This window comes from Diabrotica undecimpunctata, chromosome 7 (genome assembly GCF_040954645.1).
Source record: "Diabrotica undecimpunctata isolate CICGRU chromosome 7, icDiaUnde3, whole genome shotgun sequence".
NCBI lineage: Eukaryota > Metazoa > Arthropoda > Insecta > Coleoptera > Chrysomelidae > Diabrotica > Diabrotica undecimpunctata.
Genome location: NC_092809.1, coordinates 62,552,798 through 62,663,145, shown reverse-complemented (window position 1 = coordinate 62,663,145; position 110,348 = coordinate 62,552,798). Strand labels below are relative to the sequence as shown.

Here is a 110,348-nt window from a genome sequence, read left to right as displayed (position 1 = left end):
TTTTAATTTCAAATATCTCATTCAAAAGAAACTTTTTGTTTATTCTAAGGGACTTTCGGCCCTCGGTAATATTGTAATCTTTCATTCTACGTTTAAATTTTTCAATAATATTTATCAATTTTCTCAGGATTCGAAAAAAATAAAGAAAAGAAATTTTGCGCCTACGCTCTTAAAAAAATTAAGAAAATCATGGCAACAAAAAATATCTCATTTCAGGAAGCTAAAAAAGTTTATAATAATCTAAATTATTATTCAAACGTATTGACTAATAATAAATTCTCGTTGTTGGCTAAAGATTCTAGCAGTTTTCCCTCCACTACCTTCTAGAAACATCAATTTACCTTCAGTATGCAGTATCTCTAAACCGAGAGTTGTGAGAAGAAATTCCACATCAAGTAACAGCTCTGAATCATAAAAAAAAGAAAACTGGATGAGAGTCATAATATTAATAATGAAAGAGTTGAGAAAAATACGGCCAAAATACGAATTTAATAATTCTAAATAATGGTTCAACAACCAGAATTACTTCTCAAAATCAGCTGTAGACGTAACGTTAGTAACTCCTAGATTATTAACTACAGTAGCTCACTGGCAAACATTTGATAGAACTCTTGGATCTGATTATTAAAATTTTCCGTTAAATTATAATAATTTATTAATACATATTATATATAATATTTCCGTTAAATTAAATATTGATGTACCTTCTAACATTGTCTATCCAACAAGGAAATGAAGATTAGAGAAGGCCAACTGGGAATTATTTTAGAGCATTCTTGAAATCGACCCAAAGAATGTTGTATACTCGGATAACTGTCATGTGCTATTAAGATATCCAAAAACACAGCCAGGTCCAGATCAGATTTCGTATATTATGTTACAAAAAATGTATATGCGGGCCAAAAGATTATTATTGCATATTTATAACTTTCTTGCAAACTTGAATACTTCCTTACAAATTTAATGATTTCTTTGTTATATTAATTTTAAAACCGGGAAAAAATAAAAATCATCCGGATTCATATCGACTAATTACATTGCTGTCATGCATTTTTAAAACATTCGAAAGAATTCTAAAATTGAGAATGGAAACTTGAAGGCGGCAATGTATATATACTACCAGCAACACAATTTGGCTACAAACAAGGCTGTGGTACGACGGATGCAGTCGTTCGTCTGACTACAGATGTTCAAGTTGGCTTTTCTAATTCCATGACAACAAGTGCATTGTTTATCGACATAAAAAGTGCTTATGACAATATTGATTTAAATATACTGTGCGATAAACTTGTATTTCTTGGAGTTTCAAAACCCATGGCATATTTACTATCAAATTTATATAGACAGAAACGTATCGATATCATAGGACCAATGATTACATCAAAAGGTATTCCACACTGGAAGTAAGGAAGCTGACTTTGAAAAACGTGAAAAATCTGCCATAACATTCATAGACCTAACAGCTGCTTATGAGACTATATGGAAAGAGGGCCTGAAAATCATACCGCGCCTCAAAACTTACCAGCTAATAAACAATTTACGAACTAACACACTGTTTCAGGTGTATATGAATGATACAATGATACACGGAGTAACGTTAGAAAACTGAACAACGGCTTACCTCAAGGCTGAGTGCTAGCTCCATTATTATTTAACCTTTATACGGCAGACATACCTGAAACAAAATCAAGAAAATTCGCTTCTGCTGACGACCTGGCCATTGGCTTCCAAGATAAAAGTAAAGAAGCAGGAGAACGAGCTCTAAACAAAGATTTAACTACACTATAGTCGGACAATTTTCAATTAAAGGTGACTAATCTACAAATTGAACTAAACGCTAACGCGAACCTTGTTAAATGTCAGCAGTTAATTCTTACCGGGGTAATTTTTATTGTGTATGCTTCGCCCATGTAAATAAGTGAAAAAGTAAGTCCCATAAAATTTGCCCCCGTAACAGTATAAATTGGTGCGATTCACGAGCGTATAGTTAGACAAGTTCATTGAATAGTTTAAAACATCGGTAAACTTATCAATATTTCGCTGGTCTATATATATTTACGTTCTTAAAAAGAATGGGAATGAGAGAAATATGATATTTTAGTTTATTATATATAATGTACATTTATTATATATAATGTACAAAGAGAAATTTGACAATTAATTTATTAGATTGGATTAAAAACACATAAATTACGACCAATTTACAACCAAAAAGATTTTTTTTCTTATTTTCAAGGAAAACAGTACAATTTGTAATAAAGGAACATATTGTATCTTAAATGTAAATTAAATTTTAAGGTGAAAATTTTCGAAACATTCGGGGTGTAGATGCATTCTACACCTTTTACATAAATAAATAGTATTACTTTTGCACATCCTACATTCTTGCACTATCGTCTCTTTTTGTAATGTGGCCAATATTGTCGAATCTGGTAAGGCAAATTTAGATTGACGTCCATGTACTAAGTTTGACACTGATCAATGATGAAATCAATTTGAAAAAACAAATATAACGTTTACAGCACACAGCAATTCTATAAATAGGGAATGATGTGTAATGACGAGATCGTATGTTAAAATTTCAGATTGTATAGTCTAATGAAAAAATAAGTATTTTCCAAAGTTTTCCCGTTTTTGAAGTTCTGTATTAGGTACTCTCTACTAAGAATAAAATTTTACTTTATTTGTTAGACAACTATAAGATACCTGTCAAAACACACATGATAATTTAATAATTATATCGGTCTTAGATTTACTTTTTACGTAATTACTTATGTGTTTAAATAAACAATTAAATCAATTCAAATTAAGTTAAAAAAACAAATATAACGTTTATAGCAGACAGCAATTCTATCAATAGAGAACGAAGTGCAACGACGAGATCGTATGTTACAATTTTAGATTGTTTAGTCGAATGAAAAAATAAGTATTTTGCAAAGTTTTGTTTTTTTAAGTACTGTATTAGGTACTCTACAATAACAATAAAATTTTACTTTATTTTGTTAAACAATTTTTACGTAATTACTTATGTGTTTAAATAGGTAAATAATAAAATTTTTTTTGGTACGCCTCTGCAAAATTGATAAGTGGAATATGATTTCGTTGAAAAGTTATCCGTTAAGGGCTTCGTTAATTGCGATGTTGTCAATTAATCACCTTCAATTAAAAATTGTTTTAGTATAAGTACCTTTTTTAGGAGCTAGCGCTTACGCAATAACACAAGCAAAATTAAAACCTGTCTTTTTCACCTGTCAAGTCGACTTCTGGGAGGTACTCTCAATGTAACTCTAAATAACTAAGGCACTAACAAATATCTAGGCGTCACACTTGATAGAACACTAACTTTCAAAAGTCATACAAACGCAGTCGGTAAACTAAGAACGAGAAATAATACAATAACAAAACTTTCTAGAATAAACTTTCAGTGGTAGAATATTGTGCACCAGTATGGCTAAATAGTGCATATACCAACAAAATCGATATTCAACTTAATCAAACAATGAGAATAATCACTGGAACAATAAAATCATCCCAGTGAGATGGCTCCCCATTTTGAGTAATATTGCTCCACAAGAGAGTACCAGAAAATTGTAGTCAACGTAAAATCACCAATCCATCAAGATATATCACAATCACAAAAGAGCACCAGCGCCTAATATCTAGAAATCTTCCGATCAGAACTGCCCAAAAATTAAAGATACTTATAATATACATTTACAAGTACAACTCAAGGCTTCATCGGACCTAATCTGCCCCGGATCTAATCTGAGCGAGGCTTAATCGCATACGTACGGGACATGGTAAATGTGCTGCCTCGCTGTTCAAATGGGGCCGTGCGGAGGAGGGTCCACAGTGCGATTGAGGATCATCTAGACAAACCATAGGCCACTGTGCCTCTGTGTTTCAGACTGCCCAAATCGTGCCTACCGTGGCAAACTCCAATACTTTGTGGAATGTTCTCCAGAAGCAATTGAATGGCTGTATAAATTAGACGTTATTATTTTGGTATTTGTATATGTGTATTTATCCTATTGTTGAAATCTATACGCTAAATAAAAAATAAAAGGAGCTGATGAATCTGGATATATATCACAATTTGAGATATATACCGGTAAAGTTGGTAACGTCGTAGAGAAAATCTGGGACAGCGTGTTGTCATTGATATGTCTAGATGTCTTACTTCTTCTTTAAGTTCCATCTTCTATCGAAGGTTGGAAATCATCATGGCTATGCGGACTCTGTTGATTGCCGCTCTAAAAAGTTCTGCCGCTCTAAAAAGATGTCTTACTGGTAGGTAGTTACTCAAAAATTTATTTTGATAATTATTTTACCTCCTTACCACTTATGCATAAATTGAACACAAATTGAAGAAAGCCAACATGTATGCCTGTGGTACGGTGAGTAAGTATAGAAAAAGATTACCTAATGACTTCTCCTCTGATGACTAAATGGTGAGAGGAAAATTTGATTGGAGAAGTCACAAATAAAATATTGTTTCGTTGAAGTGGAAAGACAGAAAAGGTATATACAGTAGACTCGCGATAATCCGAGTCCCGACTAACCGAGCCTCTGGATTAACCGAGGTAGTAATTGAAAAGAACAAAGTATGTAATAAATTAGCTAGGAGAGCGAGATCAAGTGAAAGCGTGTGCGCTGGGTGTTGGTACGCTGAAGAGATGAGTCACTATGCTTCTGTGTTATTGTTCTAGCCACTATGCTTCTCCTGGCCGCCAAACCACCCATTCCCCTCCCCTTAAATTTGAGCAATTCAAGCTAGCTGTTCAGTTCGTCCCACTGTAAGCTCTTACAAGTTCATTCATGTCTTCTCTTTGGGTAGTTTCTACGTAACTTGAAGTGCAATATGAGCTTAAAACGTAAACCAGTTGTGGTTTCTTTAGAAACAAAATTAAGTGCTATAAAACGCTTGGATAAGGATGAGTCAGTAAAGAAGGTTGCTGCTGACCTAGGTGTTGGAGAAGTGACTGTGGGAGATTAGAGACGTAAACGAAAAGATATTAAACAATGGGTTAATAAAAGTGTGAGTGGGGGAAGTGATTTGTTGATGAAAACTACGAAGAAAGGAGAATACAAACAAACTTCTGAAGCCTTATTTTTATGGTTTTCTAGGATTGGCAAGTCCAATTAGTGGCCCCATGAATCAAGCTAAGGCTGTCGAGTTTCACAAATGGTTTAAGGATGGCGAGAAAAATTTTACTGCAAGTGATGGTTGGTTCGACAGAAGGAAGAAGAGGTATGGCATCCAAATACTGAACATTTCGGGTGAAAAACTTTCAGGTGAAAAAACTGCGCCTGGATATAAAAAAGCAAAGAACGAGTAATTCTTTTGATGTGTATGAACTCTTCCGTGTCCCTAAAATTAAGACCGCTACTTATTGGAACATCGAAGAATTCAAGGGATTTTAAAAATATTTAAGTAAACTGTCTATCCACCATGTACAGGAATCAACGTAGTGAGTGGATAGATTGCCAAATTTTTAAAGATTGTTTTTTCGACGAGTTCGTTTGCGTTGTTGAGGCCTACTTAAAAAAGAAAAACCTACCAAGAAAAGCTATTCTTCTTTTGGAAAACGCGCAATCTCATCCAGGTGCAAGTTCGTTGGCTAGCGGTGACATTAAAGCTGTTTTCTTGACAGCAGTCCTTAATAAGATCACCGTTAAGGATATATCTTACTGGATAGCTTCAGCGTGGAATAATGTTAGAGTAACAACTTTCAAAAGACATGGCGAAAGCTTTTTTAAATTGAGGCGAAAAGTGATGAAAAAGATAACAAAAACTCTGCTAAAATAGTGGACCTTGCTAATCAGTTACCAACGGAACTGTCATAAATGATGAAGACGTCAGCGAGTGGATTATGCAAGATCAGCAAATGGAACTGACTGATGATGCAATCGCAGACATGGTTACTAACCCACACAATGTCACTGCGGATTACATAGATGAGATAATCGAGAAAATATCTTGCTTCGAAGGATTGAAGGCGATTGGAGCTGCCCTCGCCTACATTGAGCAACAGGAAGAGTCAACCCCTACCGATATTCTTTATCTTTAGCGTTGGCGCAACATCGCAGCGTCAAAATGAGGCCAGAAGTTGACGCAGAAATCTATCACACTTTTTTAAAACATGAAGATAATCCAGTACGTAATTGTTATTCTATCTATATATTTTAACTATGTACTCTGTATACAGGTTTATATACTTCAATTGTACATATAAAATATGACATAAAACATATTTTTCTAACAAGTATTTTTTAGTAGGTAATATCCACGGGTCCCCTCCGCTAAAACCTGTCTGCTTCCATAGCATTCGAGAAGGTTCAGGAAAGGTCACCGACCGGTTCTAGGGAACTCCAGATAACGGTTATTAAATATATATATATATATATATATATATATATATATATATACACTCGCGATCATAAAATCCGGGTCATCTTGAAAATTTCAAGTTTCTTATATATTTTTGCCTCTGGTGCAGTAATAACCTTTTTTTTGGCTAATGTATTTTTTATTTGTCATCAATGTTTGTTTTGAAAGAAAAAAAAATGGTTTTTTATTGCTTTTATTGAAAGAAACAGAAAACAAATCAAATTGTTGATTAAACAGACATACGAAAAAAAAAATGGAAAATACAGAATGTGGTAAAAAATCAGTGAAATTTCAATGACCAATATTGTGTATTGCCTCCCCTTGCTCTAATAACCTCTTGCAGACGACGGGGCATACTCTCAATTTTTCTCCGGATTACATGTTGTGGTATGTTATTCCACTTTCTCACTAACAGATCCTTAAGCTCCTGTGCGTTGTTAGGAGGATGTGTATGGGTTTGAATACGTTTTTTTCAAATCGTCCTAGAGATGTTCGATGGGATTCAGGACCGGAGACCTAGCTGGCCAGGGTACCCTCGTAATTCCAACTTCGTCCAAGTATTACATACTGATCCTGGCAACGTGCGGTCTCACGTTGTCCTGCATAAAAACGGCGTTTCCTCCAAGCCCTGCCTTTTTGGGCATAACATGTTCTTCCGGAATCTCCGTAATGTACCTTCGTGCAGTTAGGGACCCATTTTCGATGAACGGTAATTCTGTGTGGAAGTCGGAAGATATACCTCCCCAAGCCATGACCGAGCCTCCACCAAATGGCATTCTTGGAGCAATGCAAGCTTGTGAAAATCGTTCACCGGTTTTCCTCCAAACTCTTACACGTCCATCGGATCCAGTTAGGCAGAAACGAGATTCATCTGAGAATAACACTTTGCTACAATCGTTCATTCCCCAATGCGCGTATTGTCGAGAAAAAGCTAGTCGTGCAACTCGAGGCACCCGGCGAAGTGGCGGTCCTCCAGCCATTACCCAAGAAGATAGTCAAGAAGAACGAAGTCTTCTTCTGACTGTTGTAACACTAAAATTGCGATTTCGTACTTCCACTAGACGATTTTGATGCATAACCGCAGTTGAGGTCCGGTTTCGTAAAGCCTGAAACACAAGGAAACGGTCATCTAGTGCCTTGGTCGTTCTTTTTCGTCCAGAGCCAGGTCGCCTGGTTAGCAAACTTGCCTCCTGAAAGCGTTGAAGCACTCGTTGAACCGTAGAAAGGCTTACGCCAACAGTTCTTGCGACTTGCCGTTGAGTGTGAATGTCTTCCACAAGTGCAACAATTTGTGCCGTTTCAACAACAGTCAAAGTCATTTTTTTCAAAAAATAAACACTAATAATGGCACTAATAAACACTAATGGTGGCAATAATAAACGTTTGTCCGTTGTATTTGAACAGAAAGTCGAAGTACAAACGAGACATTTAAAACAAGCGGAGTTACAGGTAGCGTTCATTTTGGGAAGTGTGCACTTTACCGCGAAATCGGCACTATTGGAATTCTTTGTTACAAAGGAAACCCCAACAATTCTCAGAACGTTAGTTTGTATGTATGCCTGTTTGTATGCGTTAGTTTGTATTTGTGTTATTATTATTTACGATAAAAATGAAATATCGGTGATTTTCAAGGTGACCCGGATTTTATGATCGCGAGTGTATATATATAGAGAACTTTTTATTGTCAACAGTTAGTCCAAAAAGAATAATTGTATCGAGTCGAGTTTGAATTGTAACGCGGGAAATAAATGTAGTAAATAAATTATATAAATTAGAATAGAGTCAGTGAAAAATAAATTAGTGTAAGATTATATATAAATTAAAGAAATAAAGACTCTAATAAACTACGTGTCAGAATATTTTATAATAAATAAAGTTAATAAATTAGATTTATAAAAATAGTTCAGTGGTGTCAGAGTGGAATATATTTTAAATAAATTGTGAAAATGACTACGATTTATGACCTCACAGTTACGAATTTAAGAAGACATCTCGAGGACAGAGAATTAGCTTCTACCGAAAAAAGGCTGATTTAGTCCAACGACTAAAGAACGCTTTGGAGAAAGAGGGTTTGGACCCGGAAACTTATATATTTGAAGTCAAACATGCTTCTGTCATCTCGTCGATTTCAAAATTAGAGAACAAAGTTTCCGGCGACATCGCTTCTTTAGAAAACAAAGTTTCTAGCGAGATTTCTTCTCTGGAAAGCAAAGTTTCTGCTAACATCTCTTTGGAAATCTCTAAAGTCACTTCTGAGATGTCTGCCCTCGACGATAGAATAAAGAGTTCGAATCAGCTGCAAGAGCGAGCGAATGGATGGTCTGAAAAAGAAAAGGCTGAAAACATTTGGAGCACGTATATCAGTCGCAGCTTAAAAATCGAAGACAAAAGAGAGATGAGGCTCTTCAAGAATATGAGGTAGATATTGCCTGATTAGTACGATATGCTTATCCAACAGCTCCCGAAGACATGATGGAAAAGTTGGCCGTTCAAACATTTATTGATGGTCTTCGTGATCATGAAATGCAGAGAACACTGCGATTAGCTCGTCGCAAGACGCTGGTTGATGTCGTATCCGCCGCCCTCGAATATGAGTCAGCTACGCAGTCCTCTGGCGGGAACATTAAAGTTAGGACTGTAAAAGAGGAAGTAGATAAAGATAAACTTGACCAGCTCTTTAATATGATGAAAAGTATTACATACAAGAAAACGAAGACCATAAGATGCTGGAATTGTGGCGAAATAGGACACGTACGAAGTTCATGTAAGCACCCTAGGTACGACGTAAATCAAGAAACTCACTAGACTAGACTAGACTAGAACGGGTCGGCCTTAGGGGGGCAGCTTCGCCCTCTCATACTAATAGCTTGTTTGAAATGTCGTGAAGATAGTGTATATGTAGATGGAGAAATAAATGGTACAAGGCATACGTTGTTGGTGGATACCGAAGCGACCAGAACCATTATTTATAAACAGCCGTAAGAAACGGTTACCAACGAGGTTGCGACTTCGGACCGCTACAGGTGAAAATGCCAACATCCATGGAGAAATCCAGGTACAATTAAGAATTGGAGCAGAAAAGTTCGTCCATACTGTTATAGTTGCTGACATCGAAGAGGATGTTATATTAGGAATGGACGTAATGAATATGCAGGGATTCCAATTGGATTTTAAGAATAAGGTAATCAAAGTTGGTAACGAGGATGTATTTCTTCATCCACATGATGACAACACTGTGTAAGGAGCCGTTAAAGAAGATACAGTCGTACCTGCGAGAAGCGAAACGATCATAGTAGCGCGGCTACAGGGAATTGTGGACGAAGGAACACCTGTTATGATGGAGCCTTGGAACCATGACGACGAGGTTGGCCGAGGAATCATATTTGGAAAGGAATTGGTGACTTCGGCTAAAGAAATACCTGTGAGACTTATCAATGTCAATGAATACCCACTGACCATCAAGAAAGAGACAAAAGTAGGAACTTGTATACCTGTGACATCCATAATCCGTCAGACGACAACATCCGATAATTCCAACGACAAATTCGACCAAATGGTTGCAGTTGTTGGACAGTCTCTAAATCAGATGAAGAAAATGAAATTAAGGGAATTCCTTCGGCGGTATCGTGATATTTTCGTACCGAAAGGAGGAAAGACGTGAAGAACTACCGTTGTTAAGCATAAAATTGATACTGGTAATGCTAAGCCAATTCGTCAAACAGCTCGACGATTACCACAGGCGAAAAGAAAGGAAGCTGAAACTATTGTTCAGGAAATGAAGAAAGACGGGGTGATAGAACCTTCTACGAGTCCATGGGTCTCTCCGGTGGTCCTGGTTAAGAAGAAAGACGGAACAACGAGATTCTGTGTGGATTACCGTTTGCTGAACAACGTTACCGAGAAAGATAGTTATCCTCTGCCTCGGATCGACGACACAATGGAAATGGACCCTGTAGATGAAGAGAAGACAGCCTTCACCACAGGATCTGGATTGTGGCAATTCAACGTTATGCCATTTGGACTCTGTAATGCTTCTGCGACATTTGAGAGGTTTATGGAAGATGTGTTGAGGGGGTTATCTTGGAAAACATGCCTGGTTTATCTAGATGACATAGTCGTCTTGGGGGAGACATTTGAAGATCATCTGAAGAATTAAGAAAACGTTTTTAATCGACAAAGCTGCCCAATTGATGTTAAACCCCAAGAAGTGCCAGCTATTTCAAGGTAAAGTCAATTATCTGGGTCATATCGTCAGTAAAGGAGTGGCCGTGGATAAGGGAAAAATCGATTCCATTAAGGAATGGCCAGAACCAACTGACAAATATCAGGTGAGAAGTTTTCTTGGATCATGTACTTACTACCGGAGGTTTATTAAGAAGTTTGCAGATATCGCTAAACCATTAACGCGACTTACAGAGGAAGCAAGAGATTACAGCTGGGATACAGACTGCCAAAATGCCTTTGAGACCTTGAAAAAGCATTTAATCACTGCACCAATTTTAGGCTATCCACTGCCAGAAGGAGAGTTCATCTTAGATACAGATGCAAGTAATGTGGGAATTGGAAGAGTGCTATCCTAGATTTAAGGAGGACAGAAAGATAGAGTCCTTGGATATTGTAGTAAAGTTCTTTCAAAACCTGAGCGGAATTATTGCGTCACGATAAGAGAACTTCTAGCAGTAGTGAAATCAGTAGAGCACTTCTAGCCCAGGGAAATAAACATTTTTTCATGACACTCATCCAGCCAGGCAAACGACAGTTGTTTTGAGTAGTATGGACCTCTGTAACAAAAACCTATGTTTCCTGCAGTAGATTTTTTGGACTTAATTAGTTATTAACAAATTAAGGTCAAAAAACGGAAAATTTTTGCTTTTTTCATCTATCGACAAAAAGTAAAGCATTTTAAACAAATTTTAGAAGAGAAGAAACTTATAAGTCATATAAAAACCTTCAAAATGGCGTTTTCTAAATGTTTCTATCCTTATTTGTTGCTTGGAAAGTTGCAAAATAAGTCAAAAATTTCTGTTTTTTATAAATGTTAATAACTTTTTTGATAATAAACTTATAACATTTATATTTCATGGAATGCTGTGCCTTCTAGTGCTTAAAATATGGTCAAAATTTCAAAGTGATCAGCCAAATAGTTTAAAAGTTATTTTATTTGTTTATCCCAAAATTTTTTTTGCAACAATATAAGTCAGAAAATTATATAGTTTTAGTAATTATAATGATAGTTTCTGGAAGAAGAAGACTTGTTCTATTATTGACATTAAAAAAATTCAGAAAATTAATTTTAAATATTGCAAAATAATTTTACAAGAACATGTCGCTTTTTTGCTTATAAACAATTAGAATAACTTTTTAACCATTGCCTGCAAGAATATTATTTTTTTATATTTAAGAAGCTGAATTTTTTCACAAATTTAAAAGAAAAAATTTGTCTTAAAATAATTTTCGACAAAGTTAGCCTCTTTTTTTATTTTATTCATAGCAGCTTTGTTTATAACAATTAATAGATCTAATTAGCGTTATTTAAAAGTCCATACTTTATATTTTTAACGTACCATATTCTAAAGAGATTGCCCTTCAATAAAATCGTCCACAAAGCTTCAAAATATGGTCCTTAAAATCGGCTGGCTTCGAAACTCACGGGAGCCGAAGGGAGGGGGAAAGGAGCTGTTATCTGTGTCTCTGGTTCTTATTTATGGATTTCGACGTTCCTTTTTTAATTTGTATGTACTGTTTGCGTACATTACCAATCTGCATTAATTCAATAAATAAATTGTCTAATTTGCTTCAAATTTTTTTTATGTTTATTGTAATATTTGAGATAATTTTAATTTAAAAACATAAATATTTATAATTAATTTATACCTCTTTAATAAAATTGTAAATAAGTTATTTATAATAGATTTTATGAAAACAACAAATTGTCGTATTCAATTGTTTCTAAAAATAGTATTGCTTTGGAAATATTAATTAAAATAATTTTTCTAATGGCTATTCTTTATTATTTTATTATTATTCTTTTTAAGTTAGAGTTAATTTCATGTTATTGAATGAACTATCCTACAATAAAGTCGTCCCAAGAATGCAACTCAGTAATATTGGGAATATTTTAAAGTCATCTACTTTAAAATATATTTGAATATATATATATATATATATATATATATATATATATATATATATATATATACAGGGTGATTGATTAGTGTAAGGAAGCTCAGTAGATCTGTTATAGTAAAAATTACAAAAAAAAGGTATTAACAAAAATTTAAGGCAGCTTTAAACTTCAAATTTTAAAATTAGTTACAATCTTACAGGGTGTTCCATAAGATGGTGGCAGACCAAACTTTTGTTAAAGTTTTATCATGTTATACCGGGGATTTAAAAAGTTATAACCAATATTACCTGAAAATCGTATTAAGTTTAACTCCCTGTATAATTAAAATGGAGTATAGTAACATTGATCTATTGCAACCGTTCATTTTAATAATTGTTAAAAATTTTAAAACATTCGTTTTTATAATATTCGTTAAATCAAATACAGGGTGTCAAAATGCAAGTACATTATTTTCTTGGTAATTTTAAATAGAACACCCTGTATTTTATATCACTATCGAAAAGTACTAATATCGTACTTCAAATTTTATAAAGTACTCCCTATACCTAAAGTTATTGGTTTTCTAGATATTTTTATTTTTCTATCAAAGTATTAATTTGGTAGATAATTTAACGTTTACCAATAATTATTTTGTGTCGGCCATGATTGATTTGTCAGAAACTGACAGTTTGACATTATTGTTTATTAATTCAGTATTGGGGCACACCGTAAATTAGGAACAATTATTATTTAGTAATTCAGTAATTAATTCAATTTAAATTAGCAATAATGAATTTTACTACTGATGAAATGGTAGATATGATCTGGATATTGGGGGAACGCAATAAAAATTCATTACTATCAGCTAGAACTTATCAAGAACGCTTTCCCGATAGGCGGCAACCTAGACAAGATACATTTGAAAAATTAAAAAATCGATTTAACCGCACTGGTAAGGTGGCCCCAAGGTCACCAGAATTCAATAAAATGGACTCATTTTTTTGGGGTTACGTTAAGAACGAAGTATATAAAATACCTCCAACAAAAAGGGATGATATGAAAAATAGAATCCGAATTGCATTTCAAAATATTTCTTTACAAATGCTTAGTAGGTAATATAAGCAACTCTTTCAATTACCCCTTTCAAGTATGCATAGATGTTTTGGGAGGTCATTTTGAACACCTTACTTAAGTAAGATAAGTTAAAATTACTGTTGTTTTTTATTTTTATATATGTTTTTATAATTTTTTCTGTTATGCGTCGTTATTTCGTTACTGAATTAATAAACAATAATGTCAAACTGTCAGTTTCTGACAAATCAATTATGGCCAACTCACAATAATTATTGGTAAACGTTAAAATATCTACCAAATTTGATGGAAAAATAAAAATATCTAGAAAACTGATAACTTTAGGTACTTTATAAAATTTGAAGTACGATATTAGTACTTTTCGATAATGATATAAAATACAGGATGTTCTATTTAAACCTACCAAGAAAATAATGTACTTGCATTTTGACTTACCCTGTATTTGATTTAACGAATATTATAAAAACGAATATGTTTTATAATTTTTAACAATTATTAAAAAACTATTGTTGTAACAGATCAATGTTCCTATATTCCTTTTTAATTATACAGGGAGTTAAACTTGATACGATTTTCAGATAATATTGGTTATAACTTTTTAAATACCTGGTACAACATAATAAAACTTTACATTGTTGTGATGTGGGAGTAAAGCAGATTTCAAATTTAAAATAAAATACAGGGTGTTCCATTTAAAAAAACATAAGTTTGGTCTGCCACCATCTTATGGAACACCCTGTACGATTGTAACTAATTTTAAAATATGGAGTTTAAAGCTGCCTACAATTTTTGTCAATAACTTTTTTTTGTAATTTTTACAATAACAGATCTACTAAGATATCTTAATTGTTATAAACAAAGCTGCTATGAATTAAATAAAAAAAGAGAAACATTGTCCCAAATTATTTTAGGACAATTTTTTTTTCTTTTAAATTTGTAAAAAAATTTAGAGTTTTTAAATATAAAAAAAAAACAATATTCTTACAGGCAATGGTTAAAAAGTTATTCTAATTGTTTATTAGCAAAAAATCGACATCTGTTTGCAAAATTATTTTGCAATATTTAAAATTAATTTTCTTAATTTTTTTTTAATGTTAATAATAGAATAAGTCTTCTTCGTCCAGAAACTGTCATTATAATTACTAAAACTATATAATTTTCTGACTTATATTGTTGCAAAAAAAAATTCATTTGGGATAAACAAATAAAATAACTTTTAAACTATTTGACCGATCACTTTGAAATTTTAACAATATTTTAAGCACTCCAAGACACAGCATTTCATGAAATATGAATGTTATAAATTTATTTTCAAAAAAGTTATTAACATTTATTAAAACCGAAATTTTTGACCTATTTTGCAATTTCCTAAGCAACAAATAAGGATAGAAACATTTAGAAAACGCCATTTTGAAGGTTTTTATATGACTCAAAAGTTTCTTCTCTTGTAAAATTTGTTTAAAATGCTTCACTTTTTGTCGATAGACGAAAAAAGCAAAAATTTTCCGTTTTTTTGACCTTAATTTGTTAATAACTAATTAAGGAAGAAACCAAGGAAGAAACTGCGAAAGCGATCTATTCCAAGGAATATGTGATAAACTAGGCATGAAGAAAACAAGAACTACAGCATATCATCCACAATCGGATGGTATGGTAGAACGGATGAATAGTTGGCAAGTATTTGACAAAGATGGTGTCCGATCATCAGCGAGACTGGGACCAATATCTTCCGTTCTTCACAATGGCCTACAGATCTGCTGTTAACGAATCAACAGGCCAGACACCAGCCAGAGTCCTATTCGGACGCGAAATGCGACTACCTTGTGATCTAGAGTTTGGGTGTCGACCTGGAGAAGACGTAGCAGGTGAAGATTATGTGATCGAATTACGAAGAAGAATGGACGATATACACGAGTTGGTCCGTTCCCATCTTCAGATCGCTAGCGACCGAATAAAGAGACGATACGATACGCAAGCCAAAAAGGGGTGCTTTAAGAAGAACGACAAAGTCTAGCTCTATAATCCCAAGAACCGAAAAGGTTGTTCTCCCAAGTTGCAGCAGTTTTGGGAAGGTCCATACCTCATTATGGACAAAATCAACGATGTCATCTACCGAATAAGCAAGATTCCGAGGGGAAAGCCGATAATAGTACACCATAACCGGCTGGCGTCTATCGAAGGTTACCACGACGTAGATGAAGAAGTGGAAGTAAACCAAGTCCAAAATGTGTCTGACCTCACGTTTGAGGAATTCATGGGGGCCTATGGAGGTATCGGTAAAGCAAGGCATGGTGTTACCCTGAAGAAAAGCAAGATCTACTCGCGGTTCTCGATGACTACTCACTGGCCCTTACCATCCCGGCCAGTATCAAAGACGCACCAGGGTTGGCATCCGCCTTTCGAAGGAGGTTCGGTCGAGTTGCAGAACTTCAATGCCAAGTGCCAGCTCCCGGGAAAGCCTTGAAACTCCAAGATGCATCACGTTACCTTTTCTACCTGGTAACAAAAGACACTGCCCGTGACCAACCTACCTACCGAGATGTATGGGAAGCCTTACTTCGATTGAGAGAACACGTACTAGAGTTCGACGTGCAAAAGTTAGCCATGCCAAAGTTGGAGTGCCGCCAATTAGATTGGAGGGTTATCCGAAGTATGCTGGAGGAGATCTTTAAAGACACCGAAGTCCAGGTGTTAGTCTGTTGCAATCCGCATAGTTACTGGTGCGGAGAGAAAACCGTCACTTGTCATTTTTATACAACTGGAAGTTGTAAAAGAGTGTCCAGTTGCTGATACCAGCATACTGTTCCAGTTCCAGTCCCGACAAGGTTTCAGGAGAAACCATCTATTAAGAGGGGGACAATGTTACGATAAATATGACGCATACCTTAAGCTGTAAACATATTTTTCTAACAAGTATTTTTTAATAGGTAATATCCACGGGTCCCCTCCGCTAAAACCTGTCTGGCTTCCATGGCATTCGAGAAGCTTCAGGAAAGGTCACCGGCCGGTTCTAGGGAACTCCAGATAACGGTTATTAAATATATATAGAGAACTTTTTATTGTAAACAGTTAGTCCAAAAATTAGTAAATTATATAAATTAGAATAGTGTCAGTGGAAAATAAATTAGTGTAAGATTATATACATAAATTAAAGAAATAAAGACTCTAATAAACTAAGTGTTAGAACATTTTATAAAAAATAAAGTTAAATAAATTAGATTTATACAAATAGTTCAGTACATTATAATATTCTTAGAGGAAACGCACCGAATTTGAGACAGGTGCCTAATTTGAGACCCCGTCATATATTTGTGTACGATAGGGTGACACCTTGTAAAGTCACAAAGACTAAACTGGCTTGGTCACCCAGAAAGAATGCCAGATAATCGAGCTGTAAAAGTAGTCCAGAGATGGAAGCCCCAAGGAAACAGAACAAGAGGAAGGCCCCGTAAAAGATGGATAGACGACGTAGAGAGGGATCTTAAAACCATGAACATCAGGCAGTGGCGAAGGAAAGTATCCGACAGGGCAGAATGGAAGAACATTGTTAAGCAGGCCAAGACTCACAAAGGCTTGTAGCGTCATTAGAAGAAGAAGAAGAAGAAGAAGGGTGACACCTAGTGAAAATATTGAAAACTGATCATTTAGTGCGGTGGTAGTGCAGATCTGCTTTCAGTTGACGCTTAGAAGTGGCCGTTGTTGTTTTGGTCGATAATTTGATTTACGCATTTACAAAGTTATTTCGGTGTTTATAAGTTAATACATTTTATGCTAATTAAACCGTAATTGTGTTTCATACATAACCAACAAAAATGCGTTTCATTTTTAACGGAAAAATCTTAATTTGAGATACCTGTAGCTTCAAAATTTGAGTGTCAATTAGGACCACGTGTAAAATTTTAATTTTTATATATTTTTGTTTTGTTTTTAGATGCCGCCAAAAAAATAAAAAATGAAACGCAAATGATATGATACGGGCTGTAAATACAGTAAGAAATAAAGAGATGTGCTATTTGAAGGCCTCCAAAGTTTTTGGAGTACCAAAAGGTACCTTAGAACGATATGTGAAATCAGACAAGACTCCAGAAGAACTCGTCGGGATATCAATTGGCCGCCGATCTATTCTTCCTTTGATTTAGAAAATGAGTTGGTTTAGTATGCCCTAACTATGGAGCCCCAACGTTATTTCGGGCTAAGAGCGCGTGATATAAAACGACTGGCCTTTCAACTTACAATACCAAACTCAATACCACATCCATTTAGCGGAATCAAAAAATCGGCCGGAAAGAAATGGTTGCGACTCTGAAAAGGCATCCGACGCTGTCAATGCGTACTCCTCAGGGAATGTCATCTGCTCAAGTAAAATCGTTTACTGCTGAAAATGTATCCAAGTTCTTTGACATGAATGAACCAGAATATCTTAAGCTTACTAACCCTGCATAACGTATATTGAATGTGGACGAAACAGGCCTTACAATTGTTCAGCACAAACATAGCAAAGTAATTTCTATGAGAGGGAAGAAGCAGGTTTCATCACTTACTTCAGCAGAAAGGGGCATGATGATTACTGTTATTACGTGTATGAATGTTGCAGGAGTTTTCGTACCACCATTATTAATCTTCCCTAGAAAAAATATGAAAACAGAGTTGATGCTAGGATCTCCCACTGGAGCAGTAGCAGAATGCCACGTGTCAAGTTGGTTTTTGACACATATTTTCACTAGATGGCTTCAACACTTCATAAAATTCACTGCACACACAGCTGCAGACCCTGTTCTTCTCGTCATTGATGGTCACTATTCTCATACGAGAAATGTTGCTCTAATAGATTTGGCCAAGCAGAATCATCTGACGATTATTTGCCTCCCACCACATTCTATACATAAGATGCAACCGTTGGATATTGCTTTTATGGCACCTCTGAAAACTTACTACGCACAAGAAATAGAAAACTGGCTTAGAGAAAATCAGTTGAGTATTGTGTCGCCTTATGCCGTTGCCAGTATTTTTTGTAAAGCGTATAACACAGCTGAGACGATGGAAATATCTTGCAATGGTTTCCGAAAAACTCGACTGGTCCATATTTGTCGACGTATTTTTAGGAACTTTGAATTTAAAATTCAAGAGCACTTGGAAACACAAATCGAAATGGACGAACAAATAATGCAACCAAACCATGAACAACAAAATCATCCAGTGCGAGAACATAGAACTCCTAGTCCACCAATACCTCATAAACAACTTGTTTTTCCGAAAGACATCTGTCCAATCCCTACATACAAGAGAGATACCACTAAAAAACCACATGCCAGATCAGGAAACGCTTCAGTTAATAATCTAACACCCTACAAAGAAAAATTAGAGAAAAGTTTGCAGAACAAAAAAGCCAAAAAAACTAGTACCCCAAAAAAACTTGGATTGTGTATTAGCTTCAGAAAAAAATAATTAAACAAAAAGTGTTTGATCAAAAAAAAAACAGCAACGCCCGAAGAAGAAATATCAGTACATGAAGACGTAGGTGAACCTTCTACATCAAAAGACAAAACATCAAGAAGGAAACGGAAAGTTTCTTTAAGTTCAAGCTCAGACAGCAGTGAAGACCTTCCATTAGCTGATTCATCGTCCGACGAAAGTAGAGAAAACGACGCGGAATGTCTATTTTACACCGGCAAATTTTCTGACGATAGATATACCGAACAATGGGCAAAGTGTTACCAGTGTGGCAGGACGGCACATGAAGACTGTGGAGAAATAAAGTCCAGCATATTTATTTGCCTTTTCTGTGAAGGAAAGGACTTTTTTGAATAGTCTCTCAAATTGGGGTACTGTATCAAATTTGGATACCCATCATCATCATTCTGGCTTTACAACCGTGCGTGGATCCTAGCCTCCTCCAGAATTTCTCTGCAGTCGTCCCTATCCATGGCCTTTCTTCGCCAAGCACGTATTCCCATATTTCTTATGTTTTCATTGATGTTATAAAGGAACCTTGTTCTGGGTCTTCCTCTTCTTCTCTGACCAATGAGTATATCAAGGAGCGTTTGTCTAGCTGGGTCGGTTTGCTCCATCCGCATTAAATGGCCTATCCACCTCAGACGTCCTATCTTAATATGTTTTACGATATCAGGTTCCTGGTATATTCTATAAAGTTCGAAGATGTATCGTCTTCTCTACACTCGCATTGTCATTCACTGCTCCATAGATTCGCCTTAGTACTTTTCTTTCGAAACATCTCAACATATTTTCATTATTTTTTGTTGAGTCCAGGTCTCTGAACCATATGTTAGGACTGGGCGTATTATTGTTTAGTAGAGTTTCATTTTTGTATTTCTCGATATAATATTGTGGATTTAAGGAGATTGAGCCCAAAATAGCATCTGTTGGCCGTGCAAATTCTGCGGTAGTATTTCAATGTTAAGGGGTGCTCCCAGATATACAAATTCGTTTACTGCTTCGATGACGTCGTTTTCTATAACGAGTGGTCGTAGGATTTGTGGTTCCGTGCTTATTTTCATATAGTTCGTTTTGATACCCGTCTATCACAAATTAGTCGCAAAAAAATTTAATTTATTTTTTTTTTTGCAAAAATATATGTTTTATTGGCTTTATATTTTCTTGTATTCTAGAAACATTAAATTTAAGTTTTAGAAATAAATGTTTTAAAAACTTTTGAATGTTCTGTTTTATATTTTGTCTCAAATTTGGAGCCTTCACCCTGCTACTTGATAACATTATAAACCAGTTTTTCATTGTTATAAACACAAGAAGGAGGAATAAAGAATTGTATTTATAAAATACCTTATGAATGCGATCATTTTTATTTAGGTGAAACATCAAGACCATTAAATGTTAGAATAAGTGAACATTAATCTTATAATAAAAATAGAGAATTTGATAGATATCAAATATGTAAACAAACATGGGAAAATGAACATAGGGTTCAATGGAACGATTCAAGTATAGTCCTAAAAGAAATAGATGACAAAAAGAGAAAAATCAAAGAAGCGGCTCTAATTATGCTAAATAAGACCAATTTCGTCGCAAATTCCTCGGCAGAACGTAGTAGGATCTGGTTACCCATAAAAGAGGAAATCAATAAAAAGAAAATACCACTACTAGTAAGTCAATATTATTTCGAGGATACATCATTTATGTTTTTAAATAACATACATATAAAATCAGAGTTTGGTGTTTATTGAGAGTAAACTAAATGTAAGACCAAATACTTACCATGTCGAGATAGTATTATGAGAGTTTTTTCCTCATAATTTACTATGGAATCACTAACAGGAGAATTTTAGTGTCGTCATTGCATGTGGTTGTCTTTTTAAAGACGAATCACATGCTACGATTTTTCTGACGGGTATTCTCAAGTTAAAGTTGATTTCATGTAATCGAATGAACTATCTTACAAGTAAAGTCGTCCCAGGAACGCAACTCAACAATATTGGCAATATCATTTTAAAGTCGTCTACTTTAAAATGTATATTGTATGTCTGAATTATCAATATAAATGAGTCAGATAAAATTAAATTATTAGAAGAATTTTTCACCAGGTAACAAGATTTCCGAAGTGGAAATCGAAACGTCAAAAATAAACTTATTTTAAACTCTAATTGTCGCTTATTCCCAATAAAAATAGTAATTGCATTAAGATGCCACAAGAAAATAGCTTCAGAATAATTTTATAAACAAATTTGCAACGTCATTTCCGTCAAAAAATTAATGAGTGTCTCCTTGATTTTCTATACAATCAGTTACTTTATGAAGCATTGATCGAATTAAGAGATCTACATCATATTGCGGAATACTCATCCAGAAGGCGTGCCACAGATCTAAGTTTGCTGGAAGACGTAGCAATCGATTTAGGTTTCGACCTACCATATCTCATACATATTCGATGAGTGACAAATCAGCTGATTTTGATGCTCACTTTAAAGTCTCTATACCGGATTTTTGTATGAACTCCATGATTTCACGGGCAGTATGAGGTATTGCGTTATACTGTTGAAAGATCGCATTTGGAACGGTTTATAGAAAGGGATGTAAAACCAGTTACAGTACTTCACCAATATATCGTCGAGCTGTCAGAGTGCCGTTAATAAGAACTAGAGGTGATCTGCCTCCTAAACATATAGCACCCCATACCATAATGCTTTGTTGTCTTGTTGTAAGACGTTTAACAGCCAAGTCTATATTTTGTCTCCCACATCGAAAACGTTACTCTTATGCGCCCAAACAAAATCTAGATTTATCACCGAAGCAGACAAAATTCCATTGAACATTCCAGTTTTGCCGAGCTCTACACCATTCTAAGCGTCGAGCCTTATACTGTGGTGTCAAAGGTAACACCAAAAGCGGACGGTAAGCTCTCAGTGTCATTCCAAGTCTTTGATTAACTGTTCGTCTTGAGACTACCCTTCCTGTAAGCTGTAGCTGCAACTAAATCACCTCTTACTTGAAATACACTGTCTCGTCTATTTCTTAGAGCAAGAAGTCTAAGATAGTGCAAATCACGGCCTTGCAATATTCTAGAACGTTCAGACCCTCCACGACACCGATAAGTCTCACCGTTGCACCACCTACTCCAAACTCTTAACACCGTTGATGGATTAGCTCCAACTCTTAGTAAAATTTCTCGTAAACCAAAATTGCTATCTTTCGTGCCTATAATGGGAAAAGCGGTGAATTAATTGGTGATTTTAGTCTAGGGAAGAGAAATGAAAGGGGAGAAAGATTAAAACTATTTGTAGAACAAGAAGAATTTGCAATACTAAATAAGTTCTTCAAACTATCACCAAGACGTTTGTATACTTGGGTCTTTCCGCAAGATCAACCAGGAAACATAATAAGGAATCAAATTGACTACATAATGGTGAAAAAAAAAGATTCCGTATTGGATGCCTATCAGTTAAAAGTTATGCCGGTGCTGACGTATCGTCAGATCATATTATTATTATTGGTTTAGATTTAGGTTTAGATTTAAAGAAGTTACAAAAAAGAATAGTAACAAAAAATGTGATATGAGAAGACTAAAAGATAAGGAAACAAAGGAGACAGTCGCATGAATTCTTTCAGAAAATCTAAGCAACATGGAGCAAACATAATGATCCAGAAGAATCACTCCAGAATATATGTGAAACCTGAAACAAGATCAGAGAAGAACATCTAATAGAAAATAAAGATAAGAGGAAAAGTTGGATGAATGACAATATACAGCAACTCATGGAAGAAAGAAGAAAATCAAACAATATACAAAAATAATCAGAGACAATTAAGAACCGACATACGAAAGGCCAAAGAAAATTATTTAAAAACACAGTCTGAAGAGATAGAGTTGTTGGAACAAAAACACGATACATTTAATATGCATAAAAATGTAAAACAAACAGCTGGTCTTCAACACAGCTAGCAAACTGCAAGATCAACAGGGGAACACAGATAAAAATCAAGAAATATGCATATGGGTCAAATATATACAAGAAATCTGATTCTAATAGGTCTGAACAACCTCCGTCCTACTTATGTAATGACACTTACCAATCACATCAGATGAAGTGGAAAAAGCAATATCACAACTAAAAGATGGCAAAGCTCCTGGACCTGACAATGCTTATGCTGAACTCATAAAGCTATTTAACACCGACGGTACTCAACGACTAACAAAAATATTCAATGACGTATATTCAAACGGAGTAATACCAAGTTCATGGCTGAAGTCAACGTTTATTGCTCTACCAAAGAAAACAAAATCCGTATCCTGCAATGATTTCCGGACCATCAGCTTAATGAGTCACATTTTAAAGTTAATTCTAAAATTCATACATCAAAGGATATATAGACTATGCGAAGAAAAAATCAGCCGTACAGTTTGGTTTTCGGAACGCAGTGGGTACGAGAGAGGCTCTCTTCAGTATACAAGTGCTATTTTAAAGATGTAAATTGCGATATTTATGCATGCTATCATAAAGCATTTGATACAGTAAAATACGACAAGCTATCAACGGAGAATGTATCAATAACATCAGATACGCGAATGACACGGTGGTATTCGCTGAGTCATGAAGCCCTCCAGGAGTTAATGAATAGAATCACATAAGTGAGTTAGAGATAAGGACTATCACTGAACATCTCCGTTCGGCTCGCGGAGATAAGAATACGGCCGAGGTCAGAAGGCCCTACCTGTCGTAAGAGGCGACTAATGGGTAGGAATCGAGAGGTGGAGAGCCGTCGCTTGAGGTGTCAGGTCTGTAGAAACGCACTCGAGGCGCTTAGGCGTCACGGTCACCGGTCTACACTCCTAGTATCCGAGACGAGACTCTCGTGGGACCACTCTACTCTCATTCCAAGAGAACCAGGCGCTGTTGAACGAGCTGGGCAAGTACACACCTCTTTTGGCCTTACACCACCAATAGGGGCGTCGGTGTCTCGGCACGTACCCGCCTGGAGATTTAAGAGTGGTAGAGGAGAGATCCTCAGCGGCGACCTGTCTACGTGCGATGTGGAAATTCCTCTGCCTGCGTCACCTGTCCGCCCGTGGGAGGGGATAACGGATGGGCGAGGTAATCGCAACACAGGTACTACGGGGAAGGTGGAGCCCCGCAATGCGTATGCAACACGCCGCCTTAATTTTGGTGTCGGACTCGTAGGGGCAGTGGAGGCGCTAACGGTCGTATGCCGAAAGGCAATTTTATAATTGGAGGGCACAAAGCTACGCTATCACTGAACATTAAGAAAACAAAATGTATGATGATCTCTAAGAAGGAACAGCAAGTTGTAAGAATCAGTGTGAATGGTCAACCAATAGAAAGAATAAAAACATACACCTACCTTGGTACGAACGTCAATGAAAATTGGGACCATTCCCCAAAAATAAAATCTAGGATGCAGAAAGCAAAATCTGCATTTCAAAAAATGGCTAAGCTATTCAAATGCCACGATTTATCAGTATCCATAAAAATCAGGTTATATTGAGTCGTGGACTCTCACAGACGCTACCTGTAAGAAAATTGACGCTTTCGAAATGTGGCTTTATCGTAGAATCCTGAAGATATCCTATACCGGCCACGTTACTAACCAGGAAGTTTGATTAAGAATGCAAGAAGGAAAAGAGTTGTTAACCACAATAAAAACAGCCAAAATTGAATACCTCGGTTACATCATGAGAAACAGCGAAAGGTATGGGTTGCTGCAATTAATTCTTCAAGGAAAAGTAGAAGGTAAACTGGAACCAGGAAGGCGAATAATTTCCTGGCTGAAAAATCTACGTACGTGGTTCAACACAACTACAAATCTTTTCAGAGCTGCAGTTTGCAAAATACAGATTGCCATGATGGTCGTCAACATCAGAAACGGATAGGCACTACAAGAAGAAGAAGATGCCTAGAATGCGTCGTTTGAAGTCGCTTAAATGATGAAATTGCCGACGACGGCGAACCCTTGGCATTTCAAAATTTTTTGGGTAAATCAAAACAATCCAAAATGACTAAAAATTACAAACTAAAGTTAAATCCACAGAAATCAACTTTCTTACCTATTGTTTTTGCAACAAAAAAAAAACAAAAAAAACTTCAGTTAAATGAAAGATAGTGAGGTAAAAACTTTATCACATTTTATATTTTTAGATAAGACTTGCATAGAAATACTTCTGATCCAAATAAATAACTGTGTATAAAGTGTTGCATTTTTTTTGCCATATATATATATATATATATATATATATATATATATATATATAAAAGCTCGTACTAGTAAATATTAAAAAAAAGTTTTATTTTGGGACCTAAGGGGTCAAAAACCAGTATTTTCTTTCATTCTGACATCTTTGACTGCATGGTACAACTTTTTTAAAACCCATTCCAACATTTCATAAACTCTGTTCCAAGAGATTATGTTTACAATATTTACAACGTGTATTTCATCAAAGAAAATTAATAATTTTAAGAAGAAACTAATAATTTTGCTCAGCTTGAGAAAAACTCAAAAGCAAATTTTGAAATATTTAAATAAAATAATATAAAGAAACTACAGAAATCAAACATCTAGAAACAAATATTAAATGTTAAATATATATGTAATAAAAAGGTACTTACTGTTAATGAGAACTAGAACCACAGGTCTAGTCTAATCACTACACAAACATTCGTAACTTTGAAATAAAAACGTGGATGTGTCACTTCGGTAGTGACCGAAGAAGGGAAGCATAGCTTTATTATCGTATACGAACAGAGCGATGGATATATATATATATATATATATATATATATATATATATATATATATATATATATATATATATATATATAAATATATATATATATATATATATATATATATATATATATATATATATATATATATATATATATATATATTGTTCTGAAGCTATTTTCTTGTGGCATTTTAAATTAATTACTATTTATCTGGGAATAAGCCACAATTAAAGGTTAAAATACGTTTATTGACGTTTCAATTTCCACTTCGGAAATCGTTCTCAAAATACAAACATTAGTTTGTATTTATGTCATCACTAATGTTTGTATTTTGAGAACGATTTCCGAAGTGGAAATTGAAACGTCAATAAACGTATTTTAACCTTTAATTGTGGCTTATTCCCAGATAAATAGTAATTAATATATATATATATATATATATATATATATATATATATATATATAAAGTAGTTAGGTATTATTGACTGACACGTTATGTAAAATAAAGTTTTATTTTGAGGTTGCAGTATTAATGACTGCAACCTCAAAATAAAACTTTATTTTATATATATATATATATATATATATATATATATATATATATATATATATATATATATATATATATATATATATATATATATATATATATATAGTTTCAGTTGTTTTCCGGGTTTGACTCCGCGTTAAATAGTTTTGGTTTTTAGAAAAACCATTGTTTTGGCGACGTTTCGGCAAGATCACACTTGCCATTGTCAAGTCCGATTAGTTCTGCAGCACTGTTTCAGTTCTCCTGAAACATCATGAAACCACATATAGCTCCCGCTGAAATTTCAAATCTAATATATATGTATATATACACTAGCTGACCCGGTCACGTTATGCGACTAATATTATGTTCAATTTATTTAAGAGATTAAAGTAAATATGAAATCCGCGATGGCATCCACGGTATATCCAGAGAATTTCAAAATTCTTTTGAATAATTTACGGCTTCGTCTTCATTAATAATACTGTCCATTGGTTTAAAATATATCAGATCACGAATATGGAAGTTAATTTCTGTAACATCAACATTTTTCGCTGCCAAAATTGCGCGCTCACTGAGTCAATTATGATTCAAGTAATTATTCAGTATACCCGGAAAGTGATTTACAATTAATTCATGTTTGGTCTCAACAAAATTGCAGAACTTATCTAGAAGTTTGATGAATTGTGTATTTGGATGCAGTTTTATCTTACCGTTTTCAATGTTTAGCAAATTTCGACATTTCGCCATAAAAACCATTGTGTAACATGCATTAATCTCATCCGCATATCGTTGCCTGGCATGAATAACGGCATAACTAAAAAATTACTAAAATCGAGTTATATAGGTAAAATGTTCCAAAATCCAATATATTTTATCGTGAATAAAGCAGCAAGGCGTAGTTCTACTTTTAGCCACGTAGCGCGCATATGTCGTTATACCATCACTTGAATTTACCTCGAAGTTTATCACGTAGAGCGACGCACATTTAGTTGAGCCAGGGCAGTTGAACAAGTTGTTAGAATTTTTCGTGAATACTGCAGTATCGCAAAATATTTTGTGCTAAACGGAGAATATATAGGTGATTGTTATCCTCAATAGTGGTGTATTTGGAAGTGTCACTGTATTAAAGGTAAAATAACTTAATTTCTAGTATTGCCTTAACTAAAATAGTGGATCACTTTGTTTTATGTCTGTATTCATGATAAAATTCTTAAATACTTTTTAAGTTTTTGTGTAAAATAATGAGATATTTCGCACTACGTCAATATTCATGATAAATTTACAATGAAATATAGGAATTTTGTAAATTACTGCCACATATTTTATTATTGTTGTAAATATTAGATTAAAATCAGAAACTTTTTGATTTGCAAATTAGTGATCAGCTATATTTTATTTTTATCTCATGATTGATATTTTATCATTTATGTTCCTTTTATTTTACTTTTCAGACTTAAATATGGCATATAGAGGTAAACTAATGGTAAAAATGTTAGAAGAACTAAGTCAGTTAGAAGATGGTAGGGAAAATGATGATACTAATACTATACTTACTCCAGTCACGAGTCCAAGTAGGTTAAGGCCTAAAAGAACTGTCTTGCAATCACTCAATACCATTGAGAACAATAATAATGAAGACATTCTTTCAGATAATGAGGTGTCGCAGTGCTCCGACGATAGTATCAAAGATCCAAATTATGTTTCTAGTGATCAAGAAAAAAATAAACCCAAATTCGTGAACTTACTACACAATAGCCCGCAACAAATCAGATCTCGAAGTTCTTCATCTTCTTCATCGGGGTCATCATCTTCATCTTCTTCATCGGGGTCATCTTCTTCATCGGGTTCATCAACTTCATCTAATAGTTCTAGTTCAAGAATACCTATTACGAAAGGTTGCAAAAGAAAATCAAATCCAATTAAGTGGAAACGTGCAGAAGCAAAACGATTAAGAAATTTGGGAAAATCGTATAAGCCTAATTCGAAGACTAAACAGGAAATGCCAGACAAAAAGTTAAAGAAACCGTGCAAAGAAACTTGCAAATTTAACTGCATAAAAAATGTTTCGGAGGAAGACCGTCAATTAATTTTTAATAATTACTGGGATATGGGGGACCTTCACAGGCAGCGTGAATTTATAATGAGGCAAATAACAAAGATTTTACCCCGATATTATTACAAAATCCACAAGAGTAATCGCGGTAATAATTTTGCATTTTCGTTGACTGTTGGCCACACCAAAATCAGGGTTTGCAAATTGTTCTTCCGGTCAACGTTGGATATATCTGATAGAGCCATCCGTACTGTCATTGATAAATGCTCACAAAATGAAACCGGTGTATTATCTACTGACAAACGGGGCAAACACGGCAAACATAAATGTGTAGATGCATCCATAAAAGAAAGTATACGCAAACATATACAATCGATACCAAAACTTGAGAGCGATTATTGCAGGGCCAGTACGAGTAGAGAATATATTGACGGAAGCAAATCTATTACAAGTTTACACCAAGACTATGTCGCTGATTGTAAAGCGCAGGGGCAACCATTTGGAAATTATAATATGTACAATCGTATCTTTAACCATGAATTTAATGTAGCTTTCCATAATCCAAAGAAAGACCAGTGTGAAGACTGCGAACCATTTAAAAATTCGACAGGGGACGTGAGAGAACAACTAAGACAGAGTTTTGAATTACATTTAAAAGAAAAGGATCTATCCAGAGCCGAAAAAGAAAACGATAAAAAGAATACCGAACCTCATATCATTGTCGCTGTGTACCATTTACAGGCTACACTTCCATGCCCACGGGGAGATATATCTACATTTTACTATGTATCTAAAATAAATGCCTACAATTGTACGATTTACAATTTAAAATCTGGTGAGGCAGATTGTTTTGTATGGCACGAAATTGAAGGAAAACGTGGAGCAATAGAGATTGGTACATGTATATATAAATATTTAGAAAATCTAAAACCCAAAGCTAATGATATAGGGCGAAAGTTATATATAATCTTCTACTCGGACAATTGCTGTGATCAAAATAAAAATCATTATATCATTGCTTTATATATATATATATATATATATATATATATATATATATATATATATATATACGCTGTTCAGTATTTCGATCACATCAATTCTATTCAACATAAATTTCTGATTAAAGGACACACCCAAAATGAAGGGGACAGTACTCATTTGGTTATCGAAAAATGTGTCCAAAAATCTCTTAAATCCGGACCAATTTATACTCCGGATCAGTATGTCAATATAATTCGAAACGCTAAAAAAACTGGAAAACCGTATCAAGTTCATGAATTGACCCACGACGATGTTTTAGACATAAAGACTTTAGCCGATACAATGGGAAAGAACTACACAAAAAATACTGAAGCAGAGCAAGTAAAGCTGACAGAAATAAGAGTAATTAAGTGTGCTGCCGATGAAGAAAATTGTTTTTAGTATAAAACTTCATTTGAAGCGCAATCTTTTAAACAAGTTAAAATATATATTACAAGAACAAGGCAAGTAAGAAATATTGCGGCCAAACCGACATTACAGAAAGTTTACAAACAAAAATTTACAATATGCGAAAAGAAAAAGAAGGGATTATTGGAATTAGTTAGAAAAAATACCATTCCTAGATTCTACAGTTCATTTTATACAAATTTATAAGACTTATTTTTAAAAAGCTATTTCTTTAGAGTTAAATGAAATTGGATAAGTTTTGATTTTAGTTACATACCTATCTTGTAATTTTTTAAAACATATTCTTGTTTTTTATTTGAATTATTTTCTTGAATGTACTGTTACGTTTTGTTACTTCATAAATTAAAACTACATGACACTTTGTTATGTATTTATTTCTGAAAAATTTGGATATGCAATTTAGTGAACAATTTTTGGTGAACATTGGCGTAAGTCAAAATTTTTAAAATTTTTGAAACATACCTGCTTAAAGCAACCCATTTTAACATATGTCAAATTAAAGTTCATAATATAAGCTATCAAGTATTTTAGCCATACCACCATATTAATGTTTTAGTAATATGCTAATAATCATTACAGTTTGAGTAACTTTCCTGTTGCAATTATGCAAAACGATGTTTTTTTAGTTATGTCACTATTCTTGCCAAGCGACGATATGTAACGAGAGGAATAACCGGTAATGTCTGTCTTACTGTAAATTAACAACTATTCACTACTAAAACATGCAGAATAAAACTGCACGAAACAATAATTCAAAGGTTTAATGTTTATAATTTTAAAATTGTATAATAATGTGAAATATAAAATCACAAAACAGTATTGCTCGTAGATTAGATCAATTAGATTTTAACATTTATAAGATTCTCAGTAGATTTTACGATTTAAGTTTATTAATTGTTTCATTAAATTTATAATTATAATTAAATAGAATTAATGCATAAACTTAAACTTTTAACTTTATTGCAGAGAAAATGTTGAAAAATAGTTTTTCATTGTAAATAAACAATGTTGAACAATTTAAGATTATTTTTAATTCTAAACATATTTCGTTTATATTAATTTTCAATGTCAAAAATAAAAATATTTTACTCTCGTGTAAAAATCACATTTTTTAAAATACTTCATATACAACTAATAAAAGTTGATATCTGATGGTATATGGTATACGTATAAATAGCTGTTTGTATGGGAAAATAAAACTGCTTTTACTATGTTCCTTACAATTTCACCATATTTTCTCACCTATTAGACCTTTCTATGACTTTAAATAAATATTTCAAAACCAAAATTAGCCAAATCAATTCAGTCGTTCTCGATCTATTATAAAAAAAGTTATAAAAATATAAAATGACGTTTGTTAAATATTATAACTACATGGATCAAATAAACTAAAACTGTAGAGGCGAAGTCGTATAAAACATTTTGAATTTACAATTAAAAAAATAAGGGTCATTTATCGAGATAAAAAATATCATATATCCTAAGTTGCACCAACAAATACACTTTCACAAAATTTTATTGCAATCGGTTCAGGGGTTTTTTAATATTAGCTTGGACAAACATATATATTACGAAACACGCATAGGACTGCATTTACTCCTCTGCGTAATGTGTGTGGTAGCGCGATCTGTCGTTTTTATTTTTTCTTACCTCTGCGTGATCCACCGCTCCGTTCGTAGATCGCGATAAGGAAGCTATGCTTCAAAAGAGTTAAATATTATGAAAGATATCTCCCATTTGCCGTTATATGTTGGGGAAGATCTTTTTTGTCTAGGATTGTAGGATTTCATGATCGTTTCGTAAAGAACATAATGTTCTTGGTTCGTGGGCTTAAAGCTAAAACTGACCAAGTCCAAAATTGAGATTTTGTGTTTTTGGGAGCAATCAACTTAAAAATCAAATATCTTTGTAAGCAAAAGCTGACCAAGTCCCCAACGCCACGAAAATATTGTGCCTTTTATTATGTTTTTAATGACCAAGTTTCCACAAAGAGAAATTAACTTCAGCCCAAATTGACCATCTCTACTTAGTCACTTTCTGTTATATATATCATATCGGATTTAAATCTGACCAAGTAGACATGGTCACTTTTGGCAGACGAGGATTTAGTTTTGACAGATGACATTGCCATACTTAGTAATGTACTGTTTGCAGTTCTTGTTTATTTTTATTTGAAATAAGCTTATTATAATGAGTGCTAGATCTCGACACATTGCCAATTTGGCATTAAAAGAATCAACGAGTGTAGTTCATATTGATGCCGAAGGTAAGTTTTAAATCGGTATAAGTTACTTATAAAGTATGTTAAGTTTGTATATTTTACAGGTTAGGTTAGTAAATAAATTTTAAACAAAATTATTTTATTCTAGGGCCCGTATATAATGATGGCTTAATAAGCAAAATCGAAGGATCAAATAATGTTGTACTAGATCCCGAAACAGTTAACTCCAACATAACAGAGAATGCACCTATAAATATTAATATTTCGGCTCCTCCCTTAACAGAATCGAAAGGTAAATAAAATACTTTAGTGCGTTAAAATCGTGTATTGCGTACACGTAACTTAAGTTCTAAATGGTTTGCATGCATTAGGTACTTTTACTTTTTTTCTAACAGTTATAAAATGTGACCTCATGGTAAAAGGAACAAATGGGCTTTGCAGCATTCCAGTTACTAATAATCTACCATCGACATCGGGCATACAACGTATTCTTCGCACTAAAAATCCCAATGGAAACTATCTTGAGGATACGCACTCACCAACAAGCGTAACAGATTTTGAAGGAGCCAGTTCAGATGCACTTACCACTACAACTATTGCAACTAAACAAAAAGCCAGATGGAGAAAATCATGCCCTGATGAATGGAAAAAAAGTATAAATAAAAGGAAAAGGTCTTTGGGCGAACCTTATCAAATCCACAAGAAAATGAGGCCGGCGAAAACTCCCTAAAGATATCGATTGCGACTTCTGAAAGTATCAATGTACACACAAATTAAGTTTGGAAGATAGACAAAAATTGTGTGCTAACCACTGGCAATTAAAAAATTATGATAGACAAAAAGACTTCACATTGGCTAGTGTGAAATCAGTTAAACCCAAGTGTAGAAAGCCTCGCACAGAAACAAGGCCTGCAAAACTAGCTACCAGGTCACATTTTTTTAAAAAAGATGATCAAGAAGTTCGTGTCTGCAAAATTTTTTATTTGAAAACTCTAGTGTAAGTCATGGACCCGTTGACCATGCCTTTTCTGGAATAAACGAACATGGTTCATTTAACTTACCAGACCAACGGAGTCGTAAAGCACCAGGCAATAAAACACCCCAGGAGCTAGAAGAGAAAATTAAAAACCATATCAACAGTTTCCCTACTCTTGAATTCCATTATTGTAGGAAATATAACAACCGGAAATACTTAGATCCTAGCTTATCAATCACAAAAATGTATCATTTATACGCCGAAGTATGTGACAGTAAGAACGAAGCAAAGATGTCTGAAGCGACGTATCGACGCATTTTTTGTAGTAAATATAATTTGGCTTTTGTCAAGCCTAAAAAAGATCAATGTTCTACTTGTGCACAATATAAAAATAAACTCATAACCATAGAAGATTACCAAGAACACATACGTCGGCGCGATGAAGCAAATGCTGCCAAGCTGCAGGATAAGTTACGATCCTTAAATGATAAGCATTTTATTAGTATTACTTTTGATCTACAAAGCGTTTTGCAAATTCCTTTCTCCGATACATCCCCGTTTTATTATAGTATGAAATTATGTGCATATAACTTGACTGTCTACGAAGCAGCGACACCAAATAACGCATACTGCTATGCGTGTACGGAGATCAACGGTCAACGAGGGAGTTCTCAAATTGGAACCGCATTATTTGAATGGGTAAAAACAATTCCAAGGGACGTGACAAAAATAAGCTTGTATTCAGATACCTGCAGCGGTCAAAACCGCAATCAGTACATAGCTGCGTTATTTCTATACTTGGTAAAAAATACGCATTTATCAAGCATACAACATAACTTTTTGGAAAAAGGACACTCCTACATGGAGGTAGACTCAATGCACAGCGCCATTGAGTCTGCTAGAAAAAATGTTGCTATTTTTACTATGAATGATCTACTTAATGTGTTCCGGTTGGCTCGCTCTAAGCGACTTAACTATAGCCAAATAGCATTTAAAAGGATTAATGTTTTTGGAAGAGGACGACTACAAGAAATTCCGAAGAATATACCAAAATTATACACAGGACAGTTAGGCATTTCCGAGAAGAAAAAAAATAGCCTCTTGAGGCTTTGCACTAAAAACGATATTGCTCCAGAATATCACGCTTGGTACCAAGCCCTACCAGTTGACAAGAAAAAGGGGAATGCCGTCCCGGAACCCACAGTAGGTGAAAGTGACACAGAATCAAACTCGGATTAAGTGGTTCATCTTATTAATTATTTTTTTGTTTTTTGAAATTCTTCTTTATGATTAATACAGTTTTTGTAACAAAAGTATTTGTCTGATTTACAAATCCCCCGTAACTAAATAAGTAAAGCAATTTTAAGCACCTGGGCCTTGTTGGCACCAATAATTAGTAATTTTATTGCTTGACCAAGTACGATTTAAAGATTTCAAAAATCAGTAAAAAATGACCAAGTCACTTTTTTGGCAAAAGAAAAGAACAATGGCTATTTTTTTAATTTTATTTAACGGTTAAATTAAAAGATCAAATTATAAAACAAATAACAGTATAAATTAAACTTGTATTAAACAAACATATTTTTGGTAATTATAATTTATTAATTTCGGGTCAGCTTAAAAGTGCATTTACTGAAAATTGATATTTTAGTGACGGAGGCGTGACCTTTGATATTTGTCGCAGTTGTGAACAAAACATCAGGACAAAAATTATATATAATATAAATTTTGAGAACAGTAATTTTACCTACCTTTTTTCATTTGTCGTAGATAAAAGCTTAAATTTAGTTTTTTTTTTTATCTTAAAATAGTCTATAATACGCAGTGCAGAAATGGAGACCCTCAACCATGCCTGACTGTTTTCTCCCACTTTTATCGTGTACAGGTTCTTGATCTATCTGTGTCAAATTTCTTCAGTTCTGTCTCTATCCACTTTGATTTTTCCACTAATCCTTCGAAGACATTTCTCAGATTAAAGATCTAAGACAACTATGCGCGATTACGTTGCTCCTCTTTAATATTACCTTGGAAAAGGCAGTCAGGCAGATAAATATTAGATTGCATAGAAGTATCTTTAATATGTTGACACAAATTCTCAAATTTGCTGATTATATCGTTGTAGTGGACAGACGTATGAGAGGCTTAGTGCAGTATTTTACAAAGTTTACGAACTCGGCAAGTAAACTAGGACTTGTAAACGAGGAAAACCAAATATATGTTGGTTGCTAACAACCCATTGAGCAAGTCAAAGAATTCACATTAACTTACAATTGCAAGTTAACACAACAAACACGACAAGCGACGAAGTAAAAAGACGCATAGCAAACAGAACTCTCCATGGCCTTCAGAGAAACGTCTAAGAAATATTCTACAACATGCAGTAAATCTCAATATTTACAAGACTTTAATAAGACTAGTTTTGATATACGGAGCTGAAACATGGACTTTATCCCAAAACGACGAGAAATTACTTGTATCTTTGAGAGGAAAATATCTCGAAAGATATTTGGGATCGTAAGTAAAAATGGCTATGGTGTCCAAGATACAACTTTGAATTATACCAGCTATACACAGATTGAAATATTGTGAAATTTATTTAAGTGTAGAGACTAAGGAAGACCGCGTAGAAGATAGATTGATGATGTAGAAGACCTTAAGATTATAAGGGTCAAAACATAGAGAAAAGTTGATACGAATCGACGGGAGTGGCGACTTCTGTGCGAGCAGGCCAAGAACCACAAAGGATTATCGAGCCAATTAAGATGATGATCTTTTTGTTAAGCATTATTTCCTCTTTTTCTCAGTGATTTTCTGTTGACAGTTTTATTTCAAAGTTTTTATATTTCTTATCAAATCTCGTATAATTACAGTATTTGCTGTATACACAGTTTTTTTGTATATTTTAGTTCCCCTCTCATTGCTTTTTTTTTTCTTTTATTGGATGTTGGTTAGTTTGGTTTATCTGTTGGTAATGATGACAGATTACTGCTGGTCCAAACGACCGTTTGGATTAAAGCGAGATAGATTTTATAAAAAAAAAAGTAAACCTAAATTTATACCCATTCTTATTATTTGAGTGGCTCGGAGACAAAGGTGCCTAATTCCAAAAATTTTTTTTGCTGGATTAGGCCTAATAAGTACTTATAATTTCTGTAAAAATCGTGTACAGAATCAGATTAAACTAAATTTTTGTTGCTATGGTGTCCCCATCTATAAACTGGTTTTCGCAGTAACAAAATGTCGTAGGAAGTTTGAGGCAAAACTGCATAACCAACAAAACATGGCGGATTTAAACGTAAGCAGTGTCGAATCGGAGTCTTTTGGATCCGATTTCAGCGATTATAATCTAATCCATGTTCTTCAAATTCCGAGTCTTCAGGTAAGACAGTTACGTTTATACTTTTTGAACACAGAAATTAGAATAATAAAACATAGGTAAGATTTTTCCTTAAATGTTGTTTTAAGACATTAGCATTTCCTTAAAAAAATTGAACGTTACACTTTTTTTATTATAAAAATTGTATTTATTATTTATAGTTAACTTTTACATGATTTAAAATAAAGTCACCTTTGCCTCTGAGCTCACTCATTTACCCATACCCATTTGAACGAGTAAGGCATATTTGATGGTGTTATGCGCATTATTTTATGATATAAAAAATTAACGGGTCTACATAACCTCAAAAATGGCTAAGAACCGCTGTTTCTGCACTTTCACGTTAGGACATCTCATAAACCAGTGCGAATTCGGCAATTTGGAGCTCAAATTCGTATTCCATGCACCAAAAACCTTTGGAATACTCTCGTTTTCTGGGTCTCAGGCTTTTATAATTTATGTAACCTATAAATGTTATGTGAAAGAGGTAATAGCCAGGCACTATTAGAGCAGAAAGTTTTAGAAGGTGTTGTTATATCAAATTATAATCTTTCTGTGCTTATTGTTAGTTGTGTCTTGTGTTATTGGAGATTGTAAATGATAATGTATGCATCATCATCATCATCATCCAGCCCCGTTTTCACATCCATTGTTGGATATAGGCCTCCTCCAAACGTCTCCAGTTCTCTCTATCTCTAGCTGCTGCAATCCAGTTTGTTTCTATTCTCCTTAGGTCGTCGGTCCATCGGGTGGGTGGTCTCCCTCGACTTCGCTTGTCGGCTCTTGGTCTCCACTCCAATAATCTCTTCGTCCATCTTCCGTCTTCCATTCTAGCAACATGTCCAGCCCACCTCCACTTTTGTTTATTGATTCGCAGTATAATATCGTCAACGCCAGTTCGTCGGCGTATCTCCTCATTTCTCACGCGATCTTTCAAGGTCAGACCCAGCATTGATCTCTCCATTCGCCTTTGTGTTACCCTCAGTTTTTCGGCAGTAGCTTTCGTTAGAGTTAGGGTCTCTGCTCCGTAGGTCAAGACTGGTAGGATGCATTGGTTAAATGCCTTCCTTTTCAGGTGAATTGGAGTATTTGTTTTAAAAATGTCTCTCATCCTTCCATATGCCGCCCATCCCAACGTGATTCGTCTATTTAGCTCGCAGGTTTGGTTGTCTCTGGTTATTCTGATTTCATGACCCAAGTATGTGTATTTATCGATTAATTCTACCTTGTTGTTATTGATCTGTATCTCTTTGCTGGGAACCATATTGGTCATCATTTTGGTTTTCTCGAAATTTATCTCCAGCCCAGTTTCTTGTAGTATGTAATTCAGTTCTTGGAGCATATCTTTGATCTCTCCCAGATTATCTGACAGAAGCACGATATCGTCCGCAAAACGTAGATGGTTTAATCTTTCTCCATCGATGGATATTCCTTTCTGTTGCCATGTTAGTCTTTTAAATGCATACTCAAGAACGGCAATGAACAGCTTTGGTGACATGGTATCACCTTGCCTGACTCCCCTTTTTATCTTTATCTTATTAGTTGCTGAATGTAGACTTATGTTTGTTGTGGCATTTTCATATATATTTTTAACTATATTACAATATCTGTGGTCGACCCTGCAATCTTGTAGTGCTCTTAAGATGGACGGTAATTCCGTCCGTCATAATGTATGCAATGAGGAAGTTTTTCAAAAGCTCGATAAAGCGAGAAGGTAAAATATATATTAACTTAGAACCCGTTAGGCTACAAATCTCCGAAAGTGAAAAATCAGCTTTGCCAGCTACATCCACTTTAACGAGTTTTCAGGCTGATTCTGATGACTCACTTAAAGACCCTGACTTTTTGCAGTCTAGTTCAGATGGTAGCGTTGAATCAGAATCGGACGACAGTTCCAGAGCTACTAATAAGAGTTGTAACAATAAGAACATTACTGCAGCTGGTTCAACAGGTGCCATAGCTTCAACAAGTTCTGCCGTAACTTGCAGTGAAAATTCCGATGAAACGTATAATACTAAAAGGGAAAACTGAGAAAGAAAAATGATAAAACAAAACAAGAAAGGAAAGAAGAACATGCTCAGAAGCAACGAGACAAACACTATATTCGACCTGGGTGCGATGTGTGCCATAGGAAATGTAAAACAGTTTTTAATGAGAATCAGCGGGTAACAATAAACAAGCAGTACTGGTCGATGAATTGGCTAGAGAGACGGATTTTTGTTTCGTCAAATGTGGCAGTTCATGATGTGAAAAGAAGACGCGGTAGTGTAGAAAGTACTCGAAAAAGGACATTTCATTATTTTTTAAAAAGTATTGGTAAAAAGCATGAAATGTGCAAAAAAATTTTTCTGTGCACTCTAGGATATCATTCAAAGAACGACAAAATCATCACAAATGTTATGGCGAAAGAAGACCCTGAGAATATCGTACCTTTATTTGATAGAAGAGGAAAACATACAAAAACACCCCGTGTAGACAGGGAATTAATAAAAAAACATGTTGAATCTTTTAACCCTTCTGTGTCCCATTATCGCAGGGAACATGCTTCTCTCAAGAGATATCTTCCGAGTGATATCACCATTCGAAGTATGCATAGAGATTTTATTACAGTTCATCCAAATAGAAAGTGTTCATATGAACTATACAGAAAATGTGTGTCTAAGGATTTCAATATTTCCTTTGCATCGTTGGGCCATGAGGAGTGCGGATTATGTGGGGGTTTTAAGCTTCACAATCCTGAATATACCGAACAGTCATTATCGGAGGATTGTAGTAACTGTAACTTTTGGAAAGAACACATCAAAAAATCTAAGGAAGCACGTGAGAAGTGCAGGGCTGATGCAGAGTATGATTATCCATCAAGCACAGTTTGTGTTTCAGCTGACTTGGAGAAGGTGATCATCATGTTGCCCAGAATCGATATGTTAAAAAAAGTTGTGTTTTGCCAAAGAATTATAGTTTTCAACGAAACCTTTGTAGCCGCCGGAAAGAAACAGAAAATCAAATCCTTTGCGTGCCTCTGGCATGAATGCATATCAGGAAGGAAAAAGGAAGACTTGATAACTACATTTCATGCATTTATGTTGCACATGCGTGATGTACAACATAATCAGATCTATTCTGTAACTTTTAACAAATCGAATAGAAATGACCAAGTCGAATCGTAATTACCTTAAATCGGAATGTTGGATATCTATCGCGTCGTTTTTGTGTTTGGATTGGCATTCTGTAACTCACATCGTAATCGGTGTAAATCGAAAACGTCAACTTCTACTTGACGCGCTCAGAAGTTGGTGGCAACCCCGCACTAAAAAGAGAAATAAGTGTTCTGTGACGTTATGTTACAGGAAAGGCTAGTGCGCGCGAAAAATTTATCAAAAAAGATTATATTTCAAGCTTGTCGTCAAGTAGTTTTGATTTGTTTTGGTTAAGTTCGTTACAAGAATACAAAATGGCAAGCGGAACACCAAAGAAAAAGACATCTGCTGAGCAGTTAAATTATTTAGTAAACTTTATCTAAATAAATAACATCACAGACTAAAAAATGTCAGACTAAAAAAGTCAACAAATAAATGTCAAAACAAACGTCAAGACCAATTTCGATGTCGAAATTTGATCTCGACAGAGCTTGTCTAGTCGAAATCAATTTCTACCCAACATTCCGATAGTAGAGGTTGAGATGAGTTACAAAATACCGATTCCTACAATTCCGATCCGACTTGCTGACCTCTATTCGATTTGACTCATTTCTATTCGATTTGTAGTTACAGAATAGGGCTGAATATAATAATTTGGCTTGACAACTGTGCGGGCCAAAACAAGAATTGGTCACTGTTCTCATACTTAATATACATTATCAATTCTAATATAATTGCAGCACCGACAATTACCTTTAGATATTTTGAACCAGATCATTCCTTTATGTCAGCTGACAGTTTTCACTATCAGGTGGAGCAGTCTTTGCAGCGAATGAAAAAGGTTTATGACTTCGCTGATTTTGTGTCTTGCGTTCAGTCAGCTAATTCTGGAAAGGTTGAGACCAAAGAAATGAAGCTTGAGGATTTCTTTGTTTGGCCTGACAACTCATCAATTTACAAAATAAACCATATAACACCACGACCCTACTTGAAAGACATGGTTGAAGTTGTTGCTAAGCGAGGTATCTTTAATTTATTTTATAAAACAAGTTTTGTTTCCAACGAAACAAAAGAATTAAATTTTTAAAAATTTAAAGTAGCCAAGTCTGGCTTCAAAGAACCTGTCAGCATTTCAAAACCAAGAGGAATGACAGAAGAAAGGAAGCTAGCGATTTTGCAAAATTTGGTTACATTAATTCCTGAAAATCGAAGACAATTTTGGCAGAGCCTTCCCGTCAATGATGCAGCCGCAGATTTAAGATCGGAGTTTGATGATGTTTAATAAGTGGATTTTGTGTTTTTTTTAATAATTAATAATCTGTTTTGACTAATTATTTGTTTTTCAACAAAATGTAGAGTTAAGCTTTAATGATGTTTTAAGAACGTTCTTAACTAATAAAGTTAATAAAACGAAATGATTTTTGTTGTCACCGTGCTTTCCGTTGAAGAAATATTACACTAAAAAGCAGTAACCTCAAACTAATTGGAGTTACTGCTTTTTTATGTAATTCATTCTTAACGGTTGTAATAATATACCTTGCTTAAAAGCAGTATCCGCCATTTTCATTAAAATTTATAAAAATAGCTTATAAAAAAATAAACTTATTCAATGATATCAAAAAGAACTACAACACAGTTAAACGATTCCGGAATCCATAAATAAATATATGGTGGCTCAGCCCTGTTTATTAAAATCTGCATTATCTCGAAACTTACATTTTTGGAGATACTGTCTTTTTGCTTAGGACGGCAGAATAGGAAGCGTAACTTCTGGAGAATAAGGAGTCAATATAACTATAGTGGCAGCTTTAATGCAGTTTATAATCAGGTGTCCCCTATGCTTATATTTTCTTGAGTACACTTTTAGGAACACATGCTAAAGTGGGCTCCTTCTGGAGCAATAGGGGTTGCAAATCCTTCAGGACGGATAAACGAAAATTTATTTGTAACACTTTATAGCTCACGTTAAGCCATCCATAAATGACAAAGTGCTTCTTATATGCGACAACCATGAATTACATATCTCGGTTCCTGCAATAAATTTGACACAAGATAATGGAGTGGTATTATTAACTATACCGCCCCATATATCTCACAAGCTACAGCCACTTGACATTTTTTGGTCAAAATAAAACGTTTTTTAAGCTTCAAATTAGTAATTAACAATTAATCCAGGAAAACCTATAAGCAGCTACGACATTTCCGAAATAATTGGAACGGCATATTCGAAGGCTTTTTCGATTAACAGTATTGTGAAACGCTTTCTTGTGACATGAATTTTTTTAATGAAAACTAAGAGGAAGCGAAGTAAGGTAAGAAGTGCAATTTTAACAGATACACCTGTTAAAGAAGAAATAGAACAATATAAATCGGCAAGAACCCAAGAGCAGTTTAAAAAGTGTAAAAGTAAGATAAAGCGGAAAGTATTTAATGAAGAAGAACCAGAAGAAATCCCTAAAAGGAAAATAAAAAACAAAAAGAAAAATGAAAGTAGCGAAGATGAAAGTGAAGTAAATCTTACACTACAGGATTCGTCATCAGATGAAGAAGAGTTTTTTGAGAAAATTATAGCAGAAGCGGAAGACAAATAAAATGAAGAAAATTATCAAATTAACAGTAATAATTTTGTCTTAGTAGAATTAGCTACAAAAAAACGTGACATTTTGTAGCTGAAGTTATTAATGTCCTAGATGACGGTTATAACGTTAAATTTTACAAGAAAATTGTTGGTAAAGTAGAATCTAGAAATTTCATACCTAGTAATGAAGATCCTTCTTTTGTTAACAACTCTGATGTAATACTGCGTCTTCGTGAACCTAAATCTGTAGGTTTGACAAAACGGCAAAAGGCACAACTTATATTTGCAGTTGATTTTAGTCAATACAATGTTGTTTAGTTTATCGGTTATTTATATTGTTAAATGAAGTTTATTTTTAAGTTACATTATGCTGTTTTGTCTTACAAAATATGTACAATAAGGAGTTGTTCCAAGGTATAACCTTATGTTGTACCTCAGACCAGAGTGATTATTTTATTTATTTATTTTTCAAGTACTTACTTATTTCATTTATGTTAAAATTGTGTATTCATATTACAAAACTGATTAAATAAAGAATCTTGTTTATCCATAATTTCTTTATTTAACGTTATCTTTATCCAAATATCGATTTAAAAAAAATGGCCCAAGGTCCAACACTTTCCCCTAACCAGATCTTGCTACATTAATTGCATAAATAGAGATGCATTGTTCAACTGAATTCTATATTCGTTGTGCCAAGATTGTTTGCATATCTGAGATCTATCAAATCCTCTGTTTTTATTGTAAGATTCATGTTCGTTTATACTATCACCTAGTAGTCGCTGACTACTATTTATTTGCCACAAAGATAAAAATTCACCTTGCTACATTTCATAATCGGTTGTCCTTAAAGAGGTAGTTTTAATAGTTCGAAATATGTTCCGTTTGGTTCAGCTGCCCGACGCAACTCCTTCCGGTTCTCACTTCTCTTCTTCACCATCTTCTTTGTACATCACATGCACGGTCCACTTAAGTTTGGTAGTTGCTCAATGTTTCTTTGAGTTAATCCACATAACATTGGGTGCGTTCAGACGACCTCAGCGGCTGACTTTAAACACAGAGCGGTTTAGATCTAGCAGACAAAAACTTCTAAACGCATTTGTCTCGACATTTTATATCATCTTTGACTTTTCAACCCATCTAACCTCAACATTTCCATAAATATTTCTATAAATAAACATACTCGTTCAGTACCAAACTGTACCTTCAATATTCTATTGTAAATCCAAGTTTTTAGATCAATCGAAATTATTAATTAAAAACTCTTGAAAAATTAAAATTATTGCGTACCACCCATGTCCAAGCAACCACTGAGTTCATCCGGCGGAAATAAAGTACGCTTAGTCAGCTGTCCAGCTGCTGAGCTGAACTTAATCTTTTTTTTTAAATAGTTTTTTAATAAAATACATTCGTTTCTATACGATAGTGTGGAACTGGTCTCAAGAAAGTTCCGATCGTTGCTGCATCTGCTTCAAAAATGACTGCTGCAGTTGCAATGTTCCATTACAAAACAGTGGCGGTGAAAACCTACACCTTTTTTGTAGGTATATCAACTCGTGTCGATGTCTGTCTGTGCGATAACTTGTCTTGAAGGAAAGGCCATAGAGTCTTGAAACTTCATACATGGGGTTCTTTTGCCAACACCTTATGTGTAGGTATATCAACTCGTGTCGATGTCTATCTGTGCGATAATTTGTCTTGAAGGAAAGGCCCTAGAGTCTTGAAACTTCATACATGGGGTTCTTTTGGACCAAGGAACAACATTATTGAATTTAATGTCACTATTTTCAAGTTTCAGAGTCTTGAATTCTGCCGAGTCCTTTGATACTCCGTTGTATCGAAGCCTGCAATGATATTAGGCTTTTGGCAGAAGTTTTCTAGGCAGTTATTTTAAATGTAAAGCGATAGAACATTGTGCTATTTTATATTTATTTACTAAAAACCTTACATCTTAACACTGTAAAACGTCCAAGTAATCACAAAAGTGAAACAATATAAATTAGTATTCTACAAATTACATAAATAAAAATTTTCAATACATAATTTAATAATATGTACAGGAAATTAAAGAAGCAGCTAAATCTTCTGAGGGTTCACTGAACTGGATGAAGTGACCTTCTTACTATGTCTAACTTTTCTAACATAAGCTTCTATGAGGGCCTTGATTTTTGTAGGATTTATTTCTCCGGACCTATTGTGGCATATCTGTAATTCGGTAATAATCATAAATACAATGTATCCATTATGCATATGGATTATTAAATTTATGGTAGTTTTAGTAGTTTTATAATTTAGAAGAATTTAGGTTACAAATGCAAAGCAAATGTTGGTATTATAAATTACACAGTTCTGACTCCATAAGATGAAGAGAGAACTGAACCTATTATACTGCATTTATAAGTAAAATAAACATAATTGTCACTTAAGGTAATGTTAAAGGAAACTCCTCAATTAAAAAATTTATTTCGTTGTATCATCCAATTTTGATAGTGGGCAGTTTCTGAGATATTCGAAAAAAAAACCGCTTAGATCACTAACCTAAAAAAATATATGACATTTACATTTGCGTTCATATACGATTTACTTGACAATTCTATAATATGGGAGTTATTTTAGAAACAATCTTACAGATTAGTTTTTTAATAAAAACAGTTAAAGAGTGTGCCTAAAAGTTTTTTTATTAAGAAGTCTAAACAGTAAATCAACGCAAAAATATTTACGCATATTTTCAAAGAATAGGGAAAAAAAGTGTTTCTTTTTCGATTATCTTTGGCTCACCAACAAAATTGGAGGATACGCTTAAATTTTTTCGTTAATTGAGAGCTTTCTTTTGACATGTACCTAATATAATATAACATATCCTATAATATAACACAATAGTATAAGATAAGCTGGTTATCTAGCTATTAATTCCTTTCATTTCTAATAATTTAAAGGCCTGTAAGACATATTTAATTTCGACAATACTCTTTTTGTTTTAAAGGGTTGGCCACAAATCTACTTAAAGCGAGAGAGTGATAGAGATGAGGAGAAAGAAAAGGATTGACAGATGGAGAGAGGGGGATGAGAGAGTGAGAGCGAGAGAGGGAGGAGGCTAAGCACTCTCAAAGTACAACCATAACTATTTAAAATCAAGTAATGGTCCAATTATATTAAAACAACCAATGCATTACTATTAGTGATCAGTGTAGTAGTGTCTGGAGGCTCGGGAGACTGAAACTTCAGAAGCCCTGAAGAAGACATCAAAGAGGATGTCGAAAGACTGGTGAACTCAGAGAACCCGGAAGACTGTTGAGTTTAATATTAATTCTTGTAATAATATCAATCTTAGCCCTTGGTTTAATTATTGTACTAGCCGCGGAAATCTTTCGGAACATTATATATATATATATATATATATATATATATATATATATATATATATGTATATATATAGTATAGGTATTTGAAGTTACTATAACCAGAAGAATATAGAACATAAGAATAGTAAGGCTGGTATGGGAAGACTACGTGGACGACCTCGACCTCGAGCAGGAGACCTTAAAGACGTGGACGTGGAGAATTGGATGGAGATTGCTCAAGACAGAGAGCAATGGAGGCATGTTGTTAAGTCGGCTAATTGCCTAAAACCAACGAAGGGTTGTAACGCAATGGAGTAAGTAAGTAAGAAGAATATAGAGGTCATAGTCTTCATTTCAACATACTTGCGCACCCATTCTAGTAGATTCAGGTGGAAAACTGAGCCGTAATATCCTCAGCAATTTTTTTTAATCAACCTTCGACATTGTATGAAAACAAAAAAAACTAATTGGACTATCTCAAATATTACCAAAATGAAACAATAATTAACTATGAATCAATCAGAAATGAACAGTACTGGGTCCAAAATTTATATTACTAACCAAGGAGTTATATTTTTAATGTCCACATCACACAATAACTAATTGTTTAAAGGGTTTCAATTAAAATATTGGAAAATTGCAGAAAAAAGTATTATAAAGTATCTATTTTGACCTGGCGGCTATTGTTGTCAACTTCGAGAAAAAAAATCATTTGTTGCATAATAGTATATTATGCAACAAGCATTTAATGATAGTCATTATGATGCGAGTATGAGGGATACGACATGAGCCGCGACATGTCACATAGTACACGATCATAATAATGGCAATTAAATGCGAGTACTAACATATTTTTTTACGATCATTCACAACCAAAAAAAAAATATATTCAAATTTATTTATTTTGTAACACAAATAAATTTAGCACTTATTTGATTAAATTAATTATTTTGTTACATTGATACATTTATATTTTTAATATTAGAATTATTAAAATGAATTTGTGTTAAATTTTCAAAATTCCTATCATCCTGAGACATTTTCTTAAAAAGATTTAACCTTGAAATTTGTCAGTTTGTTTAAATAATGTGAACTGTCAAAGCGTATGCATTTGACTTGACATTGCTCATTGCGTATGTACCACCTACCGATACAGAAGATCATCTCGCGATTCTATTGGTTAAAAATCTGTATCATAATGAAAATCTTTATCATAATAAAGCCCATTATGAAGTATTGAAATTGCAATTAAAATATTAAAGTATGAGAGTAGAACAATTATCATTTGCATTTGTTTCTGATATATTTGGCATGTATTTTCATTATATGACAAGTGATAGAAGATACTCAAATAATGTATTAACAGGAATATTCACATCTCGTTTACCTGTCATTACATTATGTACATTTCACCCTTATGAGCTCATCAGATACACTTTGCTTGTTTAGACGAGATGATAAACATACCCATTCGTATATCGGTGGTTAATTCAAAACCTTTCAGTCAGTCAACGGTTGGTGTCAACAAATCCGTCAATGAATCAACAATATGGAAAAAGTATGGAATCAAGTAAATATCTTTGAGACGATATTCATGGAAGTGGACTCAGGTCATACACTACAATTTAAAAAATTGTCACTGATGAAATAACTAAAGGACGTGAAATAAAAGTACTAGGCTTGTTGTCATATCCCTGTGACTTAAATGTTACAAAGTTTAAATGGACAAAAATTAAAGACTACGTAGTTAGACGTAATAAAACATTGAAAGGAAAGATATTCCTGAATTTATGAAGTAGTTATTGACATATATAAAAATAACTGGAGATATTTTCTGACTCTAGAAGAAACATTCGGTTTAGAAAAGACATTATAGAAACAATAGTGATTTTATTATACTCTTCCAGTAGCTCATGTATAATTTCAGCGAAGAGGATAATGCTGTATGCTGAAATCTATCCCATACAAACACGAATAATATTTAAAATAGTAGTTCAAGTTTATTACTTTAGTTCTAGTGTAGTTTATGTCAAAAGGGAGGTATGTCAGAAAATAAGACATCTACCTGCACTGTACAAAATTATTTAATACAAGGATAAAAGTTTTTTTACTTATATACTTGCTGAAGGGACCTTGCATCTTCGTAGTCCGATTTTCACACACTTCACATCACGAAAAAAATAACACATCACTTTTCTTTACCGGTAAAGTTGTTTAATGAATATTATTTTAAAACTATCGGAAAATCAAAAGCTTTATTACAGAGTACATAAATTTTTCTGCCTGGCATATTCATGTATGTTCAGCAACAATAATAAATGATACTATATCTGTTTTATGGGGGGAGGAAGGGGTTATATTTTGCTAAATATTTCTGTCAAAATGTATAATTTTATCAATCGGATCTTACGCAGCCACTGCAATATGCCGTACATACAGAAGAATTTAAGTACTGCCCACCAGAAAATAAGCATAAGCCACGGAAACTATGAAAACTAAAGAACAAATGGTATCAAACACCAGATCTTATATGTTATTTTTAAATATGAAAAATATATTACCTTAGGTACACTTCTTCTCATTATATCCTTGTATTCTTCTTTATTGATCCTTTTCTTGTTGTAGTGAGGTTTCAATACAAGTTTAACTTCATCCACTACTCTTTCTTGCCGATTCAATTTCTTAAGGAACTAAACAAAAAAAAAGGAACTAGTAATTAATTAAATAAAAATGTTAAATATTTTTGTATTAACATATAAACTAATTTTTAAAATGTCATTCACTACTAAATGCCTTCATAATTGGTGCTACAGTCCTACAGTAGAGTTCGAACTTCCACAGTTATATTTCGACAGTCAGGCCATCTATATTGCCAACCGTTGCCAGTTTGGTGCACCGAAGTTTTGGCCTACCTCTCCGTCTACTTCCCACCGACTGTGACATGAGGATCCGTCTAAGAAAGTTGTTCTGTTGCGATCTCGCTGAATGTTCTGGCTACCTTAATCTTCCTTATCACGTCTTTACTACCAGATATCTGTTTTTATTTGTGATATATCTCATAGTATAGAAGGTTGATATGTTTGAAAAGGTACCATTTTAAATCTAGTGAAGCATTTTCAATTAAATCAATATCTTATTTGTTCTTTTACATTACCTATGAAGAATAACCGAGTATAAGATAATTATCGCGATCAAATAACCCTTATTTGACTTTTTAAGGCGTGATATGGATACATATCGTGTTAGTGGAGGAGAGCAAAGAAATGTGTGGGGAGCAGTTAGAGAGTTGAAGAAAGGAAAAATTGAAGAAGGAGAACTTAAGGTTAGTAAGAAGGAAAAAGACAAAATAAAAGACAATTCAAAACCATTGTACCAATACTTAAAACTAGGTAACCGAAAACGGAGAGCTAATGTAGCTATAGAAGCAGAAAAATTTCGAATAAATATATCAAGAAACAGATAGAGAAGAAGAAAAAAAAAAACAATAATGAACACGGAACAAGATGAAGAGAAACTGACCTACACAGAAGTGAAAGATAAAATATGCAAACTAAAAAACGACAAAATAGCAGGAGTTCCCCAGTATGAAAGAAAAAAATTATGCAAAGCAGTCCCTACATATCTTCCTAATGTGCGGGGTTTATTGACCACGTGACCTTCCCACTATTAAACACAAGTTTCTTTGGCGATTTGACACTTTTTGGAGGATTCTTCGTGATAGTTGATAATAATATATTTTCAAATCTAACCCCGTAGTTTTTGTACAGACCTTTCAGTCTATCTGTATTAAATGTCCATTATATAATACCTAGATTGAGCGCTGCAATATAGACCCGTTCCCCCAGTATGAAAGAGAAAAATGATGCAAAGCAGTCCCTACATATCTTCCTAATGTGCGGGGTTTATTGACCAAGTGACCTTTCCACTATTAAACACAGAGTATGTCAACGTTCAGGACAATGCATGGGCATAAGATCCGAACCATTAACCATTATGATATTAAGATAAGACTGTTTATGTTGTCACGTTCATAAGAATTATGATCTGTTATCTGAGGCTAATCGACACTTCTCTTTTTAAACTAGTCAGTCCATCCCATTCTCAAAATAATAAATATATGATCTCATTCATTCATTATTTTCACAATTTATAATGCAAATCGTTCGCAGTGAACTAGTTCTATGAAAATTAATGAACTAGTTCAATTAGTTCAGTTGAAAGAATCGTTCATTTGAACTATTTCGATGGTGAACTACACATCTCTAGTAGATATGTGTAGTTCACCATCGAAATAGTTCAAATGAACGATTCTTTCAACTGAACTAATTGAACTAGTTCATTAATTTTCATAGAACTAGTTCACTGCGAACGATTTGCATTATAAATTGTGTCTCAATTTCCAAAGAAGAAAATAATGAATGAATGAGATCATATATTTATTATTTTGTGAATGGGATGGACTGACTAGTTTAAAAAAAGAAATGCCGATTAGCCTCAGATAACAGATAATAATTCTTATGAATTTGACAATGACATAAACAGTCTTATCTTAATGTCATAATGGTTCGGATCTTATGCCCATGCATTGGCTTGGACGTTGCCATGCTGAACTGTTTCTCGTATTGTAATTTTGAAATAAAAATTTTTAGTTGGGGTTAAAATGATTGATGCATCTACATCAAATATAATTTTATGTAAAAGTGAGAATGAAAATGTGTTAATGTTCCTAGAAAATTCACTGATTTTTTTTTGTAAGGTTGTTTTAGAAATAACCTAATTATAGATACCTATGAGTTTAAATATACGTAAATATAAAAATAAATCATACGTGAACCATATTTATATTTAAAACGGTTACTAAAAAAACAAATCTTAATAATTTTTTGCAAATAAAAAAATGTTACTTGCAAAACATTTGAGAAATAAATTTAAAACATTTAAACCTAAACATACGATCGAAAGAAATGGTTCCGAACGAACTACTTGTACGGTAGTGAAAGACTGACTGAAACCCGAAGAAAACGGCCGACCGGCGCCGAGCTTGTGTGATGATAAGACGAGACATCTGGCAACCAGTTATGCTAGGGTTGGATTTCGATTTCGGTCCTACAAATAGTTCTTTCGCGAACTAGTTAATTTTTGTGAAATAGTTCGTCTAAAAGAACTAATAAGCACACCTCTACTACGCGGTATTGTTTCTGATTTTGGACCTGAATAATCTAGGTTCGAATCTTCCACTGATTTGTCTTTTTTTTATACATATAAATTAATATTACGTTTATTAGATAAATAAATAAATAAATAAATTTGAATTATAGAATTGTAGATGAAGAAAGAATAATAATGACAAATAATAAGTTGGTATTAATTAAAATAATATAATAAAATAATTATTACAATAATTATTGAAATGTTTTTTGTCTATACTCTATACTATTTGCCGAATTTATTCATTTTATGTAATAAAAGAAATAAAAGTAAAATTAAACTGTAAACATATTTGGTCCCACATAAAAATTTTTTGTAATTATTAAAGTCTAATTATAATAAACCTTTTTTAAAGATATTTACACATACTTATTACTTACAAGATTGACTCACAGATTTAATAATATCTAATACGAAGTTTGTCTTTTTAATTTTGCATATGGTCACTTGGAGAACGCCACCAACAAAACCTTCCGACACAAATGTAAGCTCAATATTTTGTTGACATTAATCGAAGTTTCATTGCGATACAATAAGTCGTACAGATACAGTGATTTTTTGAAATTAGCAAGTCGGTCGAAAAATGGATCTTAGCCGAGAACATTTTCGAGAAATAATTTTCTATAATTTTCAAAGAGGATTATCCCAACAGCAATGTCTCGCTGAAATGATGTTTGGAAATGAAGCATCACACTAGTCAACTATTTCCCGCTGGTATTGCGAATTTCAACGTCGTCACTCCAGTCTCAGCGATGAATCCAGGCCAGTGGTTGAATATTAATTTAATTAAAGAATTTAAGGACGAAGGACCACCAGCCCAGGGACTGGAATGAAAAACAGATTAAACACTAACTTATATTTAATGCTAAGATTAAATAGAAATTTCTGTTAGCCGTCCGAAAACACTGTGATATGGGATACTTCACTACACTTTTCACTGACGCTCTTTTCACTCTTATATAAAATTACAAGTAGAATTGCTTAGCGGAATGTCGTTTCTATGTTTAAAGCGAACTACTGGCAACACTGCTGGTTTGAATATATTAACTGTTTATATGAAAACTACAACTGCGGTTTTAGAAAACACTGGTTACTATAAATGATTGGCTTGATAATTTTATGAATAATGCGATGCGAGTGTAACTACTTAGTAACAAATACATATGTTATATTAATAAGCGAAGCGAGTATTTGCGAGCTATATATAGCGAGTTTAGCTTACGATATTTTGCGACCGACTTTTGTAATAGCTTGTTCGGAACTGACTGATAATATCCAAATTATGTAGGCAGGTAGCCCAGGGCTCCTACCTATAAAAGTACCGTTAAATATCTTTCTTTATTCCTTCTAAGAATTTCAATATCGTCATGGTTAAAAATGAATATCAAGTGGAATGGAATTTCACCAGCCAGGTCCACCCAAAACAGCAGTCGGACAGCAAAACATTGGTGCGCTAATTAAGGATGACTGTTATGAAACATACCGGGAGATAGAGGCATCTTTGGGCATTTCAAAGACCTCGATCCAAAAGATCCTATAAGAAGAACTTAGTGTTACGAAGTTCGTTTCCCGTTGGATCCCTCATAGAAAATCAAAAAGCGGTTCGCGTCAATTGGTGTCGAAAAACATTGGAACGGTTCAACAAAGGAGGCTAGAAAACGTTTATAGTATTGTTAGTGGCGATAAATGTCAGATTTACTACAAACCGGAAAATAAACGCCAATCCGCTGTGTGGATGTTTCACGATGAGGAAAAATCAACAAAAGTGATCGTTCTCGAAGAGTGTCAAAGAAAATGGTCGCAACTTTTGTGTCAAAATCTGGTCATGTGGCAACAACTGCTTTAGAAGATAAAAGAACGGTTACTTCTGATTGGTATATAACCGTTTATTTACCAGAAGTTATCGCTAAACTCCGACAAAGCAACTCACAACAGCGAATCATCCCACATCAGAACAATGCAAGTGCTCACACTGCCCAAAAGACAATAGAGTCTTTGGACCATCAAAACATCGTTTTGTCTAACCATCCACGGTATAGCCTCTATCTAAGTCCAAATGACTTCTTCACGTTCCCAAAGATCAAAAATTCAATGCTTGGGTAGCGATTCCAGTCGTCAGAAGAAGTAATTCATGCCTTTAAAACAGCGATTTTGCAGGTGTCAACTGAAGATTGGAATAAATGTTTTACCAATTGGTTTGAACGTATGCAAAAGTGTATCGATCTTGGAGTCTTTGTCTTTATAGCTATATGCAAAACTAAAACGACAACCTTCGTAAACGTATTATTGATTTATTATTAAATTTATATATATAAAAAAGAAAAATCAGTGGAAAATTCGAACCCCAGATTATCCAGGTCCACTTGAGTTTGGTAGTGGGAAGGTCACGTAGTCAATAAACCTCGTCCATTAAAAAAATATGCGGGACTGCTTTGCATAAATTTTCTCTATCGCACTGGGGGAACGGATCTATATTTCTATGCTCAGTCTAGGTATTATATGTCTATGATTCTTATGCTAACTTACATGACCGGGCAAATGAAAAGGCATTACTATACCAGATGTTGCTGATTAAAATGGGGTTATCATATTGCAAAGCAAAGATTCTGTAATAGTAGTCAAGATATGCAGGTCAATCACCCATTCTTAATTGTTCAATCGTCTGAATAACGTATGAAAGGGCATTCAATTGTTTCAATATTTTCTAAAAACTCCTCTTCATATTCAATTTTTCAGCAGATCTCCTATTAATACGACGTGGCGAATCCATAATTTTATTGAATGCACGACCTTGATTTTCTTTGTCATCAACTGTTTTTTTTTTGTCTTGGTGTCACACACTTTGGGTTTATAAAAAATTTGGTTAATGTTGAATACCATAACATTACTTGGTGCCCAATATTTATTGATTAGACCATTTTGTACAGGATGCAGCAGATAAACGGCCAATTATAAATATCTCCTACTACCACTATCTTGGCACAATAATTAATCACACAAACGATTACTCCAAAGAAATCAAAGTTCGAATAGAGAAAGCACGTACAAACTTCAATAAAATGAGAAAGGTACTTTGTGCAAGAGAACTAAAATTGGACGTGAGAGTTAGGCTGGCAAGGTGCTATATTTTCTCGACTCTGCTTTATGGGATAGAAGCATGGACACTTAACGCGTCGACTGCTAAAAAGTTGGAAGCATTTGAAATGTGGGTGTATAGAAGAATCCTGAAGATATCATGGACCGAGCATGTAACAAACAACGAAGTCATGAGAAGAATCAACAAAAGAATGGAAGTATTGGAAACCATCAAGACACGAAAGCTGCAATACCTGGGGCATGTTATGCGTAATGAGAGATACAACCTACTTCAATTGATTATACAAGGGAAAATCCAGGGCAAGAGAAGTGTAGGAAGAAGAATCTCATGGTTGCGTAATTTGAGGGAATGATACGGATGCACATCAATTGAACTATTCAGAGCAGCAGCATCTAAGATCAGAATAGCCATGATGATTGCCAACCTCCGTCGCGGAGATGGCACGTGAAGAAGATAAATATCTCGAGAACTAAAGGTAACTGAATTATGAAAATTTGAGGAGGTTATAAAGAGTGACCTATTTAATTAAAATATTTTTATCTATTTGCTACTTCCGGTTATACCGGAAGTTGCTTATAACTTTGTTTTTAATGGGACACCCTGTATATTTTTTAATTATAGAAACATTAACGTTATTCTGAACATTTTTTGTTAATACTTACCTATACCTATTGTAAACCGCTTTTGAGTTATAATGGTTTTTATATGAAAATTACATTTTCTACCATCTATATAAAGTTCAATATCCTCTAATGTAATTTGAATACAAATTTAAATTTCTTATGAACTTATTAACCAGATACATCATTATCGTTTACAGTGTAAAGTTGCGTTTCTCATTATACAGGGTGCTGTCAAAATTGGTATAAAACTGGCATCCTTAATTTTCACCTGTTAGTTAATTTATTTGAAAACTTCAAGAGATAGGTATAGGGAATACTAATATAGATCAATAGTGAAAAACTTATTTTTCTAAAATAATGAATCATATACAAGGTGTCCCATTTGAAAAAAGGAATTGGGCGAAAGTTAATGATGCCGGCTTGACTTTGACAGCACCTTGTATAATGAAAAAGGCAACCCTACACTGTAAACGATAATGCTCTATCTGGTAAATAAGTTCATAAGAAATTTAAATTTGTATTCAAATTACATTAGAGGATATTGAACTTTATATACATGGTAGAAAAGTGTAATGTTTATATAAAAACCATTAAAGTCAAAAACGGTTCACAATAGGTATAGGGAAGTATTAAAAAAAATGTTCAGAATAGCGTAAATATTTTTAAAATTAAAAAATAAACAGGGTGTCCCATTAAAAAAAAAACGAAGTTATAAGCAACTTCCGGTATAACCGGACGTAGCAAATAGATAAAAATATTTTTATTAAATAGGTCACTCTTCAAAACCCCTTGATTCCAATTTTGATGATTCATTTACCTTTAGTTCTCGAGATATTTCTAATTGGCCGTTTATCTGCCGCACCCTGTATATCTAAACTGTTTGAGTAAAAGTATTGTTTAACTTAAAAAAAAAAACTACTTTTTATTCAGTACCTAAGAAACTTTTTTTTCCCGGAGGCAGTCTATTACTCATCAGTCATATTACAACCAATTGGCTTATTAAATACCTTCATTTTATTCATGATATCTATTCCAGAATTCTGGAACTCTGTATCTGCTTGTATGCATCTAGTATATGTAAACCATTATGTGTGTGGAGTCACTCGTTAGTCTCCAAAAAGTACTTGCCCCTGCTATCTAGTGCCTCGCAGTCATTTGAAATACGATTCTATGCAGTCTTACTGGAGGTAGGTGTTTCTTGACTGACGTATATCCATTCATTAAATCTATTATGATTCTGAGCTGATAACCGCCTGTTTTGTGCAGTACTTCAGTCTTATTATCACATTTCCTTTCATAATGCATTTTTGCATGTGCTTGACCGACTATATTGAGCAATATTTATGAACTTGTAAATATCTTAGTATGTCTAAATAAAGTCAAACGTCAATGTTTATGTCAAATAACACTGTAACAAAGATTGTCTATCGTTTCAGTAATATAAATTAATAGCAACATTGTATTTAGACAAAACTGAATCAAAAGAGCTGTAAAAGTGACAATGAACTGATCAATAAATCAACATTAATCAATTGATTCAACCTTGTACTAACTCTCAAATAAATAATAAAGATTAAAAAGTTATTAATAGGTAGGTCAGATAGCCAAGCGGGCTGGGCGGCCGGTTCTCATTCGCTTCACTGCGAGTGGTTCAGTGGATGTGAGTTCGATCCCCAGCTCGGTGTACAGAAAACAAAAAGGCTAACGCAGCAGTTTAAAATTCTAAATGAATCTGCGGCTTAGACTAGAATATGCTGGTGTCTGATCGGCCTATGGTGGAGCAGTACGGCAAGAGATAAGGGCTTGCGGCTGTGATACTCCTCCATAGATCCCTACCGGAAGGGCGAGGCGCCTAAATACCGGTATATATATATATATATATATATATATATATATATATATATATATATATATATATATATATATATGTTATTAATTTAGAGTAAAATAGAAATCAATTTCGCTTACCTTATCCTTAACTTGCATCTCCACGGCTGAATTTGGTAAGTCGTCAAGAATCTTCAAACAATCTTCGTCCAATTTGACTCCAACAGTTTTCGTTTTTGGGTTAGTTTTCTTAGTGTACTTTTTCTTTGACTTACTGTAATTAGGCGAACCGAACAACGCGTCAAACGCGGAGGCATGTGACTTTGTCTTGCCTTTTATCATTGGTTTAGTTACGATTTCGCTTGGAGGTTCGAATAGATCTTCATAATCGCTACTTCCCGGAGAATACGGCGAATCAAAATCTAATACTATATCGTCGAGGCTGCCGTTTTGGGTTCTTTTCCTAGTTGATTTGGTCATCTTGTTTTGTATCGGCTTTATGGGATTTGTTTTCACAGTAGGCTTGGTGGGAGATATCTTCACGACGCCTGACTTAATTATGTTGGGCAAAACTATTCGTTGAGGTAATGGTGACGCTACTGGTGGAGAAATTACTGTAGTATTAAGAATATTAATTCTAGTAGGGATGGTGGCAACAAGAGGAGTAGATGAAATTATTGGAGTTGGTACAGAAGAGAATGGTATAGTTTGGGCAACGGGTTTAGACGGCTGTTGAACCGTTTGAATTTGCGGCCGTTCAGGAGATTTTCCAACATTAGAATCAGGAGTAATTATTTGGACACTACTCTGAGAATCGGCGGGTTGGATGTCTGCCAGAGGCGGAGTAAGAGACTTGGCAATCTCGGGCATCGGATTCATAGATTTTTCCAACAAATCAATAGCTGCCCTGCTATCAATACTTTCATGGGACTCTTTCGAGCCCTGTTGTATTTCAGGTGTTGGAGACCTCGATTTGGTAGGTTCAAATGGATCATAAGCATCCGGCGAACTAGGTGGTGAGTTTGGTGGTTCTGGAGGAGTATTTGGGCCTTTGTGAACGCCAGGGCTTATTCTCGAGCCCATTTCTTTTTGAACATTGGTTTCCATATCCTCAGGATCATGTAGAGGATTGTTTATTGCACGTATTTGAGGTGGCTTTGGAGCCAGAGAAAATTTAACCTGCGGTTCTGGTGGTGTTTTAGGACCAATACCTCTTTCGGGACTAGCTACTTGCTGAGATGAATCGCAAATACCACCTTGGCCGTTTCTCATCATTACATTTTCCTCGTTATCGCTATCAGTGAGAATTATTACTTGTTTTGGAGAAGGTGTTAATTCTCTAAACGGCGATTTTGCCAGGTCGATAATAGCTATGGGCTTCACTCCAGTCAAATCTTTTCTGGTTCTCTTCTTTTTGCGTTTCTTGGCTCCTTCAGTATTATTTCTTTTATCTCTTGTCGTTACATCCCTTCTTTCATTTTCATTATTAAAACTCACACTGACTAAAATGTTGTCACCTGATGCGAAGACTTCTTTCGAAGGAGGGGGCGTACGCTCTCTTTCGTGGCGTCTTTTTCTCTGTCTGCTTTCTAAAGTATCTCTGTTACGCCTATCTTTCTTCCTCTTATCTTTTTTCTTTTTGGCGGCATTGTTTACTGTAACTGTTAAATCATTTCTGAGTATCTGAGGATTATCCGTCAATCTTGGTGGTGTCCAAGAAGGAGACGCTTGTGGTTGAGACATGGGTGTCCAATCTATACGCTCCCTAGCTCTCCTTACAGGAGTTCTAGACCGTCGCCTACTTCTACTTCCAGGTCTTCTCTTTTTGGTTCTACCATCAGGTTTTCTTTTTCTAAACCTACTAGTAGAACGTTTTCTTTTCTTAGCTTTTTGTGCCGCGTCCCTTTTTTTAGGTGGAGATCTGGAGCGAGTCGCAGATCTATAACTTCTGGCTTTTCGTGTTTTTCGAGATCTCTCTTTTGACGGTGACTTACGTTTAGATAATGATCGACGTGGTCTAGAAACTGATCTGCGTGACTTTGAGGGTGATCTAATTGGTCGAGAAGAACTTCGCAAGGGCGGAGTGTAGGATCTACTTCTTGACCTGCTAGGAGTGTTTCTAATATCCCTTCCAAATTGATCTTTCGCTATCAAAGGACGAGGTTTTTCCGCTATTATAGCTCTAACATTGTATCTTTCAAGTTCCTTGCGTCTTTCCTTCCTCTTTTCTTTTTTGTTGTATTCACGATCACTGGATTTGTTCCTCGAATCAGAAGGCCGTTTTTCTTTATCTCTATAATTACGCCCCTTACTGCTTTTACTCAATCTTTTAAAAGATGCATCTTTACTGCTGTGTTCGTTTTCTTTATTTCCCCCCTTTTCAACAGCAGGTGATTTGCTTGGATCTTTCTTTTTGGTTTTCTTTAACTCTGGAGTAGCTTCTTTCGGGGATTTCTCTACCTCGCTCTCTACTTCCGGCTCTTCATTTTGAACTTCTTTATCTTTATTTTTATCTACTATTTCCCCTTCTTCATAATCTTCTGGTCGTGCTAAATCCAACTCGGATTCTTTAGCATTAATTTCCAAAGCATCACCATCGGACACGGTTTTTAATTCCTGAGCTTCATCAAAATCATTTCTATCTTCATCCGAAATTAATTCTGTCTCCAATCCTTCCAAACCTTGTTTTTGAGATTTTTCATCCAAACAGGGAGTGTAACTTCTCTCCTCTTCACTAATATCTTCAGTCATATCATTTATGTCTGTCACGCCAAACGCATTATTATCTTTCTTAACAATGTTTTCGTCATCTTCAGAATCACTATAAAGCCGGTCCATATTACCTTTTGACCCGCTTTTCCTTTTGGACTTAACACTTTTAGATTTCTTATCGCTTTGTGACAGATTTGTTAGTGTCTCATTATTGGGAGTGATTGTTGTATCTTCTTCATTTTGTGCTTCATTATCACTATCTCGCTTTGAATCTGCATTTGCATCATCATCGAAAGGAAGGGCCGGGTCATAGCGATCCCCTGTACCAATTCTACTATTGTCAGCATTTTGTGAATTAAATTGATAAATTTCTTTTTCAATATCAAGATTTGAATTACTATTTTCTTCATAAATTTTTTCGGGATCGTAACCTTGATCGGGATCAAGCGTTTTTTCGGCATCAGTGTTTAACGTTTCTTCTGAACGCATGCAGTTTTCAGGATCATAAGTATGATCTAGAACTGAAGAATCTTCAGCGTGAGTCGAATCATGAATCGGAGAAGCAGTGTCTTTTTCAGGGTCGTAAATTTGTGATAGTTCTTGAGGTAAGGGTGAGTCACTTTCTTGCGGATTCTGATTAGTTAGGTGTTCTGATGTTTCGTCCATTTTGTGAGACAACTGTTCTCCATTCTCATCAGGCTCGTTAAATATTTGTTCAGGGTCATATAGTTGATCCGGGTTTACAGGTTCGCTAGTTGCTCCCGACCCTAATTCGTTTTCTTGCTTTTGAGGTGAAGAACTTATTTCTCCAACTTGATAATCTACCGCGGTAGATATTTCTGGACCTAGAGTTATTCCACTATGAAGTGCCATTGTTTTACTCTCTTTTGAATAAATACTAAAGTTTGGACAACCATCATCAGACTCAGCATCTTCTTCTTGAGGTTTCCTGGCTTCTCTAGAATAAATATTTGCGTTTGGACATCCATCTGCAGAATCATCATTGTAATACTGATACGACTTTTCTAACGATGATGATTGTATAGCACCTGACTGTATTTCATTTGATTCAGTAGGAACTATTGGAGAAAAAGTGTCTATTGCAGGTTCCAACTCCTGATTACTTCCTACTGTCGAAGTTACAGTAGTTTCTTCTTTGCCGTATTCAGTTTGATTTTCTTGTTCTTGTAATTTTTCATCATCGATGACCATATCAGTTTCACTATCGTTATTTTCATCATCCATCATCCCAGAAATATTCGGCATAGGTGGAGGAGAAAGAGGTCGATATGAACGATCTTCGGTTTTTGATGTCGTAACAGTTTCGATATCGCTGTAGATATCCAACTCGGATTCATCGTTTTGATTTGACTCTTCTTGTTCTTCTTCTTTTTCTTCCGCATTGGGTTCAGTGGTAGCACATAACGTTCTTCTTGAATAATCTTGAGGAAAATCGTTGTCTTGGCCGTCATTTGAAAAATTGTTTGAATAATTCATGGATGAAGATGCTTCAGCATTGTAATAATTTTGATTATTACTATTATAGTAATTGTTCCCTGGTCGTTGGTAGCGATTATAAGGTCTGTAATTCTGATTTTGGTTGTAACGATTCCTGTTAGGGTTATAGTACGGCGTTTCTTTTCCTTTAACTTGTTCTTTTGTAACATCAATATAATTGTTAGATTTTGACTTAGCCTCGATTTTGAACTTTCCTGTCGAATCTATAGAATAAGAAGCATTTCTCGCGTACAGTTGTTCTTGGGATGTTAATATGCTGTCCAGCAAGTCTGAAGTACTGCTGACAACTTCGGGTACTATTACGTTCTTTTGCCTAATCGTACGACGCATTGAAGCCACGTCGGACCGATTTGGGGCTCTGCGGGTTAAAACCTGCGAACCTACACTGTAGTTTTCTTCGTCAGTAAAATAATCTAAATCGTCATTTTGCCCAAATAGATCCAATGTCGGTATTCCGGCGCTATGTCTGATACCACTAATATTCGAAGAAGCTGTGCTTGCTCTGTTTGGAATCTTAACGTCAGGTAAATTTTGAGGTACATTTCTAGGGCCGCACATACCAAGCTGCTGTGCTAACCGTGTCTTAACTGTTTTGGGTTTCGGTACCGTTTTTCTGGATTTCCTTTTCCTCTTCCTTTTCATACGCTTTTGTACTGCCACCGTTTCGCCAGTGGCTTCATCTATTACATAAACTGTTCTGAATTTAACTTTTCTCCGTCTTCGGCGAGATCTTGAGGTAGTGCTTGTTACTCGGTTGCTGTTGTTGGAATTTTCTCTAAGTGGTTGACTGGTTGATGACTGATATCGATTGGTTTCTACTCGCCGCCTGACTCGTTCTGTTTGTCTGGTACGTGGCATTATTCTGTTAATAGAAATATTTTTCAGATTAATATATCCTACTAATTAAAAAAAAGAAAAAATAAAACATAATAAAGTAATTAAAGGATTTTGATCAATAAATGATATTTTGTGTTGATATATAAGTATCTATTATTGTCCTAATGAGATCTCAAATTCTGAAGATTAAAGCTATAAGCAAAATAATATGTCCTGTTATCTATATATTATACATAAGCCGTTCAAAAGGCCCTACCATGTTGCCCGATACTCAGTCGCCATTTATGACTCTCCTAACACATTACTTCAATAAATTCCATTATTGAATTTTTTATATCTACTTTTTCCTTTTTAGTAAATGATGTATTTTCTACACTGGAACAAATTCAGGTAGTAACAGATTGGTTTTTGAGTTTATGGGCCATGGTCTGGAATTATTTATTCCTGGCGTTTCGTCTGGCTGCACGCCGCAAAAGATAGACGTCTGGTCTCACCAACGCACTATAGGTGCACGACACTAAGAAGGCGTTTCGTCTACGAGAGATGTCAAAGGCTATTCCTTTGCGATGACCTGCAAAGGTCATAACTGTCCTTAACTTAGGTACAGTTACGATCGTTTAATACTTTCTGCAGTGTCAGACCACGGTATTTAAACTCATGGACGTACCAAATGTCTAAATTATCTTTTTCTGTCAATAGAAACTGGTGCTAAAAAGGATAAATTCAAATACTTGGGGTTTATATTCACGAAAAAGGAAACAACAGAGGAAGAAATTAAGCAAAGATTAGGACAAACAAGAACAGCAATCCGACAACTTAACTCGGTATGGTGGGAGAGACACCTAAATATGAAGACAAAAACATAGATTTATAAAACATTAGTGAGAAGTATTATGACATATGGGGCTGAAAATAGGATTATAAACAAGAAAAACAGCAGTAAGACAGTAGCGACAGAGATGGAATGCCTGCGAAAATGCTGCAGAGTAAAAAGAATGGATAGGAGAAATAATGATCTCATAAAGCAAAGAACATCAATAGAAACAGACATACTAACATATATAGAACAAAAAAGACTAAAGTGGTATGGACATGTAAGAAGAACTAGCGACAGCAGATTAATAAAGAGAATAACCGAATGGAGCCCCATAGGAAGGAGGAAAAGAGGGAGACCCGGAAGATCCTGGAGGAACGAAGTAGACGACACCATGAGTAAGAGAGGCCTACACGATGGAGAATGGGACAACAGAGAGAGATGGAAACGGTTGAGAAAAGGGAAGGCAGTAAATACTGTAAAATCCCTGAATATATATATAGAAACCTGTGCACATAAGTTTTACAGACAAAAAATTTAGTCATTGATAATTACTAATAATTAATACTATTATTAATTTTAAATCGTATAAATATAAATGTAAATTAATGGTATTAAGATGTAAAGAAGGGTGTCTTTGTACATGAAAGGTTTCATGTACAAATACATCACCTTATAAATGAAATACTGCAAAGAGAAGAAATGCCGATAGAAAGGCGCAAAAGCCATATTGTACCCATCCACGACAAGGGAGATGTAACATTAATGCAATAGTTATAGAGGAATATCACTAATTCATACAGCCTGCAAAGTTATAGCGGTTATGCTACTGAGAAGAGTAATTCTGTATGCAGAAAAAATAATAGGTGCTTACCAGTGTCGCTTCAGAAGTGGATGACTTCAGAAATTCTAGCATTAATGGAAGACAGGAGAAAAGCCAAAGGGAGAAATGAGCTAAAATATCAAGAACTACAAAGTAGATTTAAAGTAGAGATAAAAAAAGGCCAAGGAAAAGTGGCTAACAGATCAATGTATAGAAACAGAAGAGTATGACAGAAAATACGACAGCTGTAATATGCATAAAAAAATAAAAGAACTAACAAATACCAAAAAGCGAGCACACTATGGGATACTCAAAGATGATAATGGTAAACTCATTGCAGACATCAAAGATAAACTAAGATTTTGACAAGAATACATATTGAAACTATTCGACGATGATAGAATGGATACAAGAAGAAACACAGGAACAAACAGGACCGAAAATAATAATGTGCGAATTAGAACAGGCAATTAGAAATGCAAAGATCGCAAAATCAATAGGCCCAGATCAGATACCCACTGAGCTAATTAAATGTATTGACGAAGAAACATTGCATATACTTTTAGATCTGTTCAACAAAGTATATACATCAGGAGTAATACCCGAAGATTGGTTGCTGTCCACGTTTGTAACACTACCAAAGTCAGTACATGCGACAGAATGCTCCCAGTACAGAATTATTTCCATAATAAGCCACACACTTAAGATATTTCTCAAAATAATACAAGACTATAGAAAAAAATAGAAGAAGATATAGATGATACCCAGTTTGGATTCAGAGGAGGAATAGGAACGAGAGAGGCTCTGTTCGCTTTTAACGTTCTCGTGCAAAGGCGAATAGATATGAACTAGGATCTCTGTGTCTGCTTTATAGATTATCAAAAGGCTTTTGATAGAGTACGACATCAGAAACTCATAAAACTGTTACAAGAAAAGAATGTGGATAGTTGAGATATACGGGTTATTGTCAATTTGTACTGGAATCAAAAAGTAAAGGTTAGAATCGAAAATGTCGATACAGAAACTATAGAAATCAAAAGAGGTGTTAGACAGGATTGCGTGCTGTCCCAATTGTTATTCAATCTGTACAGCGAAGCTATTTTTGAGGAAACAGTATAAGAGGAACAACAGGGTATATCAATAAACGGAAAAGTCTTGAAAATCATAAGATTCGCAGACGACACCGCTGTTTTTGCAGACAGTCTAGAAGCACTGCAACGCCTAGTAAATAGATTACATCAAGTCAGTATAAAATATGGACTACAAATGAACGTTAGGAAAACCAAGTGCATAATTATTTCTAAGTAACATACAGTAGGAAGGCTAGATATCGAGGGAAAACAAGTATAAAGAGGGAATAACTACAAATATCTGGGAACCTGGGTAAATGAAAACTATGACCAAGGTAGAAAAATAAGGACACGCATTGAAATTGCAAGACAAACATTTATAAAAATGAAAACAATGTTTGTTAATCGAGACCTTCCTCTGGAGCTGAGGATAAGAGTCTTAAGCCTCTACATCGTACAGACACATCGTCACAGGACCAGCAACTTTAAGTGGAGTCATACGTCGCCATGTTACCAAAGCCACTGGTAACTTTAACATCATAATTTTTAATACCATATAATGTAAACTAAATTAAAAAAAAACAATTTTTAACGGTTTTTTACCCACATATTTAGTGGCTCAATACATGTATACCATATACATTTTATGAAGGTTTTTAAAAAAATTCTTTTAATTGTTGACAATTGTACAGCCCATCCGAAAGTTAAAGGTTTATAAAACATTCAACTTCCTTTTTTACCCCTAAATTGCATATCTATTCTGCAACCGATGGATCAGAGCATCATAAGGTTCCTTAAAGTTCACTACAGAAAACTTTTAGTTAAGCGGATCCTGAATAATGTGGAAAACCGTAGTGAATCCCATGTTACTTTATTAGATGCCATAAATTTCATCCACAAAGGATGGACACTCGTAGATAAAAAACCATCAGAAAATATTTCGGTTATGCGGGGTGGACACAGACTGAGGTAGAAAACGAAGAAGATGAATATCCTGTAGCAGAGTGGTTAAGGTTACAATAGCAAGGTCAATAATTAACCCAACTGAACAATAATGACGAGTTTGCTGAATTCATTGCCATTGATGATGACGTCATTGTTTGTGATCATCCGACGGATAGTGAAATTATCGCGGAAGTAATAAATCCGCCGGCGGAGCACGTTATCGTCAGTGATGAAGATGGAGCAGATAATCGCGGTGAATCTACGCAAGAAGGTCCTAATAGACAAGATGTGGAAAGTGCTTTAAACGTTGTAAGAAACTTTATCCAAAGACAAAACGCAAATGAAGAAGCATACAACTGTTTCACATCTTTAGAAAATATGATATATAGAATACTGGACAATTTAAAGCAGTCAAAAATGACAGACTTCTTCCAATTGCAGAAGCAATAGTTTATGTTATCCTTGAAAATACGCTTTATACATTGTGTAGTTGGAAAAAAATGTAAGTACAGGTTTTTTGTTTTAACGTATATCATTGACAATAAAAGTAAACAACTCTTTTTTGTTTTAATGTATTTCATTGACAATAAAAGTAAACAACTTTTTTTCAAAAACGCCATGCAAACAATATTTAGTATCTTATATTGCTCCGAATGGCTTCACTATAGGAAGTACTAGATACCTAAATTTTCTGATATAATCACAAATTCCACCAGCGCATTAATTCAATTCGCTATAATTTCAGCATTAACTCTACATTATAGAAAAATATTCAAGATTTCATTAGGATATAGTAACAAATCTTTATTTCACTATATTTTTGTTAAGGTTCGGTTGAACAATCCTTTAATTACACCAAAAATCATTCCACTGCAAAAGGGCCTAGTTTAAACATAAACAAGCAAAACATTTAAACAAAATTCATTAAACATTGATATCATACAAGTCATATATTTATTGTTACAAAGACTATTAATTTTATATAGAATTATTGTGCCACATATCAATCACTATTAATTTCGCAGAGATTTCTACTGTTTTATTATATTTTTATACTGTTCACAACAAAAATTTGGTTAACAATCAGTAGCATCTACAATTTTTTTACTTAATATGGAGGTTCCTACAATATTAATCTATAGTCCGTCTAGAAAGTATCCGGAAAATAGAAAGCAGAATTATAATTTTACGGTATTTATTTCTTTCACTTGAAATATAAAATTTCAACAAATAATTCATCTCATTTACTCATACAACCTTCATTTAAATCTAAACACTTAACTAAACGTCCAGGTACACCCGAAACTAGGTCAAGGCCATAATTTTCGGTAATGGTGTTCCAGGCCTGTAAAACTAACCGAATCAACCTTCTTTATCTCGTGGCGCTGCTCGTTCCACTTCAATCTTCATCAGTCCCCATATCTTTTCAATGGGGCAAAGATCTGGAGATGCTGCTGGCCACGGAATTGTTGCCAATTCGTGTTCTTGCATCCAAGTTTAAGTATAAGCAGAAGTATGACATCTTGCATTATCTTGCTGAAAACTCCACCCCTCTGGATATAAAACATAAGCCGTTTCAAGAAAAAAACCATTTAGGATGTCAAAATATTTCGCACGATCAACAGTACCATTAACTAGAGAGGTGTAGCACCACGCTGAGATACTGTCCCCAAACCAATATTTTAATGGGAAATTTGGAAATTTGAACGGTAAAATTTTTTGGCTTGATAGAACTTTTAGATGATTTGCACCCAGCTGGAAACAACTTTCATCAGATATCAAGACATTAATAAAATTATCTTCTCGAAAACGTTGACAAAAATCTATTCTTCGTTGCCTTTGCAGAGGTGTCATTGTAGGGATTTTTTTTGAATTACTTGATAGGTAGCCTTGCTTTTTTAGTGACATGCGATCAGTTTCTGGGCACACTTTTATTCTTCGTTGATTTCCAAATCTTTTCGCTAATTTTCGAAACCGTAGGCGCGGATTTTGTCGTCCTAAAGCCACTAAAGCATTTAAATTGTTTCCGCGAATCTTACGCGGTCTACCCGAAACTGGTATATGTCTCATATCTACGCCATTTTTTGTCCCCTTTATTGTCTTATACACTGCACTTTTTCCGAGTTCCGACAATTTCACTAATTTTTTAACGTTTCGGACACCCTTTCTATACAAATATTCCACCACTTTCCTTTTTTATACTTGCGACATTATTTCACAAATCTTAAGTCCGTTTACAAACAACAATATTTGACAGATGGTGTTGTCATGTGATTTTGTCCATAACCTACTATCGGCACCACCTACTTGATGCATTGCTTTTGTCTTCAAATGTTACAAAAAGAAAATCTATTAAAATTAGGAAAAATATAAAATTCCGGATACTTTTTAGACGGACTATATAATTTTTAGTAGAACGACCTGTATACAATTTAAATTTTTAACTACTGGACAAATATTACTATAGATTCCGCAAAGATGTATTGCCCCCTCTTCATAATCGGCGATTATAGACATTGTCTACGATCGCCTACAGCCAGTGAATTGTCGGTTTTTCGGAGACGCATCAAAGAGAACCGCTTGATGCTTGTCGTTAGAAGTATTATTATTACGGACGATTGTGTTGTCGCTTGCAGGATGATTGTGCCGATTACAAACGATCACACGATCAGCCATCATCGTCGATAAAGTAGTATAGGCATAAGAAATTTTGCCTATACTACTAATACTTTAGCGGATTCGCTAAAATTTACAAAAAAGTTCAAGTATAATATTTTAATAGGATTAGAATAATAAATACAATGACCGTCACGTTTGGCTAATACAAACAAACTGTTTCCCAAACACTTTTGTGTGAAGAATTTCCAACATTTCTTTTTTTGTATGTTTCTTCAAAGTACAAATCATTTTCATACAAAAAATTCGATATTTGTTTTTCCATCGATCCAACACCGCGGATTTTTCTAATTTGTTCGCTGTGATACGTTGCCTGATCCATTACAATTACACTTTTTGGAGGTAAATTTGGCAACACTTTCTTTTTAAACCATTCCTTACTCAAGCTACTCGTCATATTTTCATGGTATCTAGCTATGAACCTTTTTGCTTGTTTGAATGATTTTTGCCGATAGTAAAAAACTTTCTCCTTCAAGCCAGTCATTTTTGGATCCAACGTTCAGAATAATTATTCGCTGACCTCTATTAGTTGGGTAATTGGGTGCACACTTAATAAAATCGTCTATCCAACCTTTTGAGCAGTATCGTGGCTATCGAACCACGTTCCAGATAAAATATCGGTCTTCCTTCATCTCTAAATTTAGATATAGCATTCAAGTATTCGTTTCTCCAATTAATAAGGCGAGGGGAATCCATTATTGATGATGGCTTATTCATTTTCTTGTATCGAAAACCAATGCGATTCAAAAATCTTGATAAAGTTGAAGGCGAATATGTAATAGTCTTTAACAAGTTGATCGTAGATCATACTAAGTATTGGAACTAGGTTCTTTGAATAGAAATTATAAATTGCTCTTCCAATCACCTTAGAGTCTTTTTCATTTACTGCTTTTTATGTAGAAAAGTCACTCCACTTTTTACGAGGTTGAATTCTATTTGTAACAATTTTCCATATTGTTGTATACGGCATCCTTGTCAATCGAGATGTTGCCTTGATGAGAAATCTACCGTCTTCTGGATTTGGATTATCTTCGTTTACCGTTTGATAAACATTCCTAATGATTTCTTTGTCATCATCAGATAAATGTAAACGTTTTTTACACTTAGCACTAGCTTCATCGATTCCTGATATTTTATTTGACTAATCGTGACCTAACCACTGAACTAAATGCAAAAAAATAAATGCCTGAATGTGCAAATGTCAAACTTAAATACGTTTGTTCCCCCTTTCGTAATGTTTATGTTTTCTAGATGAATAAAAGATACCTACTTACCTATTAACACGAGAATTATAATGTGTAAAGATATAGAATAATAATTACTGGTATCTTATCTTTAACTAATGCACTTGCTAATGATTTTTTAATTTTCTTTTATTGAAAGATAGAAAGCCTCATTATCGGAATTTTGTTTAAAGTGAAAAAGATATAAAACAGATAATAATCTAACACCATCAAATTCACGTAATGAGCGCATTGAACATGATAATTGTTTGTGATGGTTTATAATTGATTCCAAACAATTTCATTTCAGATGAGTAAACTAATTCGTCTACAGAAAACTTTTTTAATACGAAGCATTGTGTAGATAATTTAATTTTAATAATTTATTTGCACTGGCAGTTAACGAGTTATAATTCTGTAAATAATATAAAGTCCGGTCCTAGTAAACTGTTCCAAGGGACGAAATACGTATAAGCAAATAAGCAGAGGCACTATACGTGAAATCAAATATTAACTCTCTTTCTTTATCTTAGTATAATATAAAGTCCGGTCCTAGTAAACTGTTCCAAGGGACGAAATACGTATAAGCAAATAAGCAGAGGCACTATACGGGAAATCAAATATTAACTCTCTTTCTTTACCTTAATTTACTGTTTAGGAGTATAAGAAAGCTCACGAAAGGTTCTTGCCTAGATGACGAATGTCGTGGAATGCAATTTTTGATTCCCCAAATCAGTTCCTTCATCGTCTGTTTTGGGTTGTAAATTATAGAAGGCTCAGATTTAAGCAAAAACCTGAATTTTGGTTTCGACAACCAAGAAATCTTCGGATTTCTACTCTTTGGTTATAAAACGATCAATAAACACAAAAAAGGCTGATGACAACAGGCGAAAACGGAAAAATAAAAACATCGAAAAATACAACAAAATCGATAAGGAAATTAGGTCGAATGTTCGGATTGTAAAAGAGAAATGGTTTAATGTTATTGTAGCTGTATGTAACACATAGAACTGCAGAAAAAACGACACGTGAACATGTATAAAAATATTAAAGAAATAGCAGGAATATACAGTCAACTGCTAATAGTCTATTTGATAAACAAATACAAATTAAACATTGTTAAAAAACGAATCTAATGAGAAGCTATTTGAAGACAACAGAACAGAATCTCAAATGTAAATTATATAGCTTGAACCTTGTATGAGATGAAAAGAGCTATAAAACTAGCAAATAACAGGAGAGCAAACGGTCAAGATAAAATCCAGCAAACTGGTCAATGACAAAGGTAAATATTCATTTCTAAACCTCTTCCAACAAAAATTTACGAAATATGGCCTTATATCAACACACTGACTACTCGTAACATTTGTAATATTTAAAAAAAAAAAAACGCCAAACGCTGGTGCTATAATGCAATTTCAGCAGCAGCCCAGTCAATGCACCATTAGTCTAATTAGGCCTCAACAATTCTGAATTAAGTAGATAGGCCAACCAACATAGACCAAAGGCCGACTACACCGAGTTCTATGGATTGGAAAATAGTCATAGCAATCACGAGACCAAGCAGAATTAGATGGGCTATAAATAAAAGCGAAGAATAATCCTAGCAAACAAATGCTATTTTGGACTGAGTAGACATATGAGAAGCAGAAACTTAAGCCAAAAAACAAAAATAACCATATACAAAACCCTTATACAACCAGTGTTGACATATGGGTCGAAGACATCGACCATTTCCAAGGCAGATGAAAATCTCCTGCTTATCATGAATGTGTTGCTTGTGTGAGTCCATTTCAAAAGGTGAAAGAAATAATAAGTTAGACTTACTCACAATCAATTTAATTTAACTAATCGGACGACCGGTTTCGCTTTCTATAATATGCAAAGCATCATCAGGTCACGATACAAAGTTAAAATGCTGAAAACAATAATCCCATATTAGGGTGTTGTCTAATAAAGATAAAAAGCATAGGTAGGTGATATAAATTATATAAATTACAGTAATTATGCCAATATTACATGTCTGTGGTTTTATAAATGAATAAAATAATAATAATAAAATGTTTAAGCAGACAAGGTAAGACCCACAAATTGGTAACATCGTCTATTAAACTGTAATGAATCAATAAATAAATAATCAAATAAACAACTAAATAAACATTACTTACATGCCGGTACTCTATTAATAGATGGTTGAAAGAACATGGTTCAAACTATCTTGGATTGTTGATTGGAGAATTCAGGTTAACTATTGTAATTGTTTAACGGTAAACTGGGAAGTTCTTGAGGAGACAGATTTTATCCAATGAAGTAGAGATAGGTGGAATGTATTGTTTGTTTTATGAAAGTAATGTTCTATACCATTAATTTATTTAAAGTTATTTAAGTTTATTATGGAGATATATTTATGAAATGTGTGTTATTTATTGAGATTTTATGTTTTGTTCTGGAAGGTGACAGTTGTAAGACAATGAATAGGAATGGATGTACAGATTGTGTGGGTGTGCAATTGTATAATCATGTAGTTATCAAAATTTCTTTGATAAAGTTGTTGAAATATCTGGCAAATTACTGCAAAGTCCAGAGATTTTTATGTTAAAATTAAATTAAAACACTTTTACACACACAGAAACACACAGAAAACACTTTAAAAAACGGGGGACGAAACAAACATTTAATTTAAAATAAAAGGAGAGGATTTCAAAAGGACTACATTTCTTACTAGGAGACACTGAGTTTTTTTATGTGCTGTATATCAGAATTTTAGAGGTAAACTTGACAAATGTAGGTTAAAGTGTGACAGTTCTTCTTCTATTTTAAATGCTGTAAGTTAAGTTATCCAGTTTATGAAACAAGCTGATATTAATAAAAATCTAAAATTTTTTTAATTTTAGATATCAAAGTTATTTGATGTGTTAATATTGGCATACTTTAACAAACTTTAAAAATTGATTTCAATGTAACAATATAAATAATTGTAATACTTATTCTATGATAACTAACTCAGCTTAGTCAAAGTTACAGAACAAACTTAAGTGATTATTTGTTAATTAAATTAAATTAAAATATGTACATTTGTATTGAAAATGTATAATGTATAACTAAATTACAAACTTTCTTTGAAAATAATTGTTGGTGTGATTAATCTGTCATGGTGTGTATAAGTATTTTTAAATATTTATTCCAATTCTGATATGTTAGTATGGAAATGAAATAATAAGCTAATAAACCATTGTTGATAAAATTATTGATAAATTAAAGAAAATTAAAGAAATTGACTGAAATTAAGTATTCAAAGGTTAGTTGGTAATTTTAATATCTGACAGTTGGGACCGGAAATTGGTTATACCGACAGGTAAAAGGTTCTCTATTTAAACCGGTGTAAAGTAAAATGAGTTGAAATAAGAATAATTTTACTTTACACCGGTTTAAATAGAGAACCTTTTACCTGTCGGTATAACCAATTTCCGGTCCCAACTGTCAGATATTAAAATTACCAACTAACCTTTGAATACTTAATTTCAGTCAATTTCTTTAATTTTCTTTAATTTATCAATAATTTTATCAACAATGGTTTATTAGCTTATTATTTCATTTCCATACTAACATATCAGAATTGGAATAAATATTTAAAAATACTTATACACACCATGACAGATTAATCACACCAACAATTATTTTCAAAGAAAGTTTGTAATTTAGTTATACATTATACATTTTCAATACAAATGTACATATTTTAATTTAATTTAATTAACAAATAATCACTTAAGTTTGTTCTGTAACTTTGACTAAGCTGAGTTAGTTATCATAGAATAAGTATTACAATTATTTATATTGTTACATTGAAATCAATTTTTAAAGTTTGTTAAAGTATGCCAATATTAACACATCAAATAACTTTGATATCTAAAATTAAAAAAATTTTAGATTTTTATTAATATCAGCTTGTTTCATAAACTGGATAACTTAACTTACAGCATTTAAAATAGAAGAAGAACTGTCACACTTTAACCTACATTTGTCAAGTTTACCTCTAAAATTCTGATATACAGCACATAAAAAAACTCAGTGTCTCCTAGTAAGAAATGTAGTCCTTTTGAAATCCTCTCCTTTTATTTTAAATTAAATGTTTGTTTCGTCCCCCGTTTTTTAAAGTGTTTTCTGTGTGTTTCTGTGTGTGTAAAAGTGTTTTAATTTAATTTTAACATAAAAATCTCTGGACTTTGCAGTAATTTGCCAGATATTTCAACAACTTTATCAAAGAAATTTTGATAACTACATGATTATACAATTGCACACCCACACAATCTGTACATCCATTCCTATTCATTGTCTTACAACTGTCACCTTCCAGAACAAAACATAAAATCTCAATAAATAACACACATTTCATAAATATATCTCCATAATAAACTTAAATAACTTTAAATAAATTAATGGTATAGAACATTACTTTCATAAAACAAACAATACATTCCACCTATCTCTACTTCATTGGATAAAATCTGTCTCCTCAAGAACTTCCCAGTTTACCGTTAAACAATTACAATAGTTAACCTGAATTCTCCAATCAACAATCCAAGATAGTTTGAACCATGTTCTTTCAACCATCTATTAATAGAGTACCGGCATGTAAGTAATGTTTATTTAGTTGTTTATTTGATTATTTATTTATTGATTCATTACAGTTTAATAGACGATGTTACCAATTTGTGGGTCTTACCTTGTCTGCTTAAACATTTTATTATTATTATTTTATTCATTTATAAAACCACAGACATGTAATATTGGCATAATTACTGTAATTTATATAATTTATATCACCTACCTATGCTTTTTATCTTTATTAGACAACACCCTAATATGGGATTATTGTTTTCAGCATTTTAACTTTGTATCGTGACCTGATGATGCTTTGCATATTATAGAAAGCGAAACCGGTCGTCCGATTAGTTAAATTAAATTGATTGTGAGTAAGTCTAACTTATTATTTCTTTCACCTTTTCTCCTGCTTATATTTGAACGAAGGATCCTGAGAAGAATATTTGGTGGCATCTGTGAAAATGGTGTTTGGAGAAAGAGGTACAACTACGAGATATATCACAGATATAAAAATATATTTGGTGGTAAAGACGTAGTATCCTTTATAAAAATAGGAAGACTAAGATGGGCAGGACATCTGGCAAGATCACAGCAGAACAACTCTCCTAGAAGAATCCTTATGTCACAACCTGTGGGAAGAAGAAGTAGGGGTAGACCAAAACTCAGATGGAGGGATGGTGTAGATGAGGATGGTAGACAAATAGGCGCAGCAAACTGGCAACAGTTGGCAATGGAGAGAACTGACTGGCGTAATAGACTTGGGAAGGTCGAGGCTATTTTATAGGGCTGTAGCACCAATGATGATGATGATAAATAAATTTCAGGCATATAAGTCTCCAGGGACAGATGACATATATCTAGGTAGGTAAAGTATCAGATCTAACACCATAGTAATAACAACCAACAAGCCTATCGTCTTTTCTATTAAAAACGCTGGAAAGACTTCTGGATAGGTACATAAGAGACGAAGTGCTAAAAGATAATCCTCTAAGCAATCGTCAATATTCACAACAACCTGGTAAATCTACAGGCTCAGCATTGGGTGATCTAAATAGGTTTATCTCAAAGTCAACAGAAGACAAAGAGATAGCAATGGCAGCTTTTTTAGATATTGAAGGGGCATTTAATAATGTTACCATCAACTCTTTGCAGTTTGTAATATGCAGATGGATAAGGGCATCCCTGGAGAATACGATAGTAATATCCACTCTGAGTAAAGCAACCATCAAAGCGAGAGCAAGTGGAGGCTGTCCACAAGGAGGAGTTCTGTCACCTCTACTTTGGGCAACCTTGGTAGATGATCTCAAAAATCTGCCCACAAAAGACGTTTACTGTCTAGGATACGCGACGATATTGCAATCGTCGGCAGGAGCAAATTCGCTCAGGTTGTATCTGGGGAAATATAGTTGATAACTGGTGTAAATAAGAGAGACTGACAGTAAATGCTCACCAAAATCCACAACCACATCATCAACTTCACAAAAAAGACAGCATTACAAGGCTTAAAATTACCAGTGCTCAGAGGAATAGAGATTCCATTTGCCAAAGAAACAAAGTACTTGACTTATACTTTGACCATAGGCTTACATGGAATACTCACATACTGAAAACTACACTTAAAGCTACTATGTCCTTGGGCATATGTAGAAGGATGTGTGGTAAAAACTGTCTGTGACGTGGTGGTCAAAGATGCAGCAAGTGGGAACAATAAGGCTGCTAAGTAATACACAAAGGCTAGCATGTCTGTGTATTACGAGGGACATAAAAATAACTCCTACAGCGGCGTTGGAAGTCCTGCTGAATCTTCCACCACTTCATATCTTTATACGGAGCGAAGCCAGATCTGTGATGCACAAATTAATACATAGTCAGCAACACATAAGCCATCGATGCAACAGGTAGAGACAAAGCAAGGGATACATTTCCCAGTAAGTCTATCTAAGGATGTCCCAATTTTCTAGGCGGAAATACCGGCAATTCATCACTGCGTGAAAGAAATAAATAGTCAGAACAGAACGCATCGTTCAATTGCCATCGTCACAGATAGCCAGGCTGCGCTTAAGGCACTCAATTCTGTAGAGGTATGGGATTGTGTCTCTAAATAAACTAAGAGACCATAGCAAGGTTATGACAGCCTGGGTACCAGGGCACGAGAGTCATAAGAGCAATGAAAAAGCAGATGAAATGGCCAAACAAGGTCATTAATTTTATTCATTAGACCGGAACCCTTCTGTGCCGTTGTAAAGGCAGTAACAAGAACAGTTACAAGAAAGTGCGTAGCACACAAATCTCTGGAATGCTGGAGGAATTCACCAGGACAAAGACAGGCGAAACAGTTCATTATAGAATATTAGCCAAAATTTACAGCAGACCTAATAAGCAAAGACAGGAAAACAGTCAAAGCCATAGACAGTTGGAGTTGACGGTGTTGACACTGACGGTGATCCTCCTATTTTGATACACTTCACGTTAGACCATCGCGTTGTGACGGATGTTTAGGCAAAGGAAAAACCACTCTTAACAACAAAACACATCTTGATCTTTGAACTTTCTTGATCGGTAGAAAAGTCCCGAGTAATTTTTAGTGTAGAATCAAAATCCGACGTATGTGTTGATGATTACCGCAAACTAGTTATTCGCACGAAGTATGAGGCTTTTCAAAAAGATTGCTGAAACGGACCGTAAAATTTCGTAAATGAGTGATTTGGGGTTGTATGGTAGTTTCAGGGTTAGGATGTTTTTAATTTATTGAGATTACCGTAAATGCTGCGAAATATCAACAAACATCTTTAAATAGCCTACTACCAAGTATTGTGAAATTAAATGTTCGCGAGAATTATGGTTTTCAGCAGGACGAAGCGGCCTGTCTACAGCCAAAACCACAAACAATTGATTTGAAAACCATAAAATGAAGCAGACACTAACAAATAACCCAAAACGGACATTACACAAATTTAAAGCCTCAAAATAGAGTAGACTTGCAATAAATTTACCTCTGAACAGTGCAGATCCTTAGTCGAGTAAATTCCCAACCAAATTTGAGCGGCCGTAAAGTAAAGGCAATGTTACTCCGTTTTAATAATAATAAATATTCGTTTTATGTTCCAATATTTAGTTAACAACAAATCAAACATTCTTCATTATTAATTAGATCTGTTAGAGTAAGTATATTTTGTTTTGTGTTGCTGATTGAACCTATATTATTTGTAATTAACTAATTACATAGTTACATACATACAAATTATTCATACATTAAATAGTTTGAGCATTCACTGTTTGAACATTTAATTCATTAGGATATCTAGCAAAAGAAGAACCGTTTTGCAGTGGAATAACTGATATTGTTACCATGTTATTTTAAAATTTATCAATATTAACACTTTTCTAATACTATAAACCTTTATAGGTATGAACTAACTTTGTAATATAAACAGATATGAAGTTTAATGAGATATTTCAATTTAAATAATGAGTATGATAGGTTCTATTTTGTATTTTCATATATGAGCGTCTCGGAGCCGAAGTAGTATAACTAAGTTATATTTATTAATTTTTAGAAAATTCGCGTTTTAACCTTCGAAAAATTAGTTTTTAATTTTTTTTTTCAAAATATTGTCGTTTGTGAATAGAAAACTAACCAAACTTTACCATTATTCTGACTTACACTTTGACATTGACATTGACTTATACCACTTTTTTTTAAGATTTTCCTTTTTTCTTCTTCGTCTCACAGTCTACGCTTAATAAATAAATTATATTTATCGGTCAACAAAATTTCCCTCCGATTTCTAGTTCTACCTATACCTTCTTCTAGTGAATCATAAGACGGTGATAAAACTTTATGATTAGCAACAAAGAAGAGATAAGATTAGCAACAAGTTTAAGACATCAGTTGAATATGACTTTAAAAGTAGACTCTAGTCGACGCCGGACCGTATGTGTAACTGTTTACGGTACAGCAGATTTTCCTAATATGACTAGTCCATAGACTTATGAAAGGTCGAGGCTCTACTATAGGGCTGTAGGACCATTGATGATGATAAATAAATACCTTTTTTAAATGCCGCCCGCAATAAACTTCTTCTGTTTAATCTACCGACCGATATTGTGTTGTCGGAAATTTACGATTTATGATTCACAAGTGTCAGTGTAGTGGTTTGACTATTCACACCTAATAAACTACGTAAAAAACATGACAAATGAAACAAATTTATTTTTTGTTTCCTGATTGTGCTTTCGCGTCTTGAAAGTTGTTTTGTAGATTACATAGTCACATAGATTACACACTATGACTCCTAAAAGAAAAGCATTTACTTAAAGAAAACATTAACATCCTTAAAGATGTTGAGAACCGTAAGAAGAAAGCAGAAGTTTTTCATGAAAGAGGAGTTTCAAGTTAAAAAAAAAAAAAAAAAAATACGTGCCGTAACTAATAAAGAAATCGATACTGCAATGGTCAAATGGTTTACCGTAAACAGAGCTGCGAATGTTCCTTCAAGAAAAAGCAACCCAGTTTTCACAGGCGCCGACAACGCCAACAACAAAGAAGTCACCGACAACTGGTTGAAGTCATGACCTACAATAAGACAAAATTACAGTGACGATAATGTTTTCAATGCCGACGAGCTGGGACTTTTTTTTAAACTTACTCCAGATAAGACCCTCAAATTCAAAAATGAACGTTGTGTACGTGGCAAGTTATCAAAAGAAAGGGTAACTGTACTCGCGTGTGCCAACATGTCCGGTTTCGAAAAAAGAAATTAGTCATCATTGGGAAATCTCAAAAACCATGTTTCAGATGTGTGAATCAGCTTCCTATCACATATAAATTTAATAAAAAATCGTAGATGACAGCAGAGATTTTTAGTGGAGAACTCATGAAGTGGAAGAGAGAGTTGGGACATCGAAAGATTCTTTTAATTGTTGATAATAATTGTACAGCCCATCCGAAAGTTAATAGTTTAAAAAACATTCAATTTCTTTTTTTACCTCCAAATTGCACAACTGTTCTGCAACCGATGGATCAGGGCATCACAAGGTTCCTTAAAGTTCACTACAGAAAACTTTTAGTTAAGCGGATCCTGAATAATGTGGAAAACCGTAGTGAATCCCATGTTACTTTATTAGATGCCATAAATTTCATCCACAAAGCATGGACACTCGTAGATAAAAAACAATCAGAAAATATTTCGGTTATGCGGGGTGGACACAGACTGAGGTAGAAAACGAAGAAGATGAATATCCTGTAGCAGAGTGGTTGATGTTACAACAGCAAGGTCAAGAACTAACCTAACTCAACAATGATGAGTTTGCTGAATTCATTGCCATTGATGACGAAGTCATTGTTTGTGATCTTCCGACGGATAGTGAAATGATCGCGGAAGTAATAAATCCGCCGGCGGAGCGCGTTATCGTCAGTGACGGAAGTGATGAAGATGGAGAAGACAATTGCGGTGAATCTACGCAAGAAGGTCCTAATAGACAAGAGGTGGAAATTGCTTTAAACGTTGTAGGAAACTTTATCCAAACACAACACGCAAATGAAGAAGCATACAACTGTTTCACATCTTTGGAAAATATGATAGATAGAATCATAGTAGACAATTTAAAGCAGTAAAAAATGACAGACTTCTTCCAATTGCAGAAGCAATGGTTTATGTTATCCTTGAAAATACGCTGTATACATTATGTAGTTGGAAAAAATGTAAGTACAGATTTTTTGTTTTAACGTATATCATTGACAATAAAAGTAAACAACTAACTCTTTTTTGTTTTAATGTATTTCATTGACAATAAAAGTAAACAAATTTTTTTCAAAAACGCCATTCAAACAATATTTAGCATCTTATATTGCTCCGAATGGCTTTACTATAGGAAGTTAATGTTTTAGAAAACTACATATTCATATGTATGCACAGTATTATTGTTGTCTGATATAACGAGATCGGTTTATACCGAGGTAATTAGTCTGACATTTTAGATCTCGCTATAGAGGGAGTCTACTATATATATATATATATATATATATATATATATATATATATATATATATATATATATATATATATATATATATATATATATATATTACGAGCAAAGTCCGGAATTGGACAATCCTAGCATTGTATGGAAATTATTGTCCACTTCTAGCATTGTACCTCCATCCAATCTGTACAATGTCCGAAATGGTCAAAATTAAAAATGATTATCGAAACGCTTATCGATTCGAATCTATTATTATTGACAAGCGACACACCAAATCAAAAATCGAACACTTCTTGTTAATTATTTGATATTTTTGTATTTTCTATATGGAGTTGTTCTTTTTCGAATCGACAATGTGATAAAATGCTGTGTCAAACTAAAATATAAATAATAAGAATAAATTGTTCTACAATAGAGTGATGTTAATGAAACATTTCAAAGATTCCAGAGATAGATACATCACTATAATACAGGGAAAATGTTTGTTAAACATTTCAGATTTTCAAGAGATGTGTATGATAATTTAAAATAATTTAATCCTATAATCCAGAAGCAAGAAGCCCTAGAATGTAGAAAATGGGGCGGCCAATAGAGCCTGATACACTGCGACCTTTGCAGATCTATTGTGTTTCCCCCTTATTTTAAAGCACTTCATCTAGCTTGGTCCTCTTAATGAGACTCAACAGCCTTGATAGTGGCCTTTTCATGTAGCCTGGTGCTTCCGGTTTTTCCTCTCCGAGTTCTAGAAACCGCATTCGTGCGAGACCTTCGCAATGGCACAGAACGTGTAGAGCGGTTTCCTCTTCTTCCAGACAGAAACGACAGGTGTCCTCTTCTGTCAGGCCTATGAGACTCAGGTGTCTATTGAGTCTACAGTGCCCAGTGAGCAGACCCACTATCATTCTGACAGTCCTGCGCCTGTGCGAAAGTAAGTCTGCTGTAAATTTAGCCGAATGTCCTTTGATGAACTGTTTGGCCTGCCTCTGTCCTGGTGAGTTGTTCCACCACTCAAGAGACTTCTGTTGCACCCATTTGTGTATGGCTGCCCTTTTTATCGTATTTGCGATTCCAAAGAAGGGTTCCGGACCAACCAGTGGCGTAGATGCGCCTTCTCGGGCCAATTCATCGGCCTTCTCGTTGCCACGATGACCCTTATGTCCCGGCACCCAGGCAAGTGTCAACCTGTTTTGACTTCCCACCTGAGAGAGGACATCCAAACAGTTCCATACCAGCCATGAATCGACCTGTACCGAACTGAGAGCCTTTAGAGCCGCTTGACTATCCGAATAGATAACGATGGAGTCGTTGTCTACATTTCGGCCGATTAGTTCCATAGCGCACCTGTGTATAGCAGCTAATTCGGCTTGAAATACGGTCGCGTATGTTCCTAGACATACCCGGACTTCCGTCCTTGGTTTTATGCCATATATTCCAGCCCCCGTACCTGTATCCGTTTTGGAGCCGTCCGTATACCATATTGAGTTTGCTGTTAGCGGCGGACCAGTTTCCCAGTCCTCTCTTTTTGGTATTATAATTTGAAAATTTTTGTTAAAACTATACCTCGTAACCATTCGGTCTACAGGCATTCCTAGAACGGGGTCTGCCTTTATGTCCTGGTATAGCCTTAAGTTATCAGCTCCCTGCATCATACTTATTGGAGCTTGGCCTTGGATCAACCGATGTACTGTTGATCTGGCTTCACTCTGTATGTATATATGCAGAGGAGGTAGGTTTAGCAGAACTTCTAGCGCGTCCGTTGGGGCTGTTCTCATGGCTCCGGTAACACTCAAGCATGCAAGCCTTTGTGTGCTACTGAGCAATCGAATCGCCCCGGACTGTTGCGTTTTGTTCCACCACGCCACTGAACCATAAGTTATCATGGGCCTTATAACCCTTGTGTACAACCAGAGGTTCATTTTAGGATTTAACCCCCAATTCTTACCACACATTCGTCTACATGTGTTCAGGGCCATGGTGGCCTTCTGTGTGACTTTCTGAATGTGTACATTCCATGTCAGCCTCTGGTCGAATATTACACCTAAGTACTTGGCCTGACTTGTGAATGGGATTTCTACTCCCTTGAGCACTAGTGGCTGTAAGCCTTGCAGTGCTCTTTTTCTGGTGAAGGGAACAACAGATGTTTTTTTAGGGTTAACCTTCAGGCCTTCTTCCTCACACCAGCTGTCCACAATCCTCAGAGCGACTTGAAGTCTCTCCGAAATTATTTTGGTAAAGCGTCCTCGGACTACAATTACCAAATCGTCCGCATAACCCAGACAGTAAAAACCCTCCCTGGTCAGTGTATTAAGTAGGTCGTCCATAAGCGTAGCCCACAGTAATGGGGATAAAACTCCTCCTTGTGGGCAGCCGCTTCCTGCCTTCGCTTCAATAGTGGCTTCACCTAACGAGGACACAATGATCCTGTTTGTTAAGGTCGCCTTTGTCCACTCGCATATGAAGGCAGGAACTCCTCTTCTTTTAAGCGCGTCCGTTACAGACTCGAAGGAGACGTTATTAAACGCTCCCTCCACGTCCAGAAACGTCGCCACCGCTATCTCCTTGTCATCTAGCGACTTTGAGAGCAGTCTGTTAAGATCATCCAGCGCCAAGTCAGTTGACTTTCCTGGCTGGTATGCATATTGGCGATCGCTAAGTGGATTCTCCATCAGCACGTCGTCCCTAATATACCTGTCTATCAATCTTTCCAGCGTTTTTGCTAGGAAAGAGGATAGACTTATTGGTCTGTATGACTTGGGGGTCTGGTCCATTACCCTACCAACCTTGGGGATATATGTGACTTTCACCCTTCGCCATGCGGTTGGAATATATCTCCATGCCAAACTAGCTTTGAAGATCTTTGTTAGATGCGGGATGATCACATCCTGTCCCTTCTGTAGCAAGGCTGGATAAATCCCGTCCATTCCAGGTGATTTGTATGGCTGGAATTTATTGATGGCCCACCTGACTTTTTCCGGTCTCGTGATGTCGGTAGCTAATTTCCAGTCCGCCTTAGTAGGCCTTCTGGGATGAGCTACCTCTACCGAAGGATTATTGTCAATGGATGAGCTGGGAAAATGTACCTTGGTGAGCATTATTAAGCTTTCCTCCAGGGTTTCTACATACGTTTCGTCATCTTTCTTCAAGAGGCCGACCTGATTCACAATACCATCCTTAGCCAGGACCTTGTGGATTCTGGAACATGCGGGAGCCTGTTCGACTTCCTCGCAGAACTTTCGCCACGAGTCTCTTTTGGCTTTTCGGATCTCCTTATTATATTGCGTCAGTTTTTCTCTATAAATGGCCCAGTCCTGGTTGAATTTGGCTTTATTGAATAGCCTTCTTACATCTGCCCTAAGCTTTTGTAAGTGTTCATTCCACCAGGGTGTGTTTTTCTTTCCTTTCTTTTCTCTCTCTGGACAATTCTCCTGGTAAGCGGCCAGAACAGCTCCCCTCACCGTTTCGACTGTCAGTTCGAGATCGTCCGTATCTTTTATGGTGCCGATTCCTCCCTCAAGAGACTTCTCGAGTGAGCCTCTATAGCCTTCCCAATCCGTCTCTCTCGGGTTCCTGAACCTTGCCACCATTCGAGTCGAAGTAATTAAATCAAATCGAATGTGCCTATGGTCGGAACATGAAGGTTCCTCTGACACATGCCAATTCTTTATAGTATCGTACGTTTTTTCACTGCAAAGTGTTACATCTAAGACTTCTTTGCGCGTGGCCGTAACGAAGGTAGGTTTATTTCCTATATTGGCTATTTCTAAACCCATGCTTAAGATGAACTGTAGTAAAGACTCACCTCGACTGTTGATGTTCGTACTCCCCCATGCCAGATGGTGGGCATTGGCATCACATCCCAGTATTAGATGAAGGTTCTCCCTTCGGCTGTAGGTTATAACGTCCTCTACTATGCCTGGGCGGAAGACCTTCTCTCCAGCGAAGTAGGCAGAACAGACCAACCATCTTTTACTACCTTCCTCGGTGGAAGCGGTTAAAATACCTGTAACAAAGTCTCCGGAGCAAAGATCCGGAATCAGTGTACAGTTTACTTCGTTACCATATACAATGCATGCTCGAGGTGTCTCTCCTTTCGCATCGTATAGTAACTTACCTTGTTGCGGCTTCAAGCCTGCAATCTTCCCTCCGTGGAGCCATGGTTCCTGCAGTAGGGCCAAGTCCAGGCCTTCCATGTCAAACCTTCTGCACAAAACCGCCGACGCAGCTTTAGCATGATGAAGGTTGACCTGCAGGACCTTTACTCTGCCTTCCTCTAAACTGAAGGCTAACTTTCGGGTTTTCCCGTGTCCTCTACCCCTTCCATGGGAGCGGCCACCCGCTCAGTGGCTTCTAGCCTTCTGGGCGGGTTTGTAGCACTCCCCTGCAAGTCGGTACGGACTTCTTTCGGGATTATTCCTTCTTTAGCTCCTTCCCTCGACTTATCATCCTTAGGGCGAGCCTTGTGTTTGGTCGAAGTGTTAACCTTCTTTGGCGCTGCTTTAGAGCTTTGCCCCTCTGAAAGTTTTACTTCTTTTCTTTTTTGCTTAGCCTTGACTGCCGAGGTTGCGGCAGTTACGCCTTGCAACCCCGATGGTCCGGCCTCTGCAACCTTCTTAATGTACCCATCATCCTTGACACGGAATTTAATTCTTCCGATGCCAAAGTAAGGACACATTTGAAGTTTGTTGAGTTCCTCAAAGGACTCTTTGTCCATTGAGAGGACCCATACCTGCCCTTTTTCTGCAGGTGTTTTGCCCAAAACGGTCCATATACGGGTGTTGAGCTTTCGGTTGCTGACCCTTAATCGAGTCAGCACACTTTCCGCCTCCAACCTCTTTCCGTCCTCGTCTGGGATGTAGACAGTGCAAGAACACGGCCTCTCGACTTCACTCTCGTCCTTAGCCTGGAGGCTTGCACCTTCCCAAGGCTTCAGAGTGGGAGTAGTGTCCCTGAGCCATTGTGCGCTTGCACTATCCGCGCACGTCATTACCAGGTAACCGGGCTTGAATGTGCTCTTTAGCAGCCTGATTTGCGGCCCTTCTTCTGGCGTTCTCTCCAGAGCCTCCAAGATGGATGTTTGCACTGCCTTAAGCTTTGTGGGTTCCATCCTGACTCCAGGGAAGCCATCACATACTACAGCCACCTTTGCCGAGCAAAGGGCTTGTGTAAAAGTCATTTCTGACTTCCTCGGCCTCTTTTTGGCTTCCGCTGGCGGCGTACTGTGGTCCGACCTTTGTCGCTTCTTTGTAGACTTTTGCGTAGCCATTTCCAGCTTTTGCTCCGCCTTCTCTTTAGACTTAGGGGGATTGTCCTTTTGTCGTCCAAGCACCTTGGTGAGGTTGGCCTTGATCACCGAGCGCTTGGCTTCAATGTAGTCCTGGCCTTTTCCCACCAGATCCCTTACTTTCTTCTTGGAGGCCCCGGCCAGCCTGGCCTTAATAACCTCCTCGTCTGTCATTAGATCCACCTCCTCTAGGGAGGTGACTCTGACCGCCTTCCTTTTGGTCGGCTTCGCTATCTGTATAGTAGTGCCTTCAGGGCTTTCTACTACGGGTTGTTCGGGAATATTGGTTTCCATATTATTTTCCATATTGTTCCCACGAGTAGCTAGGGAATTGCAGTCCACTCGAGCAGAGCCCCGAGAGAAGAAGCCCTAATTAATTATGAATTTATAATCTCATTAATGTTTGTTTATCTTTAATAACAAATGGGGAATAATCGTAAAAATATCTGTCATATTCTCCCAAACTTTGACGCATGGCTACTTATTGAAATTCGAACATTGTACAGCAATTTTTTTATACAAAGTTCGACGAGTATGTCTATTTTAGAGATTGTACAGTAAAGGGGTACAATGCTAGAAGTGGACGAGGTTTTTCGTACAATGCATAAATGAGAGGCTTGGGATCAATTGCTGGAAAAACATTAAGAGACTGAATACCAAATAAACATATAAGAAATATCTGGGAATAAAATACAGAATATTGTATGATAGAGAAGACAGGGATAGAACCAGTATGTCACCTGAACGGATAGTGAAAGCCTAACCTCAATAGCAGGAAATTTAAGACCAACAAGTCTTAGAACACCGGGAAGACCTTTTAAAAGATGGCGAAATTGCTAAAGAAGGCCCAATAAAAAGACCTAATAAAAAAAAGGCCTAATAGAAGAAGAAATGATAAAAAGAATCTAATAAGAAAATTACAGGTAAAATTAATGTTGTAACTTATTAAATTAAAGCTTTGCAGTAACCTGATTAACTACGATATATAGGAACTTTTCAAAATTTTAAAACCAGAACTTTTTAAAACCAGAAGTTTCGTTATCTAAATATATTGATATTTGGCAACAACGTGAGCTTTGTCTAAAGCTCCATCTCATCAATAATGTCTAGGTATATCAGTTTGTGTGAACGAAAACTTTAATATGGATACAAGATATTTGAATATTTAAAGACAATTATATAGACCCTTTTGCTTGAAACGATGATAAAAACGGCATTTTTAGATTTTATACTTACACAAGTTATTCCTTAATAGCTGTATTAAACTATTACACTAATAAACAGTATTTCTTCACGACTAAACATTTGACATGTATTTAAGCGCGTTAAAAAAAATAATTTCGAGTTCATCTTCCAATATGAATTAACTGTATCGTATCAATGTCTAATAAAACTTTCACTATACTCATCTTCTTTGAACAAAGTAAACAAATAAATGTCTCTTTCCATTTGATGGAAACGAACAATCGTTTGAAAAACCAAAAAGATGTTCTGAAATATAGTTTATAAAATGGTTGCATGTCTTTTATTAAGTATTATCTTGTAAAATCAAATGATTTCTAACTAATTGTAATATTCTAGTATACTGAGAATTTAATAGTTTCCATAGACCCAATTCAAAAATTAACTTAACAATCTCATCAGAAAAGATCATAGATATATGGCAGAATTTGGAGGTACGCTATTGGAAAGAATAATAATGTAAAAAAACCTCATTCACAGAGCAGACAAAGGCTTTTCAGTTGAAATAGAATTAGCATAGTAATTATTTCCTTACATAAACAAATAAAAACGAAGATAATAATCAAATTCAAATTATACAGGTTCAAAGTTTAGATGGACAAGATAATCTTCAAAGTAAGCCAATGAAAATATAAGCTTTACAATGGACAACACAAAAATTCAAATACTTCGTTATGAGGAAGAAGCATCGGCCTCAGATTTCTTGTCTAATATCACTGAGTTAATTCAATTTATAAAACAGGAAATGTAAGTACCCAAGAGTATTTATAGAGTGAGTCATACCTATTGGAACTTAGACTAGGATCAGATTATTGGGACTTAACCATGCAGTCGTCACGTACGGTCTTTCAGACCGTGCCTTCACATAAATTAAGTTAATTTTTGTTTCAACAGAATTCGTAAGCTGCCCATCCCAGTAGCTGAAAAGTATTTGTCTGTGCGGTATCAGCTATTGTTTTCGAAACCTGGTCTCTCACACTGTGGATACTACTCACGTCCTAATATTTTATATAAGTATTCTGCGAAGCTCAATTCTGCGATTAAATGGACTGAGTCATATGGGTATTTTGAGATAGCCATATCACCAATAAACTAAGTATCACGAATTTGCTATTTATTGGTCAAATTAATACCATTAAACCGTGGATCTAATACACTATCATGAACGGATTAACAGATTCCGCTAAAGTTTTTCTTTGATATTCTCTAAAGGTTTACTCAAACTTCTCTTTTGGGCTTATACGGGGTGTATAAGTATATGGAAAATTTCGAGTCATCTTTAAGATTCGAGTCACCAGTTCTGGCTCACTTTAGGTAACCGTCAAGGCAGGGATCAGTCTGGTCAACAGAAATCATATGCAATATGCAAACGAAATTTATAATTTTAGTGATATGATTATCAGAAAGTTCACAATTCACATTTCCTTCAAAGTACCAAGATCACAAGATATCTGAAGAATGTGAGATTCGGTTGGCATCTCACTTTCACTTAGAAACTACGACGTCGTTCTGGTGTTACTGATCCGTGACCCGTTACAACTTAATTTTGAGATTCGCATCAGTTGGATCTGTCTGAAGATTCGTCTTTTTGAGTCGGGTCAGTTCTGATTTGCCCATCTCTACTGTAGTTTGGAAATAGGAATTTTATTTCCATTGGACATAGCGAGTTCTGGCGTATTCCAACTGATCTTTTGCCCTGCACTTTACCTTCCAAGATTCTCTTCTGATTATGCTGAGTAATTCTTTTTGTTTACTCATGCGCCGAAGTACCTCACCATTTGTAACTTTCTGTATCCATGGAATTCTCAGCATCCGTCTGTATATATACATTTCAAAGGCATAACAGAGAAAACGTAACATCTGATCATTCGAATTCTGAGTTCTAGACTAAGGTCTGATCTTGTAAAAAATGTTTTCATGTTGATGAGTGTTTTCCTAGCTTGTTCGATTCTTGACAGGATTTCTTTTTTTTGGGTTACACTGGCTGTTGATATTTGCTCCCAAATATTTTATAGAAGTTACCTGTTTTATTATTTGTCCCTTGGCGTACAAATGTAAGTTTGTTGGTATCTTTGAAAATACTAGAATTTTAGTTTTGGAAACATTTAGATGTACACCGAACATTTCGCTATGACGAACTAGCGTATTTATTATATTTTGGAGTTCTTGTGCGTTGCTTGATATTAGGACGGTATCATAAGCGTATCTGATGTTGTCTATGCTGGTTCGGTTAATCTTGATTCCACCTTGAACCTAGTCCAAAAATTTGCTGAATATAGATTCCGAATACAAATTAAATAATAATGATAAAATAAGGTGATAAAACGCAACCTTGTCACACTCCTCGTCGGATTCGTATGTCTTCGGATGGTGTGTGCTCTATTCAATTGCTGCTGTTTGGTGCCAATATAGTTCTGAGATAATTCGCAAGTCTTGTTCGTCAATTCCAGTTGTTCTCAGAATTTCGATCATCTTTTGATGGTTAACGCAGTCAAATGTTTTTCGATAATCAATAAAACATGCATATACATCTACATTCATGTCTCTGTATCGTTGTGTTAACACATTAAAGGCAAAAAGAGCTTCTCATGTTCTCAATCCATTTCAAAATCCGAATTGAGTCACTAATCTTAAACTCACACCTCTTGTAAATTCGTGTATGAATGACTCTGAGAATGGTTTTAAAGACATGAGATATCATGCTTGATATTCGATAGTCATCGCAGTGTGAGGCACTGGATTTTTTTGGTAATATTACGATTGTTAATTTTAGCCAGTCTGGTTAATAAGACCTATCATATCTTTTACCTGTGTCATATATCTTATTGAATAGTGCTGTTATTAATTCAAGGCTTTTACTTTCGTTGTCTGCAATTAATTTCGACATTGATATTGTCTGAACCGGCGACTTTTCCGTTCTTCTGAGCTTTTACTGCATAAATAACTTCTTCTTTTGTTATTGTTTGACCTTTTTCACTTATTCATCATCCGTCGATGGTGGAGAACAAGGTCTATCATCGTCAAAAAGTGTCTGAATGAATTTTTTCTATCTATCTAGTTTGTCTTCTGTACCTGTTACGTCCCTCCACACATATTCTTAGTTTTTATTAATAATTTTTATTATTTTATATCTTAACTATATTTTATTATTATAAATAAATATTAATAAAACATTTGGTTTTCATATTTTGAGCTCTAAAATTATGTTGTTTTGTGTGACTATTTATTTTAATGAACGTATTGCAAAAATTGCAATCTTCTTTAGCTGTCGAGAGATATTAAGAATTTTCTGTTACTGACGAAGGTTTTCCATTTATATGGCTGTGAATTAATCCAATGAAGAACAACAGTCGAATCTGACCATGCGTAAATTCTACTAAACGGTATAGTGAGAGTCTGCAGTATATAAGATAATAAAAACTAAGAATATGTGTGGAGGGACATAACAGTACCTATAATTATTGTCCCGTTATTATTATTTCTTAATATTGTTTCTTGTCTCTTTATGTGTCTACCTGTCATTTCTTTCACTTTTTTATGGACATTAAAGGTGTCGTATCTTTTCTGAAGTTGTTCAATTTCTAGGCATTTGGTTGACATCCAGTTTTCTTTAGCTTCTTTGCACTTTTTTCTAATGATTTTATTGACTAGTTTGTATTATATTGGTTTTGTTTTATGTTTTCGTCTTTCGTCCATGAGGTCCATGATCTCTTGCGTTATCCATCCTTGTTTTCTGTTGTTTTTCGTGAACCTGATGTCGTCTTCTTGTATCTTTGTATTTTCGGTTTTAGCAGTCCATGTTACTTCAATGTCTATATGTACCAACTTCTCTAGCGTTTCTGTTTCTTTCTTAACCTTGATACTTATTTCATTTTTCTTTTCAGAGTTCTTCAGTTGTGAGATGTTTATTTTTCTTGACACTTTTTCCCTTTTAACTTTAAGAAACCTTTTTGGTCTAAAATCCATTATAACTGGATTGTGATCGCTATGAATGTCAGCTCCAGGATATGTTTTAGTAGATTTTATGTACTTTTTTAAGTTATTATCGAGCAAAATGAAGTCAATTTGATTTCTAACATTTTCATCTTTTCTGTCTACAGGTGATTTCCAAGTATAGCTTTCTACGATGTTGTTTGAAGAAGGTGTTGGCTACTAACAGGTTGTTCTCTACGCAGAAGTGTACCAGTCTATCTCCCCTATTGTTTCTTGAACCGAGACCATATGCTCCTATGTTGTCTCTTTCGGCATCACGACCAATTTTGGAGTTAAAGTCACCCATACTCATCGTTATCTCGCCTTTTTTTGTCAGTCGCATTATTTCATCTATATTGTTATTAGAACATGAATTTGATGTATACCCACCCTTGTACCTGATCCTCCCTAGAGGGTGTTCCAAACTTAACAAGAAAAACCTGGTACAAGCCCAAAAGAGTAAACCTTTGACACAGTGTAAATACCAAAGAAAAAATCTCAATCAACTATAAAAATAAGCATAGTATTCTTTTTTTTTGTCTGGATTTTATTAAAAGTAGCCAGTAAAGGATGGAAATTGTTAACTTAACGCATGTAAACCGCCAAGATTGTAAGAATATTCTCGCCTAACTATTTAGGCCGATTCATATTTTGGTGCAAATAACCTGATCCAAGTCTATGTCTATATAGTTATGACTCAACTTGTACAACTAGCTATAAAGATGACAACTTGACTACAAGATGACTACAAGAGAGACAAAATACAACAGCAAATCGTGAAGATAAAAAGAGCCACAGAATCTATTAAAAGATATTATCTAAACGAATAAAAAGCTCTTAACTTCTGAACAACATCCAACATCATAAAAGATATTGAGAAAAGAAATTGTAAAAAAAAGCATACGATATGGAAGAAATGAGGGACGACAAAGAAACAAAATAATGGATTTATTTTTTAATATTCTTTATTTATTTCCAAAAAGATATTTAGAATAATTATCAAAATGTAGATATAGTAATTAGCTTGGCCCGGAAGAGTCTGAAGAGAATACTGAAAGAACAGTACACCTAACATTAGGAAAAAAACTGACAATACCACCAGTATGAGTAGAAAAATTGCAATTAAAGAGCAATTATTCGCTAAAATGTTTGAAACTACATACTAGTCATTCTACAAAATCTTTCAATATTAAATATTTTAATTATTTATTGGATTCTTCACACAAAAAAAATAAAAAATGATAACCTGCTAGCTTAATTTGTAATTAAAGTTAAATCACCTAGGTGTTCTCGGCGCCGATGAAGTTCTCGATCTTCTTCGAAAAAAATCCACATGGCCGAGTTCAGTCAGTTCAGCTGAAATCTCTAAAAAATCTTCTTGTATCGTGCATTCATTGCAATACCAGTAGCCAGTGGGAACATCGGTGAGAGGAGGTGTTAAACAGTACAAATGGTAACCAAGATCGCATCCATCACAAAGTAGCATTCTGTCTTCATTACCCGAAGAACCGCATATTTCACAGTATGTTAGATCTTCTACGAATTCGATTCCATTTGAAAGTACAGTATGCTCTACTGGGATCTGTCTAGTAACTTTACCATTAAGATGGTCTCGTACCAAAATTAACCTAGAACATAAAAGTATATAAACTTCAACAGATCATTATGTTTCAATACAATTACGTTTGCAAGCCAATTTATGCAGTTCTGAGAACTGATAAATTGAATCGGATTGTAGTAATAATAGCTAGTTAGTAGACTTAATGTTAAATGTTATGGTCCTACCAGAGATCTAAGAGAATCATTAATATTTATTATCGATAAGTATCTACCGCAAGGCAGCGGGGGATCGCCTCTGGACAGGATCGTACTTTTATTTTCGATCTGCATTACTTATTCGATTGTTTAAAAGCCGGTCTTTATCACTGTATACTAAAGTTATAATAGCTGCATATATTTACATACACTACATTCACATATTTACAAAACTTTATCATTTCTAAATAGAGTACAAAAAGAACAGAGGCAAAAATAGTTTAGAAAATTATTTTGAAAATTGGGGTGTGTCTAAAAGTTGGTTTTATACCGTCATCAACTGAATTTAAAAATATTTACATAAATTATGTACGTATACATAGAAAGTTTACCATTTATAAATGCAATTCATAAAGTACTTACATTTAAAAAAAATTACATGGACAAGTCAGTTTCATAAGATATTTTCATCTTTAGAACATGGGCAACACTTTTTTGCCAGCTGTCATTGGCTATTTTCTCCTATTCTAATTCAATTAGACGAACCACAGATGAATTTAGGGTGGACGAAACATTACTTCTCCTTACCGATGCTTTTAGCTCATGCCATATGTGTTCAATCGGATTGAACATGCAAGGAAGTCTTAATACTGTATGACCCATTTCTTCCGCCAAACTGTCGCAATAATATTGTTTTCTGATGGAAAATGATTTGAAAATTTCAAGTACCTAATTGTTTTTTAGAATAATTATCTTCATAATATATATCGTTTTCCATTATTTATTGCATTCTAAGTTTGGTGTCATTAAAACATGGAAATTTATTCAGCCTACGACTGTGGTAGCTGGTATTGTCCATCACAATTACACTGTTTGGTGGTATATTGTTGAGAACAATAAAAGTACACAAGACTGCATACCTTGGACACATACTTCTTCTTCTTCAAGTGCCATCTCCGCGGCGGAGGTCAACAATCATCATAGCTATTCGGACTTTTGAGACGGCTGCTCTGAAAAGTTCATTTGATGTACATCCGTACCACTCTCTCAGGTTGCGCAGCCATGACATTCTACGCCTCCCTATGCTTCTCTTTCCTTGGATCTTTCCCTGCATAATCAGTTGGAGCAAGGTGTATTTCTCTCCACGTGTAATATGTCCGAGATATTCTAATTTTCTTGTTTTTACTGAATTTAAAATTTCCATTTCTTTGTTCATCCTTCCCAGAACCTCTTTGTTTATGACGTGTTCTGTCCATGATATTTTCAGAATTCTTCTGTACACCCACAGCTCAAATGATTCCAGTTTTTTCATTGATGTCGCATTCAAGGTCCAAGATTCCATTCCATAAAATAAAGTCGAAAAAACATAGCACCTCGCCAACCTAACTCTTAGTTCCAGTTTTAAATCCCTGGTACATAGAACTCTTCTAATTTTGTTGAAATTTGCACTAGCCTTTTCTATTCTTATTTTTATCTCCTGATTGTAATCATTTGTGGAGTTAATCATTGTTCCCAGGTATGCATATTGGTCCACTTGTTCGACGTTGGTTTCGTTTATTAAAAGATTCTCGTTATTTCTTTAAGTTTTCGATGTTCTCATAAATTTCGTCTTCTTGACATTCATTGTTAGACCATACTCTGCTATTCTGGTCACCAGTCTCCGAAGACCTTCAATGTTTTCGGCTAAGATCACAGTGTCGTCCGCATATCTAATGTTGTTAATGGGAACTCCATTTACCTTTATTCCAGCTGTTTCACCCTCAAGAGCTTTTTTCAGGACCTCTTCGGAGTAGGCATTGAAAAGAATTGGCGACAATACGCATCCCTGTCTTACTCCACATCCAATTTCAATTTCTTCTGACAGCTGTTCGTTAACACGTACTTTTGCTCGCTGTTTATAGTATAAATTTGATATGATCCTGAGGTCGTTGTAGTCAATCTTCTTTGATTTAGATTCATTAAATGTTTATGTCGTACTTTATCGAATGCTTTATTATAGTCAATAAAACATGCGTATATATCTTGATTGACGTCCAGGCATCTTTGTATTAGTATATTAAGTGAAAAAAGAGCTTCACATGTTCCCAGGCCTTTGCGAAAACCAAATTGTGTATTATTAATGTCTATGTCCAGTTTGTGATATATTCGGTTATGGATGACTTTAAGTAGTAACTTTAGCGTATGAGACATTAAGCTAATGGTGCGGTAATCGCTGCATTCTCTTGCGTTTTTCTTTTTAGGGAGACAAATAAAAATAGATGTTAACCACTCTTTGGGTAATACGCCTGAACTATAAATTTGGTTCAAGAGTGTCACTAAAACATCAATGTGCTTCTCATCTAGAATTTTTAGCATTTCTATAGGAAGCATATCAGGTCCAGGGCTTTTCCCGCTCTTCATTGTTTTTAATGCGTGCAATATTTCTTCTTTTGTAATATATGGACCTATTTCTTCTAACGTAAGTTCTATGTGCTCCAGATCTCCTCTTTCATCATCGAACAATTCATCGATATATTCTGCCCATCTTTGTATTTTCTCGTCCGTATGTGTTATAGCAGTACCGTGTCTATCCAGAATTGCACAAGTGGGATTTTGTTTTCTTAGTCCTGCCAGTTCTTTGACTTTCTTGTGTAGGTTAAACATACTAAGTAGGACACATACTAAGAAATGATAAATATAGTCTTCTGCAGGTCATCATGCAGGGTAGAGTCGATGGCAAAAAGGGAATAGGTAGAAAGAAGAAGTCATGGCTGCGAAATATTCGAGACTGGACAAACATGACTGTAGACGAATTATTCCACGTTGCAAAAGACAGAGAAACTTTTAAAAATGTGGTCGCCAACCTCCGTTAATGGGGACGGCATAGGAGGAAGAAGAAGAAGAAGGTGGTATATTTGGCAATAATTTCGTTGAAAACCAGTTTTCAAATAATTTTGACATGGTGTCATCATGATAGTCGACACAGGAGTCCTTAATGTTTTTGCATCACAAGGCTAAAGCATTAGGTATAAAACCATTTTTTGTTCCTGTATGGATTAGTTATTGTAATACATTTTCCTTTATTTGATGGAGCTTTTTGTTGTACGGCGACCAGAAGAATCTGCCCAACCATATTTTGGAACGTCATGGGTATCAAACCACGTCTCATCCAGATAAACAATTTCTCTTCCACTTTCTCTGCATTTATGAATTTGAATTAAAAATTCCGTTCTCCATATTTGTAGACGAGCAGATTCCATAATCACTTGGCGTTTATCGATCGTTTTTATTTTAAAGCCGTTTTTTAGAAGACATTACCTTACTGTCTCACTGCAGCACTGTATTCCTGTGTCATCTTTCTGCAACTTTTGCATGATGGTTCTTAAAGTGGAGACCATCTGTTCTTCATACATGTTATGTTATAATTTTTTCTTCTAATGATCTCCACATCACTCAGGTCTAGTTTCCTAAATATACCAGCGTCTTTTTCTTCTACTTACTATCTGTTTTTTTTTGTTATGGACCACACTGTGTTCATTGGTCTTCGTCTTAAGGCTGCCGCTTCCTTCACTGCATTAAATTTGGAAAGTCCTCGTTTAAGGGGGGTAGTGTAAACTTCAAATATCACTTTTTTTGTTAACACTGACGTCTATTATGTCGGCATCATTATTATCAATAACTTCACGAGAAGTACTAGGCTCTTCCCACGACGAAACATTTTTAAATAATATTCTTTTATACACAAATTGTCTTCCTTTATGAACAAAGTCAAACAAATAACTAACGAAATTGTCATAATATTATCTTAGTCTACCTGTTCCCCAAGTCAGAAAATATAATTACGATTTTAAATATATCGTGATTGGCGCTTTAGGTAATATTCAAAATAAAACCATTCCAAGAAATTATTTTAATTGACTTTCACTGATAAGACGTAATGAGATTATAATGACGGGTTATTTATAATCCTCTTTTTAAAAGCTGGTTTATTATCAGGATCGAAAAAATATTGTTTTCATAAATTCCATTTTGGGCGTTAAATTTTATGTATTACAATATATTTTTTTTTATCTCAATGTTGCAATCAAAAATAAAAATTTCAGGACCTGTAAATAATTTAATGCAGTGAAGAAAGCGGCAGTCTTAACACAAAGATCAATATAGACAGTGTGGTCAATAACAAAACAACCGATAGTAAGTAGAAGAAAAAAAAGCCGCTGGTATGTTTAGGAAGCTAGACCGGAGTGATGTGGACATCATTAGAAGAACAATTTATAACATGTATGAATAATAGATGATTCCCACGTTAAAAACCATCATGCATATGTAGCAGAAAGTTGACACATGAATCAAGTGCTGCAGTGAGACAGTAAGGCAATGTCTTCTAAAAACGGGTTTAAAATAAAAACGATCGATAAACGCCGATTGATTATGGAATTTGCTTGTCTACAAATATGGAGGGCGGAATTTTTAATTCAAATTCATAAATACAGAGAAAGTGGAAGAGAAATTGTTTATCTGGATGGGATGTGGTTTGATACCCATGACGTTCCAAAATGTGGTTGGGCAGATTCTTTTTGTCGCTTCATCATGATGAAGCTTTTGTTGTGTACAACAAAAGCATCATCAAATAAAGGAAAACGTATTACAATAATCCACACAGGAAAAAAATGGTTTTATACCTAATGCTTTAGCCTTGTCATGCAAAAACATTAAGGACTCCTGTGTCGACTTTCATGATAACTCCACATCAGAATGATTTGAGAACTGGTTTTCAACGAAGTTATTGCCAAACATAGCACCAAACAATGTAATTGTGATGGGCAATGCCAGCTACGACAGTCGTAGGCCGGATAAAGTTCCATGTTCTAATGACACCAAACTTAGAATCCAGGAATATATGCTGGAAAATGATATATATTATGAAGATAATTATTCTAAAAAACAATTAGGTACTTGAAACTTTAAAATCATTTTCCATCAGAAAACAATATTATTGATACAGTTTGGCGGAAGAAATGGGTCATACAGTATTATGACTTACTCACTATTGCATGTTCAATTCTATTGAACACATATGGCATGAGCTAAAAGCATCGGTAAGGAGAAGTAATGTTTCACTTACCCTAAATTCATCTGTGGTTCGTCTAATTGAATTAGAAACGGAGAAAATAACCAATGAGAGCTGGAAAAATACAGATAGGTTGTTCAAAGAAACAATTATTATAGATCTAGATGACAGTGATAGTGAAACTGACTTGTCCATGTAATTTTTTTTAAATGTAAGTACTTTTTGAATTGTATTTATAAATGGTAAACTTTCTATGTATACATAATTTATGTAAATATTTTTAAATTCAGTTGATAACGCTATAAACCAGCTTTTAGACTTTTTGAAATTTTGAAAATAATAATAATAGTCTCCCGTTTTATACCGCTCGCGGCTTTGGGAGTATAGCAGGGTAGTCTGCTATATTTGAAAATAATTTTCTAAAATATTTTTGCCTCTGTTCTTTCTGTACTCTATTTAGAAATGATAAAGTTTTGTAAATATGTGAATGTAGTGTATGTAAATATTTTTGTAACTATTATAACTTTAGTAGACAATACTCATATCCTGCAATTGGCAGATAAAATTACTGGGTTTCAGAAGAAGTTGCTCTTATGGAAGAGAAAATTAGAAGATCAAGACTCATGAATATCATGCCATCAGCAGTGCTGCACTAAAGATTTTATTACCATTTGCGAATTCGTTCTTATGTGAATCAGGCTTTTCTGCAGTTGCAGTAATTAAAAATGAGTACAGGTCAAACATAAACTTAGAAAAAGAAACAAGAGTGGCAATTTCCAAACTGGAGCCCCGATTTCATAAGCTGTGCATTAACCAGCCAGTTACATAAATAAATATCCCTTTTGCAACTTTTTATAATAATTTTCGACAGTTTCAAAAATAAATGTGCTTTACTCCTAAGCAAAATTGATATTATTTAACAAACCTCAATAAAACTGAAAGAGTTTGATAGTCTATGGTTACATTTTGGATTTTGAGTCTTGAATAACTTTTTATGAATGATACCTAAACTTAATAATAAACTTTTCCATGTGGCCCCTGTTTACTGAGACATATGTATATATCAGGTTTTTAAAATAATATTTTAACTTTCAAAAACTTCTAAAAGTATTAAAATAAATGGCAGTTGGTCTGTGTCGTCTTAACTGACAAGAACCACATCGTCATCGACCTAGAGTCAACACATAATTTAAGTTTGGAAAGATGTAACCCATATGAATGTCATAGAAATCTAATTTCATTGTTAGCTTCAAGTACATAAGGCACTGAAGATGATCTGATTAGATCGAAAACGTTATGCTGCTACTGTATAAATTTTGACGACACTTGTAAAAGTTTTAAAAAGTTTTAACTACATGTTTATTTTATATACCTAAATACAATGGTGAAGTGTTTTAACTTCTGTATGTTTTTTTATTAAAATAAATATTTTACCTATATTCCTGCCTATCAACAGGACAAGTATTCATATTTTTAGACCACTCTTGAATACATTCCAGACAAAATGTGTGGTCACAAGATTCAGGAGTACCAATTTCCTGTGCTTTAAATGACACCAGACAAATAGGACATTTTTCAGATTGTCCATCGCTAAGCTCAGAGTCCGAATCCAGTTTTGTTGTTGCTTGTGTATCATTTTTAGGAGCTTTACTAGCTTCTTGGTCAGAAAAATCTGTTTCCCATTGACTACTTTCTGAATCTGACATTAATTGCCTGGATCTTCCATGACGAGTCTGTGGTATATCTGAACCACCAGAACTGTCAGATTCACTATCACTGCTAACTCTCTGTAAAAAATAAATATTAATATATAGAGATTATTATGGAAAGTTTAACTAATATGATTATGTATTATCTTTTTGACAATTAGTTCTTTTTCCAAAAAGGCAAGATTTATTCTAGTGAACTATCCAGAATAATTAAAAAAAAAACAAGTTTAAAATGAATTGCTATGATAATGTCTAATGTTTTGTTATCATGTGCTGTATAGGTGTGTACAAAGTGTGTCTTTTCATATAAAAAATGTTAACAAATGTTTGTTCAGCATTTATTTGTTTTTAAACAATAACTACATACATACTAAAGATAAATTTATTCAATCTATATGTATAAGAACAAAAGATCTTTCAGGTTACAGTATGGAAAGATATATTATTATCAGGACAAACACTTCTTCTTCTTCTTCCTTCTTGTTAAACTTTCTAAACACTTCTCTTTAAAGCCTGTTTCTTCTCCAATATTAGCCTCCTTAATTGTTTAATTTATCGCACAATCTTTTTCTTGGTCTGTCAATACTTTTTTTTTTCATTTGGTGACTAATCTCATGCTATTCGTACTATCCTATCCTCTGCCATTCTACTAATGTGTTCATTCCACTCCTGTTTCCGTTTTGTCACCCATCCATTTATGTCTTCTATATTGTGTGCTCTTCTTATGTTTTCGCTTCTCTCCATATCCAACAGACTTTTCCCTGATATTCGTCGGAGTATTTTCATCTCTGTTGTTTCTAGTAGTCGCAGGACAAACACAACAGATATTAATACAAATTTAGTTTCGTCAGTTGTGAAGATTTTAACAGACCCATCTTGTTTCTTTTTTGCATTTCCACCAATATTGAATATTGGCATACCTGACCTTTTTGCAGTTTTAGACCTGTCTGTGTACTGGGTTTAACACTGCGAACTGGATTGTATTTTTTCTGCCAATCAGTCTTGTGGAGATGTGTCCAGTTGGAAATGTAGTTGTAGTTTAGGCCTGTATCTGAGTCCCTGATTTCATTTATGAATTTTCGTGTCCTGATCTAAGCATTACTTTGTTCAAGTTTTTATTATAATAATATGTAAATAGAGGGGTCCAGTAGGGCATCCATAGCTGCAGCATACTCTTCAGAACCTTTCAGGCAAGCAAGTTTTTGCACTTTGCTTACTTTGAAAATATCACTGATTCATATGTAATTGTTGGTTTTATAAATCCAATATACCATTACTGGTTTTAAATCCCACATTTTTCCAGAGTGCTTCTGGCTACCATTAACATAGTCACCACTTGGTTAATTTGTTCTATTTGTTGATTCCAAGAAAGCCTTCAGTCTAATATTACCCCAGGGTACTTACTTTATTCACCAGATTTAGATTTGTACCATTCAGGTTTAAAAGACATAATCCCTCCCAATTCCCCTTCTGTTACATTTCATGATTTTGGAATAACCAAATTTGAAAGGAGGGATTTAACCTCTGGCTATTTGTGGTGCAACTGTATTCCCCATAGAGCACATAGCTCATATTGCAATAGCAGATGGCTCCTTAACATGCAGTATATCCATTTGCAGCTTGTTTCCTCTACTCTTTTTAGACATTTCGCCCTTATGGCCATTTTATTTTATTATTTCAATGGTAGAACCATTTACAATAAAATACAACAAATAGTAAAAAGTAAAGATCATGTACAATAAATATCAAAACAGTATACCAAATCACAAAAGTTAAGAAACATCACATATCTAGATTAACAATTAGATTCTTAAGTTGCCTTTTGAAAACATTAATGTTTCGACAGAATGGATCCAATAGGAGGTCATTGCAAGAGCTGAGCATTCTTGACAAGGGAAAACGACGAGCATAATCAGTCCTATGAAAAGGAATATAAAAGAGTGCAGTGTATCAAGTTCTATGTATTGTGTTTAAGTGTACATTGGCTAATAACCGGGGACAATTAATAATGTTGTTTAGAATTTTAAACAAAAATAACATATAAGCTCTCAACCTGCGGTTCTTCAATGTAGCAATGTTGAATTGAGACATTATTATAGAATAATCTATGAAATAATTTTCAGTCTTTTTTATATTAATATGTGCTTTAAAAGCTAAAGATCTTAGAAACTTCCTCTGAACACTCTCCAATCCATCAATGTAGACTTGATGAAATGGGGACCAAACAACAGAGAAGTATTCAAGACCTGAACGTACCAGAGAGCAATACAATAATTTGAATACAATAGGTGAGAGATCATGACTGTTACGATAAATAAAACCAAGATTATGAAATCCTGTTTCCTTAATTTTAAGAAAATGGCTTCTAAATGTCAATGCACAACCCAATAATACACCCAAATTTCTAATCTCAGTAACTGAATCCAAGAGTACATCATTAAGAACATACCTATTAGCTATTAGATTATTTATATGACCAAATGAAATACAATAACATTTAGTTGGATTTAAGCTTAAACCATTTTGTTTTGACCTTAAACATATATTATTTACATCATCTTGCAAGAGATCTCTATCCAATTTGTCATGTATACAACGAAATAACTTAAGATCATCAGCAAATAGCAGGAAGTGTGAGTTTTTGATAGCCTTACCAATATCGTTACTGAACAAGTTAAAAAACAAGGGACCACAATGAGACCCTTGTGGTACACCAGAATAACAATAGAATTCTTTTGAAATATAATTGTTAATATGAACTTGCTGTGTACATCCCATCAGAAAACTTTTAATTCAATTAACAATGGGGTCACCAAAGCCAGATGTATGAAGTTTGTGGACCAAAAGGTTATGATTAACCTGGTCAAAGGCCTTTGAGAAATCAGTGTAAATGCTGTCGACTTGAATTTTATTCTCAAATGCACCCAACAAGTATTGTTGGTAATTGACAAGGTTTGGTACTGTTGACTTCATGTTAGAAAATCCATGTTGTTCGTCAATAATTATGTTTCTGCAAGCTCAGGTGAGATTTATCAATAACAATTTATCAAGAAGTTTCGGGATTGCTGATTGAATAGTTATATGTCTATAATTGTTAACACACTCTCGGTTGGCAGATTTATAGATAGGTGTAAGAAAACTATTTTTCCAATATTGTGGAAATACAAATGATGACAATGATAAATTGAAAATTTGTTGTAAAGGTTTACAAAGGGAAAAATACAGTTCATAATAAGTGCTGCAGGTATACCATCAGGTCCTGAAGAATATGTAGTTTTTAAACTCATAATCCCCTCGAAAACATCAGTCAGATTTTGTGGGAGGTGTTGTTGAATGCTCCCTTTACATCCAAAAATGCACCCAACATCATCCTTATCAGAACATACTCCACCCTCTGTACAAGATGGTGCAGTGCCTTTTCCACAGAAAATCTTGCACTATATGCATAATACAATCTGGCAAATATTAAATGAAATTAGTCATCTGAGATCATTGGCAGCTAGTAAAAAATATGTTTCCTTGCTGGTTACTTTACATTGTAACAATAAAATATTATATTTCTGCTTGCAATAATAAAAATAAATCATTAGATCTAGTTTATAAAATAATTTTTCATTCACATTAATAATATGTCAATTTTAAACATGTCATGTTTATTACATCAACAAGAAGAAGTTATTCAATACTCCCCACAAGTGATTCTATGTATTGCATTTACAGCAGTAAATAGAATGGAACACAATTATCAAGTTTATTTCTGAGAAAAATTTAATTCTTTTGAGAGTCAAATAACCAAGCAAATACTTTCATTTTATAAGCATTAATGAAAAACTAAAAATTCCTTCAAAGGAAGAACTGGAATACAAAGTAAACATTTAACTTCCATTGTATGGACAGAAATGATAACAAAGCCCAACAAAGTAAAAAAATTTGGTGCTTGGGAAATACCGAATTTTAAATATTTCTGAAGCTCTGATTTCAAAAATGACTTCTTTTTTCATAGTAGTATTTTTAGAATAGATTGTAAAATTTTAACCTCGCTTGAAAAGATATACACAAAGACACCTGTAAATCACCAGACTACTATTTTAGACTCAAGACACCAATCAAATATAATAAACATCTGCACCAGAAGAGGAGTAACAATGTAGGACTCAAAAATTCAAACAAAAATGGAGACTATGAACAAAATATAAACATCAAATTAGAAAACAGACTAAAACATGAAAACAAATGAAGTGCAGTAACATCATGAAAGAAGCAGCTGAATACTAGACATAGAAGATAAACAAAGACAAACAAGAACAAATGACTGTTTTGATGAAGAATGTCAAATTATAACAGAAAGAATGAACAGAGCATATTTACTGATGCAACAGGGACACAGAACTCAACAAGCAGAGGAGGAATATAAATAACTACGTAAGAAAGAAAAGAAAATCCACTGCAGAAATAAGAGAGAAAATATTAACAAAGAACTTCAAGAACTACAAGATCTAAGTAAGCAAATAGAGACGAGAACATTGTACCAGAAACTGAACAGAAGCAAAAAAGAATTCAAACAAGAAGTGAGGAGATAAGTAGGATAATATATTGATAGAACAGCAAGAAAAACTAAGAAGATGGAATTCTTGAATGTGACTGAAAATGTTTTAGATTATATTGATATATTAGATGTTTGTTTATAATACTCCATTTAATGTTTTTTATAAAAAATATTGCTTTTAATTATGTGTTCTTAATATGTCATATGCTAAATAAAAAATAAATTCTCTGCTACTGACATGCTTCTTACTGAGGCTCTAGAAAGGTGAACAACTGGACTAAGACAATCCATGAGATTACCACAATTTAATCAAGGTGAGAGGAGGAGAGACTGCTTTGATTTAAAGAATACAAATTTAAGACACTATATCTGGTAGTTAACTATTCTAAGGCTACTTTAATTATCATTTATAAAGGTGAAAATGTAAATTAATGATTTGCTAATTTTATTAAGAGACGCAATGATTTCAAGTTTTCTATACCATTTTTATAACCAGAAATAATACTTAGAGTACATTCCTACAAGTCAGATCACTACATTTCTCACTAAATTAAACATTGGTAGTACCAAAACAGAATGGGCCAAGACTCACAACAGGTTGTAGATGTAGAGCCAAGGATGATGATGATTTGTCAAAAGTTGTCAAAACAATTTCTTCTGTTCAAAACATATACCTGTTGCAATTTTTAACACAAACACATTATTTCTTCACTCATTTACAACTTGGTGTATAGTTATAATTATAGTTAATTCAATTAAAAACTGTTCATTTGTAAATACTATTCTAAATGACCACAAAATTTCAAAAATAAACATTTAAACATTTGTTTTTTTGTTTTAATTGTTGCAGTTTTATTTTGGTGATAAACAACATACTAATAATTATTTATTTTTAAGTTGCAATTAATATTGTATACATGTGTTTAGTTGTATAATAATTTCACACCTATGAACATTGTTTAAAGTTTATTTTACTTAAAAAAATACAAAACACAAACCTCTTAGTAGTAGTACTACTTTTAGTAATCAGCCCTATTCTGTAACTACAAATCGAATAGAAATGAGTCAAATCGAATAGAGGTCAGCAAGTTGGATCGGAATTGTAGGAATCAGTATTCTGTAACTTATCACGACCTCTACTATGGGAATGTTGTGTAGAAATTGATTTAGACTAGACAAGCTCTGTCGAGATCAAGTTTCGATATCGAAAATGGTCTTGACGCTTGCGCATTGGTATCATTATTGTTTTAACAATTATTTGTTGACTTGTTGATATAAATTAGCAGTTGATTAATTTTTTGTAGCTGCTTAATTTTTTAGTCTGTGATGTTATTTATTTAGATACAGTTTACTAAATAATTTAACTGCTCAGCAGATTTCTTTGGTGTTCCGCTTGCCATTTCGTATTGTTGTAACGAACTTTTTAAACTTAACCAAAACAAATCAAAACTACTTGACAAGCTTGAAATATAATCTTCTTTTTTGATGAATTTTTCATACGCAGTAGCGTTTCCAGTAAAATAACGTCACAGAACACTTATTTCTCTTTTTAGTGCGGGGTTGCCACCAACTTCTGAGCGCGTCAAGTAGAAGTTGGCGTTTTCAATTTACACCGATTACGATGTGAGTTACAGAATGCCAATCCAAACACAAAAATGACGCGATAGATATCCAACATTCCGATTTCGGGTAATTACAATTCGACTTGGTCATTTCTATTCGATTTGTTAAAAGTTACAGAATAGATCTGAATATCAGATTACTATGGATTTTGGCTTTCTCTGAGAATTATGTGTTTAAAAGAATTGTTTATTGAATATTTTGACTATTGAGTATTCCTATTAAAGTCTCAGGCCTTCATCCTATATGTTCTTACAACTTTTGTAGTTTCTATTCCCACTCTTGTTGTCTAATCAGTTTTTTGTAAAGATTTTTTTCATAGTTAAATATCTTTCATACTGCACTTTTAGATAACATACAGTTGTAGCCTGTGATAATATCCACATTTACCTTTATGTTAAGAGAACATTCTTTTAATATTAAGATCATTGTATAATATTTCATATTTCAATAATCAATATAGCCTAATATTCCACTCCAGTCGTTGTGTGAATTTTTCAAGTGATAGATATATAATATACATATTATCACTTGTCAAACCAGTGTCATTGTTCACTAACTCTATTTTACTTTATTTTTGATACCTCGAGTTTTTAACAGCTGACAACCCTAATTTTTGACCACTTTTTCTCAGACAACCTTATATCATCATATTATGAAAAAAATTAGCTTTAATTTAATAAAAAACACATGCATATAAATCATGAGAAGCATATTTTATTTAAAAAGTAAATGAATGAAATAAAATGTTTGTCAAAAATGAATTACTATTAATTGAATTAAAAATATTTGCACTTTTTGACTGGTAATTTATTATCAATGTATTATACTAATTTTAAATGCATGTAAAAATGTAAGTTTGATAAACTATGTTATGAACGTAGTGATCCTGCAGTGGGTTCTTGTACTAATATCTTTATTAATGCATTTAAAAACAACATGCCTAAGAGAACCACGTAAGTCTAAAATTCTCCTTATTTACCTACTTCATACAACAAAATGTCAATAATAGATAATATTTTTCTTAAACGTGTATAGAACTAGTATCATAATAAAGAACAACTTGATATAATTTTTACTATAATGGATCAATAATTAAAAAGACACTCTAACAGGTTGTTCTAATTTAAACCTGAAAGGGGAAAGAACCTCATTTTTCTAAAGAATGCACATTTAAAGCAGTATAACTGGCTGATGACTGTTCACAGACCTCTTTAAGTACCACTTACATAGGGTGAGGCTGTTAATTGATGTCTCCAACTTATCTGTTGGAGACATCCATGATGTACATCTGTTGCTAGTCCGGCCTAAGGTCTAGATGTCTATCATAATTTTGACAGACTCAGCTGGAACATCTTTCTTACTAAAGACATCCATCACAACTCTCAGAGATATATAATTCATCAATATGTTCATTATACAAAAATATTTACAATATATCAGATTAAAAAATAATAATACTGGATGGTTACAATAAGTGAGGTAAATAATTCTTTTAAAAATTTACAAGTTCACTGGCTCTTAAAACTCATTTTTTTTTAGATAATGCAAAAAAGTGTTAAAAAACTAATACCTTTTAATCAAAAAACAAAACTACATACTTTAAATCAATGTACCTACAAATTTATTTGTATTAAGTAATGAGGCCCATTAGCTAGATTTCACAATAAGTTTCTAATTGAAGTATGTATATATTTGGGAAAGGTATGATCCTGTTGTTTTAGAAAATTTGTTAGTTATTTTATATACTCAAAATAAACCCTGTATTATTTATATTAGTGTTAATTCTGAAAAATAGGCATACCCTCATCCTTTTCCTAGAGTTAGTAAGTATAGGACTGCCATCACTGTCCTCACTAGAACTTATTGTATGTCTTTTGGATTTCCTCTTAAGTCTTTCGGAAGAATTGGCCAAAATTGGACTACCGCTGGATGTACTTGAAGGACTGCCTTCCAATTGTCGCACTTTCCTCTTACGTTTTGGTCCGGCATCACTGTCTTCACTGCTGCTCATTTCTACGTATATACAACAGTCATTAGCACATCTATATTAATAATTTCAGTTGGTAATTTACACTTTTAGAACTTCATTTATGTTAGGGCTGTTTTATTTTAGAGTATATTTATATGTTTCTACAATTGAAACTTTACAAAGAGAGTTGTCAAGTCTGATTTATCTCCGCCAATGCCAATATGGCGTAATACAGATCATTACAGTTATTCTTTCCGTCTTCCATTAATTAGAATCTGCGACGGTAGAAAGAGCTAGACTTACCTTAAACATAAGATCGACAAAGAAGTGAGCTAGTTGCATTAAAAACCGAGAAATCTAAGAAGAGAAACAGCTTATACAATTTCTACAGGAAAGAAAAGAAGACCACTAGTAAAGTGATTGAACGCAATAAAACCTATAGAGAGAGATAGCAGGATTAATAGAAGTGTATACTCCTCCTTGGTTCTTCAATTGTATGATACAATTAAGCCGTTTTGCCTAAATTTTAGTTAATTTTTCGAAACTAAAGCAATTTTTAAATCCAATTCTAAATGATGATCTTAAATAATAAAAGAAATTATACTAGAGGTTTATTATTACCAAAGTTTAATATTGTTTTAAATCAGATTACCGCGTTGATGGCTTATTAGTCACTATTAAAAGTTACTTTCTTTAATCAATATCTGTCGGCAGGTAGATGGGGTTTAATCGTGTACTTTTATATATTGTGTCTCGGTTACTCTTATAAAATCTGCATCTATTGCACTTTTAAGTCAAATACTCAGATCTGATTGAATAACCTGAAATAGTACGAAATGAACAAAGCACGTTTTGAGATTTGACTTGACTATTTTGAGGTGAGGTCATTAGAAGGATTTTGTATTTTGCGTATAAACTATTAAATATTAAAATCCGCAAAAATGCAGGGCATGTCATTGAAATCACTTGCAAAGCACAAAGCTGTAAGTATTCCTAATAAGTATATATCATTTTTCCCATTTAAATCATACTCAGACATAACCTAATGTTAGCCCTGTTATGTCACTATATTTTTCTGTGTAATTATTTTATTTTTCATTTCAGCTAATTCCTCTATATTTCTGTGTCGCTTTGGGATGTGCTGGAGCAGCTTTCTATACCACTAGACTAGCTTTAAGAAATCCCGATGTCCAATGGAGTAGATCAGGGGACATTTCTAATGAAGAATTTAGACAAAAGCAATATAAGGTAATTACTCTATAAAATATTATTGTGGACTTAATAAATTCATACTGAATTTAATATTTTTACAGTTCTATTCTCCCAATGTTGACTACTCTAAAATGGAAAGTCCAGCTCCAAAGTATTAGGATGACTGAAGAATAGTGATTAGTAGATATATTGTAAATGTTTCTAAATAAATTATAACTACCTAAGATTTGCCTTGTAAATTAAATAAAAAACATTAAAAAAACTTCAAATGTATTCCATAATCTACCTAGTAAATATCTAGAGTGTGTTTGCATAACTCATATTAAGATAGGATCTCTGAGGTGGATAGGGCATGTAATGTGGATAGAACAAAATGACCCAGCTAGAAAAATGCTTCTTGATAGACCCATTGGTCAACAAAGAAGAGGAAGACACAGAACAAGGTGCATTGATATCATAAATGAAGACATGAGAAATATGGGAATACATGCTTGACAGAGGAAGGTGATGGATAGGGACAACTGGAGAGAAATTCTTGAGGAGGCTAGGACCCACGTAGGGTTGTAAAGCCAGAATGATGATGATGATGTTTGCATATACAGCTTCAACCAATTTTGAAAATATTAAGCTGTAATTCATTTTAAACTATTAGATATAGTGACATGCTCACTATTGCTTGCAAAAGTAAACAAAAAAGAGAATAATTATAAGTTATTGAGAGAATAATTATTATAATATAAATAAGTAATTGAAAATAAAAGCTTATAGGAATATCAGTATACAAATATTGGCAAGAGACCAAAACCTTTGCAGATTTAGTCTTTAATTACATTGTTTAAAAAAAAGGCAAACAAAATCCATAAAATAACTGTACATCCTCTTCCTATTGTGCTATCTCATTTCGAAGGTTGGTGATCCAAATGGCAATTGTAGCTTTGTAAACCACTGCACAAAAAATTTTTCTCAAGTCTTTCAGCCACAAGTTCTGGTTCTTTCTACTGATTTTTTGAACCTGTACTTTACCTTCCAATATGATTCGGAGTAATTAATATTCATTCATCCATCTGGTAAATATGAATAAAGAAGAGTCTGCATAAATTACAGATTGAGAATCGATTTTGAGTAGAAAGAGGTGCCAGCTAATATAGATTATTCGAAAGTTATGATTGCACATGAAATAAATGACAATCTTGTATGAAATTATATAAATTATTAGTACCAAAATTCAATTAAAGACTATGATTATGCACTGCCCATTTTAGGAATTGTAAAATCTTTCAAAATTTGAACAAATTTTTCAATTTGTTTAACTTTTGGTTTTTATTTGGAATTTAATTTTATCTGTATTTTCTAGTAGTTTCATTTAACTTGATTTCTGGAAAACTAAGTAGTAACCACTTTTTCCTCAACTTTTCCCTTTTCAGGGTTCGCTGTTTCTTACTCTTCTTCGCCACTTATTTCTGTCCATCGAGTCTTCTTCACCTAAATCTTTATCTCTCAAGTTTTCTGCCACACAGTCCTTCCATCTTCTCCTCGGTTTGCCTCTACCTGTTTTTCCATCAACTTCTAATAGTTCTTTTCTGGCATAAACCCAAACTGTTCTACTATCGATGTCTCTCTAGCTACACACTCACCCTTTATTACTTTACAGTTTGTAATCTCTTTTAACCGACTTCTTCACAGCACAAAATCTATCTGACTTTCCTCTCTCCCGCTACTAGAGATAACATACTGGTCTTCATATAAAGAAAGCTTTAATGACAGCCAAATCTCATGCCACTGCAAAGTCAACCACACTATTTCCTTTATCATTTCTTATTCCTATCCCCAAACCTGTATGAACTCTTTCTATTCCCGCACTTTCTGTACCAATATGTCTATTCAAATCACCTCCAATTAAAACACTTCTCGTCTATAGGAATCTAGAGCATCTCGCAATCAAGGGCTCTTCAAAATTCTTCCTTTTCCTGTTCTTCACATCCTACCTATGGAGCGTAGGCACATATGATGTTCACGTTTTTATTGCCTGCATTCAGTTTGACACTCATTATTCTATCACTTCTTCTGGTTACTCTTACAAGATGTTCCTTCCATTCATTGTTCAAAATAATATCTACTCCATTTCTGCCGTGACTGTTCGAACTACTATATATTAACTTGCATCCATATCCAAGATCTCTCGACTTATTACCTTTCCAACGAGTTTCCTGCACACAAAGTACACCAATCCTTCTCTTCATGAAATCGGCGAAATCTTTCTTTACCTGCCATGCTTGCGACGTTGAGAGTTGCAACTGTCAGGACTATCTTCTTTGGCCTCTTCCGTCCTCTAAGGGGTAGCCCTAGCTCACTTTTCGCAGAGGTCAGACGAAGTCGCAACTGCGCGTCGCTTACGGGGAACGCCCTAGCCTCTAAACTAATTTCCATAATCCTTCTTTCCATGGTTTTAGCAAGGTTTTCACTGCCGGATACCTTTCCTGACGCAAAACCTTTATCCGGGCTTGGGACCGGCAGTGATAGTTACAGAGCTACTCAATTTATCCAGCAATTACCAAAGGC

General features: G+C 34.4%; 2 protein-coding genes across 2 annotated transcripts; one reads left to right on the top strand and one right to left on the bottom strand.

Moving 5' to 3' along the window:
- Positions 1-44,036: 44,036 nt before the first annotated feature.
- LOC140445444 (uncharacterized) lies at positions 44,037-106,857 on the bottom strand. The gene is made up of 6 exons (XM_072537458.1): positions 106,410-106,857; positions 98,165-98,517; positions 91,206-91,553; positions 56,364-61,314; positions 48,029-48,157; positions 44,037-44,331 (listed from the first exon to the last, which is right to left on the bottom strand). The coding sequence occupies exons 1-6, from the start codon at positions 106,617-106,619 to the stop codon at positions 44,203-44,205; spliced, it is 6,120 nt and encodes a 2,039-aa protein (XP_072393559.1). The 5' UTR covers positions 106,620-106,857; the 3' UTR covers positions 44,037-44,202.
- A 543-nt stretch (positions 106,858-107,400) lies between these two features.
- Positions 107,401-108,054, top strand: ND-MLRQ (NADH dehydrogenase (ubiquinone) MLRQ subunit). Its single transcript, XM_072537459.1, has 3 exons — positions 107,401-107,560; positions 107,682-107,825; positions 107,891-108,054. The coding sequence occupies exons 1-3, from the start codon at positions 107,519-107,521 to the stop codon at positions 107,945-107,947; spliced, it is 243 nt and encodes an 80-aa protein (XP_072393560.1). The 5' UTR covers positions 107,401-107,518; the 3' UTR covers positions 107,948-108,054.
- Positions 108,055-110,348: the final 2,294 nt, after the last annotated feature.

Excerpts from the sequence above, each read along its gene's own strand:
- LOC140445444 (XM_072537458.1), bottom strand. The coding sequence starts at position 106,619 with ATGAGCAGCAGTGAAGACAGTGATGCCGGACCAAAACGTAAGAGGAAA. Across the intron at positions 61,315-91,205 it reads TCGGCGCCGAGAACACCTAG|AATAATGCCACGTACCAGAC; the intron begins GTGATTTAACTT and ends TTCTATTAACAG. Across the intron at positions 44,332-48,028 it reads TGAGAAGAAGTGTACCTAAG|ATATGCCACAATAGGTCCGG; the intron begins GTAATATATTTT and ends ACCGAATTACAG.
- ND-MLRQ (XM_072537459.1), top strand. The coding sequence starts at position 107,519 with ATGCAGGGCATGTCATTGAAATCACTTGCAAAGCACAAAGCT. Across the intron at positions 107,561-107,681 it reads CACTTGCAAAGCACAAAGCT|CTAATTCCTCTATATTTCTG; the intron begins GTAAGTATTCCT and ends TTTTCATTTCAG. Across the intron at positions 107,826-107,890 it reads TTAGACAAAAGCAATATAAG|TTCTATTCTCCCAATGTTGA; the intron begins GTAATTACTCTA and ends ATATTTTTACAG.